The 144,179-nt window shown below is 39.4% G+C and overlaps 1 protein-coding gene across 1 annotated transcript; it reads right to left on the bottom strand.

Moving 5' to 3' along the window:
• Positions 1-75,400: 75,400 nt before the first annotated feature.
• LOC138420280 (interferon-induced very large GTPase 1-like) lies at positions 75,401-143,785 on the bottom strand. Its single transcript, XM_069553381.1, has 4 exons — positions 143,679-143,785; positions 130,012-130,130; positions 116,500-116,569; positions 75,401-82,959 (listed from the first exon to the last, which is right to left on the bottom strand). The coding sequence occupies exon 4, from the start codon at positions 82,546-82,548 to the stop codon at positions 75,673-75,675; it is 6,876 nt and encodes a 2,291-aa protein (XP_069409482.1). The 5' UTR covers positions 82,549-82,959; positions 116,500-116,569; positions 130,012-130,130; positions 143,679-143,785; the 3' UTR covers positions 75,401-75,672.
• Between the last annotated feature and the right edge of the window lie 394 nt (positions 143,786-144,179).

Genomic DNA, 144,179 nt, shown 5'->3' with positions numbered 1-144,179 from the left:
TAAAATTCAGATCACTAGCAACACTGTTGCTGGCAAGGGTGTGGTGTGAAAGTAACTCTGATTCATTGCTTCTGGGAATGCAAGTGGAATAGCTACTTTGAAAGATAGTTAGTTTCATTCTTACAAATAGTTTGTTTCATTCTTACAAACCTAATTGTTCTTTTTCCATATGACTAGCAATCATGCTCCTTGGTATTTATACCTAAATTATACTCACAAAAACTAATACAATGATGTCTATAGCAACCTTATTTATAATTTCAAAAACCTGGAGACAAACAAGACATCCTTCAGTAGGTGAGTCAAAAAATAAACTGTGATACTTCTAGACAGTGGAATATTATTCAGTTCTATCTTAAAAAAATGGAAAGAATTAAATGAAACAAAATGAGAAGACATGGAGGAAATGTAAATATATATTACCAAACATATAAAGCCAGATCAAAAGGCTATATACTGTGATTCCAATTGTAATATATTCTGGAATAAACAAAATTATAGTGAAAGCACGAAGACGAGTGGTTACAAGGAAAGGATGAGAAGGAGGAGCACAGAGGATTTTTAGGGCAATGAACCTATTTAAAAGTTTGTTACACTTCATTAGACATTTTTCAAAACTCATAGAATATGCAAGACATATATAAACTGTGTGCTCATGATGATATTGACATTTCAGTGTGGGTTCATCACTGTAACAAATGTGCCACTTTGTTGGGGGATATTGATAATGCAGGAGATTACACATTTGTGGGGCCAAGAGGTATACGGGAAAGCTCTATAACTTCTGCTCATTTTTGTGCAAACCTGAAACTGTTCTAAAACATTAATTCAATAAAAATAAAGCAGAGGTTACAGACTTGGTGAAATTGAATCTACAAATACTTTAGGAAAGATTTAGTATTACTGTATATTTTGTACCTGATAAAACAAACCAAGAAAAAATCAGTAAATACAAAGAGCACTCAAACAATATGATTAACAACTCAACCTAATGTCCTCATTGAAAACTGGTCACAACATGTTTGCATTGTGTCTCTGAAGACTTGTGGGAAACCGCTAGGCTCGGCACAAACAAACTGTTCATCTGGGCAGAGGACAGCCATGTATTTGGGTATTGTTTGTGGACAGTGGAAATGAGAAAACAAAGTTGAATACCTGGGGTAAGACCATGAAGATATGTATTTGGAGAGCCAATCTAGAGATTTGCCTAAGACAGAGATGTGGTCTTCAGCAGACAGGACTCCCCATGAAGCTGGATCAAAACAGGATGTCCCAATTTGCACTTATCACCAGATTTCCAGACCTCTTCCTCCTTTTGTTTTCCCATCACATTCATCCCACTCTGATTTTTCCAGTGTCTCAGGTTCCAAATAGTTCTCTCTGACTTCTGTGTCTCTTTAGCTCACTACAATCAGACATCATATTCTCAAATTTTTCCATCCTGTTGAAACCCACAAACAGGCTTGTTATACAAACCCATACAGGTTTGTATGAGGTCATACATATCATAGACTATGTATCAGGTGTTCTGATTGAAAATGGGGTTATAGGTATGAATAAGTCATGGTCAGAGAAGGTTCTCCATCAGTCTAGGACGTAAAAAAATCATGAGTATTCTAGAAGAAGGGAGAAACAGAGCTTCAACGGGAGCTCCTCTAATCCTCACTAGACTAATTTTAGTTCTTGATTCTCTAGAGAATGCATAAGGTTCATCCACCTTCTTAGAGCCCTGTTCTCTCAGTTCAGTTCAGTTCAGTCATTCAATCATGTTCAACTCTTTGTGACCCCATAGACAGCAGCATGCCAGGCTTCCCTGCCCATCAACATCTCCTGGAGCTTGTTCAAACTCCTGTCAATTGAGTTGGTGATGCCAACCTACCATCTCATCCTCTGTCGTCCCCTTCTCCTTCTGCCTTCAATCTTTCCCAGCATCAGGGCCTTTTCCAACGAGTCAGTTCTTCACATCAGGTGGCCAAAGTATTGGAGTTTCAGCTTCAACATCAGTCATTCCAATGAATATTCAGGACTGATTTCATTAGGATTGACTAGTTGGATCTCCTTGCAGTCCAAGGGACTCTCAAGAGTCTTCTCCAACACCACAGTTTAAAAGCATAAATACTTTAGCTTTCAGCTTTCTTTAAAATCACTGCAGATGGTGACTGCAGCCAGGAAATTAAAAGATGCTTACTCCTTGGAAGAAAAGTTATGATCAAGCTAGATAGCATATTCAAAAGCAGAGACATTATTTTGCCAACAAAGGTCTGTCTAGTCAAGGCTATGGTTTTTTTCAGTAGTCATGTATGATGTGAGAGTTGGACTGTGAAGAAAGCTGAGCTCTGAAGATTGATGCTTTTGAACTGTGGTGTTGGAGAAGACTCTTGAGAGTCCCTTGGACTGCAAGGAGATCCAACCAGTCCATTCTGAAGGAGATCAGCCCTGGGATTTCTTTAGAGGAATGCTGAAGCTGAAACTCCAGTATTTTGGCCACCTCATGTGAAGAGTTGACTCATTGGAAAAGACTCTGATACTTGGAGGGATTGGGGGCAGGAGGAGAAGGGGACGACAGAGGATGAGATGGCTGGGTGGCATCACTGACGCAATGGACATGAGTCTGAGTGAACTCTGGGTTTGATGATGGACAGAGGCCGGGTGTGCTGCGATTAATGTTGTCGCAAAGAGTCGGACATGACTAAGCGACTGAACTGAACTGAACTTTCATCTTACTGACTGTTAAGCTCAATAAAACATTTTCTTCTTTCTTGTGTTTATCTAATCTAGTTTAATCCAGTAAATATTATAGACCAGAGTGAGCATAAATAAACCAAGGTTGTGCTGTGCTGTGCTGCGCAGTTGTGCCCAACACTTTGTGACCCATGGACTGTGTAGACTGTAGCCTGTCAGGCTCCTCTGTCCATGGGGATTCTCTAGGCAAAGAATACTGGAGTGGGTGCCATGCCCTCCTCCAGGGGATCCTCCCAACACAGGGACTGACCCAGGTCTCCCACATTGCAGGCAGATTCTTTACCATCTGAACCACCAGGGAAGCGCAAACCAAAGATGCCCCACATTTATTTCAGTCTTTACCAATACTGGTCTTTTGCCAGTAATGTTCTAGGTTCTATAGATTGCTTGCTGAATAAGACAGAAATGTCCTTGCTTATCCAGGGTGAGGAGACAGATAATTCATACATAAATTGATACAATATAATAAATATTAACAATATAATGTTAAGTATAATACTATTACAATGTTATAATAAATGTAATATAAGAAGAGGACTAATGATTATAAGGTGGGTTATCTTGTGTGTGTATGTGTATGAGTGCCCCTGGGTGGAACATCACACATATAAACCTATTCAACACCCAGCTGTCAAGGTGAGCCCCTCCTTTGCTTCTACCCACTGCTGTGGATATACTTTCAGTTTTATTTCTCTTTCTCTCATTTTCCAGAAACAATAGTGTTTCTTTTTTTTTTAATTTAGCAGTGCCTTGGCAAGGATAGAAAACTTTTCCACATAAGGAAATATTGTCATGTACTATAGATTCTGTCTCAATTCATTCTTCAACAGAAGTTTAGTCTATAAATAAACATTTCAGTACTGTTTCTATATCCTATGACCCTAGCTATAACTATAATGTTTAAAATAATAACACAACCTATGAAATTTTGGTTCATAGATTTTCTTCTACAATGTCTTGATGTGGAATATTATCTGACATTTATCTTATGATACTGCAATGTTTTATTATGTTGCCTGCTGAAAGGAGCCTAAAATCTTCAGCAGTTCTGATAACTGAGAGCTAGAGCAGATAAGGATCTATGTTGTGAGAAACTCTCATTGAGATTAGAAGTGGGATATGTGTAGGGGACAAGAATAAGTGATAAAATGGTTAGAAAATCATACAAGAGCATTTTCAGGGAGGAATAAGATTTTAGTCTTAGGCCTTCAATTCTTGACTGATCTGGGAAACTTTTCTTATAGATTCCCTCTTAGTGCCTTCTCAGAAACCTCTGTAAACATCTGTTATGCCTTCAGTGACCATATTGCATGGTGTCTCAGAACCAGCCTAAACTGTCTCATGAGAAAATTGTTAAATGTTCAGGATTTTGTAAGACAGTTATTAAGCACAACCATTATGAAAAGTAAATTACATGGGAACACATCTGCAAATATGAAGGGATAAGTAACTCCAGGGGTCCAGGGATAAGTAACTCCATCCTTCTACTGAAACAATAAATGAGGAAAAAGGCATCAGAATCTACTTTGTTGAAAATCTGGAAAACAATTAAAGGTTTATGTGTGCTGATCAAGAAAAAGGCAACTTACAAATGGGAGGGGAGTGTTGCGGAACTTTTACTTTCCTTTGGGCCACCTTCCTCCCCTGCTTGAGATAGTCGTGAAGATATAGGCCATATTCCCATTGTGAGACCTTTGTCCCTGGATTCAAAGGGAAAGGAGCAGACCCTGATCTCAACGATTCTGTTTGTCTACTTGGAGCCCTCTGGGAGTTATCTGAAAGACTGAAGAAAGGCAGTTTGGTTTTTATTTTGTGCAGCACAGAGCTCCATTAGAATGCAGCCAAGTGGAGGGCATTCCTTGCAAACAAGAAAGGTAAATAGACAACCCCTCCTATCTGGGGGAAGATGTTAAGGTTGAGGTAAACAATAGACATGTTGAAAACTTGGTAAGAAAGACTGAGAAGAGACATGTTGTGGGAAAGTGGAACAGTGAAAATTCCCTATGTGTAGGATTTATATCTGTAAGTGATCTTTAGTTTCAAGAGAAGCAGAAACTAAAGGCTAAGGCAGAATTGTAAAGGGTGTGGTTAGGCATTGACAGATTTAGAAAAGGCACAGGAAACAGAGATCAAATTGCCAAGATCTGTTGGGTTATAGAAAAAGCAAGAGAATTCCAGAAAAATAGCCACTTCTGCTTTACTGACTACACCAAAGCCTTTGTGTGAATTGCAACAAACTGTGGAAAACTCTTAAAGAGATGGGAGTACTAGACCATCTTACCTGTCTCCTGAGAAACTTGAATGCAGGTCAGGAAGCAATACTTAGAACTGGTCATGGAACAATGGACTGGTTCCAAAGTAGGAAAGGAGTATATAAAGACTGTATATTGTCACCTTGCTTGTTTAACTTATATGCAGAGTACATCACGCGACATGTCAGGCTGGGTGAAGCACAAGCTGGAGTCAAGGTGGGCACAATAAAGGACAGAAAAGATACGGACCTAACAGAAGCAGAAGATATTAAGAAAAAGTGGAAGAATACAAAGAACAACTATACAAAGAAGATCTTCATGACCCAGATAATCATGATGGTGTCATCACTCACCTAGAGCCAGACATCCTGGCATGTTAAGTCAAGTGAGCCTTAGGAAGCATCACTACAAACAAAGCTAGTGGAGGTGATGGAATTCCAGTGGTGATATTTCAAATCCTAAAAGATGATGCTGTGAAAGTGCTGCACTCAATATGCCAGCAAAATTGGAGAACTCAGCAGTGGCCACAGGACTGGAAAAGGTCAGTTTTCATTCCAATCCCAAAGAAAGGTAATGTCAAAGAATGGGTGTGAGAGTTGGACCATAAAGAAGGATGAACTCCAAAGAATTAATGCTTTTGAACTGTGGTGTTGGAGAAGACTCTTGAGAGTCCCTCGGACTGCCAGGAAATCAAACCAGCCAATCCTAAAGGAAATCAGTCCTGAATATTCATTAGAAGGGCTGATGCTGAAGCTGAAGCTCCAATAGCTGGGCCACCTGGTGTGAAGAGCTGACTCATTAAAAAAGACCTTGATTCTGGGAAGGATTGAAGGTGGGAGGAGAAGGGGATGACAGAGGATGAGATGGTTGGATGGCATCACTAACTGAATGGACATGAGTTTGAGCAAGCACTGACAGATGGTGATGGACAGGAAAGCCTAGTGTCCTGAAGTCCATGAGGTCCTTAAGAATTGGACACGACTGAGTGACTGAACAACAAAGTATTCAAGGCATGCTAAACACTGAGCCAGTATACAAAGAGAGTTGTTTTTTCTTGCCGTTGTTTGTTTGGGTATGTTTCTGTTTTGTCTCCAGGCAAAAAACTCAAACAACACATAAACTTGCCTTAAGATAAAGGACACATTTCTGAGAGCACATACCACTAAAATTCTTACATAACAAGGTAGAAAAATGCTAGACATATAACCAAAACCCACAGGAACCAACAAAAACAAGCCCTGAGCACAAGAAAGGTTATGATTTCAAGAGTTATCTTATTATAAAATTCAAAATGTCCAGTTTTCCACAAAAAAATTTAAAAAACTTGCAAAGAAACAAGAAAATATGACCCATTCATAGAAAAATTAATAGAAAGTATCAATGAGAAATCAAGTCATAGAAGTTATTCAGCAAGGCCTATAATTCAACTGGCTTAAATATTCTCAAAATACCAAAGGAAATCATGGACAAAAATTGTATAACTCCAGGGGAATGAAATTCCTCAAACAATGTATATCTCTAAAGAGATGCAAGTTATAAAAAGGGACCAAACTACTTCTAGGTTAAAAATTACAATACCGGAAATGAATTCACTAAGAATTTCAACATCAGATTTGGTCAGTCAGAGTTGGAAATCAGAGAAATTGAAAACAAGTCATTTAAAATTATCCAGTCTGAGGAACATAAAGACAAGGGAATGAAGAAAAATGAAGAGAGCCTATGAGATCTTGAGAAACCATCAATAATAGAACATCAAATAATGCAAGTTTTATAATGAGAATAGAGAGAAAGGAATGTAAAAGAATTTTGAGGAAACTATGACCAACAATTCATTCAGTTCAGTTCAGTCGCTCAGTCGTGTCCGACTCTTTGCGACCCCATGAATCACAGCATGCCGGGCCTCCCTGTCCATCACCAACTCCCGGAGTTCACTCAGACTCATGTCCATCGAGTCCGTGATGCCATCCCGCCATCTCATCCTCTGTCTTCCCCTTCTCCTTCTGCCCCCAATTCCTCCCAGCATCAGGGTCTTTTCCAATGAGTCAATTCTTTGCATGAGGTGGCCAAAGTACTGGAGTTACAGCTTTAGCATCATTCTTTCCAAAGAAATCCCAGGGCTGATCTCTTTCAGAATGGACTGATTGGATCTCCTTGCAGTCCATGGGACTCTCAATTGTCTTCTCCAACACCACAGTTCAAAAGCATCAATTCTTCGGCGCTCAGCCTTCTTCACAGTCCAACTCTCACATCCATACATGACTACTGGAAAAACCATAGCCTTGACTAGGTGGACCTTTGTTGGCAAAGTAATGTCTCTGCTTTTCAATATGCCATCTAGGTTGGTCATAACTTTTCTTCCAAGGAGTAAGCGTCTTTTAATTTCATGACTGCACTCACCGTCTGCAGTGATTTTGGAGCCCCCAAAAATAAAGTCTGACACTGTTTCCACCGTTTCCCCATCTGTTTCCCATGAAGTGATGGGACCAGATGCCACGATCTTCGTTTTCTGAATGTTGAGCTTTAAGCCAACTTTTTCACTCTCCTCTTTCACTTTCATCAAGAGGCTTTTTAGTTCCTCTTCACTTTCTGCCATAAGGCTGCTGTCATCTATATATCTGAGGTTATTGATATTTCTCCTGGCAATCTTGATTCCAGCTTGTTTTTCTTCCAGTCCAGCATTTCTCAACAAGTCATACTTTGATTAAATACATGAATCTACACATTCAAGAAGCTCAATGAACTTTAGAAAGGAAAAACACAAGAGATCCACACTAAGACATATTGTAATAAAACTTTTAAAGCAGAAACAAAGGAAGAACCTTGAAAGCAGCAAAATGACTGTCCTATATAAGGGAGACTCATTAAGAAAAGACTGGACATCTTAGCAGAAACCATGGAGGCCAGAAGGCAGTGCGATGACATATTTAAAGTACCTAAAGAAAGAGAAAGCCCATAACTCTATACCTGGCAAAACTATCATTCAAAAATAAAGAAGTTAAGACATTACCAGATTAACAAATGCTGAGGGAATTCATCACTAGTAGATGTGTCTTATTTGTTCAGTTGCTGAGTTGCATCTGACTCTGTGGCCCTGTGGACTGTGGCACGTTAGGCTTTCTTGTCCTTCACTATTTCTTTGAGTTTGCTCAAATTCAAGTTCATTGAATTGTTGATGCTAAATGTGTCCTATAGGAAATGCTAAAGAGCCCTTCAGGCTGAAATGAAAGGATATTAGACAGTAAACTTGACACCATGTGAAGAAACAACACAGGTAAAGGAATATATAAGCCAGTGTTAGTGTATTTTTCATTTGTGACTCCTTTTTTTCCCCCAGTTTGATCAAAAAGACAAATCATAAAATGATAATGATAAGCCTATGTTAAAATGGGCACACAAACTAGAAAGATGTAAGTTGTGACACAGTAACATAAAGAGGGGAGGGATGAAGAAATGTAGGATCAGAATTTTTACATACGTATGAAAGTTAATATGATATTAATTGAAAATAGATTGTTACATATTTTTGAGGTTGTTCGCTCCAGCACAACCAATGCTAAAATAACTTTTAAATATACAGAAAAATAAGTTAGAAAGGAATCACAATCATGCACTACAAAAATAGCAAACACAAAAGAAGGCAGTTAATGGTGACATTGAGGAACAAACAAGATATGAAACATGAAAGATAAAGCAAAATTGCAGAAATAAATGTTTCCTTATCAGGAATTATACATTGATTAAACTCTTCTACTACAAGGTCAGTTCAGTTCAGTCGCTCAGTCATGTCCAACTCTTTGCGACCCCATGAATCACAGCATGCCGGGCCTCCCTGTCCATCACCAACTCCCAGAGTTCACTCAGACTCACATCCATCGAGTCCATGATGCCATCCAGCCATCTCATCCTCTGTCATCCCCTTCTCCTCCTGCCCCCAATCCCTCCCAACATCAGAGTCTTTTCCAATGAGTCAACTCTTCACATGAGGTGGCCAAATATTTACTACAAGGTAAATATTCTCAAAATAGATTAAAAAGCAAAATGCTCTTATATGCTGTCTAGAAAAGACTCATTTTATATCCAAGACAAATAAGTCAAAGTAAAAGAATGGAAAAGGACATCCCAGGCAAAGTTACTAAAAGAGAACTGAGATATCAGTGCTATGATCACATAAAATAGACTCAGTCAAAAATTGGGGGTGTCCTAAGATGGCAGAGGAATAGGATGGGGAGACCACTTTCTCTCCCACAAATTCATCAGAAGAACATTTGAACGCTGAGTAAATTCCACAATACAACTTCTGAATGCCGGTTGAGGACATCAGGCACCCAAAAGCAGCCCATTGTCTTCGAAAGGAGATAGGAAAAAATATAAAAGATAAAAAGAGAGACAAAAGAGGTAGGGATGGAGCTCTGTCCTGGGAAGGGAGTCTTAAAAAAAGAGAGAAGTTTCCAGACACCAGGAAACACTCTCACAGGCGAGTCTGTGGCGAGCCTTGGAACCCCAGAGAGCAACATAACTGGGAAGAAAAATAAATAAATAATTAAAACCCACAGATTGCGTGCCCAAGGGTAAATCTCAGTGGGGAAGCAGCTCAGACACCTGCATCCACCACTAGCAAGCAGGGGCTGTGAGGGAGGCAGGGGCTGCATTGCTTAGAGTAAGGACCAGGCCTGAATGCCCTGAGGGCAATCTGAGGTAATTAACTTGAGATAGCAAACCAGACTGTGGGATAGCTACCATGCGAAAAGCCCTACCTTAAGACACCGCCAGGCCCGCTCACAGAACAAAGGACTGAGCAGAGCTAGCCGGCTGCAGACCAGCCCATCCCCTGCTGGAGACAGGCAGGAGAGGGCAGCCAGAGCCGGAAGGGGGCAATCGTGGCCCCAGAGAGGCATTATCAACCAAACTGCAAGCAGGCTTCATTGCTAATCAAGACTTCTTGGGATTCTGGACAGTCAACATCCGCCTGAGAAGGTGCACTGGTTGTACACCCAGAAAACCGAGCAGCTGGGACAGGGGAGGCAATAAGTCTCAGCGACCACGCTCACCAAACACCTGGTTATCTGAGCTGCTGGGACCTGGGAAGGGCACAAAACGCAGGCCCAACCAAGTCTGCGCCTCTGAGGAGTACCTGAATACCTGAACCTGAGCTGCTTAGACCTGGGATGTGCCTACAACCCAGGGCTGGCCTCAGACAGCTCCAGGCAGAGCAACCTAGAGCCTAAGCAGTGTAGACAGGGAAAGCACACACGCCGTGAGTGGGGGCAAACCCAGTATGGTCGAGACATGGCAAGCACATGCCAGTGTTATTTGTTTGCAGCATCCCTCCTGCCCCACAGCACTACTGAACAAGTGAGCCTAAAAAAGTGTTCACCACCGCCCCCTTGTGTCAGGGCAGAAATTAGACACTGAAGAGGCCAGCAAACAGAAGAAGCTAAAACAGAGGGAACAGCTTTGGAAGTGACAGAGAGAAGAAATCCAGCTCCACCCACCAGAACACCAACACAAGCTTCCCTAACCAGGAAACCTTGACAAGCCACCCTTCCAATCCCATCCACAGTGAGGAAACTCCACAATAAAGAGAACTCCACAAATTGCCAGAATACAGAAAGGCCAGCCCAAACACAGCAGTATAAACTAGAGGAAGGGGCAGAGGAATACCCAGCAGGTAAAGGAACAGGATAAATGCCCACCAAACCAAACAAAAAAGGAGGAGATAGGAAATCTACCTGATAAAGAATTCCGAATAATGATAGTGAAAGTGATCTAAAATCTTGAAAACAAAATGGAGTTACAGATAAATAGCCTGGAGACAAGGATTGAGAAGATGCAAGAAAGGTTTAACAAGAACCTAGAAGAAATAAAAAACAGTCAATATATAATGAATAATGCAATAAATGAGATCAAAAACACTCTGGAGGGAACCAACAGTAGAATAATGGAGGCAGAAGATAGGATAAGTGAGGTAGAAGATAGAATGGTGGAAATAAATGAAACAGAGAGGAAAAAGAAAAACGAATTAAAAGAAATGAGGACAATCTCAGAGACCTCTGGGAAAATGTTAAATGCCCCAACATTCGAATCATAGGAATCCCAGAAGAAGAAGACAAAAGAAAGACCATGAGAAAATACTTGAGGAGATAATAGTTGAAAACTTCCCTAAAATAGGGAAGGAAATAATCACCCAAGTCTAAGAAACCCAGAGAGTCCCAAACAGGATAAACCCAAGGCGAAACACCTCAAGACACATACTAATCAAATTAACAAAGATCAAACACAAAGAACAAATATTAAAAGCAGCAAGGGAAAAACAACAAATAACACACACGGGGATTCCCATAAGGATAACAGCTGATCTTTCAATAGAAACTCTTCAGGCCAGGAGGGAATGGCAAGACATACTTAAAGTGATGAAAGAAAGTTACCTACAGCCCAGATTACTGTACCCAGCAAGGATCTCATTCAAATATGAAGGATAAATCAAAAGCTTTACAGACAAGCAAAAGCTGAGAGAATTCAGCACCACCAAACCAGCTCTCCAACAAATGCTAAAGGATCTTCTCTAGACAGGAAACACAGAAAGGGTATATAAACTCGAACCCAAAACAATAAAGTAAATGGGAACGGGATCATACTTATCAATAATTACCTTAAATGTAAATGGGTTGAATGCCCCAACCAAAAGACAAAGACTGGCTGAATGGATACAAAAACAAGACCCCTATATATGTTGTCTACAAGAGACCCACCTCGAAACAGGGGACACGTACAGACTGAAAGTGAAGGGCTGGAAAAAGATATTCCATGCAAATAGAGACCAAAAGAAAGCAGGAGTAACACTACTCATATCAGATAAAATAGACTTTAAAACAAAGGCTGTGGAAAGAGACAAAGAAGGGCACTACATAATGATCAAAGGAGCAATCCAAGAAGAAGATATAACAATTAGAAATATATATGCACTCAACATAGGAGCACAGCAATATGTAAGACAAATGCTAACAAGTATGAAAGGGGAAATTAACAATAACACAATAATAGTGGGAGACTTTAATACCCCACTCACAACTATGGATAGATCAACTGAACAGAAAATTAACAAGGAAACACAAACTTTAAATGATACAATAGACCAGTTAGAACTAATTGATATTTATAGGACATTCACCCCTAAACAATGAATTTCACCTTTTTCTCAAGCGCACATGGAACCTTCTCCAGGTTAGATCACATCCTGAGCCATAAATCTAGCCTTGATAAATTCAAAAAAACTGAAATCATTCCAAGCATCTTTTCTGACCACAATGCAGTAAGATTAGATCTCAATTACAGGAGAAAAACTATTAAAAATTCCAACATATGGAGGCTGAACAACACGCTTCTGAATAACAACAAATCACAGAAGAACTCAAAAAAGAAATCAAAATATGCATAGAAATGAATGAAAATGAAAACACAACAACCCAAAACCTGTGGGACACTGTTAAAAGCAGTGCTAAGAGGAAAGTTCATAGCGATACAGGCATACCTCAAGAAACAAGAAAAAAAGTCAAATAAATAACCTAACTCTATACCTAAATCAATTAGAAAAGGAAGAAATGAAGAACCCTAGGTTTACTAGAAGGAAAGAAACCTTAAAAATTAGGGCAGAAATAAATGCAAAAGAAACAAAAGAGACCATAGCAAAAATCAACAAAGCCAAAAGCTGGTTCTTTCAAAGGATAAATAAAATTGACAAACCATTAGCCAGACTCATCAAGAAACAAAGGGAGAAAAACAAATCAATAAAATTAGAAATGAACATGGAGAGATCACAACAGACAACACAGAAATACAAAGGATCATAAGAGACTACTGTCAGCAATTATACGCCAATAAAATGGACAACGTGGAAGAAATGGGCAAATTCTTAGAAAAGTACAACTTTCCAAAACTGAACCAGGAAGAAAGAGAAAATCTTAACAGACCCATCACAAGCACGGAAATTGAAACTGTAATCAGAAATCTTCCAGCAAACAAAAGCCTAGGTCCAGACGGCTTCACAGCTGAATTCTACCAAAAATTTAGAGAAGTACTAACACCTATCCTACTCAAACTCTTCCAGAAAATTGCAGAGGAAGGTAAACTTCCAAACTCATTCTATGAGGCCACCATCACTCTAACACCAAAACCTGACAAAGATGCCATACAAAAAGAAAACTACAGGCCAATATCACTGATGAACATAGATGCAAAAATCCTTAACAAAATTCTAGTAATCAGAATCCAAAAACACATTAAAAAGATCATACATCGTGACCAAGTGGGCTTTATCCCAGGAATACAAGGATTCTTCAATATCCACAAGTCAATCAATGTAATACACCACACCAACAAATTGAAAAATAAGAACCATATCTCAATAGATACAGAGAAAGCCTGTGAGAAAATTCAACATCCATTTATGATAAAAGCCCTCCAGAAAGCAGGAATAAAAGGAACGTACCTCAACATAATAAAAGCTATATATGACAAAGCCACAGCAAACATTAGATTCAATGGTGAAAAATTGAAAGCATTTCCCCTAAAGTCAGGAAAAAGACAAGGGTGCCCACTCTCACCACTATTCAACATAGTTTTGGAAGTTTTGGCCACAGCAATCAGAGCAGAAAAAAAAAAAAAAAACAAAAGGAATCCAAATTGGAAAAGAAGAAGTAAAACTCACTGTTTGCAGATGACATGATCCTCTACATAGAGAACCCTAAAGACTCCACCAGAAAATTACTAGAGCCAATAATGAGAAAAGAGAAAGAGAAATTAAAGAAACAATCCCATTCGCCATTGCACTGAAAAGAATAAAATACTTAGGAATATATCTACCTGAAGAAACAAAAGACCTATATATAGAAAACTATAAAACACTGGTGAAAGAAATCAAAGAGGACACTAATAGATGGAGAAATATACCATGTTCGTGGATCAGAAGAATAAATACAGTGAAAACGAGTATACTACCCAAAGCAATCTATAGATTCAATGCAATGCCCATCAAGCTACCAATGGTATTTTTCACAGAGCTAGAACAAATAATTTCACAATTTGAATCGAAATACAAAAAACCTCGAATAGCCAAAGCAATCTTGAGAAAGAAGAATGGAACTGGAGGAATCAACCTGCCTGACTTCAGACTCTACTACAAAGCCACAGTCATCATGACAGTATTGTACTGGCACAAAGACAGAAATATAAATCTACGGAACACAATAGAAAGCCCAGAGATAAATCCACGTGCCTATGGATACCTTATCTTTGATAAAGGAAGCAAGAATATACAATGGAGAAAAGACAATCTTTAACAAGTAGTGCTGGGAAAACTGGTCAACAGCTTGTAAAAGAATGAAACTAGAACACTTTCTAACACCATACACAAAAGTAAACTCAAAACGGATTAAAGACTTAAACGTTAAACTATAAAACTATAAAACTCCTAGAGGAGAACATAGGCAAAACACTCTCTGACATAAATCACAGCGAGATCCTCTATGACCCACCTCCCAGAATATTGGAAATAAAAGCAAAAATAAAGAAATGGGACCTAATTAAAATTAAAAGCATCTGCACAACAAAGGAAACTATAAGCAAGATGAAAAGACAGCCTTCAGAATGGGAGAAATTAATAGCAAATGAAGCAACTGACAAATAATTAATCTCTAAAATATACAAGCAACTCCTGCAGCTCAATTCCAGAAAAATAAACGACCCAATCAAAAAAATGGGCCAAAGAACTAAACAGACATTTCTCCAAAGAAGACATACAGATGGCTAACAAACACATGAAAAGATGCTCAACATCACTCATTATTAGAAAAATGCAAATCAAAACCACAATGAGGTACCATTTCATGCCAGTGAGAATGGCTGCTATGCAAAAGTCTACAAGCAAGAAATGCTGGAGAGGGTGTGGAGAAAAAGGAACCCTCTTACACTGGGAATGCAAACTAGTACAGCCACTATGGAGAATAGTGTAGAAATTCCTGAAAAAAACTGGAAATAGAGATGCCATACGATCCAGCAATCCCACTGCTGGGCATACACACCAAGGAAACCAGAGTTGAAAGAGACACGTGTACCCCAATGTTCATCGCAGCACTGTTTGTAATAGCCAGGACATGGAAACAACCTAGACGTCCATCAGCAGATGAATGCGTAAGAAAGCTGTGGTACATATACACAATGGAATATTACTCAGCCATTAAAAAGAATTCATTTGAATCGGTTCTAATGAGGTGGATGAAACTGGAGCCTATCAACCAGAGTGAAGTAAGCCAGAAAGAAAAACACCAATACAGTATCAGTTCAGTTCAGTTCAGTTCAGTCCCTCAGTCGTGTCCGACTCTTTGCAACCCCATGAATTGCAGCACCCCAGGCCTCCCTGTCCATCACCAACTCCTGGAGGTCACTCAAACTAATGTCCATTGAGTCGGTGATGCCATCCAGCCATCTCATCCTCTGTCTTCCCCTTCTCCTCCTACCCCCAATCCCTCCCAGCATCAGAGTCTTTTCCAATGAGTCAACTCTTCACATGAAGTGGCCAAAGTATTGGAGTTTCAGCTTGAGCATCAGTCCTTCCAAAGAACACTCAGGACTGATCTTTTACTAACACATATATATGGAATTTGGAAAGATGGTAATGATAACCTTGCATGCAAGATAGAAAAAGAAACACAGATGTAAAGAACAGTCTTTTGGACTCTGTGGGAGAGGGCAAAGGTGGGATGATTTGGGAGAATGGCATTGAAACATGTATATTATCATATGTGAAACGAAGCAACAGTCCAGATTTGATGCATGATACAGGATGCTCGGGGCTGGTGCGCTGGGATGACCCAGAGGGATGGTATGCGGAGGGAGGTGGGAGGGGGGTTCAGGATGGGGCACACGTGTACACTTGTGGCAGATTCATGTCTATGTATGGCAAAACCAATACAATATTGTAAAGTAATTAGCTTCCAATTAAAATTAAATTTATATAAAAATTGTTACAAGAGGCAAGGAAGAACACTACATATTGATTAAAATGTGAACCCATCAGAAAGATATAAAACTAGGAACCTAAAAACAGAACTCTAAAACATAGGAAGCAAAAATTGAGAAGTGAAAGCAGAAATATACAGTTCTAAAATAATTGTTGGCGATTTCAATGCTGTACTTTCCATATGGATAAACAATTAGAAGATCAGTAGCAAATAGGGGAGTTGAACAATACTCTAAACCAGATATATCTGACAGACATAAACAGACACTCTCTCCAACATCAGCTTAGTAGTGTTTCTGCTGAACAGATTTTCCCAAGAACTTTGTGGATCTTCTGTTAATGTCAGTGGGATTCACTCCTCTAGGCAAAAGCGACATTTATAGATCTTTTCCAGACAAATCCTTCTAAGCTTTGCATTCCTGCTGAAATATTAGGAAACAGTACCCTTAAGCTTCCTAGAGGACTTCTAATTTGGTTGATATCTGTGAGGGAAACCCTTATTCTCTATTTGAGGAATGGTGTGGTTAAAAAGATTTTTATTTATTTATTATTATTTTTAATTCGAGGATAATTGCTTTACAGTATTGTGTTCATTTCTGCCATACATGAACATGAATCAGCCAAGTATACATATGTCTCTTCCCTCTTGAACCTCCCTCCAACTTACCATTCCACCCCTCTAGGTTGTCACAGAACAGTGGGTTGAGCTCCCTGCATCATATAGCAAATTCCCACTGGCTATCTATTTTACATATGGTAATGTGTATTTCCATGTTACTCTGAATTCATCTCAACTTCTCCTTCCCCTACTGTGTCCACAAATCTGCTCTCTGTGTTTCCATTCAGTTCAGTACAGTTGCTCAGACGTGTCCGACTCTACAACCCCATGGACTGAAGCATGCCAGGCCTCCCTGTCCATCACCAACTCCCGGAGTCCACTCAAACTCATGTCCATCAAGTCGGTGATGCCATCCAACTATCTTATCCTCTGTTGTCCCCTTCTCCTCCTGCCTTCAATCTTTCCCAGCATCAGGGTCTTTTCCAATGAGTTGACTCTTCGCATCAGGTGGCCAAAGTATTGGAGTTTCAGCTTCAGCATCAGTCCTTCTAATGAATATTCAGGACTGATCTCCTTTACAATGGACTGGTTGGAGCTCCTTGTAGTCCAAGAGATTCTCAAGAGTCTTCTCTAGCAACACAGCTCAAAACATCAATACGTCAGTACTCAGCTTTCTTGAAAATCCAACTCTCACATCCATACATGACTACTGGGAAAACCATAGCCTTGACTAGGTAGACCTTTGTTCTCAAAGTAAAGTCTCTGCTTTTTAATATGCTGTCTAGGTTGGTCATAACTTTTCTTCCAAGGAATAGGCCTCTTTTTATTTCATGGCTGCAATCACCATCTGCAGTGATTTTTGAAGCCCCCCCCCCCCCCAAATAAAAGTCTGTCACTGTTTCCACTGTTTCCCCATATATTTGCCATGAAGTGATAAGACCAGATGGCATAATGTTAGCTTTCTGAATGTTGAGTTTTAAGCCAACTTTTTCACTCTCCTCAACTTTTTCACTTTCATCTAGAGGCTCTTTAGTTCCTCTTCACTTTCTGCCATAAGGGTGGTGTCATATGCATAACTGAGGTTATGATATTTCTCCTGGCAATCTTGATTCCAGCTTGTGCTTCATCCAGCCTGGCATTTTGCATGATGTACTCTGCATATAAGTTAAATAAGCAGGGTAACAGTATACAACCCTGACGTACTCCTTTGCCAATTTTGAACCAGTCCATTGTCAGTGTCCAGTTCTAACTGTTGCTTCTTGACCTGCATACAGGTTTCTCAGGAGGCAGAGCAGATGGTCTGGTAGTCCCATCTCTTTCCGAATTTTCCACAGTTGTTGTCATCCACACAGTCAAAGGCATTAGCATAGTCAATGAAGCAGAAGTAGATGTTTTTCTGGAACTCTCTTGCTGTTATTGATGATCCAACAGTTGTTGGCAATTTCATCTCTGGTTCCTCTGCCTTTTCTAAAACCAGCTTGAACATCTGGAAGTTCACGGTTCATGTACTGTTGAAGCCTAGCTTAGAGAATTTTGAGCATTACTTTGCTAACATGTGAGATGAGTGCAATTGTGTGGTAGCTTGAGCATTCTTTGGCACTACCTTTCTTTTAGATTGGAATGAAAACTGACCTTTTCCAGTACTGCAGCCACTGCCGAGTTTTCCAAATTTGCTCGCATATTGAGTGTAGCACTTTCACAGCATCCTCTTTTAGGATTGTTTCCATTACTGCACTGTAAATAGATTCATCAATACTGTCTTTCTAGATTCCATATATATATGTGTTAATATACCATATTTTAAAAAAATCTTTCTGACTTACTTCACTCCGTATAATAGGCTGTCAGTTCACCCATCTCATTAGAAGTGGCTCAAATGCATTCCTTTTAATAGTTGACTAATATTCTGTATGTATATATATATATATATATATATATATATATATATCACAGCCTCTCTATCCATTGATCTGTGAATAGACATCTAGTTTGCTTCCATGTCCTAGCCATTATAAATAGTGGTGCAGTGAATATTGGGGTATGGATGTCTCTTCTAAATACAGTTTTCTCAGGGTATATATAGCCCACTAGTAGGATTGTTGGCTCATATGGTAGTGTTATTTCTAGTTTTATAAGGAATCTTTCTCCTTAAAATAATAGAAAGGCCTATTTTTGTGCCTGATTCCTTTACCTTTTAATCTTTCTGAAGTTTTAGGGAGAAGTTGTATAATCATACTAAACAGAGATTAAGGCTGTGAATCTCCTAATTCTTACAGATGGTGAGAAATTTCAAAATCATAAGGTTTTGATTTCTTTTTGTTTAACAGTTCTTTCCTCAATTTATCATTCTCCTCTCACATACTATCATAAATAGAAAAAAAAATTCAAGAGTCACTTTTAACCCTTTACTTGGAAGTCTCCCTAAGTATAAAACCAGCTTTTAAGTATTTTCTTGAACATAACTCCAGGATATAATTTTGCTAAGTTTTATCACTTTGTAACAAGAATCTTCCTCCTTATGTTTCTAATAACACGTTCCTCAATTTCTTCTGAACTCTCACTGTGGCATACTTAAAGATTAGATTTCTACCAACAGACTATTGAAAACATATAGGCTTTCTCTCAAAGTTCTTCTAGTCTCTGCTCGCTTGACTGATTTCAAAGCTATTTCCAAGTTTTTAGGTACCATTTCTAGGTATCAAAATCTGTATTACTTTTATAATGTTTTATAATGGATTACCACAAACTAAGTATCTCAAAACACAGATATATCTCAGTTCAGAGTCTGTCAGGAGTCTGGCATGACTTAGCTGGGTGCTGATTTGGGGTTTATAAGGCAGCACTCCAGGTGTTGACTGAGCTATATTTTCATCTAGAGTTTCACTAGAAAAGCTGCTCTTACCTTATACATATTGACAGAATTAATTTTCTTGTAATTTTAGGACTGTTCACAGTTCCTGGCCACATTATCTTTTCCATAGGCTTTCCTTCAACATGATAGCTTACTTCTGTAAGTCAGCAGGACGAAAATTATCTCTAAAGAAGGGCTGAGTCTCTCATTAAGGCCTTTTGTCTGATTAAGTTGAGCCTATCCAGGATAATTTTCCTTTTGGTAAAGCAAAATCAATTGGTTTGGGTCCTTAATTTTATCTGAAAATTTCTTCATCTCTGCTACATTCTATTGTTTAGCAGAAAAGGGAGGTCATTAGGTAGGCCTTGAATCATGGAGCTACCCTCACCTGCGTGCCAAGAGGTAAAGTATGTGAAGTCCTCAGTCCAGTAATTGACGTTTACTAAGAGCTCAATAAATGTTAACACCTCCTATCTTTTGATTTTTCTAAAGTCTCTGTTGGAACCACAGTGTCAGTGCCCAGAGGGATGTGGGACTCAATGAGATAAATCCCAGTGAAGGGGAGGCGGAACTAAAGGAGTTTGCCATCACCTAGCCAAAGGAGAATCAGATTCTCTGACTTATAAGAGTATGCTTCACAGTCTAGGAAAATCTGGAGAAAGGAACTGTTAGTGGAGGCTTGAAGACCTAAACCAGAGAACTTGGAAGGAATACATTTACAGATTAGATTCCAGGGAATTTTTCAGTACATCAAGGTAAAGTATAGAAAGGAATTAAGAGAGACACATAGCCTGGGGAGTGTATGCCATCCAAACAAGTAAGATGGCTGTTATATGGAGATGCATATAACCTTTAAGATACCCTTTTAGTTGACCAAAGGGACTTGGAGTTTAGGTGGTTTAGGATTATAACTGAGCTATTCTGTACAGGAAATTCACTTGGTGCCTATACCTTTTCCAGGTGGTAGAGGCAAACTTTAAGAGAAGATATTCAGTTAAGATTGGCCTATGAACTAAAGTAACCTGACAAGTGGCAAGTGTATCAGGGAAAACATCATGAAAAGAGACAAAGACTGTTTGAATGGGATGAGTAAATTTCAAGGACTAGAGCATCCTATGGGATCAAGAATGGAAATGTAGGAAAAAGAGAAGCTCCCCAAGGTAGAAGCAGGTTCCAATCTCCAGAAGACCATGGAGACTGAAAGTAGAATGTCAGACCCACCACTCCAGGGAGAATAATATAGGGTTTCATGATAATATGTCAAGTCCAATAAACATTGGGAAGCTTACGTACATTGGAGAATGAAAGGAAACATCAAGACTTAAGGGTCTAAATTAAGGCCAAGGTAATTCATTCGTTTGATTTTTACTTTAACTAGAAACTACATACCACAACTTCAGTCAGGAATGCTGATCCTGTAGGTTTTCTTTCAGAAGTAACTTCCCATCTCCTGAAGTTTCTGCCGTGAGATAATAGGAAATATTAGGAAATAGCCATTTGGAAATTTCCAATTTCCAACTAAGAAATAATAGGAAATAGCTATATGAATATTGCTGCAACATGGAAAGTAATTTTCAAAATTTTGGTATGGACTGAAAGTTAATGGAGATGCTGTTTGTCTTTTCTGCTAATGTTTTAGCAATTCTATTATTTTCTTGTTGTCTCAAAATGGGGAGATGCTTTCCCTTAGGAGATGTGGGAAACTGTAACCCAAAGAACGCCTCTTCAGCATTTGAAATCCCATAGTCATTGACCTCCATATAGGTTAGGAAGGAACAAAAATTATAGAACAGTAGCTGTAGCTGCTTTTTCCTTCTAAGACTTTAAGACTAAGCCTACTGACCTAGAATTCTCAGAACTGTCAGTTCGAGAGCACAGACCAAGACACGTAGGGAGGAGGGTAGACTTCTCAATGATCGTCTCCACTGGATGGCCTGGTTCAGATTTGGACAGATATTGTTGTGACACTGGAAAGCTGGGGAGTCTGTCTGTCCTGTTACACTGTCAGGCTCCTGTCATTCTTCATTCTGCATAACTGTGCTGAGCGTTGGGCAGGACTTGAATGTGTCAGAAGACATTTTTCAAGATTAGCTTCCCTGAAGGGAACTGGCACACTATGGATATATCCCCACATTAGGAGATGATCCAGAGAAGGCAATGGCACCCCACTCCAGTACTCTTACCTGGAAAATCCCATGGGTGAAGGAGCCTGGAAGGCTGCAGTCCATGGGGTCACTAAGAGTCGGACATGGCTGAGCGACTTCACTTTCACTTTCCTGCATTGGAGAAGGAAATGGCAACCCACTCCAGTGTTCTTGCCTGGAGAATCCCAGGGAGAGGGGGGCCTGCTGGCTTGACATCTATGGGGTCGCACAGAGTTGGACACAACTGAAGCAACTTAGCAGCAGCAGCAGCAGCAGGAGATGATCTGCCTGTGATTTGAAAGCATTTATTTATACCCCAATGGACACAACCTTTGATCACCAAGCATCATGGTAAAAGTAAGATTTTATACTGACTACACAAAGTGTAATGTGGAAATCAATCCATATATTTAATTCTTGCTAAAGACTGAATCTTTGATATCTATTGTAACCTAACAAAATGATCTCTGCGGAACATGAATGCAAAGGCCTTTACTAGGTGTATGTAGGTCCAGAACACACTAGTATTTTCCTCAAGAGTAAATCAGTTTTACAGTTAAGTTGTATACCAGGATCCCTTCTTTCCACCTCCAACTATAGTGTCTGGGAAGAAATCCTCTGAAGTCACATAAAAATCACGTTTGTCAGTTCCAGCAGGGATCTAGTAATAGTCATAGTCATAGAACTATATCATTGTTGAAGATCCTGTTTTGTCTTTCACTGACTTATTCTCTAAGAAAAATACATATAAAATAGTATATTTGAGCACTTGTGTATAAGGCACTTATTCTAATAGTTTCCAATGTCAGTGAGTCATTCTTTGTAGCTTTGTGTGCCTCAGAGCTGATACTGGTGTTGTTCAATGAAAGAGAGTAGAGATATGTGTAGTAGGAAGAAGGATGAAGAGAAGAAAAGATTCTTTTAATTCCTGTCTACTTTGCTTTTGCCTACAGTGAAGGACTTTGGGCTAGAGGTAGATTATTTACCCATTCTTGGTGGTGCTGGAAAGATTTTATCAATGGTTTCTCTACCTTGCTTATCATATGAAAATGAAGTGAATTGTTAGTCTCTTAGTTTTGTCCCACTCTTAGTGACGCTATGGGCTGTAGCCTGCCAGGCTCCTCTGTCCTTGGAATTCTCCAGGCAAGAATACTGGATTGGGTTGCTGTTCCCTTCTCCAGGGAGTGTTCCAAACCCAGAGATTAAACCCAGGTCTCCTGCATTTCAGGCAGTTTCTTTACCATTTGAGTCACCAGGGAAGTGTATAGTTTTGGTCTATGTGCGTGCTGAATTACAGAGATAGATTTAAAGAAGGCAGGAATCTATTCAAAACAGGCAGAAATTGCAGCAAATTAATGCAGGTGTTAAGGATTGTAATGTCCTCACTATTCTGACTTGGAGAAGGCAATGGCACCCCACTCCAGTACTTTTGCCTGGAGAATCCATGGATGGAGGAGCCTGGTAGGCTGCAGTCCATGGAGTCGCTGAGAGTTGGATGCGACATACGACTTCACTTTCACTTTCACTTTCATGCGATGGGAGAAGGAAATGGCAACCCACTCCAGTGTTCTTGCCTGGAGAATCCCAGGGACAGGGGAGCCTGGTGGGCTGCCATTTCTGGAGTCACACAGAGTCAGACATGACTGAAGTGACCTAGCAGCAGCAGCAGCACTCTTCTGACTGATTGAATTTGACTTGGTTTTAAACCAATTTAAAGTTTAAAACATGAGTTAATATTTCAAAGTAGTTGACCTCAGACTTTATATTGCATAATGATTACCTGAGGACATCTTAAAAATGTGGATTCCCAGCCCCACTCACAGAGAATCTGACATGGAGGGTCTAGCTTATTGCTTAGGAATTATGGTTTTTATAAACACTTCAACTTTCCTTTTACAAATGCTGCCAAGCGGTAAATCACATTAAAAAAAAACAAACAAAACAAACAAACAAACAAAAAAACAAACCTCTCTTCTAGGAAAACATTTTTTAATGGAGAAAAGGTGGGAGTGTAAACAATAAATTTGCCATTTCTGTTGGCCTGAACATGATGATGTATCATTTCACTCCCTTTGCTTCTTAGTTTCCACTTGAAGTACTGTTTTTATCTCAGTATTTGAATGAATACACATGAAAATTCAACTACCTTGGTAGAATGTTCAACTGAGTTAAATTTTTTAAGACTCTAACTTCAAAGGATAAAGAAATGGAAAGGCCTGTGCAGAGGTATAAAGCTTTACAAGGAGACAGGTAGACTAGATCCAAAATGTTGCTGACATGTGACTGAGTCTAATATGGTCAGAAAAATTACCTAAAATTTCTGATAATTTCAGAAATTACAAAAGAAAAAAAATAGACTATTTCTCAGAGCTGTAGTAGGCCTGATTGGCCATAATGAAAATTTAGATCAAATGTTGTATGAAGTTAACAACAAAAGAAACAACTCTGCTTACTATATCATGGAAATACTCTCCTATTTGTAGAATAGATAGAATGGAGTTTGAATATTAAGCAAATGAACAATATTGGTTATTTACAGATATGTTATTATTAAAAGCAGATGAATATCCGATTTCCCAGTAGTAGCATGGTATTGCTACATGATATGATAGCACTATTTTCAATATTCATAAAGAATATGATTTGGATCTTAAGATTATCTGTCAACCAAATTAGTAAAGGAAAAAGTAAAGCTACTAGTGTAAATGATTTTTATTGTATAAGGTAAAAATTAAAAACAGTTGTAATGAAAATTCTAGCGAGTTCATACAAACAATGAATGCTTGAGAGGGTATGGAGAAAAGGGAAACCCCTTGCACTGTTGGTGGGAATGTAAACTGATACAGCCATTAAGGAGAACAGTATACAGATCCCTTAAAAAACTAAAAAGAGATCTAAAATGTGACCCAGCAATCCCACTACTGGGCAGGTACCCAAAGAAAAGCATGTTTCAAAAAGACACATGCACCCCTGTGTTCATTGCAGCACCATTTACAATAACCAGGATATGGAAACAACCTAAATGTCCATCAACAGAGAAATGGATAAAGAAGAAGTGGTACAGATATACAATGGAACATTACTCAGTCATAAAAACGAATGAAATTGGGTCATTTATAGAGATGTGGATGGACCTAGAGATTTTTATAGAGTGAATTAAGTCAAAAAAAGGAAAACAAATATCATATATTAATGCATATATGTGGAATTAGAAAGAACTGCCTTAGATGATCTTATTTATAAAGCAGAAATAGTGACACAGATGTAGAGAACAAATACATAGATAGGTATCAAGGGGGAAAGGAGGATGGGATGAATTGGGAGGTTGGACAGACATATACATACTATGTATAAAATAGATAACGAATGAGAGCCTACTGTATAGCACAGGAAACTGTACTCAGTGCTCTGTGGTAACCTAAATGGGAAGAAAATCCAAAAAAGAAGGATATATGTATTTGTATACCCAATTCACTTTGGTGTACAGTAGCAACCAACACAATATTATGAAGCAACTATACTTCAATAAAAACTTTTAAAATTCCAGTTAGCTCAATATGGCATGAGGTGGTATAGGTGAGGATACTGTGTGTGTGTGTGTGTGTGTGTGTGTGTGTGTGTGTTTGGTGGTAATGAGAGATAAATGTACCAAGCTGGTAAAAATTTACTTTTGAATTTACTTTCATAAAAATGAAAGTTAGTAATGACATCCTTTCTCTCTGTGTGTGTGTGTGTGCATGCTCAGTCATGTCCAACTTTTTGTGACCACATGGAATGTAGTCCCCCAGGCTTCTCTGTCCATCATCCTAACTAATGAAATCATAAAATGAAATAAAGAAATCTCAATTGGTATCACAAAAGTAGACAAGAAAAAAATTCAACAGAAGAAATTACAGGTACATATAAATAACTGACAAGAATAAGTCAAGTTTTTCATCCTTATGTATATGCCAGTAGAACTGTATTTAAACATACATCAAGACATATCCACCAGAATGTTCACAGCACCACTATTGATAAAAGTAAAAACTTGGAAACAATCCTGATGTCCTTTCACAGTCACATGGTAAGTAAAAAGTGACATATTCACACAATAATAAAAACAATATCATGATGATACACAGCAATATGGGTGAATCTCACAATTTTAAGTTTTGAAACAAACCAAATACAAAAGAATAGATATAATATGGTTCCATATACAGAAAGATAGATACCTGCCAAAATGAATTGATAATATCACAAGTCTGAGTAATGACTAGTGTAAACTGTTAGGAAGTAGAGAGATTAACAATAATAAGTAGCTAAGAGTATGAGAGATTGTTCTGGAATATGGGCAGTGTTCTAATACTCCATCTGGCCATGCTTATGTGGTCAGTTTGAGACACTTCACTAAACTATAGGCACTGGGAGACTCTAATCTCATGGCATGATCTCCCCTATGGTTTGAGAAGTCGTTGGTCTGTGGAGGAAGGATCAAAGAGACCAGGAGAAGAGACCAAAGCAGTCTTTGTTCCATCCCAGGAGGACTGTCAAGTTAGTCTGTGTTGTTCCTAATCAGGGTAAAGTCACAGGCACATGTTTTATGGTTATTGGGCTCAAATCTTTCATAGTCACATAAACAGACAGCAGAGAATCTCAGACCTTCTATGGAAAAAAACCCTGAGAACGTGTTTGTTATTTCCTGAGCTAAAAAGCCTGAACATGGTCGGTCTGAGGCAGATTTGAGGGTACAGTTGGACAGGACTAGAGGAAGACTTGTAGTTCTTTAGGATAAGAGTCAGGCCACTGGGAAATAGAGATTTTCAGAGACTAGCAGGTAAACTTAGGCTTATTATTAAATGACTTGTCCCATGTAAAAAAGGAGAGCATAATGCTTTGTTTAATTTCCTGTTGTCTAAGAAAAACACAGATAAAGTTGTGTGGACACCTATGTGACAGGAAAATAACATCAGATAACTTGTATTCAGAGATCTTCTCTGACATCCCCTAACTCAAAGTTTCCTTTCTATCACACCTCAGGTTCTAAAGAGGAAGACTGTGCAGAATAGGCCTCTCAGTCGTATTTAGCAGAAATTCAGTAGAACGGATAGAGTTAATGACACAGATGTTATAAAAGTTCAGATATTGGTTCATTTTTCTAATCTATATTGCTCTCTAGCTTGTTAAAGTTCATGAATACTATTAATTCCAACTTATTGAGATTGTCAGGAAGCTTTGAGCTATTCAAACTCAAGATGTCTTCTCTGAGAAATAGGAATTTTTTTTGACTCTTTTGTCCTAAGGAAATTGCACATGTATATGTGGTTTGGTTATGTATATTAAAAAGAAAGAAGTCATTACATTGTCTCATTTTAAACTTGCATACAGATACCAAGAACAAAATGGTATTAATGAAGACAGATATAAGTCAATGGAAATGGAAGAGCAAAGAGGATCTAGAAATACACTCATGCATATATGCTACACTGATTTGCAAAGAGGAATGGAAAATCTATTCAACAAATGGTACTGGGACAATTGGACATCCATGTGGAAAAAAGCTGACCATTGACCCTGCTTTATACCACACCCAAAATAGCTCATCACACCACACCCAAAATAACTCAAAATAGACCAAAACTTAAATGTAAAAATCAACCTATTAAACTTCTGAATGAAAGAAGAGTGAAAAATATTAATATTCATGGCCTTGCAGTATGTAAAACTTTCTTAGGACACTAAAATCATGAGCCATAAAATAACTGATCAATAGAGAATCAAAATGAAAAATTTGGCTCTCTGAAAATTACATTAAGACAATTAGAGGTCTGACTAAAGAATAGAAAAAAATATTTTCACTGAATATATCTGAGAAAAAACTGGTGTCCAAATTATATAAAGACTCTTACAGTTCAATAATATGTAAGAGTATGTAGTAAGAATAGGGCAAAGTGTTTGAATAGCTGATTTCACAAAAGAAGTTGTTGAGTGGTCAGTAAGTGCATGAAAAGATGGTCAACTTCCTTAGTCATTAGGGAAATTCAAATTAAAACTGTAATGAGAAAACAGAACAAACTCATTAGAAAGGCTACAATTAAGAAGAATGACAATATCAAGTGTCAGAGAGGATATAGAGCAGCTAGACCATGCCTCATTATTGGTAGTAACCATTTCAGAAACTTGTTAGGCACCTGTGAAACGTGCACACACCATATGACTCAGACATTTCACTTCTAGATTTCTATCCAAGAGAATTAAAAATTTTTGTCCAGACAATGATTTGTGTATAAATGTTCATAGTAGATTTTTGCATAATAGCTAAAAACTGGAAATACTCAAATGTCCGGAGCCGCATTAGGCATTACTGACAAAATAGAGGCACGGCCCTAAACCCCCTCCCTTTGTTCCATAGGCTTTGTGATTCTGACTTGTATTTCCCTTTCCTCAGTTGAGTTGACTGAAGAGAATATTAAGGTGCTTATTGTTTTTGAGAGGAGCAGGAGAAGGCATAAAGCCCCCTGCAGTTGTGCTCAAAGAATAATTCACAAAGTTAATCACTGACATTTGTTCAAGGACTTTTACAAAAGAGTGTTCCATGATGAGCACCGAGGCCGCAGCTTGAGACCACGGAAGGGATTCCTATCTGAAGCCTATTTGTGAGAAAAGTGTTTATGGCAAAGGAGTTTGCTAAATTTAGGGCTTAAGAATAATTAAAATAGTTAGAAACTAAAGATTTAAGGATGGCTGTAATGTTACAATATTCTACTATAGCTTATAAAAATTAAGGACTTAAGAGATATTATTAGCTAAAAGCCCTTTCTAAGAAATAGTGAACTTAGGATACTAGGGGCAAACAGGACTTAGAAAGATAAGAAAGAAACTGAGGAATGTGGTGTGCAGCCCAAACATTAGCATGAGTTACAGTGTATTTACAAGGACACACGAGAAAAAGTAGATAAGAGAATCGCTGAGGAAGGAACTCCTTTTGAGGGGCAACAATAATTTTTGGAGAAAAATAAATCTGGGTCAATGGGAACTAAAAATATCAAACCTCTGACCTAATGCTTTTGTAAAAGTATAAGAGAGAATCATAAGCTTGAAATAAACAGGCAGTCCAAGAAAACTGAGAGCCTGCCTCAGTTTCTCTCACTGACACTGCCCATCCCTTCAGGTTGAATCCCTGGCTGCTGGAGCTGGACTCCAGCACTCAAAATGTCCATACATAGATAGATACTGCGTTGGCCAAAAAGTTCTTTTGGAGTTTTGTGTAACATCCCCTGGATGAATTTTCTGGTCAATCCAATAGCTAAATGAAATATGCTATACAATAAAATACTGCTTAATAATAGAAATGGATAACTACTCATACAAGCAACAACATGGTTGAATTTAAAATTTATTATGCTGTCTGAAAGAAGGCAACAACGAAAGAATACTTATTATATTATTCCACTTATATAAAAGGCAAACTAATTTATAGTAACCCAAAGCATATCTGGTTGCCCAGGACTGGAGCCGAGGGAGGAATAGACTGCAAAGGGGCACTGTAAATTTTGGGGGATCATGAAAATATTTTCTGTCTTGATCATGGGAATGGTTTCAAGGGTTTAGTGGTTTCAACTTGGCAAAATTCATCAAAATGTATAGCTTAAATGTATGCATTTTTTGTGCTAGATTATTTCTCAGTAAAATTGACATAAAAATAAGAAAATAATTTTAAACTAGGATAGAGGAACTCACATGATTCCATCTTCTGTGGGACCTTTCAAGTGCAAGAACATAGGGCCCATTTATTTGGGAGTGTATGTTTACACTTAGACATGACTTCCTTGAGACCATTTTATTCCTATATTCTAATTTGCTTTTAGACTAGTGAGACTTCTGGGAGCATTCTAAAACTACATAGCAAGAGAAGATCTTTTCCCTTTCCTTGGTTTTTACATTTTTGTTTTCATGTACCTAGCAATTAGTAGCAAATGCACAGTTGAAACACGAGGCATTGTCTTGAGGACAGAAAGAATCTGAACTGGGACCTGAACCAGGAGCAGCCAAGTGTGTAGAGGATGTTTTTGGAGAATTGAGGAGACTGAGGAAAAATGTTGAATCCCTGGGGGTCCAAGGGAATGTGAAGCCAGCATAGGAACAGCCTAGGACAGAGTTGTACTTCTTATCAGCAGGTGAGACCCTTGAGGTGGAACATAAGTGCATCCCAGCTTGCACCCAGTAACTTGTTTAAACCTCTCTCTGCCTTTTGTTTTCTCAATGCATCCATTCTATTGCCATCTTCCCAGTGTCTCAGGCCCCCAAAAAGTCTAGTTTGATTATTCTTCATCCTCTTCTTCACTTCCCACAATCAAATGACTCATCTTCATAATTTTACGTATAATTTACACTTACTGGTCTAATCCTGAGTGCCAGGCACTTTTTGAGACAGTGGGGTTAGAGAGATAAATACGAAAAAGACTGAGTAGGTCCTTTGAACAAACAGTCCAGAAGCATTGAAAGGGGTCTATGAATGCAGGAAAAATTACATCAGAGAACATTGGTTGAGGCTCCTCTCACATTTGGTGACGTCCCTTTCCATTTCTACAGAGTGTAGAAGCTATGTGGTCAGAGCTTCCTCATCTTCAAAGGTTGTCACCTTCAAATTAAGATTCTATTATCCATTCTTATGTTCTTCCCTCTGGTCCCTAAGGAAGAGGCATCCCTAACCTCTTTGCAATATTCACTCTGTCCTCTAAATCCTGCTGCTACTCACCTCCCGTTGGGCTTTTTTTTTTTTTTCCTTTGTCTTGGGTCTGAAATATCTTGAGTATTTTACTTTTGTGGTTGCTTCGCTTTGGATAAGAAAACACATATCTTCCCATTTTTTTTTAATATAGAGTGGATCTTGCCTCCTCCATAAGCTTTTCTTTATATTTCTTTATTGCCAGATTTCTCTAAAAGGAATTTCAAATTTAGCACTTCTGGCTCAGTAAATGTTTCTTGGTGAAATAAATTGCTGAATGCATCCTGTCCACTTATTATTATTTAGTTTCACTTCTGCCCTCACCTTTTTCTAGAAAAAGTTCTCTAGAAGCCTGATAATCACATTCTAATTATCTAGTCCAGGGAGACTTTCCAGCTTTGTATCCTGTTAAATCTGGGGGCTCCTCTTTGTTGACCGTCTCTCCTCCCTTGTACCCATCATGATAATGTGCCTTTGAGTGAATGAGATCATACAAGTACTGCTGATTGGAAGTTTGGTAAATATTTTTTAAATGTCAGCATTTATCTCACACATATATATTGAGGGCTTGCAGCATGCTGGGAAATGTTTTAGGTACTAGTGTTGACCAACGAATAAGGCAGGTTAGCTCCCTGCCTCTGCAGCGTTCACCTCTACTGAGGGAAGCAGACCATAAACTTCAAAACATTTGAAGAAGGAAAATAATTTCAGGTTAAGTGTTAGCAAAGAAACAATCAGATAACTGGATGGAGAGTAACCTGAGATTGCGTTTGATCATATAGTTAGAGAACATGTGTTCAAAGGGTCTGCTGCTAATCGTGAGCTGCTTTAAGATCTTTATGCAGTGTCTAGCCTTTTCCAGTTTCTATCAAATATCATGATCCACCAGTGACACCACTGGGTATTTATCTGAAGGAAAAGAAAATACTAATTTGAGAAGATCCTCCCCATCCCTGACCAGGTTCATTCCAGCATTATTTACAACAACCAAATTTGAAAACAACATAAATGTCCATTGATGGATGGATGGATAAAGAAAATGTGGTATGTTTCGAATGGAATATTATTCAGCAAAAAATAAATGAAAAGAGAGAGAGAGAGAGAGAAATCTTGCCATTTGTGACAACATGGCTTGACCTTGAGGGCTTTATGTTAAGTTAAATGTCAGACAAAGATAAATACCATATGATCTCACTTATGTACGTAAGCTAAGACAAAACATAACATAACCAAAGACGAGCTAAATGATACAGAGAACAGATGGGTGGCTGCCAGCGGGTGGGGGAGAAGAATGGAAAACGGGCGAAGGAGGTACAAAGGCTGACATTTCCAGTTATAAAAGGAGTGAGTCCTGGGGACATTATGTGCAGCATTATGACTGTAGTGGACAGTACACTATTGTGACTTGAGAGTTGCTAAGAAGACCGTAACATTTTTCATCATAAGGAAAAGTAAACTATAACTGTGTGGTGATGGATTTTACTAGGCTTGCTGTGGGTTATCATTTTGCAATATGCACATATGGAGTCATGTTGCACAGCTTAACTGATATTATATGTGAATTATACCTCAATAAAAGAGAAAAAGGTAACAAAATGTTAGCTTGCCTCTTAATCTCTACCTCCTATGTAGATTTTACTATTTCTGTAGCTCCTCTTTGGACTTGAATTTATGATGTTGAGTGGCTTATCCAGCGAGAAACTTATTTTGAATTCCTAACTCTGGGCTTTTGGGGGTATTATTCCATTTTGATGGGCAAATGGTGATGTGGGCACCTTTTATTTCTTGCAAGCCATTTTTTCCTACTTCTTCACCTAAACTATGTCCCTGTTAGTTACCTACTAAATGCCGGGCTTTAGTTTGCACTATTTGACTGCTCTGTATAAGAGGCTCTCGAATCTGTATCTCTATCCATGTATGGCCCACCTTTCACAGTGCATCCTGAAACTCACAGGTAAGTCATTAACTTGTTTACAAAACTCAGAAAGTCCTCATTGGTTTATGATATGATCAAATTACTTGGCCCTAACATTCAGTGCCCCTCACAATTTGGCAACAATCAACCCAAACCCCTCTTTTTTCTTTGAAGTGAAGTTGCTCAATTGTGTCTAACTCTTTGTACACCATGGACCGTAGCCTACCAGGCTCCTCTATCCATAGGATTATCCAGGCAAGAGTACTGGAGTGGGTTGCCATTTCCTTCTCTAGAGGATCTTCCCTACCCAGGGACTGAACCCGGGTCTCCAGCATTGTAGGCAGACGCTTTACCGTCTGAGCCTTCTGTTATAATATTACTTCTCTCTAATGGTTTGGTTTCCTGGCTGCAAGGCAGGTGGCATCTTGACTCCCCCACTGGGGATCAAACATCAAAAAGCAAAGTCTTAAACACTGGACTTCCAGGGAAGTCCCAACCCAATACTTTTTATAACCACTCGTTTTCCTTTTCTGAACTTCTAGTTCACTTTCTTCCCTTAAAAGCTGTACTCTGTCATCTTTCCTCAGTCTCATAGTTTCCTTAACCCTGTATGTTGAGGTGCAGCAGAATATGCCACCTCCAAATCTGCCACTCTGACATGTGGATTGTGCTGAGCAGAAGGCGATTAAGACCCAGCAGACTCAGGAAAAGATTTTTTACCTCTCCTTGAACTGCCTAAAAGAATTATATAGAGGGCCTGTACCAGAAAGTCTTGGAGAAGGCAATGGCAACCCACTCCAGTATTCTTACCTGGAGAACTCCATGGACAGAGGAGCCTGGTGGGCTACAGTCAGTGGGGTAGCAAAGAGTTGGAGTGACTGAGCGACTAACACTGTACCAGAAAGTGCTATTACCAGAGACAGCTTTTTTTTTTTTAATCAGAAAGACATATTTGCACAGCATTGCAAACATTTGCTTACCAGTCATTTGCTCTTCCCATCTTCTTAATTGTCTCCCTCCTCTTTGAAGCTCCAGACCCCTACTGCCTTCTCCTTAGCTTGAGATGGTATATATACCTCAATTGCCACACCATCTTTGAGTCTTGGTGGGGATTCTGTAGGTATGTAATTAAAGTTAACTTTGTCCTGTTAATCTATTTTATATCAATTCAAATATTAAATCAGCAAAAGATTATGTTAGATGAGCATTTCCCAGGACACTATACTCCTAACACAATTCTCCTTATTTGTGAAGCCTTCCTTTATTCTTCCAGGTCCAGTCAGTTCCCCTCTTTTCTGTATTTACCATAGCACCTCTTACTTACATGAGTCATAATAAAGTTAAACTTTTCATGAGTCCTTTGCTCTTGGTCTGATGCACCTCAGATTCTCTCACAGAGTGAGTAAACTTTCTGTATGTGGTAAGATTTCAGTAAATGTATAAATTAATGAAGGAGTAAAAGCAACCCCTTAGAATAAAATCAGATTTGAAAACAAGTTTATTTCACCACACATTTACCTCCCATTGCTTGATGTCAACGCCCAATACAGGAAACCGACTTTTGCTTTCTTTTTTCAGTTTTCTCTCAATTCCAGGAAATGTTTGTTTTTTAACAGGAACTTCAGTTAAATGACTAGTGAATGTTTTTTGAGAGGTGTTTTCTCTGGGCTTTTTTGTTTTTTATTGACAGTTTTTAGCTTAAGTTCTCTTTGAAAAATAATAGTCTTACTCTGAATAAACTGAGGAAAAAGGAAATCACCGTGTCCTCCAAAGTGATACTAGAGAGATCTGAGCATGCAGGGCTGGAACTAGGGTGAGGCAAGAGAAGAGTTTAGGGCGCAAGGGAACCTGAGAGTGAGAGAGATTTAAATTTTGTAGTCTGAGAGCCTCACTTGCTACACCCTAATTTCAGCCCTACTTTTATCTTCAGCTAAAAGTCCTGGCATGAACCAATCCATCTCTAACCCATTGATCACAGAGAAAGGGGCAGCTGAGATCACTGGGTCTCTCATGTCTAACATTTCCCCCTGATTCTTTCCTTCTAATTGGCTCTTCTTTGACTAAGAGAATATATCCATTAAGGGACTCTGTTGGCTTCTTCTGAAATCATGTGGGTGATACTTGTCACCAAAAAAGGGGTGGTGGTATTTTTCTTTTCCCCCTTTAATTTCTTTTGGCTAGTCAAATAATTAAAATGACATAAGACATTCACAGTAGAAAATAAGTTTAATGCATATGTCTGGAGAGTTAACAGGCATGCTAAATTTGAAAGATAGTAAGGCAAGGTGAGGTACATTTATAAATCATACTGGACTAAGGAGAAAGTGGTAGGAGTCTGGGACTTCAAAGGGAAGTAAAGCAATTCACAGGAAAACATAGAGATTTAATATTTGTTAAACAAATGTTCGCTGGTCAATCTAGAGAGAATAGGACATAGGACTTCTATCAAACTGGCCTTGCTCAGTTCCTCCCTGTTTAGCAACCTGGTTCATAGTTTACTATAGTTATATATAATGTTGTATAGTCATCTTTAGTGGTATCTCCCTCCTGGAACAGGCTCTATATTCTGTTCTCTTAGGCAGTTAGGTAGAAATTCAAAGTTTCTGAGTCTTCTGGAACTTCCTTACTTTCAGGTTGAAATAATCTACACACCCAAGTGGCACATGCTGGGTCACCTGCACTGTATCCCATCAAACGAGAGGAAGAAGAGGAGAAAAAAATCAGACAACCTAGGTGTTTAAAAAAAAAGAAAAAAGAAAAAAGAAAAAAAAAGTTTCCTCTGTTTCAATACCAGACATGTGTGGGGCTTTCCCCACAACAAGCAATTCCACAGCACAGGCAGGTGTCTTACAATTTAATTTGATTCTGACACTATGTACCTTTCTGAATGTACTGTCAGGTCCCACAGTTTAAGGGCTCAGTCCCAGGAGACTGCCACTGGCTTCACATGTCAATTTCAGGCAGTAGATCCCCAGATTACCCTCAACTTCTGTGTGACTTGGCTACAAATCAGAAGTTCCTGAAAGCTGCCTCTTCAGGTTTGATGTACTTGCTAGAGCAACTTCTAAAACTCAGGGACGACGTATGTTTACTAGTTGAGTAAAGAATGTGATAAAGGATACAGATGAACAGACAGATGAAGATACATAGGCTGAGGTGTGGGTGGCTTCTGTCCCTGTGGAGTAGGGGTCCATCCCTCCCTTGGTATATATGGATGTGTTCACCAAACTGAAAGCTCTCCAAACCCCATGCTCTTGGGATCTTATGTAGGCTTTCTCACATAGGATTTATCTATTATTAAGTTAATTTTCAGCCTCTCTCTGGAGAATGGCTTTGTCTTTCTGGTGGCCATTTCCCATCCAGGGGCCTACCCAGACTTGCCTCATTAAAACAAAAGTACTTCTACCATTCTTACTACTTAGGAATTTATAAGCATTTCAAGAACCCTGTTTTATGAATTGAGACAAAGATCAACTATATATTTCATATTACAAATAACAGTATTACACAGGGAAAGACACACAGGCATCTGATCCTGCCTTCAGTAGCCTTCTCCCTCTACCTCTCAGGGCAGTGCCCAGCTACAACCAGTATGGCTTTTCTAGCCCTAGGTAGAGGTAGAAAGGAAGAATGTCCTCTTCTCCTGAGATTTTCCTGCTTCTGCTGTCTGATCTTACTTCCAGTCTACTCCCTTTAGAAAACATGAATTTCTAAGTGAATATTTAGGTGGCATTATCCTTGCAGATGACAGGGATATAAAAATTGGGGCTGATTTGTCAAGTGTAGGAATGGCTGTCATACTAGTCTCCTTAAATGTGTGTATTTACATGGAAAGTGGACCCAAACTCCATTGTTGTTACTTTCTAATTATGCAAACTTTGGTCACTCATTTAATCTTTCTCCATTTTTCAATAACTAACTTGGACCCTAGAGGGCTTTCCCAAAACCAAACTGCCCACTCTCCCATGTGCTCCATCTGCCTCTTTGTAGAAAAGCTTTAATCTCCAAGGTCTCCCCTGAGTCAAAAAAGGCTGGCTCCAGGCTTGATTTAAAGACTGTGAATTTGTAGTAACAAAAAATAGCAGCTGGGCCAGGAGGACTGGTAACAATTTAAACAATGGATCAGCAATATAGCAAGGTTACAGGATCTTTAGTTCCTTCCTGAAGTACATAGATAATGGTGTCTGATACAACTTCCTAAGTTGTTTTGCAAATACTAGAAAACCTGGACCAGATGTAACAAGTTAACTGCATTATGACTACCAGAACATGGCCCCCAACTGATTGGAGTCTGAGGATTGATGGTATTAACCCCTATGACACTAACTTCTTATATCACCATCAACCAATCAGAGAATTATGCACAAGCTGATCACGCACCTGCGATTCTCTCCCTCACTTTGCCTTAAAAAAAAGAAAGAGAAAAAAAGGCCTTTTCTGAAATCTACTGGGGAATCTGGACCTTTTGAGCCCATATGACTCCTTAAATGGCCCTGTAATAAATGCAACATGTTCTGTAGTTCAGCTGGTGAGGAACCCACCTGCAATGTAGGAGACCCTGGTTCCATTCCTGGGTCATGAAGATCCCCTGAAGAAGTGAACAGCTACCCTCTCCAGTATTTTGGGCCAGAGAATTCTATGGACTGTATAGTCCATCGGTATATTCCACAGAGTAGGATAGGACTGAGTGACTTTCACTTGCACTTTCCTTCACCAAAACTTGATGTCAGTAGATTGACATTACATGCGCTAGTGGACTCAAGTTTATAAGCAGTCAGTAACATTTCTTCTTGCTACTTTTCATTGTGTTGATGAAATGAGAATTCCAGGGCTTAACCTGAGGTAGGGGCTCAAAATATTAGTTCTTTCCATCTCTTCTTCCCATTTAAGTTCTGCTTAAAGGAATCTGCTGTGTAAACTCCATCTCAGTCTCAGACGGGGATACCGAAACTGATTATGCAAAACTGAAGGTGTCTCAGACAGTAAAGAATCCACTTGCAGGGCAGGAGTCCTGGGTTCAATCCCTGGGTCAGGAAGATCCCTGGAGAAGGGAATGGCTACCTACTCCAGTATTCTTGCCTGGAGAATTCCATGGACCAAGAGCCTGGCAGGCTACAGTCCATGGGGTTGCAAAGAGTTGGACATGACTGAGGGACTAACTTTCACTTTCACACTGTGTGAAACAGAAGCTGGAATTCAAGGAATCTTCCATCACCAACCAAGGGGAGAACTTACTATGCCTTTCCAGATATTTGGATAGGTTTTGTAATTGATGATATTGAATACATTAGAATCTAGGGTAAATATTCATAATATGAATCTAGAAGAGCATATGTAGAAAATTTTCAGTGGCTGGGGATATACAGTGGCCCCCTTTTCAGAAGAACCTGAGGGATTTTCGGAATAACCAGGAAGAATGCAAAGGGAAATTAAGTCAGAAGCTTAATTCAGAGTGTCCACCATGGAAGAGGTAAGAATGAACTTAGGGAAGAGTAATATGGGAGCAGTCATGGATTTTGCTGGCTCTGAAAGGGATCCAGTTGCATTCTAGTACTACTCATGAATATTGAAAACTTTAGAAGAGATGACTAATTACTAAAGGTATCCCTCAGGTTTGGGGTCAGATATGTGGGGGAAGCAGATCCAGGATTTTGGCTAATTTGGTCAAATAGAGACTTGGAGTTGATGTAATTTGGGATATCACTTTAGGGGAATATTTTTGAACCCTCAATCCGATTATCACAGACATGTTGGGAGGTCCTGGATATTAATTCAATTCAACAAATCTTATTGGTTCTACTATCAAAATATATCCTGGATTAGGCCACAGGCCATGTGTAGCACTTATCGCAATCCTAATACAGGCTGTTATCATCTCTTTCCTGAATTGTTGCAATAGTCTTCTAATTTATTCCCCTGAATTGTCATTGTCATTGTACTCTACCTCATCTTCTCTGTCTATTCACACAGCATGAACATTTTAATAGGAGAATGACCCTTTTAAATCAAAAGTAAGATCCTTTTAAGTCACTCCTCTCCTTAAATCTCCAAGAGCTTCCCATCTCTCTCTTAACAAAAGTGGCAAATCCTACAATGTCCCACAAGGCCTTATATCAGTTTCCTTTGTGACCACTCCCTCCCTTGTTTGTGTGTGTGTGTGTGTGTGTGTGTGTGTGTGTGTTACAACTATACTGGCTTCCTTGTTAGATCTCACCTGGTTCCATCTTTGGAGTCTTTGCTCTAGCTCTGTCTGGAAAAAATTTTGGTTTCTGTCACTTTCTTCAGAATTATGCTCATATTTCACTGTATCTGGAAAAGTATTTCCTGATCATCCTGTATTAAATAGCAGTCTTGTATGCCCAGCACTCATTACTTTCTTTACTTTGCTATACTTTTTCTTCTTAGCATTTTCTGTCATCTAACATATAATGTATGACCTAAATCAGATCCCTTACAAGGATACAATGGAAGTGACAAATAGATTCAAAGGATTAGATCTGATAGTCAGAGTGTCTGAGAACTATGGACAGAGGTTTGTGACATTGTACAGAAGGCAGTGATCAAGACCATCCCCAAGAAAGAGAAATGTAAAAAGGCAAAATGGTTGTCTGAGAAGGCCTTACAAATAGCTGAGAAAAGAGGAGAAGCCAAAGGTAAAGGAGAAAAGGAAAGATATACCCATCTGAAGGCAGAGTTCCAAGGAATAGTAAGGAGAGATGAGAAAGGCTTCCTAAGTGATCAACAGAAATAAATAGAGGAAAACAATAGAATGGGAAAGACTAGAGATCTCTTCAAGACAATTAGAGATACCAAGGGGAAACGTCATGCAAAGATGGGCACAATAAAGGACAGAAACAGTATGGACCAAACAAGCTGAAGATATTAAGAAGAGGTGGCAAGAATAACCCAGAAGAACTATACAAAAAAGATCTTCAAGACCCTGATAAACCATTATGTTTTGATCACTCACCTAGACACTTGGAGTGCAAAGTCAAGTAGGCCTTAGGAAGCATCACTACAAATACAACTAGTGGAGGTGATGAAATTCCAGTTGAGCTATTTCAAATCTAAAAGATGATGCTGTGAAAGTGCTGCACTCAATGTGCCAGCAAATTTGGAAAACTCAGCAGTGGCCAAGGACTAGAAAAGGTCAGTTTTCATTCCAATCCCAAAGAAAGGCAATGCCAAAGAATGTTCAAGTTCAGTTCAGTTCAGTGCAGTCGCTCAGTCGTGTCCAACTCTTTGTGACCCCATGAATCGTAGCACTCCAGGCCTCCTTGTCCATCACCAACTCCCAGAGTTCACTCAGACTCATGTCCATCAAGTCCGTGATGCCATCCAGCCATCTCATCCTCTGTCGTCCACTTCTCCTCCTGCCCCCAATCCCTCCCTGCATCAGAGTCTTTTCCAGTGGGTCAACTCTCTGCATGAGGTGTCAAAAGTACTGGAGTTTCAGCTTTAGCATCATTCTCTCCAAAGAAATCCCAGGGCTGATCTCCTTCGGAATGGACTGGTTGGATCTCCTTGCAATTCAAGGGACTCTCAAAAGTCTTCTCCAACACCACAGTTCAAAAGCATCAATTCTTTGGCACTCAGCTTTCTTCACAGTCCAACTCTCACATCCATACATGACCACAGGAAAAACCATAGCCTTGACTAGACGGACCTTAGTCGGCAAAGTAATGTCTCTGTTTTTGAATATGCTATCTAGGTTGGTCATAACTTTTCTTACAAGGAGTAAGCGTCTTTTAATTTCATGGCAGCAATCACTATCTGCAGTGATTTTGGAGCCCAGAATAATCAAGTCTGGCAGTTTCCACTGTTTCCCCAGCTATTTGCCAAGAAGTGATGGGACCAGATGCCATGATCTTCATTTTCTGAATGTTGAACTTTAAGCCAACTTTTTCACTCTCCACTTTCATCAAGAGGCTCTTTAGTTCCTCTTCACTTTCTGCAATAAGGGTGGTGTCATCTGCGTATCTGAGGTTATTGATATTTCTCCCGGCAATCTAGATTCCAGCTTGTGTTTCTTCCAGTCCAGTGTTTCTCATGATGTACTCTGCATAGAAGTTAAATAAGCAGGGTGACAATATACAGCCTTGACATACTCCTTTTGCTATTTGGAACAGGTCTGTTGTTCCATATCCAGTTCTAACTGTTGTTTCCTGACCTGCATATAGGTTTCTTAAGAGGCAGCTCAGATGCTCTGATATGCCCATCTCTTGAATAATTTTCCACAGTTTATTGTGGTCCACACAGTCAAAGGCTTTGGTATAGTTAATAAAGCAGAAATAGGTGTTTTTCTGGAACTCTCTTGCTTTTTCGATGATCCAGCAGATGTTGGCAATTTGGTCTCTGGTTCCTCTGCCTTTTCTAAAACCAGCTTCAACATCTGGATGTTCACGGTTCATGTATTGCTGAAGCCTGGCTTGGAGAATATTGAGCATTACTTTACTAGCATGTGAGATGAATGCAATTGTGTGGTAGCTTGAGCATTCCTTGGCATTGCCTTTCTTTAGGATTGGAATGAAAACTGACCTTTTCCAGTCCTGTGGCCACTGCTGAGTTTTCCAAACTTGCTGGCATATTGAGTGCAGCACTTTCACAGCATCGTCTTTCAGGATTTGAAGTAGCTCAACTGGAATGCCATCACCTCCACTAGCTTTGTTCATAGTGATGCTTTCTAAGGCCCACTTGACTTCACATTCCAGGATGTCTGGCTACCACACAATTGTACTGTATCTCATGTCCTAGCAAAGTAATGCTCAAAATTCCCCAAGCCAGGCTTCAACAGTAGGTGAACCGAGAAATTCCAGATGTTCAAGCTGGATTTAGAAAAGGCAGAGGAACCAGAGACCAAATTGCCAACATCTGTTGGATCATCGAAAAAGCAAGAGAGTTCCAGAAAAAGTTCTATTTCTGCTTTACTGATTATGCCAAAGCTTTGACTGTGTAGAGCACAAAAAACTGTAGAAAATTCTTTAAGAAATAGGAATACCAGACCACCTTACCTGCCTCCTGAGAAATCTGTATGCAGGTCAAGAAGCATCAGCTAGGACCAGACATGGAAAAACATAGTGGTTCCAAATTGGCAAAGTAGTATCTCAAGGCTGTATATTGTAACCCTGCTTATTTAACTTCTATGCAGAGTACATCATGCAAAATGCTGGGATGGATGAAGCACAAGCTGGAATCAAGACTGCCAGGAGAAGAAATATCAACCACCTCAGATATGCAGATGACACCACGTTTATGGCAGAAAACAAAGAAGATCTAAAGTGCCCCTTGATGAAAGTGAAACAGGTGAGTGAAAAAGTTGGCTTAAAGCTCAACATTCATAAAACTAAGATCATGCATCCAGTCCCATCACTTCATGGCAAATAGATGGGGAAAAATGGAAACAGTGGCAGACTTTATTTTCTTTCCTCCAAAATCACTTCAGATGGTGACTCAGCCACAAAATTAAAAGATACTTGCTCCTTGGAAGAAAACCTATGATCAACCCAGACAGTACATTAAAAATCAGAGCCATTACTTTGCCAACAAAAGTTCATCTCATCTAATGTATGGATTTTCCAGTAGTCATGTATGGATGTGAGAGTTGTACTCAAGCTCAGCTTAAGAAAGCTGAGTGCTGAAGAATTAATGCTTTTGAACTGTTGTGTTGGAGAAGACTCTTGAGAGTCCCTTGGACTGCAGGGAGATCAAACCAGTCAATCCTAAAGGAAATCAGTCCTGAATATCCATTGGAAGGACTGATGCTGAAGCTGAAGCTTCAATACTTTGGCCACCTGATGTGAAGAACTGACTCCTTGGAAAAGACCCTGATGCTGGGAAAGATTGAAGACAGGAGGAAAAGGGGATGACAGAGGATGAGATGATTGGATGGCATCACCGACTCGATTGAGATGAATTTAAACAAGCTCTGGGAGTTGGTGCTGAATGGACAGGGAAGCCTGGCATGCTGCCGTCCATGGGGTCACAAAGAGTCAGACATGACTGAGCAACTGAACTGAACTGAACATTCTATTTATATCCTTGTTTATTTATTGTCTCTTTCCATTAGAAAGTTTATTAAAAAATTTATAAAATATGTTTCTTTGTTTTAACACTTGACTCACTAGCTTTTATAATAGTAGCTAGAACACAGAATGTGCCTCAGTGATTATTGACCATATGTAATAGTAATCGTTTCTTTATTTTAACAAAGTTGAATCATATTATACACAGCTATTTGCACCTTGCTATGTTTATTTAATGTGTGTTCATATTTTTCTAATAGATGTACAAGGCATTGTCTCATTTTTCTTAATTTCTGTATTAAATCTTATTGAAGAGATAGATTGTTTTCCTGCTTAGCATCTTCAAAATAATGGACTTTTAAACAATTTTCACATTTTGTTCTATGTACATTTCTATGACCAGTACTTTTCCATAGTTAGCTTGTATATGTTTATATATTTACTTAGAATAAATTCCTACAAGTAAAATTGCCAGGGCATGTCCTTTATTAAGGCTTTTGATACACATCATGAAATTCCTTCCAGTGTACTACTTTATATTTCTATTAGCAGTACAGGTGCTAGTTAAAAGTGACATGATTGTTCGTGTTTATGCTTGTTAACTTTGTTTTAATTTTATTCAGTTTAAAATTATTTTGATATTAATGATATTTAAGATTTATTTATATATTTATTTATGATTTTATTTCAGTTTTTTGGATATGCATTTTAAATTCTACTCATTTTCCTTTTGATGTGTTTATTTTCTCATGTTTACTTATTTTAAATAAACTTTATACATTAAAGATGGCACATTTTTGTCTTTATTATATATTGCAGTTATTTTTTTCTTTTTGTTGTAACTTTAAAAGTAATTGTTTTTGTTTATTTTTGCTATGTTGATGAGTCACTCAGTCATGTCCAACTCCTTGTGACCCAGTGGACTCTAGCACGTCAGGCCCCCCTGTCCTTCACCATCTACCAGAGCCTGCTCAAACTCATGTCCATTTTTGCTATATAAAAATTTTAAAGTTTACGTGAAAGTGTTAGCTGCTTAGTTGTGTTCAACTCTTTGGGACCCCATGGACTGTAGCCTGCCAGGCTCCACTGTCCATTGAATTCTCCAGGCAAGAATACTGCAGTGGGTAGCCTTCCCTTCTCCAGGGGATCTTCCTGACCCAGGGAATGAACCCAGGTGTCCTGTATTGCAGGCAGACTCTTTACCATCTGAGCCACCAGGGAAGCACATAAAAGCTTTAAACTGATATGAAGCCAGATCTGCTAATATTTTCCTTAACATTGCCTTCTTTTGGTTTATTAAAAGGTCTTTCTCACTGAAACAGGGTAAGTTACTCAAAATATTTGTCACTTCTATGGGATTTTTGTACATTTGGATTTTTATCTTATGTAAAGTATGTGTAATTATCTAACAGATATTTTCCTAAATGATATACCATGTTTTTATAGTCACATTTGTCAAACCCCCTCCATTCTGTGTTTGATCCCTGGGTCAGGAAGAATCCACCTGCAATATGAGGAGACCCGGGTTCGATTCCTGGGTTGGGAAGATCCCCTGGAGAAGAAAATGGCAACCCACTACAGTATTCTTGCCTGGGAAATCTCATGGAAAGAGGAGCCTGGAGGGCTGGTTAATGGGGTTACAAAGAGTTGGACACAACTGAGCAACTAACACTTTCACTTTACACCAGCCTTAGGAGTGTTAAAAACAAAACTCAGCTGAGTAAATGTTAAAGATCTCTTTGGCTTTATTCAATGAATCATGTACTAGTCAGAGTCCAATCTAGTAGACAGAAGGGATCTCTGAAGAGCTATACAGTGACGTAATTTCATAAACAGGGGGAAAAGGAACAAGGAAGCTGAACTAGGCAAAAAGCAGATCGGTTACTAAAAGGTTAATTTCCTTATAGGGAATGGGTAGAATTTATAAGGCAGATTACATAATCCATGCTGATCAGGATATTCCTGATTGCGTGTTGTTAGACTATTTTTTGGGGAAAGACAAAAGTATAATTGTCTCAGTTTGCTGTATAGGATTAGCATGCATGACTCAATTTAGGGCCTGTTGTCTTGTTGTTGTTGTTGTTGTTTTTTCCTAATGGAAATCAGTCCTGAATATTCATTGAAAGGACTGATGTTGAAGCTGAAACTCCTATACTTTGGCCACCCGATACAAAGATCTGACTGATTTGAAAAGACCCTGATGCTGGGAAAGATTGAAGGTGGGAGGAGAAGGAGACGAGAGAGGATGAGATGGTTGGATGGCATCACAGACTGAATCGACATGAGTTTGAGTAAGCTCCGGGAGTTGGTAATGGACAGGGAAGCCTGCAGTCCATGGGGTCACAACGAGTCGGACACTACTGAGTGACTGACCTGAGCTAAACTGATCTGTCTTATTTTTAACAGAGCCTGTGACAGTCTTCCTGCTTCTTGAAAACACCACAGACTTTCAAGACAGAGCACTTTTCTAGTTTCAGTCCTTTGCAAACCTGGATGCACTTCTCCTCTGTTGGCTTTGCAGGCTCATCAAAACTTATACAGACATGCATACTGTAATTCATTATGGCATTTTGTACAATGTTCCTCATCTACTTCGTTCTCTACTCTAAATGACCCTTTGGCTTCACTGGTCAGTTCAGTTCAGTTCAGTCACTCAGTTGTGTCTGACTCTTTGCGACCCCATGAACCACAGCATGCCAGGCCTCCCAGTACATCACCAACTCCTGGAGTCCACCCAAACCCATGTCCATTGAGTCGGTGATGCCTTCCAACCATCTCATACTCTCTAGTCTTCTTCTCCTCCTGCCCTCAATCTTTCCAAGCATCAGGATCTTTTCAAATGAGTCAGCTCTCTGCATCAGGTGGCCAAAGTATTGGAGTTTCAGCTTCAAAATCAGTCCTACCAATGAACACCCAGGACTGATCTCCTTTAGGATGGACTGGTTGGATCTCCTTGCAGTCCAAGGGACTCTTAAGAGTCTTCTCCAGCACCATAGTTCAAAACCATCAATTCTTCAGCACTCAGCTTTCTTTAGAGTCTAACTCTCACATGCATACATGACCACTGAAAAAACCATAGCCTTGGCTAGACGGACCTTTGTTGGCAAAGTAATGTCTCTGCTTTTCAATATGCTGTCTAGGTTAGTCATAACTTTCCTTCCTAGGAGTAAGTGTCTTTTAATTTCATGGCTGCAATCACAATCTGCAGTGATTTTGGAGCCCAGAAAAATAAAGTCTGACACTGTTTCCACTGTTTCCCCATCTATTTCCCATGAACTGTTGGGACTGGATGCCATGATCTTCGTTTTCTGAATATTGAGCTTTAAGCCAATTTCTTCACTCTCCTCTTTCACTTTCATCAAGAGGCTCTTTAGTTCCTCTTCACTTTCTGCCATCAGGTTGGTGTCATCTGTATCTGAGGTTATTGATATTTCTCCCGGCAATCTTGATTCCAGCTTGTGTTTCTTCCAGTCCAGCGTTTCTCATGATGTACTCTGCATAGAAGTTACATAAGCAGGGTGACAATATACAGCCTGACGTACTCCTTTTCCTATTTGGAACCACTCTGTTGTTCCATGTCCAGTTCTAACTGTTGTTTCCTGACCTGCATATAGCCTTCTTAAGAGGCAGGTCAGGTGGTCTGGTATTCCCATGTCTTTCAGAATTTTCCACAGTTTATTGTGATCCACACAGTCAAAGGCTTTGGCATAGTCAAAAAGCAGAAATAGATGTTTTTCTGGAACTCTCTTGCTTTTTCCATGATCCAGCGGATGTTGGCAATTTCATCTCTGGTTCCTCTGCCTTTTTCAAAACCAACTTGAGCATCTGGATATTCATGATTCACATATTGCTGAAGCCTGGCTTGTAGAATTTTGAGCATTACTTCACTAGAGTGTAGTGAAGTAAAGTGAAGTCACTCAGTCCTGTCTGACTCTTTGCAACCCCGTGGACTGTAGCTTACCAGGTCTCCTTCCATGGGATTCTCCAGGCAAGAATACTGGAGTGGGTTACCATTTCCTTCTCCAGTGGATCTTCCCGACCCAGGGACTGAACCCGGGTCTCCTGCATTGGAGGCAGACGCTTTAACCTCTGAGCCACCAGGGAAGCTGAGTGCAATTGTGCAGTAGTTTGAGCATTCTTTGGTGTTGCCTTTCTTTGGGATTGGAAAGAAAACTGACCTTTTCCAGTCCTGTGGCCACTGCTGAGTTTTCCAAACTTGCTGGCATATTGAGTGCAGCACTTTCACAGCACCAACTTTTAGGATTTGAAGTAGCTCAACTGGAATTCCATCACCACTACTAGCTTTGTTTGTAGTGATGCTTCCTAAGGCCCACTTGATTCACGTATCATCCTGGACTTCACATTCCAGGATGTCTGGCTCTAGGTGAGTGATCACACCATTGTGATTATCTGGGCTGTAAAGATCTTTTTTGCACAGTTCTTCTGTGCATTCTTGCACAGTTCTTCTGTGTATTCTTGCCACCTCTTCTTAATATCTTCTGCTTCTGTAGGTCCCTACAATTTCTGTCCTTTATTGGGCCCATCTTTGCATGAAATATTCCCTTGGTATCTCTAATTTTCTTGGAGAGATCTCTAGTCTTTCCCATTCTGTTGTTTTCCTCTATTTCTTTGCATTGATCACTGAGGACGGCTTTCTTATCTCTCCTTGCTATTCTTTGGAGCTCTACATTCCAATTGGTATATCTTTCCTTTTCTCCTTTGCTTTTCATTTCCCTTCTTTTCACAGCTATTTGTACGGCCTCCTTAGACAGCCATTTTGCTTTTTTGCATTTCTTTTTCTTGGGGATGGTCTTGATCCCTGTCTCCTGTACAATGTCACGAACCTCCGTCCATAGTTCATCAGACACTCTATCTATCAGATCTAGGCCCTTTAATCTATTTCTCACTTCCACTGTATATTCATTAGGGATTTGAATTAGGTCATACCTGAATGGTGTAGTGGTTTTCTTCACTTTCTTCAATTTCAGTCTGAATATGGCAGTAAGGAGTTCATGATCTGAGCCACAGTCAGCTTCTGGTCTTGTTTTTGCTGACTGTATAGAGCTTCTCCATCTTTGCCTGCAAAGAATATAATCAATTTGATTTCAGTGTTGACCATCTGGTGATGTCCATGTGTTGTTGGAAGAGGGTGTTTGCCATGACCAGCGCATTCTCTTGGCAGAACTCTATTAGCCTTTGCCCTGCTTCATTCTGTACTCCAAGGCCAAGTTTGCCTGTTACTCCAGATGTTTCTTGACTTCCTACTTTTGCATTCCAGTCCCCTATAATAAAAAGGACATCTGGTCAATTGATATGTAAATTATTGTTTTGTCTATCAAGCACTGTATCAGAGTTCTATGTAAAAGAAAATTGTTACTTTGAATAATTTGGAATATGGAATTTATTCTAGGGGTTTGATTTCGTGAAGCAGTATGACTGTTGCCTCTGTGATTAGCAATGGGCCTAAGTCATAGGGGAGGAAAGATAAATGGGGAGGAAAGATAAATATGACATGGTGGAGGATAATGATAAACTAGAATTCATGAGGATGATCTATAGACTGTTTTGGTCTCTTACAGCCTCCAATTACCTGACTTTGATAATTCGGGTAATCTACAAAAGAAGCTGGTATCCTTGGTCATGATATTAAACTTCTACCTGGCTCATGAGTTAGTGAAGATGAAGGAGGGGAGCCAGATGGGAACTGATGGAGTTGTCAACTGATCCACTGCCCTACATCTACAAGGTGAGTCAGTGACAACATCTATGAGTTGAGATATTGTCTCAACTAGAAGAATACAAAGAATATAGCTAATGCTTCAGCTCTGCCCTCTAAATCTCACACAAAATATCTCTGTGGTTTACACTAACCTTGAACTATTGACACAAGGAAGGAAGTTCTAGAGAATGTAGTTTCAGTTTAACTAAGTAGATCCAGGACAGCTCCACTACAGTCTTGATTTTCAGCCCTGTAAAACTATGGTGACCACATGATTTGCTTTTAAAATGGGGCATGTTAAAGAGTGAAAGATGATGGGGCAAATGCTAAAATCCTTACAGCAATCCAGGCCATCTATTTAGAATATATATACTCTAACGCTGCAAATTATCTACTTTAGACTGGTATTCCTCCAAGTTCAGTTTCTTATGCTAGTCAAGTTTATTCTTAGCATCATGCTAAATTGTATTAAAAAGACACATTCCTATGGCAACCAAAATTTCTTCCCCGGCCTTTACAGTCTCCTGCCATGGTGGTCTCTATAATCTGTGTGTGTTCTTAGTCGTTCAGTGGAGCCCAGTTCTTTGCAACCCTGTGGGCAGTAACTCGCCAGGCTCTTCTGTCCATGGTCATTCTCTAGGCAAGAATACTGGAGTGGGTTGCCATGCCCTCCTCCAGGTCTCTATAATAATGAGCTCTAAATATATTGTTTTCCTGTTTTGCATTTACTTCTGCTTTTTTCCTCCCTGGAATCTCAGTTTAAGTGAGAAGATTCTCCTCTGTCTGTGAAATTACTTCACAGTATAGCTCTTCAGAGATCCCTTCTGTCTACTAGATTGGACTCTGACTAGTACATGATTCATTGAATAAAGCCAAAGAGATCTTTAAAATTTCAGTTCAGTTCAGTTCAGTTACTCAGTTGAGTCCGACTCTTTGCAACCACATGAATCGCAGCACGCCAGGCCTCACTGTCCATCACCAACTCCTGGAGTTAACTCAGACTCACATCCATTGAGTTGGTGATGCCATCCAGGCATCTCATCCTCTGTTGTCCCCTTCTCCTACTCCCCGCAATCCCTTCCAGGATTAGAGTTTTTTCCAATGAGTCAATTCTTCGCATGAGGTGGCCAAAGTACTGGAGTTTCAGTTTTAGCATCATTCCTTCCAAAGAACACCCAGGACTGATCTCCTCTAGAATGGACTGGTTGGATCTCCTTGCAGTCCAAAGGACTCTCAAGAGTCTTCTCCAACACCACAGTTCAAAAGCATCAGTTCTTTGGCACTCAGCTTTCTTCACAGTCCAACTCTCACATCCATACATGACCACTGGAAAAACCATAGCCTTGACTAGATGGACCTTTGTTGGCAAAGTAATGTCTCTGCTTTTCAATATGCTATCTAGGTTGGTCATAACTTTTCTTCCAGGGAATAAGCATCTTTTAATGTCATGGCTGCAATCACCATCTGCAGTGATTTTAGAGCCCAGAAAAGTAAAGTCTGACACTGTTTCCACTGTTTCCCAAGCTATTTCCAATGAAGTGATGGAACCAGATGCCATATCTTTGTTTTCTGAATGTTGAGCTTTAAGCCAACTTTTTCACTCTCCTCTTTCACTTTCCTCAAGAGGCTCTTTAGTTCCTGTCCACTTTCTGCCATAAGGGTGGTGTCATCTGCATATCTGAGGTTATTGATATTTCTCCCGGCAATCATGATTCCAGCTTGTGCTTCTTCCAGCCCAGCGTTTCTCATGATGTACTCTGCATACAAGTTAAATAAGCAGGGTGACAATATACAGCCTTGATGTACTCCTTTTCCTATTTGGAAACAGTTTGTTGTTCCATGTCCAGTTCTAACTGTTGCTTCTTGACCTGCATATAAGTTTCTCAAGAGGCAGGTCAGGTGGTCTGGCATTCCCAACTCTTTCAGAATTTTCCACAGTTTATTGTGATCCACACAGTCAAAGGCTTTGGCACAGTCAATAAAGCAGAAATAGATGTTTTTTTGGAACTCTCTTGCTTTTTCTGTGCAACCCCATAGACGGCAGCCCATCAGGCTCCACCGTCCCTGGAAGAGATGAGTGCAATTGTGCAGTAGTTTGAGCATTCTTTGGCATTGTCTTTCTTTGGGATTGGAAAGAAAACTGACTTTTTCCAGTCCTGTGGCCACTGCTGACCTTTCCATATTTGCTGGCGTATTGAGTGCAGCACTTTCACAGCATTATCTTTCAGGATTTGAAATAGCTCAACTGGAATTCCATCACTTCCACTAGCTTTGTTCATAGTGATGCTTTCTAAGGCCCACTTGACTTCGCATTCCAGGATGTCTGGCTATAGGTGAGTGATCACACCATCATGATTATGTGGGTCGTGAAGATCTTTTTTGCACAGTTCTTCTGTGTATTCTTGCCACCTCTTCTTAACATCTTCTGCTTCTGTTAGGTCTTACCATTTCTGTCCTTTATCAAGCCCATCTTTGCATGAAATGTTCCCTTGGTATCTCTAATTTTCTTGGAGAGATCTCTAGTCTTTCCCATTCTGTTGTTTTCCTCTATTTCTTTGCATTGATCGCTGAGGAAGGCTTTCTTATCTCTCCTTGCTATTCTTTGGAACTCTGCATTCAGATGCTTATATCTTTCCTTTTCTCTCTTGCTTTTGGTTCTCTTCTTTTCACAGCTATTTGTAAGGCCTCCTCAGACAGCCATTTTGCTTTTTTTGCATTTCTTTTCCATGGGGATGGTCTTGATCCCTGTCTCCTGTACAATGTCACGAACCTCAGTCCATAGTTCATCATGCACTCTATCGATCAGATCTAGGCCCTTAAATCTATTTCTCACTTCCACTGTATAATCATAAAGGATTTAATTTAGGTCATGCCTGAATGGTCTGGTGGTTTTCCTTACTTTCTTCAATTTAAGTCTGAATTTGGCATTAAGGAGTTCATGATCTATGCCACACTCAGCTCCTGGTCTTGTTTTTGCTGACTGTATAGAGCTTCTCCATCTTTGGCTGCAAAGAATATACTCAATCTGATTTCAATGTCCACCATCTGGTGATGTCCATGTGTAGAGTCTTCTCTTGTGTTGTTGGAAGAGGGTGTTTGCTATGACCAGTGTGTTCTCTTGGCAAAATTCTATTAGCCTTTGCTCTGCTTCATTCCGTATTCCAAGGCCAAATTTGCCTGTTATATCAGGTGTTTCTTGACTTTCCACTTTAACATTCCAGTCCCCTATAACGAAAAGGACATCTTTTTGGGGTGTTAGTTCTAAAAGATCTTGTAGGTCTTCATAGAACCGTTCAACTTCAGCTTCTTCAGCGTTACTAGTTTGGGCATAGACTTGGATTACTCTGATATTGAATGGTTTGCCTTGGAAACGAACAGAGATCATTCTGTCGTTTTTGAGATTGCATCCAAGCACTGCATTTCGGACTCTTTGTTGACCATGATGGCTACTCCATCTCTTCTAAGGCATTCCTGCCCACAGTAGTAGATATAATAGTCATCTGAGTTAAATTCACCCATTCCTGTCCATTTTATTTCACTGATTCCTAGAATGTTGATGTTCAATCTTGCCATCTCCTCTTTGACCACTTCCAATTTGCCTTGATTCATGGACCTAACATTCCAGGTTCCTATGCAATATTGCTCTTCACAGCATCAGACCTTGCTTCTATCACCAGTCCCATCCACAACTGGGTATTGTTTTCTCTTTGGCTCCATCCCTTCATTCTTTCTGGAGTTATTTCTCCATGGATCTCCAGTAGCATATTGGGCACCTACTGACCTGGGGAGTTCCTCTTTCAGTATCCTATCATTTTGCCTTTTCATACTGTTCATAATGTTCTCAAGGCAAGAATAGTGAAGTGGTTTGCCATTCCCTTCTCCAGTGAACCACATTCTGTCAGACCTCTCCACCATGACCCACCTGTCTTGGGTGGTTCCACAGGGCATGGCTTAGTTTCACTGAGTTAGACAAGGCTGTGGTCTGTGTGATTAGATTGACTAGTTTTCTGTGATTATGGTTTCAGTGTGTCTGCCCTCTAATGCCTTCTTGCAACACTTACCATCTTACTTGGATTTCTCTTACCTTGGACGTGGGGTATCTCTTCACAGTTGCTCCAGCAAAGTGCAGCCACTGCTCCTTACCTTGGACGAGAGGTATCTCCTCAGCGCCACCCCTCCTGACCTTGAACGTGTAATAGTTCCTCTAGGCCCTCCTGCTCCCATGCAGCCACTGCTCCTTGGACGTGGAATTTCATTTTTAACACTCCTAAGGCTAGTGTAAGTGAAAGTGTTAGTTGCTCAGTTGTATCTGACTCTTTGTAATCCCATTAACTAGCCTGCCAGGCTCTTCTGTCCATGGGATTTCCCAGGCAAGAATACTGGAGTGGGTCTGTATAAGGCTTTAAGTTTTGTCTTCAGGACTCCCTGGTGGTCCACTGCTTAAGAATCTGTCTGCTAGTGCAGGGGACATGGATTTGATCCCTGGTCTGGAAAGATGCCGCATGCCTCAGGACAACTACACCGACATGCTACAACTGAGCCCACATACTGCAACTGCTGAAAATCATGTGCCTAGAGCTTATGTTCTGCAAGAGAAACCACTACAATGAGAAGCTCAGGCACCAAAAGGAAAAGTAGCTCCCACTCGCCACAACTAGAGAAAGATTGAGAAAGCCCTTACATAGCAATTAAGAATCAGCACAGCCAAAAATAAAAACAACAAAACAAAGCTAAAAATTATGGCTTCTTTTCCTTAAATCAGTATATGGGCTTAGTGTATCTACTAATGGCCTTAATGTATTGGGGGCACCATTATTTCTGGAGTTTATCTTGTCATTGTTCAGTCCCTAAGTCATGTCTGACTCTGCAACCCCATGGGCTACAGCATGCCAGGCTTCCCTGTCCTTCATCATCTCCCAGAGTTTGCTTAAACTCATGTCCATAGAGTTGGTGATGCTATCTAATCATCTCATCCTCTGTCCCTCCCTTCTCCTCCTACCCTCAGTCTTTTCCAGCATCAGGGTCTTTTCCAATGAGTCGGCTCTTTGCATCAGGTTGCCAAAGTATTGGAGCTTCAGTTTCAACATCAGTCCTTCCAATGAATATTCATAGTTGATCTCCTTCAGGATTGACAGGTTTGATCTCCTTGCAGTCCAAGGGACTCTCAAAAGTCTTCTCCCACACCACAATTTGAAAGCATCAGTTCTTCAGTGCTTGGCCTTCTTTATTGTCCAACTCTCACATCCATACATGACTGCTGGAAAACCGTAACTTTGACTATATGGATATTTGTTGGCAAAGTATGTCACTTCTTTTGAATATGCTGTCTAGGTTTGCCATAGCTTTTCTTCCAAGGAGCAAGCGTCTTTTAATTTCATGGCTGCAGTCACCATCTGCAGTGATTTTGGAGTCCCCCAAAATAAAGTCTGTCACTGTTTCCATTGTTTCCCCATTTATTTGCCATGAAGTGATGGAACTGAATGTCATGATCTTAGTTTTTTGAATGTTGAATTTTAAGCCAGCTTTTTTACTCTCCTCTTTCACCTTCATCAAGAGGCTCTTTAGTTCCTCTTCACTTTCTGCCATTAGGGTGGTATCATTGTATATCTGAGGTGTTGATATTTCTCCCATTTATCTAAACTACATCAATTCATTTGGCGAATAAAAGCCTAACTTTAAAAAAAAATTCACATTTGATTTAGAAAGATGGTAATGATAACCCTGTATGTGAGACAGTAAAAGAGACACAGATGTATAGAACAGTCTTTTGGACTCTGTGGGAGAGGGAGAGGGTGGGATGATTTGGGAGAATGGCATTGAAACATGTATAATATCATAGATGAAAAGAGTCGCCTGTCCAGGTTCAATGCATGATACTGGATGCTTGGGGCTGGTGCACTGAGATGACCCAGAGGGATGGTACTGGGAGGGAGGAGGGTGGGGGGTTCAGGATGGGGAACACATGTATAACTGTGGCAGATACATGCTGATGTATGGCACAACCAATACAATATTGTAAAGCAATTAACCTCCAATTAAAATAAATAAATTTATATTTTTAAAAAATTCACATTTGAAAGTTTTTAATTGTTGATCTTAGGGGAACATCCAGCTCTAAATGACTGTTCATAACAGAGATGGAAGATTGGAAATGCCTGAGTTCAGTGGATCTTTCCTTTGCTAAACAGGATTGTCCTCTCTCTTCAGAAAGTTCTCTTTGATGATATTCCATCATTGTCAGGAATAAAGGAGAAATTTAAACAGGAATTGAAAGTCATATAGGATAGCAAAGATTCATGGCTGAATGCTAAAAAGTTTATCTGAAATGACTGCTTTATGTTTATACTGATTATTTAAGAAATATACACATAGAGACTTAGAGAAAAATACAAGAAGAGGAAAAGTTGAGCCATGGTCTGAAGTAGAAAACATTTGAATCTGTGTCCTGTGTGTGGAATTAACACAATCCAGAAAATATCCAAAAAGTGACCTATTCAGTAGTATGATTTGGAGACATGTTTGAAATAAGAGGATGTCTTCGAATGTCATTGAATGTGTTGAGAAATAGCCACTTTAAATTGTTGTAAATATCATTTCTATACCTTGGGAAGTATACATTATTGAAATGATGAATATGATAAACATTTATTAGTTAGAAACAGTGTTCCTGCAGACTAGATCATGGAGACTAGGAGTGGTCAGGTGATCTGGGATTGGTCAGGTTTACCAAGTATGTCAGGAAAATCTGCCCTCCTGCCTTCAGTGCTTTCGCCTGTGTAGGTGGAGAAGGAGCCCCAGAACTCTGTGTTTATCTTGGCAAGATCCCTTTGCTTCTCAGTATATCCCCAAACTCACAACTTTGCTGTCAGTTTCTGCCTTGAGCCTTGATGGTTAAGCCTAGTTTAATAGGTTGAATTGTGTTCCCTAAAAGATATGTTAATAAATTTTCACTTCCTGTTGCTCAGAATGTGACTTTATTTGGAAATAGAGTGATTCCAGATCTAATTAGGTGAGATGTGGTCATCTCTGAGCAGGGGGGCCCTTAATCCAATATAACCAGTATCCTTGTAAGAAGAGGAGAAGGAGACCCACAGTGGGAATACCATATGATGATGGAAGCAGAGATTGAGTTGCTGTAACTGCAAGTTCAGGAATGCCAAAATTTGTTAACAAATCACCAAAAAAATTGAAGAGACAAATGAAGATTCTTCTTTACAGGTTTCAGATGAAGGATAGCTCTCCTATCACCTTGATTTTTAACTTCTAGCCTCCAAGAATTTGAGGCAATTAATTTCTGTTATTTTAAGCAAAAGAGTATGTGGTACTTTGTTAATGAAACCCTAGGCAACTAATGTACACAGTATATCCTTACACCCTTTATCTTTATTTGTGCTTGTTACAAGAAATCCATGACATATAGTATAGCACATACCTCTGCATGTTAATTCTCATACAGTTTAAACTTCATTTGACTATATCTTATGCCCTTCACTCAGAGGGTAAAGCGTCTGCCTCTAATGAGGGAGACCTGGGTTCGATCCCTTGGTCAGGAAGATCCCCTGGAGAAGGAAATGGCAACCCACTCCAGTATTCTTGCCTGGAGAATCCCATGGATGGAGGAGCCTGGTGGGCTACAGTCCACGGGGTTGCAAAGAGTCGGACACAACTGAGTGACTTAACTTTTAAATTTATGCCCTTCAAATCCTTTTCTTGTGTCCTGTGGAACATGAGGTCAGACAGCAAATGAAACCAGGCTTTCGTGAAAAGTCAAAGCTTCCTGTACTAACATCTCAAACACATCTGCTGCATTCCCTTGTAAGGAATTTTAAACTTGCTGTTAGCTTTCCCCAGAATGCTTGTTCCTCAGATAACTGAATTACTCCCTCTTATAATTCCTTTAGGCCTTTAATTCAAAATAACTTTCTTAGAAAGGCCTTTTATTTTTTTAAAATAGTTTTGTTTATTTATTTGTTTTTGGCTGTGCTGGGTCTTTGTTGCTCTGTGGGCTTTTTCTCTAGCTGCAGTGAACAGGGGCCACTCTCTAGCTGCAGTGCACAGGCCTCTCCTTGACGTGGCTTCTCTTGTTGCAGAGCCCTGGCTCTAGGGCGCTTGGGCTTCAGTAATTGCAGCTCCTTTGCTCTAGAGCACTGACCCAGTAGTTGTGGTGCATGGGCTTAGTTGCTCTAGGCATGTGGGATCTTCCCATGTGTCCTGCATTGGCATTCTTTATCTGTCACTAAGCCACCAGGGAAGCCATGGGAAGGCCTTTCTAATCGCTTTGTGTGAAGTTGACATCCTATGTTTGCAATTGCCTTTTCTACTACGCTCCCCTGATACGTTTTTTAAACGTATAGCTGATTTACAATATCATATTAGTTTCAGGTGTACAATATAGTGATTCACTATCTTTATAGATTATTTAAACTTATTATAAAATAGTAGCCATTTCCCCCTGTGCTGTATGGTATATCCATTTTGCTTATTTATTTTATACATAGTAGTTTGCATCTCTTAATCCCTTATCCTTTTCATCTCTGCTGTTTTTTTTTACCTTATACTTTTCACCATAAAATATGATTTCACTATGAAATGTAACTTGTAATTTATTTATTCTGCTTTGAAGGAAAATTCAATAAAGTATAAAATTGATATAAACACCTAATAATAATGTAAATGATTTATTAAATGGTGCTGAAACAAATAGACAGCAAGACATTTTTCTAGCAAGTATGGGTTTACTCATGGTCAGCAGAGAACTACAACCTCGGGGCTGCCATCTTGACAAGCCACATGCAAGTCCCCACCCACACAGCAAGGGAAGGAGAATGCTTGTATAGAAGGAAGAAGGACATTGCAAAGGTCATAGTGAAAAAAGGAATCCATGGCTTTTCATATCTGAGTCCTGACAGGAACAGGAGGCTATTTCTTCTTCCTGTTGGACTCTGCTATTGTCCCAGAGTGTTTGTGAGCTTCCTCTCTGGTCTGTTGACTCTATTTAATTAAGGTTTCTATTATTATTTTTTTTTAAATTCCCCTCCCCCCCCCCTTATTATCAGGATTTTTCTCGGAAAGCATTGCTGATCAAGAGTTAGGTTTTCTGATTTCAGTGTTTTTTTGGTCCATCAGTGCCAGGAAGGACCTTTCTTCCTATAAGTGTAGCATGAACATAGTATCTCACATTGGAGGGAAGGTGCAGATTGGAAACCTGTTGGAGTCACATTTGAGTAATGAGGGGTAGGACAGAGAATGTTCAGGAACTTTTTATCTGAAGTCCATATGTTATCAAGATCATGGACATTGGGGGTCATCTGAAGCTTTATATCATCATCAAAGTTTTATGTCACAAAACTTTATGTGACAAACTCCCGACAAACCTAATCTGGATATCTTTGAAAAACTGTCTCATCCAATGTCTCCTGCTTCAGTTCTGGGAAATTTTTGCTATCAGGTCACCAGATGATGTGCAGTCTGGTCAAGATTTGGTGCTTTCTTTAGGTATGTTATGTGAATCCAAAGTCTGTCTATTCCTTGGAGTTTGGTGGCACAAGTGTTGGTTAGCAGTGCCTGAAACAGGCCTTTCCACCTAGGTTGAGGAGACCTCTTCTGGAGGTATCTTTTCCAGTAGCTGAAATCTCCAGGTTGCAAGCTGTGATGCTTTTAGGTCTTCATCTCTTGAAAGTGCACTGTGAACCGATTGATCTACCAAAATATGGTTACTTTTAATAGAAATAATTTGGTCTTTGCAGTATTAGAATATCTCTCCTTTTATCAGTTTTGAGTCAAAAGAAGCAGGACCCAAGTGCACTGGCATCCTATCACTATCTGAAAAGGTGAGAGCTTGTAAGTTCTGAAAAAGGTGGATCCAAGATATAGAAGAACAAATGGCAATGATATTCGCCAATGCATTTGGAGAGCCTGTACAAGTTTTGCAAATGAAATCTTAAGAATCCTGTTAGTATGTTTGACTAAACCAGAGGCATGAGGGTGGTAAGCACAGTAGATGTGTTATAAAACCAGCATAGCTGTTGAAGTATCTGGCCAATAAAATGAATTTCTTGATCATTATTGAGATTGAGAGGAGTTTTATAGGTATGGATTATCTTCTCCAGAAAGACTTTGACCACAGAACAGGCCTCTTACAAGGGGAGGCTTCAATTCAGTGTGAAACCATACAGATCAGATCATGATTAAAATATATTTATATTTATTAGATGAAATTTTATAAGTATATTGACCATATTCCAATGACCAGTTTAAATTGTTAAGGAACAGTACAAACAGGCTTGTATCTGTTGTGCTTTGGACAAGTGGAACAAATGAGGTTAGCACTCTTTGCAACCTTGTTAATGCTTTCCCACCAATATTGATTCATTTTGGCTCTCTTTGTGTCAGCAGACGAACAGTGTCTCCAACAGTGTTGAGGCATAGGAATTTAGACTCTCCGGGAGGACTGGTGATACTGAGACCACCTTGGGTCTGCTTGTTCATGCACAGTAAAGTCAATATGCTGACCTCTAACTGTGGTGAAGAGAAGTGCAACATTTATTGCAAGGCCAAGCAAGGAGTATGGGCTACTAATGCTGAAAAGACCAGAACTCCCTGGTGGATTTGATGGAAGTGTTCTTAAAGACACTTTCCCATGTGACTGAGAGGGTTATAGGGTGCCTGATCAACTTATGGGCATTCTGATTAGTTGGTGGTGAGGTATATAATTGAGAGTCAATATTATCAATCTTAGTACCAGCAGTTCTGGGGTCTATGTGCTTGTGATCAGCATGCAGTTAACTTCTATTTGATGGGACTTTCAATATCTGCAAGACAGCTCAAAGATACATTTGAGAATATTCAATATAGCCTTTGACAGGAACTGAAGTCCTTGACTTGGTTGTATGACTAAACTATTATTATTTGTCTTACTTAACTGTTTCCCTTTGTTTCTGTATTTTCTCACTTTTCTGATGAAATTTGCTCTTTTGAACTTGGCACGAAGATAGCAGAGTGAGCACTCTTGTCTTCCAGCTCTGAAGATCCAAGTCCTTTGATTGTTCTTCTTTGTACTGTATGTTTTCATACAGGCTGTGGAGGGCTAGAGTGTATCCTTAAAGGGAAGCCAATGAATGGCCCTGTGTCAGACATGAGTGACTTTTTTCTTTGCATCAGGATTCCTTCAGATCATCAGCTTTGAGAACCTAGCATAAGTCACTGTTTCAGAAGGTATAGGTTTGCAGAGTGGAGATTTCCTCCCCTCTCAGGTCCTTGATTGGCTTCAGCATGTTCTTTTTTATTTCTGATCATGACTCTATGGCTCAAATAGTGTGAAAAGTCACAAAGGTGCTTGATTGGAGATAGCATTTTCTTACATTTTAATATACAGAAACATTTCTTATTGAATTATCACTATGGTTTTGAATTATCACTTATGGACACTAAGACATGTCCAACTCTTTTGACCCCATGTACTGTAGCTAGCCAGGCTCTACCCCTGGGACTTTCCAGGCAAGAATACTGGAGTGGGTTGATAGTTCCTTCTCAAGGGGATCTCCCAACCCTGGAATCGAACCTGGGTCTCCTGCATTGCAGGCACACTCTTTACCAATTGAGCTATGAGGGAAGCCATGACCTGGCCTTAATTAAAATGGCCTTTTTTCCCTGGTCATAAATCTTGTTCCAAAAATGGGTCCTTCTCAGACTTGTACAGAAATCTTGGCTTTGAATACCGAAACTCCTGTGAATTTTTTCTTTACCTTTTTTTAGAAAACATGCATAGGCAAGTGCCAAAGTACCCAGGAAGAAGAGAAAAATGGTCAAGTTACAAAAAATTATTTAACTTCTATTTTTCATATTTGTTTAATGCCATTTCCCAAATTGATGCAGAATGTATCCTGGCCAAGTTTCTATTTTTTTTTTTTATTCCTATAATAGAATGGCTCTAAATGGCATTATATTTGAGAATTGGGAATCTTGAATTTCCTATGAGTGTTTTTGCATTCAAGCATTAATAACTCTTCCTCACAATTTCAGAGAGTGAAAAAAAACTAGAAGTGAAGAGAGTTTATAACTTCCAGTGAATAACTGTATATTGATAAAAATAGTCATATAGTTATTCTCAATTTTGTAGCAGTCTACAATGATTTTAATTTCCCTCTATGAAAATGACTTTCTTGAAGCTTTATATAACATTACATATTTAAAAATAACATTCAGAATAATAATATAAAATATGCAGTTGGTTTATCAAATGGACTTTATTCGATTTTATCGTGTACTTGTATATATCAGTTATCTGTTTTTAAAGAAGAAGGAATTGGGGAAAAGAAAAATAAGGATCTTCCTCAAGAAATCTTCAACTCTTGCTATGATTGATTTAGTATTAGATGTTTCATTTGAAAAAAAATTGATACGAGGAAGTTTTCATTCTGAGTGGGTGGTATTCTAGGCTTGTTCTAGTAATGTGCATTCTCTGTTTAGATACTGGAACTCTTATCTGGTCATTGAGTATTAATATTTTTTCAAGTCATCAAGCACATCCTGCTTTTTGATTTTTCCCAGGCATCAGGAATTTCACCTTTATTGATAAGTTTTTTGTGATATTTTTCTTCTAGCTTTGATCTGAAGTGACAGACAAACCACTTCCAGTATGGCTGGGTGGATGTGTCTGGGGTGATGCTCCATGTGGCATATTCCCCCCCTGCTTCTCGATAGGTCTTATATGGAATTCTCCTATCTTTCAAAATGAAAAAAAAGATCACTTGCTACTGAACTAGTACAGTAATTAAGGGCAAAATAGACTGTTTGATACCACCCCCATCCAGTGAGAGCCTGTGGACAATGAAAGGGAACACTGTGGTCTCCTTCATGGGTAGGGATTGTGTTGGTACAAATTGCTTTACAGAAGGGACACTGTTTCCAGCAGCCACAGAGATGTTCAGAGAGCATTTTCTGGATTTCAGGAATCATTTCTTCTACAAGTTTAGACAAACAGTTCTGTTCTACCTTCTTCATTTCAGGATCCAAAGCTTTACTCATGGCCTCTTTGATAAACTCAATATCTTTTATCTCCTGGTGTTCAACGCTTATCAAGTCTTTTCGTGGAAAGACCAAGGTACTCCCCAGGTGATCACAGAACAAATCTAACCACCCAGACACTGTGCTGCTTTTATCTTTAGCTCTTGCTGTGGATGCATGTACAGCATGCACCATGTGCAAAACAGAAGCTGCTGTGTGACACAGGAAGCTCAACCCAGTGCTCCCTTATGACATAGAGGGGTGGGATGTGATAAGATGACAAAATGAATTTTACAAACTCAGTGCCATCAAAGGCCAAAGCAATATGTCTGGCTTTGTTCTAAGGAAAAAGTAAAATCTGTCATAACAAAACCTGGGAGTTCTTCAAAAGCCATTATGCTTACCAGTTATCCACTGTGGTCACATTTCCACAAGGGAAAAAATATATATAAAATAAATTTGTAGGGAATATAAATAACTTTAGGAAACTCCCCAATATTATGGGCTTCCCTGGTGGCTCAGATGGTAAAGGATTTGTCTGCAATGCAGGAGACGTGGGTGGAGCCACAGGAATAAATATATATGTAAAATAAATTCTTAGGGAATATAAATACTCTTTTAGGAAACCCTCCAATATTATTAGGTTGGTGCAACATAATTGTGGTTTCAGATTGTGAATTTTAAAGCATTGTAAATAGGCTCAAGCACATGCTTATTAATCAAAATAGGAACCATTACAATCAACACCTTTTTCCCAATGAAAAATAAGTTTATTTATTCCTGTGGTGTAAAACTGCATGCTTCGAGTTTTGAAAAACTCTTGGAAAGATTTTTCTGTCTCTTCTGGTTATAGAAGTCTTTTCTCTGCAACAAGTTGTTGAGATGCTTGAAGAAGTGGTAGTCAGTTGACAAGAGTTCAGGTGAATATAGGGGTTCCCAGGTGGTACAGTGGTAAAGAATCTGCCTGCCAATACAAGAGACGCAGGTTCAATTCCTGGGTTGGGAAGATCCCCTGGAGTAGGAAATGGCAACACACTTCAGTATTTTTGCATGCAAAATCATGTGGACAGCCTACTGGTGGGCTCCAGTCCATGGGGTCACAAAGAGTTGGACTCGACTGAGCACATATAGAGGATGAGGCAAAGCTTTGTCGTCCAATTCATTCACCAGTTGACGTGTTGGCTGTGCGACATGCAGTTGGGCATTGTCTGGAGAAGAATTGGGCCCTTTCTATTGGCCAATGCTGGCTGAAGGCATTGAGGTTTTCAGGTTTTCAGTGCATCTCATCAATTTGCTGAGCATGCTTCTTGGATTTACTAATGGTTTCGCTAGGATTCAGAAAGCTGTCATGGATCAGACCAGCAGCAGACCATCAGAGAGTAACCATGACCTTTTCTTGTTGCAGGTTTGGCTTTGGGAAGCACTTTGGAACTTCTTCTCAGTCTGACCACTGAGCTGGTCATCACTGGTTGTTGTATAAAATCCACTTTTCATTGCACATCACAATCTGATTGAGAAATGGTTTGTTGTTATTGCATAGAATAAGAGAAGCTGACACTTCACAAGAATGATTTTTTAAGATTTTGGTCAGCTTATGAGGGACCCATTTATTGAGCTTTTTCACCTTTCCAATTTGCTTCAAATGCCAGTCAACCATAGAATGGTTGATATTGAGTTCTTTTGCAACTTAAGCATAGTTGTAAGAGGATCAGCTTTGATGATGGCTCTCAATTGGTCATTGTCAACTTCCAATGGCCAGCCGTTACTCTCCTCACCTTCAAGGCTCTTGTCTCCTTTGGAAAACTTTTTGAAATACTGCTGCACTATACATTCGTTAGCAGTTCCTGGGTCAAATGCGTTAATGTTGCAAGTTGTCTCTGCTGCTTTACAACACATTTTGAATTTGAATAAGAAAACTGCTAAGTTTGCTTTTTGTCTAATATAATTTCCATAGTCTAAAATAAATATAAAATACATAGAAAGTAATGTCATTAGCAAGATAACATAAAGTGAGAAATGAGTTTTAAGTGATGTGCAATATAACCACATTTATTTAAGAATATATTCCAATATGTAAAAACAGTAAAGTTGAGCAATGCAAAACCACAATTATTAATAGGTTCTCTTTCTTTACTGATTTCATTTATTTTGTCTCTCTTTTTCTTCTTTGATGTGTTTCACTAGCGGTTTATCAATTTTGTCTCACCAAAGAATTAGCTTTTCACTTGATCTTTTGATCTTTTCACTTGTTTTTCAGTCTCTATGTCAATTATTTCTTCTCCAAGCTTATCATTTTTCTTTTATGGTCTTCAGGTTTTGTTTGCACTTTTTATTCTCATTCCTCTAGGGATAAGGGTGGTTTGTTTATTAGAAACTGTTTTGTTTGTTTGTTTTCTTTAGGTAGGCCTATATTCCTATACACCTCCCTGTTAGAGCTTCTTTTGTTCTGCCTCATAGGTTTTGGAGCATTGTGTTTTCATTTTCAGTTGTCTTGAGATTGTTTTTTAAATTTTACCTTTGATTTCTTCAAGGAACCATTTGGTTTTTAGTAACCTATTGTTTAGACCATAAGATTATGGTTTTTGTAGTTGTTTTTGGTTATATTCTTGTTTTATCCTGTTGTGGTCAGACAAGATAGTTGATATAATTTTAGTTTTCTTAATAATACTCAGACTTGTTTTGTGGAGTTGCATATGATTTATCGTTGAGAATGTTCCTTGGGCACTTGAAAAGGATATGTATTGTGTTTTATTTGAATGAAATATTTTTTGTGTATCTAATAAGTCAACCTGATCAAATGCATTGTTTAAGACCCATATTTCTTGATTGATTTTCTGCCTGGATCATCTGTCCAGGGATGTAAGTGGGCTTTTAAATTCCTGTACTTTTATTGTATTACTGTTCATTTCTCCCTTTATGCCTGTTAATATTTGCTTCATGTGCATAGGGGGCACCCGTATTGGGTGAATTGAGAGTTACAAGTTTGGAAATAAGAGCTGGATCCATAAGAAATCAATCGACATTCAAATTTCAATTTTATGTACTTTTTTTTTGGTAAAGAAGTCATTATGCAACACACACATCTGATAAAGTGCCTACATGCAGAATATGGAAAGAACTGTGACATCACCACGAAATGAATATGGATGAAAGACTTGAGCAGGCAGTTTATAAGAGTGAATATTCAAATAGTCACAAGGAAGGAAGGAAGTCCAGTCTCAGCAGTAATCAGGGAAATGCAAACTATAGTGAGTTATTAGTACTACATAGTCCAGAGTGGCTAAAATGTAAAAGAGTGATAATAGTGTTAATAAACATGAGAAACAATGGAAACACACATATATTTGCTAGTAATGTTATAAATTTGTACAGCTACTTTAAAAATTGGCTGGAATTATCTCCTAAAGTTGAAGAGATATCTAGGTATGTAGATAAACTATGACCCAAAAATTATTCTCCTCGTATATACCTAATGGAAATGTGTGACTAAATGCAACAAAAGACATGTGCAAGAATTCTTAGAGTAGCAGTATTTAAATAAACACAAGAAAATTCAAATGTTTGCTGTAGTATAATGAATGCATGAATTGTGATATATAATGGAATATTATATAATGATGAAAAACCCAACTGTAGCTCCATTTAGTAACAGATAAATTTCCCAAACATTGTTGAGTGAATGGAAGTCAGACAGAAAACAATTACACTGAATCATTCAATTTGCCTGTTCAAAAAGAGAACTCATCTATGGTGTTGAGCCTCTGGAATAGAGAGGGTATAGTTATTAGAAGAGGACATGTTGTGAGGGAGATGATTCTAGGAGGTTGGTATGTTCTGTAACTTTTCCTCCATGGTGGTGAAATTGATGTGTTTGTTATGGAATAATTCCATGAGCTGTACACGCATAATTTGTGTTGTTGTTGTTGTTGCTCTTGGTAGTATAAGTCTTGTATTTCAGTTAAAAATAGGTTTTTAAAAAATCACATCTTTTATAGCTTTCTGACTCTCCAAGAGTTATTTCTCTTTCATTCTATGAGGAGGTGTGATATAATGAATAAAGGACTACCCCCCAAAAGACATCCATTTTCTAATCCCAAGAACCTGTGAATATATGGCTTTACATGTCAAAAAGAATTTTTCAGATGTGACTAAGATGTTGAGATTGGGAGACTATTATGGGTTATCCAGTTGTGATGAATGTAATCAGAAGGGTCCTTATGAGAGGGAGGTGTGGGGGTCAGAGGTAGAGTGATGTTGCATGGGGACAGCTTGGCTGGTCACTGACAGCTTTGAAGATGGAAGGAGATTGTGAGCCTAGGAAGGAGGGCAGCCTCTAGATGCTGGAAAAGGCAAGAAAACAGACTTTCTTTTAGAGCCTCCAAAAAGAATGCAGCTTTGCCAATAATTTGTGTTTAGCCCCATAAGACCCAATTTTGGACATATCACCTCTAGAACTATAAGAGGATTAACTTGTTATTTTATGTCACCAAATCTGTGGTAATTTGTTACGGTAGCAATAGGAAACTAATAGTGGTAGATCATGGGCAGTGTATTCTGACAGGTACAATGTCAGAGTACACTGTCCATAATAGGTGCTCTGTAACTTGTGCTGAATGTATGACCAAGATTCAAAAGTGTCATTCCTCAGGATGGTAAGGGGATTTTTGAAATAAATAAGGGTGTTGAGAATTCAAGACCAGTATGATGTGGAAAAGAGCACATTGTTTGTAGTTATCAGGCACAACAAAATTGAAGATGAGGATGCAGATGAAGATGGTATGACTAGGACTTTCCCTTAGTCTGTGAAAGGCATTCGTTGTCAAGAGGGAGAATAGAATATTTTACAAAAGAAATGTGCAAAGAAATAGGATGGAGGTAATAATGCTCTTGACATCCCAAATGGATTTTGTTGTTGTTCAACCACTTAGTTGTGTCTGACTCTGCAATCCCATGGACTGCAGCACACCAGACTTCCTTGTCCTTCACCATCTCCTAGAGCTTGCTCAAACTCAAGTTCATTGAGTCAATGCCATCCAGCCATCTTGTCCTCTGTCATCCCCTTCTCCTCCTGCCGTCAATCTTTCCCAGCATCATGGTCTTTTCCAATGAGTCCGTTCTTCACAAGTGGCCAGAGAATTGGAGCTTCAGCATCAGTCCTTCCAATGAATATTGAGGATTGATTTCCTTTAGGATGGACTGGTTGGATCTCCTTGCAGTCCAAGGGACTCTGAAGAGTCTTCTCCAACATCACAGTTCAAAAGCATCAATTCTTTGTCACTCAGCCTTCTTTATGTTTCAGCTCTTACGTTCATAATACTGGGCTTCCCTGGTGGCTCAGAGGGTAAAGCGTCTGCCTGCTATGCAGGAAACCTTGGTTCAATCCCAGGGTCAAGAAGAGCCCCTGCAGAAGGAAATGGTAACCCACTCCAGTACTCTTGCCTGGAAAATCCCATGGACAGAGAAGCCTGGTGGGCGACAGTTCATCGGATCGCAAAGAGTCAGTTAAGAGTGAGCGACTTCACTTTCTCACATCAATACATGACTACTGGGAAAACCATAGCTTTGACTATAGGACCTTGGTTGCCAAAGTAGTGTCTCTGCATTTTTTTTTTAATGCTGTTTAGGTGTATCATAACTTTTCTTCCATGGATCCAGCATCTTGAAATTCATGGCTGCAGTCACTATCTACAGTGATTTCATAGACCAGGAAAATAAAGTCTGTCACCATTTCCATTGTTTTCCCATCTATTTTCTATGAAGTGCTGAGGCCAAATGCCATGATCTCCCTTTTTTTGAATGTTGAGTTTTAAGCCAACTTGTTCACTCTCCTTTTCACTTTCCTCAAGCGCCTCTTTAGTTCCTCTTCACTTTCTGCCATGAGGGTGGTGTCATCTGTGTTTCTGAGGTTATTGATATTGCTCCCAGCAATCTTGACTCCAGCTTGTGCTTCATCCAGCCTGGCATTTAACATGATGCACCCTGCATATAAGTTAAATCAGCAGGGTGACAGTATACAGCCTTGACATACTCCTTTCCCAATTTTGAACCAGTCCGTTGTTCCATATCCCGTTCTAACTGTTGCTTCCTGACCTGAATACAGGTTTCTCAGGAGGCAGGTAAGGTGGTTTGGTTTCCCCATCTCTTTAAGAATTTTCCACAGTTTGTTGTGATCCACAGAGTTAAAGACTTTATCATAGTCAATGAAGCAAAAGTAAATGTTTTTCTAGAATTGCTTTGCTTTTTCTATGATCCAGCAGATGTTGGCAATGTGATCTCTGGTTCCTCTGACTTTTCTAAATCCATCTTGAACATCTGGAAGTTGTTGGTTCACATACTGTTGGAGCCTAGCTTAGAGAATTTGAGTATTTCTTTGCTAGCGAGGGAGATGAGTCCTACTGTACTTAGTTGGAGCATTCTTTGGCATTGCCTTTCTTTGGGATTGAAATGAAAACTGATCTTTTCCAGTCCTGTGGCCACTGCTGAGTTTTCCACATTTGCTGGCACAATGAGTGCAGCACTTTAACAGCATCTTCTTTTAGGGTTTGAAATAGCTCAGCTGGAATTTAGTTACCTCCACTAGCTTTGTTCTATGATCTCCTTGACTTAGCACTCCAGGATGTCTGGTTCTAGGTGTGTGATCACACCATCGTGGTTATCTGGGTCATTAAGATCTTTTATGTCTAATACTTCTGCGTGTTCTTGCCACCTCTTCTTAATATCTTATGCTTCTGTTAGGTCTATGCCATTTCTGTCCTTTGTTGTGCCCACCTTGCCATTAAATGTTCCCTTGGTGTCTCTAATTTTCTTAAAGAGATCTCTAGTCTTTCCCATTCTATTGTTTTCCTCTATTTCTTTGCACTGATCTCTTAGGAAGGCTTTCTCATCTCTCCTTGCTATTCTTTGAAACTCTGCCTTCAGAGAGATGTATCTTTCCTTTTCTCCTTTGCCTTTAGCTACTGTTCTTTTCTCAGCTATTTGAAAGGCCTCTTCAGACAACTGTTTTGCTTTTTTTGCATTTTGTTTTCTTGGCTCTGATCTTGATCACATCCTTGTGTACAATGTTACAAACCTCCATCCATACCTCTTGAAGCACTCTATTTATCAAATCTAATCCCTTAGATCTATTTCTCACTTCCACTGTATAATTGTAAGGGATTGGTTTAGGTCATACCAGAATTGCTTAGTGATATTCCCTACTTTCTTCAATGTAAGTCTAGTTATAATTACTAAGATCTATTCAAAACCATAGAACACTTCTGACTAAAAATGTGGGTTTTCCCTACCAAACAGTTCTCTAACTAGGTGCAGATACCAACTGGGTGTCCTACAATTTGATTCAGTCCTGACACTAACTACCTGGAGTTAGTTCAGACCTCACTGCTTAAGGGCTCAGCCCCACAAGACTGCCCTCCAACTTCAGATAGCAATTGCAAATATTGGGTCCCTCAGTTCAGTTCAGTTGCTCAGTCGTGTCTGACTCTTTGCGACCCCATGAATCGCAGCACGCCAGGCCTCCCTGTCCATCACCAAGTCCCGGAGTTCACTCAGACTCACGTCCATCGAGTCAGTGATGCCATCCAGCCATCTCATCCTCTGTCATCCCCTTCTCCTCCTGCCCTCAAACCCTCCCAGCATCAGAGTCCTTTCCAATGAGTCAACTCTTCGCATGAGGTGGCCAAAGTACTGGAGTTTCAGCTTTATCATCATTCCCTCCAAAGAAATCCCAGGGCTGATCTCCTTCAGAATGGACTGGTTGGATCTCCTTGCAGTCCAAGGGACCCTCAAGAGTCCTCTCCAACACCACAGTTCAAAAGCATCAATTCTTCAGCACTCAGCCTTCTTCACAGTCCAACTCTCACATCCATACATGACCACAGGGAAAACCATAGCCTTGACTAGATAGACCTTAGTTGGCAAAGTAATGTCTCTGCTTTTGAAGATACTATCTAGGTTGGTCATAACTTTTCTTCCAAGGAGTAAGCATCTTTTACTTTCATGGCTGCAGTCACCATCTGCAGTGATTTTGGAACCCCCAAAATAAATTCTGACACTGTTTCCACTGTTTCCCCATCTATTTGCCATGAAGTGATGGGACTGGATGCCATGATCTTCGTTTTCTGAATGTTGAGCTTTAAGCCAACTTTTTCACTCTCCTCTTTCACTTTCATCAGGAGGCTTTTGGGTTCCTCTTCACTTTCTGGCATAAGGGTGGTGTCATCTGCATATGTGAGGTTATTGATATTTCTCCCGGCAATCTTGATTCCAGCTTGTGTTTCTTCCAGTCCAGCATTTCTCATGATGTACCCTGCATGTAAGTTAAATAAGCAGGGTGACAATATACAGCCTTGACGTACTCCTTTTCCTATTTGGAACCAGTCTGTTGTTCCAACCCACAATTTATCTGACTTGTCTTAAAATTTGGGATCCCCATGACCCACTCTTTTAGTTTGAAAATTTGCTGTGACTGCACATGGAAATCAAGAATTTTTCTTATTTACAGCCAAAGATATATATAGGATATATAGCTACATATCCTTATAAAGGATGTTAGAAAATATATACATACAGAACCTGATTAAGAGGCAAATAATATGAGGTTGGAAGTGTCCTGAACACAGGGGCTTCTGTGACTGTGGAGGTTGGGGTATACCACCTTTCTGCATGTGGGGGTGTTCACCACCCTAGAAGCTCTACAAACCCTTTCCTTTATGGTTTAATGGAGGTTCCATGACATAAGCATGATTAAATCATTGGCAACCCCAGATTAACTCAGTCTCTATCCAGTTTCCCTCCTGGAGGTGTGAGAGGATTTGGAGCTGAAAAATCCAACCCTGTTATCACATGGTTTTTTGGCAGGCAACCTCCATCCTGAAACTATCTAGGAGGTTCATACAGAGTCACCTCATTAACATAAACTCAAGTATTCTCGATAGGGACATTTTAGGAGTAACAAAAGAGACTCCTCTCATCCCTGTAACTCATGAAGTTCCAAGAATTCTAGGAGCTCTGCTCCAGAAACCTGGACAAAGACTGCATATATCTTTATCATTATATCACAATATTATACTAGTTAATAATGAGAAGTAATTGAAAACATCTCCCGGAAGCAGCCCCTTCCTTTTCCAGAAGAGACTCATCTGTGTTGCCAGTTTATTTCTCCTCTTGCCCCTCTTCCTCATTTTTCTTCATCTGTGTGTAACCTGTTTATTGAATGAGCAGGACTCAGTGGTGTATAATCGGAATATTCCTTTATTTATCTCTACCCTTGCTTGCCACCATGTTATTTTTGTTCTCCCCACACCCATTCCTGGTAATATTCCTGGGAAGGTGACTTTCTAATCACTTTTGGTATTAGAATATCTAAAGTCTTAGGCAATAAAAAGTTTAGTCCTATCTACTATCAAAACTTCCATCTCTCATTAAATCCTAAGCTGGCTCTTTGACCACTTTTCACCACCTGCATCAAGTTCAGGCCTGATTTACAATTTCACAGAACTGGAGGAAGTAAGTGTGTCGTGGTCTGTTTTCTTTTTCTCGTTTCTTTACTTCCTTTCCTCCTCCTACTCTCATTATTTGGTTTGAGGGATGAGAGCTGAAGGGTAGCTGGTGCTATTTGTGATTTGTCTTTTAGTTGTTGAATATACTGCTGCTTGTGGTTGTGCTTTTGTGGAGTCTTCAGAATGCCCCCATACACTTAATGACCTGATAGTGTACTGTTTGCTGACCTGTTTTGCTGACATCCCAGGGTAAGCTCTTTGACTTTCCCCTCACTCCTGGTTCTGGCAGTATATTTCCAGTTGTCTCTGCTGAAGTGGGAGGTGGGAGGGTGGGATGTGGGAGGGGTTGGGGGGGGTTGGAAGTGTGGATGGGGTGGGGTAAGGGAGGGGTTGGCAGGGTGAGCCGTGGAAGGGGTGAGGAAACTCTGTTGGGCAGAGGATCCAATCTGTATCCCATGGACCTTGGAGAAATTCAGCATCTTATTCAGCAGTAGAGGACACTAGTGATCATGAGCAGATAGCCCCAGCTTCCATGTTAACTACTATTATTGCTGTTTCCTGGAGTTTGCTCAAACTCAGTGATGCTATCTAACCATCTCATCCTCTGCTGCCCTCTTCTTTTGCCTTCAATCTTGATATCTCCTCCAAATGAAAAGACATATAAGTCTGTCTTAAATCCCTATGGATTTAGAAATGACATAAATAATTAGTCTGTAATAGTCTGTAGTACCCAGACCTAAGTGAAAATCTTCTTAGTGCAAATTTCCATCTTTTTTAAAGCATGTGCTGGTGCTCAGTCATGACCAACTCTTTGCAGCCTCATTGACTGTGGCCCATCAGGCTGTGTATGGAAATTTCCAGGCAAGAATACTGGAGTGGGTTGCCATTTCCTTCTCCAGGGGATCTTCCCAACGTAGGGATTGAACTTCACCATATCTATTATCTCTTGCATCGGCAAGTGAGTTCTTCACCATTGGTGCCACCTGAGAAACATCTCACATTGTATTTGTGTTCTTTATCTTGTCCTAGAATCCATCACTCTCCTAGCCCCATTCCTGCAGGATTTGCCCTGTGTTGCTTAAATCACTCTGGAAATTCCCTATGTCTATTGATATGGTGACCCCCGATTCCTTTGTTTCCATGATCCACATTTTCAGTGACTCTGAGAGACTTTCTACTGATCATGTGACCCTTACCTTCAATGACCTTACAACGCTGGCCAACTCTAATCCCTGTGGCCTACACTGGGCCTGGCATCTCTCACTTTTGATGACTATATGATTCTCATCCCTATGAACTCTATCACCCTACTCCAGTGTTCCTGAGGTCTCCCTCACTGACCTCAACCCATTGACACTTTGATCCTGAGCCCACCTTGATGGCACTTTACTCTCCTCTACTATCATAGAAAACCACATTCATATGTTTCCATCTACCCTCATTCCCAACTTATGTCTAGCCATTTTGTAGGGAACTCTTTTTTTTTTTTTTTAATTTTTTTAATTTTTTTTTTTAATTTTTTTTTTACATATGCAGATTTATTTTTATTTATTTTTTTTTAATTTTTTAAATTTTAAAATCTTTAATTCTTACATGCATTCCCAAACATGAACCCCCCTCCCACCTCCCTCCCCATAACATCTTTCTGGGTCATCCCCATGCACCAGCCCCAAGCATGCTGCATCCTGCGTCAGACATAGACTGGCGATTCAATTCACATGATAGTATACATGTTAGAATGTCATTCTCCCAAATCATCCCACCCTCTCCCTCTCCCTCTGAGTCCAAAAGTCCGTTATACACATCTGTGTCTCTTTCCCTGTCTTGCATACAGGGTCGCCATTGCCATCTTCCTAAATTCCATATATATGTGTTAGTATACTGTATTGGTGTTTTTCTTTCTGGCTTACTTCACTCTGTATAATCGGCTCCAGTTTCATCCATCTCATCAGAACTGATTCAAATGAATTCTTTTTAACGGCTGAGTAATACTCCATTGTGTATATGTACCACAGCTTTCTTATCCATTCATCTGCTGATGGACATCTAGGTTGTTTCCATGTCCTGGCTATTATAAACAGTGCTGCGATGAACATTGGGGTACATGTGTCTCTTTCAATTCTGGTTTCCTCGGTGTGTATGCCCAGAAGTGGGATTGTAGGGAACTCTTGACACCGTCTCAGAATTGCATTTAGTAATCACTCTACTTAAATGCCTGAGGCATTGGTAAAAAATTATTTGTTTATATGCAAGAATTTTGCCTGAAAAAAAATTAATTATAATGCTTGTTAGTTAAAAGTTTTAATGGACTTACTGAACAAATATGAAAAGCATTGAACAAATGCTAACATTGCACAGTTATCAAGGATGCAGTGATGTCAGAGACAGGTGCTGTATTGTGCATGGGCTCTGTTTTATCCCTATTTCAACTTTATCCTATTCGGAGGCTCCTCCAACTCTCAGTGAGACTATTTTTAAAGAACAAAAGGAAAATCCATCTAGTCAAGAACATCTGCTTTCTATCTTGTTTTTCTGTTTCACGATTTTTTTTTTTTTTTTTGGAGACATGGTCATTTGACCTGAAACTGAAGAGTATGCTTGGGGCACAAAGATAACAGAGTGAACACTCCTGTCTCCCAGCTCTGGAGATCCAAGTCCTTTGATTGTTCTTCGTGCTGTATGTTTTCACACAGGCTGTGGAGGGGTAGAGAGTGTACTCTTAAAGAAAAGCCAATGAATGGCCCTATGTCAGACATGAGTAACTTTTTCCTTTGCGTCAGGATTCCTTCAGATCATCAGCTTTGAGAACCTAGCATAAGTCATTGCTTCAGAAGGTACAGGTTTACAGAGTGGAGATTTCCTCCTCTCTCAGGTCCTTGGTTGGCTTCAAAATATCCTTCATTTTTATTTCTGATCATGACTCTATGGCTCACATAATGTGAAAAGTCACAAAGGTGCTTAATTGGAGATAAGCTTTTTCTTACAATTTAATACACAGAAACATTTCTTATTGAATTATCACTATGGTTTAGTGACTAAGACATGTCCGACTCTTGTGACCCCATGGACTATAGCTAGCCAGGCCACTCTGCCCATGGGATTCTCCAGGAAAGAATACTGAAGTGGGTTGCTATTTCCTTCTCCAGGGAATCTTCCCAACCCTGGAATCGAACCCGGGTCTCCTGCATTGCAGGCAGACTCTTTACCAATTGAGCTACAAGGGAAGCCCTGACCTGGTTCACAGCCTTGATTAAAATGGCCCTTTTTCCCTGGCCATAAATCTTGTTCCATAAATGGGTCCTTCTCAGACTTGTACAGAGCTCTAGGCTTTGAATACCTAAACACTTGTGGTTTTTTTCTTTACCTTTTTTAAAAAACATGCACAGGCAAGTGCCAAAGTGCCCAAGAAGAAGAGAAAGTGGTTAAAGTAGAAATTAAGACTGAGCGACTGAACTGAACTGATGACATAAATACTAAATACTTTCATCTTCAAGACATCAATAAGGCTTTACAGAAACTACTCACTTCTGCATATAAGATGGGTTCCAATAGCTGGATAAGAAGCCAGAAACCCGTGATATTTCTCAGTACCGACTGCCTTTCAAAGGTGATTTGGTCATTCAATAACTTTACAATGAGCTAAAGACACTAATATACACCACTAACTGTAACTTGAGTGTTTTTTCTGTTACTGCTATTATACTGTTTTTAAGGCTGCATTAAAAGCAGTAAAATACATTAGAAAAGATTACATAATTCGTATCTTAAAAAAAGAGGGTTTATATTGCTTTTTTTCTACTGAAGTATAGTTGATTTACAATGTTGTGCCAATCTCTGCTGTACAGCAAAGTGAAGCAGTTTTACACATATAGACATTCTTTGTAAAATATTCTCTTCCTTTATGGTTTATCCCAGGAGACTGTATACAGTTCCCTGTGCTATACACGAAGACCTTGCTGTTCATCCATTCTAAAAGCAATAGTTTGCATATATCAGCCTCAAATTCTTAGTCCATCCCCCTCCTTCTGCCCTCTTCCCCCTTGCAAACCACAAGTCTAATCTGTGTCTATGAGTCTGTTTCTGTTTGGTAGATAGGTTTGTTTGGGCCATATTTTAGACTGCACATGTATGTTATATCATATTTGTCTTTCTCTTTCTGACTTACTTCACTTAGTATGGTAATCTATAGTTGTATCCAATGTTGCTACAAATGGCATTATTTTATTCTTTGAAATGAAAGTTTAAGTACAAAATGAATTAACATAGTGTGTTGACTTTTTTGAATTAAGATCTTGTCAATTAAGATATATTACAGCACCTTGTAAACTGTCTATCTTCTTGGAAAGGTACCTGCATTAAAGGGAACAACAACAAAAATGTACGTCCCAAGCAAAGTCTTGAGGCTAAGTGTAAATTGCAGACAATGAAAAAGAATGGATGGTCAATTAGATAAGACTAAAAAAGATAACATACAAACAAACAAACAAAAACATGCACAGGCAAGTGCCAAAGTGCCCAGGAAGAAGAGAAAATGGTTAAATTAGAAAAAGTTATATAAGTTCTATTTTTCATATTTGTTTAATATTGTTTCTTGAATTGATGTAGGCTCTATCCTGGACAAGTTTCTGCTTTTTCTTTTTTTTAATTCCTATAATAGAATAGCTCTAAATGGCATTATATTTGAGAATTGGAAATCTTGAATTTCCTATTAATGTTTTTGCATTCAAGCATTAATAACTCTTCCTCACAATTTCATAGAGTGAAAAAATTGCACTTAGAAATGAAAAGAATTTGTAACTTTCAGTCAATAACTGTATATTGATCAAAATATTTGTATAGTTATTCTGAAGATTTTGTAGCCATCTGCAATGGACTTAATTTCCCTCTATGAAAATGACTTTCTTGAAGCTTTATATAACATTATTTATTTAAAAATAAAAACATTCAGAATAATAATATAAAATATGCAGTTGGTATATTAAATGCACTTTATTCAATTTTATCATGTACTCATATAACCAGCTGCTTTTAAAGAAGAAGGAATTGAGGCAAAAAAAAAAAAAATAAGGTTCCTACTCAAGAAATCTTTAACTCTTGCTTTGATTGATTTAGTTTTAAATGTTTCATTTGAGAAAAATTGATATAAGGAAAGTTTTCATTCTGAGTGGGTGGTATTTTAGGCTTGTTCTGATAATGTGCCTTCTTTGTTTAGTTACTGGAACCCTTATCTGGTCATTGAGTGTTAATGTTTTTTCAAGTCATCAAGCACCTCCTGCTTTGTGATTTTCTTCCAGGCATCAGGAATTTCACCTTTATTGATAAATCTTTGGTGGTATTTTTCTTCTAGCTTTGATCTGAAGTGACAGACAAACCACTTCCAGTATGGCTGGGTGGATGCGTCTGGGGTGATGCTCCATGTGGCATATTCCCCCCCTGCTTGTCGGTAGGTCTTATATGGGATTCTCTTGCAATAATTCAAAATGAAAAAATCATCACTTGCTACTGAACTAGTACAGAAATTAAGGGTAAAATGGTCTGTATGATACCATCTCCTTCCACTGAGAGCCTCTGGACGGTGGAAGGGAACACTGTGGTCTCCTTCATGGGTAGGGATTGTATTTGTACAAATTGCTTTACAGAAGGGGCACTGTTTCCAGCAGCCACAGAGATGTTCAGAGAGCATTTTCTGGATTTCAGGAATCATTTCTTCTACAAGTTCAGACAAACAGTTCTGTTCTACCTTCTTCATTTCAGGATCCAAAGCTTTACTCATGGCCTCTTTGAGAAACTCAATATCTGTTATCTCCTGATGTTCAATGCTTATCAAGTCTTTTCGTGGAAAGATCAAGGTACTCCCCAGGTGATCACAGAACAAATCTAACCACCCAGACACTGTGCTGCTTTTATCTTTAGCTCTTGCTGTGGATGCATGTACAGCTGAGAGGATGGCATTCTTGATGTCATCTAAACTCATTTGTAGAAAAGTCTTTATTTTTTCACTTCCTGTGTCAGAAAAATATCTTTTAACATGGTTTTCAATGTAATTCTTAAAAAATGATTCTGGATTATGAAGGTACTGCCAGTAGTTATCAAAATTTTCCTCTTCTGCCAGAGAGATGAGAATGTGTTTCTCCAGGTTAGCTCTGTTTTCACTGAATGCCCGGCAGGTGGTTCGAATGTCCCCAGCAATTTTGAGGGCCATGTTTTTCCTTATGGTGCTGGAGACAGCAGGTGTGAGTTTCTTCCACAGAAAATCAACAAATGTTTTAATTGAAGATGCTCCTTGACAAGAGATCTTAAAGCTCATGAAGAAATCATCTTTCTTGCTTTGCAGATAGTTTACAGGATCATTTGCCCTCTTGAATGCCTTGTGCATCTCCTTAAACTTCCGTGATGCTCTTTGGAATAAACACAATGATAAGTCTATTTCATATTTTTTTGTAAATCTGTATCTTTTCTGAGTGGGTGCAGACTTCACCTCCTCATGTATTATTCTCAAGATTTCATGGAAATAACTTGGATTGTAATCATGCTTTTGCTGAGATATTTTGTTAACAGTTTCATTAACTTTTGAAATAATGCAGTCAGTAGTCATCTTTATGGAGTATATATCCAGGGGCTCTATTGTCATTGTAGAGAAACTGCAAGATTTTCTCTTCATCTTAATATGTTTTTCATAGTTGATTTCAAACATTTCTCCAGAATAGTTCTCCAGTATGCTTGCCATGTCTTTTTCCTTCTTGAAATAATCAAAAAGGATGCTTTCAGAATCCACTTCAATTTCAGGCTCTACAGCTGGGGGGAGACTTGAGGACACATCATAGACCCATTTTTCCCAAAGTGGGTTGAATTTCTCATGGAGCTCTTCCTCACTCAATTCGGTGCCATTTAGCGATAAAGCCAACTTCTGGCTTTTATCCAATAATTCCTTTTCATAACCTGACTTTTTGTTATCCAGCTTTTCTTGATTTGTTTTTAAATGAATAAGTTCGTTGGCTTTTCTTTGGCAATCTAAAATTAGTCCCTCCTTAAGGATTATGAGTTTATTGTTAAAATTTCCTTTCCACTGAACCAGCACTTCACTTTCTGGGTCTTCATTAAAATATTTTTCAAGTTTTTGCTTGATGGCTTCATATATCTCTGCAACTGGAGCCTCCAGGCTATAAGTTTCAAGTGGCTGGATTTTTCCATTCTGAATCTGGTTGATCAGCTGGTCTTGTAATCTCTGCACATGACTCCTCAGCTCCCATGTCCAGGAGTTATACATGGTTTCCAGTTTGCTCATGGCCATGACTTCTTGAGTGTTCTTGAAGCTGAAAATAAAGTTCTCATTCAGTAGGGCTCTCCACAAATCTTGAACTCGGAATTTTACATCTGATATCTTCATGATGCTTCCCCTAGATTCCTGTTGGGCAGTCACAAGAATTCTGCTTTTGAGTTCCTGAACATTGTGGCTGTAGCGAGGATTGGGAGGGGCCATTGGGGGATTGCCATCCCAGAGGTGAGCAAAGTAGTAGACGTGGGTGTTGACGTCAAACTTAATGACATCACTAAAGCAGGTTACATCGGAGCACTGCTCTTCTTCAGCTGCTATTGCTGTCATTTTATCCAATTTCTCCTCAAACCTCCTTCTTCCTTCCATATTTTGGTCTTTAGCTGTAACTTCCCCCACGTTCTGATGGACAAAGAGGCAACTGGGAGAGATTTTTACTTGTTTCATCCTCAGAAAAGCTTGGACAACTATTTGTAGAATATCTTGCATTTCTGATGGATTTTCCCCAAAAATATTGATCAGAGTCAAGTTTCCAAGTCCAGTGACAAAGGTTGCCAACTCATTGTCATGATTCTGGGACTTGTTGCTGAGTTCTGGGGCTCGAAGTCCCTCTGTGTCCACCACAAGCACAAAGTCAAAGCCAAGTTCAGCTGTGAATGTCTCCTCCACTTTCAGAAGCTGCATGTAGGCCCCCCGGGTACACCTCCCAGCACTGACAGTGAACTGCAGCCCAAAAAGGGCATTCAGCAGGGTGGACTTCCCTGAACTCTGCAGGCCAAGGACAGAGAGAACAAAGAGCCGCTTGTTTCCAAGTTTCTCAGAGAGCTTGTCAAAAACAGCTGCCACCCACCTCAGGGGCACATATGAAACATCCCCATCCATCAGCTCAATGGGAACACCAGATATCATCAGATCTGCAGCAATGTGGGGAAGGGAGAGAAATAGGGTATCTTTCATGGGTGAAGCTTCTTCCAGAGCTTCATAGATCTGGCCAGCTTCTCTGAGAATGTGCTCAATTCCCAATGTACAGTCATTAATCTCTCTGGAAATAGCTTCTATCTCTTTTTGCCAGTCTTTCAGAGAGCTACTCTTTGTGGCCTCTTGCTTTTTTTTTTGAACCAATGCCTTTTTCTTCTCCTTTAGATTTTCCAAGTGTCCTGCAGTCAGGTTGTCCAAAGCTACATTCAGCCATTGGAGGAAGTAGAGTTTGGTGTGAGTTTCTGAATGAGTTTGGAGAATTTCAAGGACAGAACGCATTAAAGCATTGAGAGGAAAGGCTTTTCTGAACTGTTTCTGTCTTATCATTTGTTTTGCTGTCTCAGTCTCACTTTTGTGTTGTTCAATGCTGCGATTCCCCTTTTCTCTCAGATGATAGAGTTCTTTGTCCTTTGTACACCAAAGCTGCCACAGTTTTCCCTGAAGAGGTAGTAAGTTTTCCTTGATCTGAGGTATTTCCATTTCTCTCAGTAGGGTCATTAGATTCTCTGCCTTTTCTTTGGCTTCCTTGCAATCTCTCTGGTCTTCATCAATAAGTATTCCTTGCTTGCGAGCAATGTGGGCACAGTGCTCCAAGCTGAGTGCAGTGTTAGAGAGCTCCAGCAAACGTTTGATTGTGGTTGTGAGCTCCCCTATTAATTCTGCCTCATTTCTGTTCCGGATCCCAATTCTCACTCTTGGGCCAGAACTATCGACTGTGATTTTTCCTTTATCATCAAGCAAAAAGATTAAAGGTTTTGTTGACTGGCACATGTCACTGACTATTTTTCGGTTTCCTTTATTGTCATCAGAAATTGACATGAGGACCACAATTATGGAAGAAACTTCCTTCAAAAAGGCAAGTTGGTTCTCATGTTCCTTTGCATCTCCATGAAGATTGGTAAATGTCAAGCAGTTGTCAAATCTGTCCTGCTCTTCCCCCCCAGGACAGAACCAGGCGACTTCCACCACTCCTTCCATCAAGAGACAGTCTCTGCTGCTGCCTTTGCAATGTCGGTGAAAAAAGACATCATGTTTGCGTTCACTGAGAAGACAGTTCATGATCTGAGATTTGGAGGCAGAGAAGCCAGTTCCAACTCTAATAAAGGACACAATGGGGGCAGAGACACGACACATTTGGTGATTCGTGTAATTGTCTTTCTCCTCATTTATTGATTTCCCTACTTGCTGCCAGTTCCTTCGAATTTGCCTGAGAGACCAGAGAGAGAATTCCATTTGACCATTGCAAGGATTAGGTATGAGAAGGGGGAGGGCAAACTGACAAATGGAAAGTTTGTCCAAAATATACTGTCTGGCAAAATCATCTGCACAGTGAAGAATTGCCATCTGAATATCCATAGGGTGAACATAGGGTCTGACATTAGCGGCTGCTGAAGGATTAGTAGGGCTAACACTTTCTTCAGGTAGATCTTCATATGGATCAAAAGCCTCCTTTTCTTGATTTGAGGTGCTTGAATAGACTTGGTTCTCTGTGTATTCTTCATGTTTGATGATCAGGTATCTCAGCCCATAATCCAGCATCAATAGCTTCTGTAGGAAATAGAAGGGAAGTTCTCTTTCAGAGCAGGGCTGAGTGTTGTACACAGAAATCTTGTGGATCAGATGGAAATTAGCTCTGCTCATTTTCCTTGGGTAGTAATGTTCTAGGCCTAGACGCTGGAGTAAGTCTTGGAAGGCTCCATTTTCTATGACGTCCTCCTTTTTATTTTCATTATCATGTGGTTCTTGGAGCTCTTTCTTTTCAGGGAAGACACTTCGCAATTCTTTTATCACCTCTTCCACTTGCAATGAATTGACAGTAGCCTCATAACTCCCATCAATGAGCAGTCTCAAGTCTTTTTCTAGGTTTTCCCAATCATGATCTCCAGCTTTGGTGAGGACATATACAACTTCTTTAGTCAAAGATCGTCCCATGTGATGTTTGATCAATGCCAAGCGTTGTGTTTTCTCCTCCGGAGAAACAGCTTTGATGCCTGCTGTCGCCGTCAGACCTGTGAGCACCAGGAATGCCTGAGCCCTGTAGTTGCAAATATTTTTGAGCTCTTGGTATTTATTTTGCACAGTTTGCATTTTGTCCAATAGGAAGTGTAACTCATCATGCCCCAGGAGATACTGAAATATATTATCAATCACATGATATCCTGCACCAGATGCTATCAAAAGTAGCAAGACGTGTGTGTCTGGCTTCCCTGTTTCTTGGAGGTATTTCAAGAAGCAACCAAGAGACAAGCTGACCTCATAAGTCAGCTTTCTTTGAGCCTCCTCCACCAACTCTGTGGATTCAGATTTGGCCTTTACTTCCCTAAGATCATTCTGTGCTTTTTTAAGTATTTCAATTAATTCAGGAAATTGGGTGATATGGACATTGTCTTCCTTTGGTTCTGACTGAAATATCCACTCCATAATGGATTGAGCCTGAGGAAAGTTTCTTACTGTATAAATGTGAGGATCCAAAAGACTACACAACTGAGATTTAATACGCTTAGTTTCACGAATGGAAATGTTTTTGCAACAGTTTACAGTGTTTACCAGAAAACTCTGCAGACCCCAGTCTTTGAGGCATATATTAGTCCAAATGGTATAGCTTTCAGTTTTTTCAGTCAATCTTTGCATGAAATTTATCAGCCTTTTAAGCTGTTCTTCAGGATCAAAAACTGTCCAGGATTTCACATCCTCTAGGAAAATCCTAGCCTCTTTCTCAATACTCAAGAATTCTTCTCCCTCCTGGATCTGGGCAGTGAGTTCAGTCAGAACAGCATAGTTGTCTTTCAGGCAGTTAGCTACTTTAAGAGGATCCTTAAAATCGTCTCTGTGGCCATAGAGGACAATGTCCCAAACAGGTACCAGCTGAAGTCCACGGTCAATGACATACCAGGTTTGATTATTGGCATCTAGACCAGCTTTCCAGTCAAAAAAGCCATTTGCTTCTGGTGGGCCACCTGTCTGGGCCACAGATAATTTGACTTCGTTTTGGAGATTTTGGAAGGTTGTTCTCTGAGAGGCTTTTCTCGAATGAGAGTCTGACATATCCACACCTGTACCAATGTTCACTCCAAAGCTACTGTAACTCTCACTTACGTAAATATCCAGGGCCTCTGCTGCTTGCTGTTTCACTTCTGCCAGCTGCTCTTTTTGGAAACCCTCTGAAATGGCTTTCCACCAGTAGATTCCCCCCAGGTGCAGAGGACCTTGATCAGCATGAGACCCAAACCTCTGGAAGAAGGCTTCAGTCCTATGCCTCAGCAAGAGCAGTTTGTCTGGGTCTTCTGACTGACCCAAAAGGTCTTCAATGTCTTTTAAATCCTGGAGAGCAGCATTGGAAAGTTGGAGCTGGTCAATGGGAAAGATGCAGGAGGCCAGTGGGATATAGATGAACTTGGTTGAGCAGAAATAAGAGTGTGTAGAATGTGACTGTTGTATTTCCTTGGATTCTGAATGTGTGGTCTTATCCATATCAGCTTCCAGGTTAATTCCCCAACCTCCACCCTTTGCTAAGGCAGTTATGCTGAAGCCCAGCTTCTCTACAGTCTGAGTGAACATGGATTCTTCTTGAGAAGATGCAAATTCCTTCATTTCCCTCCGTATACACTGGTTAGGGCCACGGAGTACAAACTCCTTGGGGACACAGAGTAGCTCCTCTTTCTTCTCTAGGAGACACCTTTGGTCACTGGTTTTGTAAATTCCCTGTAGGGCTAGTCCTGCAGATGCATGTCTCACCAGCTCTCTATCTGAAAGAATTTTCCTGTGAGAAAGTGCCCCTTCCATAAGGTTGATTTGTCTCTGCATATCTTCCGTGACTTCTCCTAGGGGGTTTTCAGGAGATGGCCAGAACTCTTTGGGGATCTCCATTGTTTGCCTCAGCGCTGCTTCCTTTTTCCTCACTGCCTCTTCCTGTTGTTGCCTTTGTCTGACAGCATTTCTCTTTGCTCCTGCAGTGCCTGTTCTGCCTCCTTATGCCTTTTCTTAAATGATTCCACCCAAGACTCCTGTAACTCTGAAAGAATATTTGAATGTGACAGGTTAAGCAGTTTCTCCAGGGCCCTTTTCTCCCAGGAATGTTGCACCTGGCATTTCAGTTTTGGAGGTCTTTTTCTTCTAGGTGTTGTAAGGCATGAGCAGAAGTCTCACCCAGGTGTTCCTGCAGCTTTGACAACTAGTACTCAACTACCAGTGCTACTTCTCTGAGCATCTCTTGGAGATCTTGCCTATTTTTGCCTCTGAGCAGGGATTCTTTGGGCATAGACACTGCTGTGTCCATGGCTGTTGGAAGAAAAGACACTCAGTTAGCCTGTGGCATGTTAATAGGCAGAATTCTGTGATTAATTTGCATAAATCTGTTGCTTTTGTATACACTAATAATGAACTATCAGAAAAAAAAAATTCAGGGAACAATCCCATTTATGATCAGACTAAAAAGAATGAAATACCATGGAATAAACTTAACCAAGAAGGTGCAAGACCTATATTCTCAAAAGTATAAACACTGATGAGGGAATTTGAAAGTGATAAAAAGGAATGGAAAGATATCCTGTGTTCCTTGATTAGAGGGGTTAATGTTGTTAAAAATGGCCATATTATCCAAAGCAATCTATAGATTTAATGCAATGACTATCAAAATACCCAGGACACTTTCACAAATGTAAGAAAATGATTCTAAAAAATTTTTTGGAACCACAAGACTTAATTGCCACAGCTGACTGGAGAGAAAAAGTAGCTGTACATATCACATTCCCTATTTAGACTATACTCTAAAGCTACATTAATCAAAAGAGCATGATATTGGCATAAAAGCAAACACATAGATCAGTGGAAAAGTGTAGAGAGGCCAAAAATAAACCTGAACACTTATGGTCAATAATCTATGACAAAAGAGATGAGAAAACAATGGGAGAAAAGATAATTCAAATAAGTGGTGATGGGAAAATTGGATAGCTACATTAAAGGAATATTAGGAAAAAATAGGCAAAGAATAAATAGATGTTTCTCCAAAGAAGACATAAAGATGACCAACAGGCACATGAAAAGTCACTCAAGATTGTTAATTTTTCAGTTCAGTTCAGTTCAGTCGCTCAGTCGTGTCCAACTCTTTGCGACCCCATGAATCACAACATGCCAGGCCTCCCCGTCCATCACCAGTTCCCAGAGTTCACTCAAACTCTTGTCCATTGAGTCGGTGATGCTATTCAACCATCTCATCCTCTATCATCCCCTTCTCCTCCTGCCCCCAATCCCTCCCAGCATCAGGGTCTTTTCCAATGAGTCAACTCTTTGCATGAGGTGGCCAAAGTATTAGAGTTTCAGCTTTAGCATCAGTTCTTTCAATGAACACCCAGGAATGATCTCCTTTAGGATGGACTGGTTGGATCTCCTTGCAGCCCAAGGGACTTTCAAGAGTCTTCTCCAATACCACAGTTCAAAAGTAGTTAATTGTTAGGGAAATGCAGATCAAAACCATAATGAGGTATCACCTCAAGCCAATCATAATGGCCATCATCAGATATTCTACAAATAATAAATGCTAGAGAGGGTGTAGAAAAAAGGGAACCCTTGTGTACTGTTGCTGATTATTTAAGTTGGTTTAACCAAGGGGATCCAACCAGTCCATTCTGAAGGAGATCAGCTCTTGGATTTCTTTGGAAGGAATGATGATAAAGCTGAAACTCCAGTACTTTGGACACCTCATGCGAAGAGTTGACTCATTGGAAAAGACTCTGATGCTGGGAGGGATTGGGGGCAGGAGGAGAAGGAGATGACAGAGGATGAGATGGCTGGATGGCATCACTGACTTGTAGGATGTGAGTCTGAGTGAACTCCGGGAGTTGGTGATGGACAGGGATGCCTGGCGTGCTGCGATACATGGAGTTGCAAAGAGGTGGACACGACTGAGTGACTGAACGGAACTGAACTGAACTGAACCACTATGGAAAGGATTGTAGAGTTTCTGCAAAAATGAAAAATAGGATCACAATATTACCCAGCAATTCCACTCCTGTGCATATATGCAAAGGAAGTGAAGACAGGATATTGAAGAGATACATGCACCTTCATATATACTGCATCATTATTCACGGTAGATAAGATATGGAAACAGCCTAAGTGTCAGCCCATGGCTTAATGGATAAAGGATATGTAATACACCATGCACACGTGTGGACACAGACACACACACAGTTGAATATTATACAGTCACAAGAAAAAGGGAAGTCCTGCCATTTGTGTGTGACAACATAGATGGACCTTGACTGCACTATGCTAAGTGCGATAGGTCAGACCAAGAAAGAAAAATTCTGTATAACATCACTTACATGTGGAATCTAAAAAAGTCAAACTTGTAAAACCAGAGCAGGGTGGTGGTTACCAGGGTTGGAAGGTGTAGGAATTAGAGAGATACTGTTTAAAGGTACAAATGTGCCATCAGTAGATGAATAAATCCTAGACATCTAGGCTTCCCTGGTGGCTCAGATGGCAAAGAATCTGCCTGCAATGCAGGAGACCTGGATTTGATCCCTAGGTTGGGAAGATCCCCTGGAAAAGGGCATGGCAACCCACTCCAGTATTTTTGCCTCCTCATGGACACAGGAGCCTGGAGGGCTACAGTTCATGGGGTCACAAAGGGTTGGGCACACTGAGCGACTAAGCATAGCACATAGTACAAATAGTGATTATAAACAATACACGGTATTATAAACCTCAAAGTTGCTGAGAGATTTTATCTTAATCGTCCTCACCACAATAAAAAAAAATGGTACTGTGATGTGATAGAAGTGTTAGCTAACTCTATCTTGATCATATGGCAATATAAAAATGTATCATATCAGCACCTTGTATACCTTAGACTTATGCAAGGTTATATGTTAGTTTATCTCAGTAAATAAAATGCACTTCTTAGCTGATTTATACTTGTCACCCACTTCTCACTCTTCCTCTGACACTAGTTAATATCATTATATTATATATATCTATTTTAAATTATAAACTATATATGTATAATCAAATTCTCTTTATCTACTGATGCCATCTTAATGTGTTTATGTAGAACCAAATACTCTTATATTCAGTGTTTTCTCAATGTTATGTTTTTAACCCCACTATCTTTGAGACATATTATATGAGATGAGATTTCACATGTTTCAACTTCACACATAGTTCAGGTTTCCTCTCTCCTTGTATTTCCTGTCCTACTGAATGTCACTATTATAATCCTATGCATCTTTCCTCCTAATGTGAATGTAGTTTCATGTCCTTTCAAATTATCCTTTTCAATTTCTCCCAGATCTCAATTCTTTTTAATCCCCTACCAGCTCTCCCTCAGATTTTCCCTTCATTTTGTATTTATTGAATCATATAATTGTCATCTCATCTTACAGTCATTTTGATTTTGTGCTTTCCATCTTCCCCAGTGTCACTAAAATTTGAATCTAAATTTAATGGCAGACTCAGTAATTCAAAAAACAGCTTTCTGGGCTTTTCGGGTGGACAGTGGTTAGGAATCTGCCTAGCAATACAGGGAACACTGGTTAGATCCCTGGTCCAGGAAGATCCCACATGCCATGGAGAAACTAAGCCTGTGTACCACATCTGCGCCTGTGCTTAGAGCCCACAAGGCACAACTACGGAGCTCTTGTGCTGCAGCTACTAAAACCCGTGTGCCCTCGGGGCTGTGCTCCACAGTAATAGAAGCCACCACAATGAGAAGCCCTGGGTGCATATGCAAAGGAAGTGAAGACAGGATATGGATGAGATGTATGCATATGCACACTGCACCTAGAGTAGCCCCCACTTACTGCAACTAGAGAAAGCCTGCTCACAGCAGTAAGGACCCAGTGCAGGCAAAACATAAATTAATTAGAAAAGAGAACAACTTTTCCAACTGAGTTATCTAAAATATCTAGATAAAAATTGAAGACAAAATTTTTGCAGTCTCAAGGAATTTAATAGATAGTGAAATAATATCTGATGGAAGAGGTAAATAAATTTGAAGTGAGTGAAACACTTCCATGACAAATTAAAGACAGCACTTAGGATACCATGGCATACACCTCGGAAGACAAAAGAAATTCACAATCAGACATATCATAGTGAACCTGCAGAAAATACATTAGGAAAAGCAAAGCATTTAGGGAAAAGCAGATTTTTTAAAATTAATGTATTTTAATTGGAGAATAATTACTTTACAATATTGTGATGGTTTGCCATACATCAACATGAATCAGCCACAGGTATACAGGTGTCCCCCACAATTCTGAACCCCTCTTCCCACCTTCCTCCCCACCCTATCCTGGGTTGTCCAAAGCACCTACTTGGGATGCTCTGCTTCATGCATCAAACTTGCACTGCTCATCTATTTTGCATTTGGCAATGTACATGTTTCAGTGGTATTCTCTCAAACCATCTCACCGTCAACTTCTCCTACTGAGTTCAAAAGTCTGTTTTTTTACATCTATGTCTCACTTGCTTGCCTGCATGTAGGATCATTGGTACTGTCTTTCTAAATTCCATATATATGCGTTATTATACAGTATTTGTCTTTCTCTTTCTGACTTATTTCATTCTGTATAATAGGCTCCAGGCTCATCCATCTCATTAGAACTGACCCAAATGCATTCTTTTTAATAGCTGAGTAGTATTTCATTGTGTATATGTACTACAACCTCCTTATCCATTAATCTGTCAGTGGAAATCTAGGTTGCTTCCATGTCCCAGCTATTGTAAATAGTGCTGAACTGAACACTGGGGTACAGTGTCTCTTTTAATTCTGGTTTCCTTGGAGTGTATGCCCAGCAGTGGGATTACTGGGTGGTATGGCAGTTCTATACCCACTCCAGTGTTCTTGCCTGAAGAATCCCAGGGACGGGGGAGCCTGGTGGGCTGCTGTCCATGGGGTCGCACAGAGTCAGACACGACTGAAGCGACTTAGCAGCAGCAGCAGCATGGCAGTTCTATTCCCAGTTTTTAAAGGAATCTCCACACTGTTCTCCATAGTGGCTGTACCAGTTTGCATTCCTACCAACAGTGTAAGAGCATTCTCTTTTCTTCACAACCTCTCCAGCATTTATTGGTTTTAGATTTTGATGATGGCCATTCTGACCAATGTGAGATGATACCTCATTGTGGTTTTAATTTGCATTTATCTAATAATGGTGATGTTGAGCATCTTTTCATGTGTTTATTAGCCATATGCATGTCTTCGTTGGAGAAATGTCTTTTTATATCTTTTGCCCATGTTTTGATTGGATTGTTCATTTTTCTGGTATTGAGCTACATGAGCTGCTTATATATTGTGGAGATTAAGTCTTTGTCAGTTTTTCATTTGCTATTACTTTCTCCCATTCTGAGGACTGTCTGAGAAAAGCAGAGTTCATCTTCAAATAATAATTGGAGAGAATGATGACCTCAACAGTGCTGATGGAAGCCAGAAGGCAGTAGGATGGAGGGTTAAAGCTACTGAAAGAAAATAGCGGATAAAGTAGGATTCTATACAGAGTTAAAAATATCCTTAAAGAATTATGGTGGCAGAAAAACATTGAAAACAGCACAGTAACAGAATTTGTTACCTAGAAATGCACATTTAAGGAACTACTAAGGCATGTTTTTTCAGGAGAAGGAAAATATCATCACTGAATAGTCAGAGATGCAGGAAAAGATGGTGAGCAACAAGGGAATAAATATATGGAAAAATCTAAGTAAATGCACAAAGCAGTGGGGTTTAAAATACATAATGGCAATTGCATTTAGGCTTGAGTGTGCAGCCAAATGGACTTAAAGGACCCTCAGTTCTTCGAGGTATTTGAGAGGAAGGTCAAAGATCCTGTTAGTTTTGTAGAATATATTTTGCAATTTCTAGTACAATGTTAAATATAAGAGTCAAGAATAAATCATTGTCAAACTAACGCAGGAAAATATAATAAGAAACATTTGATTATACAACTGATCAAACTTTGCGGGCTACTGTGCTTAGAGGGAAATTTACATTGAATGCCTACATAACAAAAGAATCATGATATGAAAACAATAATCTAAGTTTCCATCTGAGGAAATGAAGAGAAAATTAAATCCAAATAAGCAAGAGAAAAGAAATAGGAACTAAAACACCAAAAAAAATTGAAAACAGGAAATCAATAGGAAAAAATAATCAGTAATAAAAGTATAACGTGACTCTTTGGAAATACCAACAACACTAATAACTCAGACTGTGAAAAGAGGGAAGATACAAATTACTAATATCAGAAATAAAATAGGGGTTATGGATATGAATTCTATAGACATATAAATATATGATATTGAAAAATGAATATAGATATATTCTATAGAATAAAAGAGTACTATGAGAAACTGTTTGCTCTCACAGTTGATAGCCTAGATAAAATGTATCAATTCCTTGGAGAAAATAAACTATTAAGCTTACAGGAGAGGAAATAAATAATCTGAATATGCCTATGTCTGTTAAAAAAAACTGAATCAATATTTAACAACCATCCAAAACAGAAAGCACCAGTGCCAGTGGGATTCACTAGTGAATTCTACCAAACAGTTAAGGAAGAAACTGTACCAAATATCTACAGTCTCTTTCAGAGGACAGAAGCAGAAGAAATACTTCCTAATTTTGTTCATGAGGTCAAAGTTACCCTAATACCAAAACTAGTTAAGGATATTACAAGAAAGAAAACTGAAAACCTATATCTCTTATGAAAAAAATTAACCAATTAAATCTAATAATGTAGAAAGGAGTTATATACCACAACCATGTAGGATTTACCTCAGGTAAGCAAAAGTAGATTCAAAGTTCAGAATCAATTCATGTAATATACTACAATGAACTAAGAAGAAAAACCACATGGAGAGAACCCATTTGACAAAATCCAATACTTACTCATTATTAAAACTTCCAGCAAGCTAAGAATAGAGGGGAACTTACTGAACCTGATAAAAACATTAACAAAAGCCCTACTATTAACATTACACTTAATGGTAAGAACCTAGAAGCTTTCTTCTTAAAGAAAAATAGGTTAAAGATATCCCCTCTCATCACTCCTATCACACATTCTATTGGAAGAGTTAGTTAATAAAATAAGGAAATAAAATATACTGATTGGGAAGCAATAAATAAAACATGTCTTTATTTGTAGATGACACTATGCAAAAAATGCCAAAGAATCAACAAAAAAAATCTCCTGAAACTGATAAGTGAATACAACAAAGTTGTAGAATATAAAGGTTAGAATACATAAACTATTTTTTTAATATGCTAGCAATAAGCACTTGGAATTTGAGATTAAAAACACAATACCATTTAAACTAGCACCCTCACAAAATAAATACTTAGATATAAACTTAATAAAATATGTGCAAGATCTGAATAAGGAAAACTACAAAACTGATGAAAGAAATCAAGGAATATATACATATATAAATGGAGATATATTTATGTTTAATATTGTTAAGGCATCAGTTCTTCCCAACTTAATTTATAGAGACAGTGTCTTCTTCAGCAGCACAATTTGAAAGCATCAGTTCTTCAGCATTCTGCTTTCTTTATGGTCCAACTCTCACATCTGTACGTAACTGCTAGAAAACCTATAGCTTTGACTATATGAATCTGTGTAGATAAAGTGATGTCTCTGCTTTTTAATGTGCTGTCTAGGTTATTATTACTGTTTAGCGGAAAAAAAAAAGAATTGAGATATAAAGCTATGAAAGACACAGAAGAATCTTAAATCACAGTGCTGTGTGAAAGAGACCAGTCTGATAATGCTACATACTTTATGATTCCAAGTATATGAAATAGTTAAAGTCAAAACTATAGAGACTGTAAAAAAGATCAGAGGCTGCTAGGGTTTGTGGAGAGAAAAAAAATTGGTGCCAATAGACTTGCTTAGGGAGAAGGCAATGGCACCCCACTCCAGTACTCTTGCCTGGAAAATCCCACGGACAGAGGCGCCTGGTGGGCTGCAGTCCATGGGGTCGCTAAGAGTCAGACACGACTGAGCGACTTCACTTTCACTTTTCACTTTCATGCATTGGAGAAGGAAATGGCAACCCACTCCAGTGTTCTTGCCTGGAGAATCCCAGGGACGGGGGAGCCTGGTGGGTTGCCGTCTCTGGGGTCTCACAGAGTCAGACATGACTGGAGCGACTAGGCAGCAGCAGCAGCAGACTTGCTTAATGCAGGGTTGCCACAAAATTTCAGTTTGTAAAAAACACAATATGCACAAAGCACAATAAAATGAGATATGGCTGTATACCTATTCAGCTCAGTTCAGTAGCTCAGTTGTGTCCGACTTTGTGATCCCATGGACTGCAGCACACCAGGCCTCCCTGTCCACCACCAACTCCCGGAGTTTACCCAAACTCATGTTCATTGAGTCAGTGATGCCATACTCAGTATATAAGTTAAATGAGCGGGGTGACAATATACAGCCTTGACATACTCCTTTTCCTATTTGGAACCATTCTGTTGTTCTATGTCCAGTTCTAACTGTTGTTTCCTGACCTGCATACAGATTCCTCAAGAGGCAGGTCAGGTGGTCTGTTATTCCCATCTCTTTTTAGAATTTTCCACAGTTTATTGTGATCCACACAGTCAAAGGCTTTGGCATAGTCAATAAAGCAGAAATAGATGTTTTTCTGGAACTCTTGCTTTTTCGATGATCCAGCGCATGTTGGCAAATTGATCTCTGGTTCCTCTGCCTTTTCTAAATCCAGCTTGAACATCTGGAATTTCATGGTTCACATATTGCTGAAGCCTGGCTTGCAGAATTTTGAGCATTACTTTACTAGCGCGTGAGATGAGTGCAATTGTGCAGTAGTTTGAGCATTCTTTGGCATTGGTATACCTATTAGAAAGGCTAAAATTCAGATCACTAGCAACCCAGTTGCTGGCAAGGATGTGGTGTGAAAACAACTCTTATTCATTGCTTCTGGGAATGCAAATGGAATAGCTACTTTGAAAGATAGTTTGTTTCATTCTTACAAAGCTTAGATGTTCTTATTCCATATGACTAGCAATCATGCTCCTTGGTATTTATACCTAAATGATACTCACAAAAACTAACACAAAGATGTCTACAGCAACCTTATTTATAATTTTAAAAACCTGGAACAACCAAGACATCCTTCAGTAGGTGAGTGGCTAAATCAACTGTGATACTTCTAGACAATGGAATATTATTCAGTTCTATCAAAAAAAAAAAAAGCAAAGAATTAAATGAAACGAAAGGAGAAGTCATGGAGGAAATGTAAATGTGTATTGCTAAACGCATAAAGCCAGATCAAAAAGGCTATCTACTGCGATTCCAATTGTAATATATTCTGGAATAAACAAAATTATAGTGAAAGCACGAAGATGAGTGGTTACAAGGAAAGGATGAGAAGGAGGAGCACAGAGGATTTTTAGGGCAATGAACCTATTCTGTATATTTAAAAGTTTGTTACACTTCATTAGACATTTTTCAAAACCCATAGAATATGCAAGACATACATAAACTATGTGCTCTGGGTGATTCTGACATTTCAGTGTGGGTTCGTCACCACAACAAATGTGCCACTTTGTTGGGGGATATTAATAATGCAGAAGATCACACATTTGTGGGGCCAAGAGGTAGACGGGAAATCTCTGTAAATTCTGCTCGTTTTTGTGTAAACCTGAAACTGCTCTAAAACATTAATTCAATAAAAATAAAACAAAGTTTACAAACTTGGTGAAATTGAATCTACAACCACTTTGGGAAAGATTTAGTATTACCGTATATTTTGTACCTGATAAAACAAACCAAGAAAAAATCAGTAAATACAAAGAGCACTCAAACAATATGATTAACAACTCAACCTAATGTCCTCATTTAAAACTGGTCACAACATGTTTGCATTGTGTCTCTAATGACTTGTGGGAAACCTCTAGGCTTGGCACAAACAAACCGTTCATCTGGGCAGAGGACAGCCACATATTTGCGTATCGTTTGTGGACAGTTGAAATGAGAGAAGAAAGTTGAATACCTGGGGTAAGGGCAAGAAGATATGTATTTGGAGAGCCAATCTAGAGATCTGCCTAAGACAGAGATGTGGTCTTCAGCAGACAGGACTCCCCATGAAGCTGATCAAAAAAGGATGTCCCAATTTGCACTTATCACCAGATTTCCAGACCTCTTCCTCTTTTTGTTTTCCCATAACATTCATCCCACTCTAATTTTTCCAGTGTCTCAGGTTCCAAATAGTTCTCTCTGACTTCTGTGTCTCTTTAGCTCACTACAATCAGACATCATATTCTCAAATTTTTCCATCCTGTTCAAACCCATGAACAGGTTTGTTATACAAACCCATACAGGTTTGTATGATGTCATACATATCATAGACTATGTATCAGGTGTTCTGACTGAAAATGGGGTTATAGGTATGAATAAGTCATGGTCAGAGAAGGTTCTCCATCAGTCTAAGAGGAAAGAAATCATGAGTAGTCCAGAAGAAGGGAGAAACAGAGCTTTAATGGGAGCTCCTCTAATCCTCACTAGACTAATTTTAGTTCTTGATTCTCTAGAGAATGCATAAGGTTCATCCACCTTCTTAGAGCCCTGTTCTCTCAATTCAGTTCAGTTCAGTCACTCAGTTGTCTCCAACTCTTTGTGACCCCATGGACTGCAGCATGCCAGGCTTCCCTGCCCATCACCATCTCCTGGAGCTTGCTCAAACTCATGTTAATTGAGTTGGTGATGCCAACCAACCATCACATCCTCTGTTGTCCCCTTCTCTTTCTGCCTTCAATCTTTCCCAGTATCAGGGTCTTTTCCAATGAGTCAGTTCTTCACATCAGGTGGCCAAAGTATTGGAGTTTCAGCTTCAGCATCAGTCCTTCCAATGAATATTCAGGACTGATTTCATTTAAGATTGACTAGTTGGATCTCCTTGCAGTCCAAAGGATTCTTAACAGTCTTCTCCACAACCACAGTTCAAAAGCATAAATACTTTGGCTTTCAGCTTTCTTTATAGTCCAACTTTCATGTCCATACATGACTACTGGAAAAACCATAGCTCTGACTAGATGGACCTTTGGTGACAAAGTAATGTCTCTGCTTTTTAATATGCTGTCTAGGTTGGTCATAACTTTTCTTCCAAGAAATAAATATCTTTTAATTTCATGGATGCAGTCACCATCTGCAGTGATTTTAGAGCCCAAAAAAGTAGTCTCTCATTGTTTCCATTGTTTCCCAATCTTCTTGCCATGAAATGATGGGACTGGATGTGATGATCTTCATTTGTTGAATGTTGAGTTTTAACCAGATGTTTCACTCTCCTATTCCACTTTCATCAAGGGACTCTTCAGTTCCTCGTCACTTTCGCCATGAGAGTGGTGTCATCTGCATGTCTGACATTATTGATATTTCTCCCAGCAGTCTTGATTCCAGCTTGTGCTTCATCCAGCCTGGCATTATGCATGATGTATTCCGCATATAAGTTAAATAAGCAGGGTGACAATATGCAGTCTTGATGTACTCCTTTCCCAACTTGGAACCAGTTTGTTGTTCCATGTGCGGTTCTAACTGTTGCTTCTTGACCTGCATACAGATTTCTCAGGAGGCAGGTAAGGTAGTCTGGTATTCCCATCTCTTGAAGAATTTTCCAAAGTTTGTTTCAATTCACACAAAGGCTTTAGTGTAGTCAATGAAGCAGAAGTAGCTATTTTTTCTGGAATTCTGCTTTTCCTATGATCCAATGGATGTTGGCAATTTGATCTCCTGTTCCTCTGTCTTTTCTGAATCTAACTTGAACATCTGAAAATTAATGGTTCATGTACTGTAGAAAGCGTGGAGAGTTTTGAGCATTACTTTACTAGCATGTGAGATGAGTGCAATTGTGCGGTAGTTTGAACATTCTTTGCCATTGCCCTTCTTTGGGATTGGAATGAATACTGAACTTTTCCAGTCCTGTGGCCACTGCTGTGTTTTCCAAATTTGCTGGCATATTGAGTGCCACACTTTAACAGCATCTTCTTTTAGGCTTTAAATAGCTCAACTGGAATTCCATCACCTCCTCTAGCTTTGTTCCTAGTGATCCTTCCTAAGGCCCACTTGACTTTATATTGAAAGATGTCTGCCTCTAGGTTAGTGATCACACCATCATGGTTATCTGGGTCATGAATATTTTTTTTGTATAATTCTTCTGTGTATTCTTACCACCTCTTCTTAATATCTTCTGTTTCTGTTAGGTCCATACCATTTCTGTCCTTTATTTTGCCCATTTTTCATGAAATGTTCCCTTGGTATCTTTAATTTTCTTGAAGAGGTCGCTAGTCTTTCCCATTGTATTGTTTTCCTCTATTTTTTGTATTGATCACTGAGGAAGGCTTTCTTATCTCTCCTTGCTATTTGGAACTCTGCATTCAAATGGGTTTATCTTTCCTTTTCTCCTTCGCCTTAGCTTCTTTTCTTTCCTCAGCTATTTGTAAGGCCTCCTAAGAAAGCCATGTTGCCTTTTTGCATTTCTTTTTCTTGTGGATGGTCTTGATCACTGTCTCCTGTACAGTGTAATGAACCTCCGTCCATAGTTCTTCAGACACTGTCTATCAATTCTAATCCCTTGAATCTATTTGTCACTTCCACTGTATAATCATAAGGGATGGGATTTAGGTCATACCTGAATGGTCTAGTGTTTTTCCCTACTTTCTTCAATTTAAGTCTGAATTTGGCAATAAAGAGTTCATGATCTGAGCCACAGTCAGCTCCCGGTCTTGTTTTTGCTGACTGTATACAGCTTCTCCATCTTTGGTTGCAATGAATATAACCAACCTGATTTTGGTATTGACCATCTAGTGATGTCCATGTGTAGAGTCTTCTCTTGTATTGTTGGAAGAGGGTGTTTACTCTGACTGGGGCTTATTCTTGGAAAAACTGTTAGCCTTTGGCCTGCTTTATTTTGTACTCCAAGGCCAAATTTGCCTGTTACTCCAGGTATCTCTTGACTTTCTACTTTTGAATTCCAGTCCCCTAAGATGAAAAGAACATCTGTTTTGGGGTGTTAGTTCTAGAAGGTCTTGTAGGTCTTCAAGAACTGTTCAATTTCAGCTTCTTTAGTACTACTGGTTGGCGCATAGACTTGGATTACTGTGATACTGGATGGTTTGCCTAGGAATTGAACAGAGATCATTCTGTCATTTCTGAGATTTCCCCTAAGTACCGCATTTCAGACTCTTCTTGACTATGAGCGCTACTCCATTTCTTCTATGGGATTCTTGCCAACAGTTGTGGATAGAATGGTCATCTGAATTAAATTCGTGCATTCCAGTCCATTTTAGTTCTCTGACTCCTAAAAAGTTGATGTTCACTCTTGCCATCTCCTGCTTGACCTCTTCTAATTTACCTTGATTCATGGGCCTAACATTCCAGGTTCCTATGTAATTTTGCTCTTTACAGCATCGGAGTTTACTTCCATCACCTGTCACATCCACGACTAGGAGTTATTTTCGCTTTGGCTCTGTCTCTTCATTCTTTCTGTAGTTATTTCTTCATTCTTCTCCAGTAACCTATGGGGCACCTACCAGCCTGAGGAGTTCATCTTTTAATGTCGTATCTTTTGCCTTTTCATATTGCTCATGGGGTTCTCTAAGCAAGAATACTGAAGTGGTTTGCCATTCCCTTCTCCAGAGAATGCATAAGGTTCATCCACCTTCTTTGAGCTTTGCTCTCTTACTTATTCTTTATTTCATACTTTGCATCTGTCTTGTTCCCCTGATTGTTTCATATTAGTGCCCAAACATGCTCAGGCATTCCTATTCAAAATAAATATGGGTTGGAGTTTGTCTCCTCTTTAAGCTCTCAGTCTCTTTATTTCTTTCATTATAATACTTCCAAAAACTTGAAACATTATCTTAGTAAGTGTGACTATGTGTGCTGTGCTGTGCGTAGTTGCTCAGTCGTGTCTGACTCTTTTTGACCCCATGGACTATAGTCCTTCAGGGTTCTCTGTCCATGTAATTCTCTAGGCAGTTATCCAGTGGGTAGTCATTTCCTCCTCCAGGGGATATTCCTAACCCAGGGATGAAATCTGGGTTTCCTACACTGCAGGTGGATTCTTTACTCTTTGAGTCATCAAATATGAATGGTTTTAGTTACTCCCAACTCTTTGCAACCCCATGGCCTGTAGCCCACCAGGCTCCTTTGTCCATGGGGATTCTCTAGGCAAGAATAATGGAGGAGGGTAGCCATGCCGTCCTCCAGAGGATCTTCCCAACCCAGGGATTGAATCCAAGTCTCCCAAACTGCAGGCAGATTCTTTACCATCTGAGCCACCAGGAAACTCCTCAAATATGCATATATGATGGCTAAATAAACTAATGAACATTCAGCTTACTATTTTTTCATAAGTTTAGGTTGTTCCATATGACTTTTAAAAACACAATCCTGTCCTTCAATCTCTGGTTGCTAAGTTAAATAACATTTTTGTTCTCTACCTTCATCTTACTGATTGTTAAGATCAATGAAACCCTTTTCTTCTTTCTTGTGTTTATCTAAGCTAGTTTAATCCAGAAAATATTATAGATCCGAGTGAGCAAAAATAAACCAAGGTTGTGCTGTGCTGTGCAGTCGTGTCCAACTCTTTGTGACCCCATGGACTGTAGACTATAGCCTGTCAGGCTCCTCTGTCCATGGGGATTCTCCAGACAAAGAATAATGGAGTGGGTTGCCATGCCCTCCTCCAGGGGATCCGTCCAACTCAGGGACTGAACCCAGGTCTCCCACATTGCAGGCAGATTACCATCTGAGTCACCAGGGAAGGCCAACCAAAGATGCCCCACATTTATTTCAGTTTTACCAATACTGGTCTTTTGCCAGTAATGTCCTAGGTTCTATGGATTGCTTGCTGAAGAAGACAGAGATGTCCTTGCTCACCCAGGGTGAGGAAACAGATAATTCATACATAAATTGATATAATATAATAAATAATAACAATATGATATTAAGTATAATACTATTACAATGTTATAATAAATGTACTATAAGAAGAGGACTACTGATTATAAGATGGGTTATCTTGTATGTGTATGTGTGTGAGTGCCCCTGGGTGGAACATCACACATATAAGCCTTATTCATCACCTAGCTGTCAAGGTGAGCCCCTCCTTTGCTTCTACTCATTGCTGTGGAAATGCTTTCAGTTTTATTTCTCTTTCTCTCATTTTCCAGTAACAATAGTTTTCCTTTTTTTTTTTTTTTTAATTTAGCAGCGCCTTGGCAAGGATAGAAAACTTTTCCACATAAGGAAATATTGTCATGTACTATAGATTCTGTCTCAATTCATTCTTAAACAGAAGTTTAGTTTACAAATAAACATTTCAGTACTGTTTTCATATCCTGTGACACTAGTTATAAATATATTGTTTAAAATAATAACACAGCCTATGGAATTTTGGTTCATACATTTTCTTCTACAAAGTCTTGAGGTAGAATATTGTCTGATATTTATCTTATGATACTGCAATATTTTATTATGTTGCCTGCTGAAAGGAGCCTAAAATCTTCAGCAGTTCTGATGACTGAGAGCTAGAGCAGGTAAGGGTCTATGTTGTGAGAAACTCTCATTGAGATTAGAAGTGGGGTATGTGTAGGGGACAAGAATAAGTGATAAAATGATTAGAAAATCATACAAGAGCATTTTCAGGGAGGAATAAAATCTCAGTCATAGGCCTTCAATTCTTGACTGATTTGGGAAACTTTTCTTATAGATTCCTTCTTAGTGCCTTCTCAGAAACCTCTGTAAATATCTGTTATGCCTTCAGTGACCATATTTCATGGTCTCCTGGAACCAGCCTATACTGTCTCATGAGAAAATTGTTAAATGTTCAGGATTTTGTAAGACAGTTATTAAGCACAACCATTATGAAAAGTAAATTACATGGGAGCACATCTGAAGGGATAAGTAACTCCAGGGGTCCATCCTTCTACTGAAACAATAAATGAGGAAAAAACCCATTAGAATCTACTTTGTTGAAAATCTGGAAAACAATTAAAGTTTTATGTGTGCTGATCAACAAAAGGCAACTTACAAATGGCAGGGGAGTGTCGTGACACTTTTACTTGCCTTTGAGCCACCTTCCTCTCCTGATTGAGAGAGTTGTGATGATATAGGCCACATTCCCATTGTGAGACCTTTGTCCCTGCTTTCAAAGGGAAAGGAGCAGACCCTGATCTCACCAATTCTTTTTGTCTATTTGGAGCCCTCAGGGGGTTAACTTTTCCATGGGGATTGTCTTGATCCCTGTCTCCTGTACAATGTCATGAACCTCATTCCATAGTTCATCAGGCACTCTATCTGTCAGATCTAGGCCCTTAAATCTATATCTCACTTCCACTGTATAATCATAAGGGATTTGATTGAGGTCATACCTGAATGGCCTAGCAGTTTTCCCTACTTTCTTCAATTTAAGTCTGAATTTGGTAATAAGGAGTTCATGATCTGAGCCACACTCAGCTCCTGATCTTGTTATTGTTAACTGTATAGAGCTTCTCCATCTTTGGCTGCAAAGAATATAATCAGTCTGATTTCAGTGTTGACCATCTGGTGATGTCCATGTGTAGAATCTTCTCTTGTGATGTTGGAAGAGGGTGTTTGCTATGACCAGTGCATTCTCTTGGCAAAACTCTATTAGCCTTTGCCCTGCTTCATTCCGCATTTCAAGGCCAAATTTGCCTGTTACTCCAGGTGTTTCTTGACTTCCTACTTTTGCATTCCAGTCCCCTATAATGAAAAGGACATCTTTTTTGGGTGTTAGTTCTAAAAGGTCTTGTAGGTCTTCATAGACTCATTCAACTTCAGCTTCTTCAGTGTTACTGGTTGGGGCATAGACTTGGATTACTGTGATATTGAATGGTTTCCCTTGGAAATGAACAGAGACCATTCTGTCGTTTTTAAGATTGCATCCAAGTACTGCATATTGGACTCTTTTGTTGACCATGATGGCTACTCCATTTCTTCTGAGGGATTCCTGCCTGCAGTAGTAGATACAATGATTGTCTGAGTTAAATTCACCCATTCCATCCACTTTAGCACGCTGATTCCTAGAATGTCAATGTTCACTCTTGCCATCTCTTGTTTGACCACTTCCAATTTGCCTTGATTCATGGACCTGACATTCCAGGTTCCTATGCAGTATTGCTCTTTACAACATCGGACCTTGCTTCTATCACCAGTCACATCCACAGCTCAGCATTGTTTTTGCTTTGGCTCCACGGAAAAGAAGTGCAAAACAGCAAAATGGCTATCTGGGGAGGCCTTACAAATAGCTATGAAAAGAAGAGAAGCAAAAAGCGAAGGAGAAAAGGAAAGATATAAGCATCTGAATGCAGAGTTCCAAAGAATAGCAAGAAGAGATAAGAAAGCCTTCTTCAGTGATCAATGCAAAGAAATATAGTAAAATACAGAATGGAAAAGACTAGAGATCTCTTCAAGAAAACTAGAGATACCAACGGAAAATTTCATGCAAAGATGGGCTTAATAAAGGACAGAAATGGTATGGACCTAATAGAAGCAGCAGATATTAAGAAGAGGTGGCAAGAATACCCAGGAGAACTGTACAGAAAAGATCTTCACGACCTGGGATAATCACTATGGTGTGATCATTCATCTAGAGCCAGACATCTTGGAATGTGAAGTCAAATGGGCCTTAGAAAGCATCACTACGAACAAAGCTAGTGGAGGTGATGGAATTCCAGTTGAGCTATTTCAAATCCTACAAGATGACACTGTTAAAGTACTGCACTCAATATGCCAGAAAATTTGGAAAACTCAGCAGTGGCCACAGGACTGGAAAGTTCAGTTTTCATTCCAATCCCAAAGAAAGGCAATGTCAAAGAATGGATGTGAGAGTTGGACCACAAAGAAGGATGAACTCCAAAGAATTAATGCTTTTGAGCTGTGGTGTTGGAGAAGACTCTTGAGAGTCCTTCGGACTGCCAGGAGGTCAAACCAGACAATCCTAAAGGAAAACAGTCCTGAATATTCATTAGAAGGACTGATGCTGAAGCTGAAGCTCCAATACTTGGGCCACCTGACGTGAAGAGCTGACTCATTAGAAAAGACCCTGTTTCTGGGAAGGATTGAAGGTAGGAGGAGAAGGGGATGACAGAGGAAGAGATGGTTGGATGGCATCACCAACTCAATGGACATGAGTTTGAGCAAGCTCTGAGAGATGGTGATGGACAGGAAAGTCTGGTGTCCTGAAGTCCATGAGGTCCTTAAGAGTTGTATATGACTGAGTGACTGAAAAACAAAGTATTCAAGGCTTGCTAAACACTGAGCCAGTAGGCAAAGAGAGTTGTCTGTTTTCTTGCTTTTGTTTGTTTGGGTATGTTTTTGTTTTGTCTCCAGGCAAAAAAAAACCTCAAACAACCATAAACTTACCATAAGATAAAGGACACATTTCTGAGAGCACATACCACTAATATTTTTACATGAAAAGGTAGAAAAATGCTAGACATAACCAAAATTCACAGGAACCAACCAAAAGAAGCCCTGATGATGAGAAAGTTTATGATTTCAAGAGTTATCTTATTATAAAATTCAAAATGTCCAGTTTTCCACAAAAAAATTAAAAAACTTTCAAAGAAACAAGAAAATATGACCCACTCACAGAAAAATTAATAGAAACTATCAATGAGGAATCAAGTCATAGAAGTTATTCAGCAAGGCCTTTAATTCAACTGGCTTAAATATGCTCAAAATACTAAGGGAAATCATGGACAAAAATTGTAAAACTCCAGGGGAATGATATTCCTCAAACAGTGTACACCTCTAAAGAGATGCAGGTTATAAAAAGGGACCAAACTACTTCTAGGTTAAAAATTACAATACCAGAGATGAATTCACTAAGAATTTTAACATCAGATTTGAGCTGTCAGCGTTGAAAATCAGAGAAGTTGAAAACAAGTCATTTAAAATTATCCAGTCTGAGAAACATAAAGACAAGGGAATGAACAAAAATGAAGAGAGCCTATGAGATCTGTGAGACACCGGCAATAATAGAACATCAAATAATGGCAGTTTCATAAGGAGAGAATAGAGAGAAAGGAATGTAAAAGAATTTTGAAGAAACTATGAGCAATAAGTCATATTTTGCTTAAATATATGAATCTACACATTCAGGAAGCTCAATGAACTTTACAAAGGAAAAACACAAGAGATCCACACTAAGACATGTTATAATAAAACTTTTACAGACAGAGACAAAGGAAGAACCTTGAAAGCAGCAAAAGAGAACTGAGTGTCCTATATAAGGGAGACTCATTAAGAAAAAGACTGGACATCTTAGCAGAAACCATGGAGGCCAGAAGGCAGTGAGATGACATATTTAAAGCACCTAAAGAAAGAGAAAGCTCATAACTCTATACCTGGCAAAACTATCATTCAAAAATAAAGAAGTTTAGACATTCCCAGATTAACAAATGCTGAGGGAATTCATCACTAGTAGATGTGTCCTCTTTGTTCAGTTGCTGAGTTTCGTCCGACTCTTTGTGACCCTGTGGACTGTGGCATGTCAGGCTTCCTTGTCCTTCACTATTTCTTGGAGTTTGCTCAAATGCATGTTCATTGAGTTGGTGATGCTAGATGTGCCCTATAGGAAATCCTAAAGAGTCCTTCAGGTTGAAATGAAAGGATACTAGACAGTAAACTTGAAGCCATGTGAAGAAATAACACAGGTAAAGAAATAGGTAAGCCAGTATTAGTGTATTTTTCATTTGTGACTCCTTTTTCTTTCCCAGTTTGATCAAAAAGACAAATCATAAAATGATAATGATAAGCCTATGTTAAATGGGCACACAAAGTAGAAAGGTGTAATTTGTGATGCAATAACATAACGGGGAGGTATGGAGAAATGAAGGATCAGAATTTTTACAATTGTTACATGTTTGTGAGGTTAATTGTTAGGTCCAGCACAACCAAAGCTAAAATAACTTTTAAATATACAGAAAAATAGATTAGAAAAGAATAAAAATCATACACTACAAAAATACCAGACACAAAAGAAAGCAGTTAATGGTGACATTGAGGAACAAACAAGATATGAAACATATGAAAGACAAGGCAAAATTGCAGAAATAAATGTCTTATTATCAGTAATTATAAATGGATTAAACTCTTCTGCTAGAAGGTAAATATTCTTAAAATAGATTAAAAAACAAAATGCTATTATATGCTATCTAGAAAAGACTCATTTTATATCCAAGACAAATAGGTCAAAAGTAAAAGAATGGAAAAGGACATTCCTGGCAAATAGTTACTAAAAGAGAACTGAGATATCAGTGCTAAGATCAGATAAAATAGACTCAGTCAAAAATTGGGGGTGGTCCTAAGATGGCGGAGGAATAGGACGGGGAGACCACTTTCTCTCCCACAGATTCATCAAAAGAACATTTGAACACTGAGTAAATTCCACAAAACAACTTCTGAATGCTGGCAGAGGACATCAGGCACCCGGAAAAGCAGCCCATTGTCTTTGAAATGAGGTAGGAAAAAATAGAAAAGATAAAAAAATAGAAAAGATAAAAAGAGAGACAAAAGAGGTAGGGACGGAGCTCCATCCCAGGAAAGTAGTCTTAAAAAAGAGAGAAGTTTCCAAACACCAGGAAACACTCTCACTGGCGAGTCTGTTGTGAGCCTTGGAAACTCAGAGGGCAACATAACCGGAAGGAAAAATAAATAAATAATTAAAACCCACAGATTACGTGCCCAAAGGTAAATCCCATCAGAGAAGCAGCTCAGATGCCTGCATCTGCCACTAGCAAGCGGGGACTGTAAGGGAGTGGGGGCTGCATTGTTTAGAGTAAGGACCAGGCCTGAGAGAGCCAATCTGAGAGGGCAATCTGAGAGAACTAACTTGAGATAGCAAACCAGACTGTGGGATAGCTACCATGTGAAAAGGCCTAACCTAAGACACCGCCAGGCCCATTCACAGAACAAAGGACTGACTAGAGCTACGCAAAAAGCCCTAACCTATGACACCTCCAGGCCTGCTCACAGAACAAAGGACTGAGCAGAGCTAGCCGGCTGCAGATCGGCCCATCCCCTGCTGGAGACAGGCAGGCGAGGGCAGCCAGAGCTGGAAAGGGGCAATTGCAGCCCCAGAGAGGCATTATCTACCTAACTGCAAGTGGGCTTCATTGCTAACCAAGATTTCTTCGGATTCTGGACAGTCAACATCCACCTGAGAAGGTGTGCTGGTTGTATACCCAGAAAACCGTGCAGCAGGGATTGGGGAGGCAATAAGTCGCAGCGACTGTGCTCACCAAATGCCTGGTCACCTGAGCTGCTCGGACCTGGGAAGGGCACAAAACACAGGCCCAACCGAGTCTGCTCCTCTGAGGACTACCCGAGTACCTTAACCTGAGCGGCTTAGACCTGGGAGGTGCATACAACCCAGGGCTGGCCTCAGACAGTTCCAGGCAGAGCAACCTACAACCTAAGCAGTGTAGACAGGGAAAGCACACACGCCGTCAGCAGGGGCAAACCCAGTGTGGCCAAGACACTGTGAGCACATGCCAGTGTTATTTGTTTGCAGTGTTCCTCCCTCCCCACAGCACGACTGAACAAGTGAGCCTTAGAACGTGTCCACCACTGCTCCCTTGTGTCAGGGTGGAAATTAGACACTGAAGAGGCCAGCACACAGAAGAAGCTAAAACAGAGGGAACAGCTTTGGAAGTGACAGAAGAGTTCCAGCTCCACCCACCTGAACACCGACACAAGCTTCCCTAACCAGGAAACCTTGACAAGCCACCTGTCCAACCCCACCCACAGCGAGGAAACTCCACAATAAAGAGAACTCCACAAACTGCCAGAATACAGAAAGGCCACCCCAAACATAGCAATATAAACAAGATGGAGACAGAGGAATACCCAGCAGGTAAAGGAACAGGATAAATGCCCACCAAACCAAACAAAAGAGGAAGAGATAGGGAATCTACCTGATAAAGAATTCTGAATAATGATAGTGAAAATGATCCAAAATCTTGAAAACAAAATGGAGTTACAGATAAATAGCCTGGAGACAAGGATTGAGAAGATGCAAGAAAGGTTTAACAAGGACCTAGAAGAAATAAAAAACAGTCAATATGTAATGAATAATGCAATAAATGAGATCAAAAACACTCTGGAGGAAACGAACAGTAGAATAATGGAGGCAGAAGATAGGATAAGTGAGGTAGAAGATAGAATGATAGAAATAAATGAAACAGAGAGGAAAAACGAAAAACAAATTAAAAGAAATGAAGACAGTCTCAGAGACCTCTGGGACAATGTTAAATGCCCCAACATTCGAATCATAGGAATCCCAGAAGAAGAAGACAAAAGAAAGACCATGAGAAAATACTTGAGAAGATAATAGTTGAAAACTTCCCTAAAATGGGGAAGGAAATAATCACCCAAGTCCAAGAAATCCAGAGAGTCCCAAACAGGATAAACCCAAGGCAAAACACCCCGAGACACATACTAATCAAATTAACAAAGATCAAACACAAGAACAAATATTAAAAGCAGCAAGGGAAAAACAAGTAACACACATGGGGATTCCCATAAGGATAACAGCTGATCTTTCAATAGAAACTCTTCAGGCCAGGAGGGAATGGCAGGACATACTTAAAGTGATGAAAGAAAATAACCTACAGCCCAGATTACTGTACCCAGCAAGGATCTCATTCAAATACGAAGGAGAAATCAAAAGCTTTACAGACAAGCAAAAGCTGAGAGAATTCAACACCACCAAACCAGTTCTCCAACAAATGCTAAAGGATCTTCTCTAGACAGGAAACACAGAAAGGGTGTATAAACTCGAACCCAAAACAATAAAGTAAATGGCAACGGGATCATACTTATCAATAGTTACCTTAAACGTAAATGGGTTGAATGCCCCAACCAAAAGACAAAAACTGGCTGAATGGATACAAAAACAAAACCCCTATATATGTTGTCTACAAGAGACCCACCTCGAAACAAGGGACACATACAGACTGAAAGTGAAGAGCTGGAAAAAGATATTCCATGCAAATAGAGACCAAAAGAAAGCAGGAGTAGCAATACTCATATCAGATAAAATAGACTTTAACACAAGGGCTGTGAAAAGAGACAAAGAAGGACACTACATAATGATCACAGGATCAATCCAAGAAGATATAAAAATTATAAATATATATGCACCCAACATAGGAGCACCACAATATGTAAAACAAATGCTAACAAGTATGAAAGGGGAAATTAACAATAACACAATAATAGTGTGAGACTTTAATACCCCACTCACACCTATGGATAGATCAAATAAACAGAAAATTAACAAGGAAACACAAACTTTAAATGATACAATAGACCAGTTAGATCTAATTGATATCTGTAGGACATTTCACCCATAAACAATGAATTTCACCTTTTTCTCAAGCACACATGGAACCTTCTCCAGGATAGATCACATCCTGGGCCATAAATGTAGACTTCATAAATTCAAAAAAATCGAAATCATTCCAAGCATCTTTTCTGACCACAATGCAGTAAGATTAGATCTCAATTACAGGAGAAAAACTATTAAAAATTCCAACATATGGAGGCTGAACAACACACTGCTGAATAACCAACAAATCATAGAAGAACTCAAAAAAAATCAAAATATGCATAGAAATGAATGAAAATGAAAACACAACAACCCAAAACCTGTGGGACACTGTAAAAGCAGTGCTAAGGGAAAGGTTCATAGCAATACAGGCATATCTCAAGAAACAAGAAAAAAGTCAAATAAATAACCTAACTCTACACCTAAAGCAACTAGAAAAAGAAGAAATGAAGAATCCCAGGGTTAGTGAAGGAAAGAAATCTTAAAAATTAGGGCAGAAATAAATGCAAAAGAAACAAAAGGAGCCATAGCAAAAATCAACAAAGCCAAAGCTGGTCCATTGAGAGGATAAATAAAATTGACAAACCAACAAATGGAGAAAAATCAAATCAATAAAATTAGAAATGAACATGGAGAGATCACAACAGACAACATAGAAATACAAAGAATCATAAGAGACTACTATCAGCAATTATATGCCAATAAAATGGGCAAGCTGGAAGAAATGGACAAATTCTTAGAAAAGTACAACTTTTAAGAAATAGAAAATCTTAACAGACCCATCATAAGCATGGAAATTGAAACTGTAATCAGAAATCTTCCAGCAAACAAAGCCCAGGTCCAGACGGCTTCACAGCTGAATTCTACCAAAAATTTAAAGAATAATTAATACCTATCCTACTCAAACTCTTCCAAAAAATTGCAGAGGAAGGTAAACTTCCAAACTCATTCTATGAGGGCACCATCACCCTAATACCAACACCTGACAACGATGCCACACAAAAAGAAAACTACAGGCCAATATCATTGATGAACATAGATGCAAAAATCCTTAACAAAATTCCAGCAATCAGAATCCAACAACACATTAAAAAGACCATACATCATGACCAAGTGGGCTTTATCCCAGGGATGCAAGGATTCTGCAATATACACAAATCAATCAGTGTAATACACCACATTAACAAATTGAAAAATAAAAACCATATGATTATCTCAACAGATTCAGAGAAAGCCTCTGACAAAACTCAACATCCATTTATGATAAGAAGCCCTCCAGAAAGCAGGAATAGAAGAACACACCTCAACATAATAAAAGCTATATATGACAAACCCACAGCAAACATTATCCTCAATGGTGAAAAATTGAAAGCATTTCCCCCCAAATCAGGAACAAGACAAGGGTGCCCACTCTCACTGCTACTATTCAACATAGTTTTGGAAGTTTTGGCCACAGCAATCAGAGCAGAAAAAGAAATAAAAGGAATCCAAATTGGAAAAGAAGAAGTAAAACTCTCACTGTTTGCAGATGACATGATCCTCTACATAGAAAACCCTAAAGACTCCACCAGAAAATGACTAGAGCTAATCAATGAATATAGTAAAGTGGCAGGATATAAAATCAACACACAGAAATCCCTTGCATTCCTATGCACTAATAATGCGAAAATAGAAAGAGAAATTAAGGAAACAGTTCCATTCACCATTGCAATGAAAAGAACAATATATAGGAATATATCTACCTAAAGAAACAAAAGACCTGTATATAGAAAACTATAAAACACTGATGAAAGAAATCAAAGAGGACACTAATCGATGGAGAAATATACCATGTTCATGGATTGGAAAAATCAATATAGTGAAAATGAATATACTACCCAAAGCAATCTATGCTGCTGCTGCTGCTAAGTCACTTCAGTCGTGCCCAACTCTGTGCGACCCCACAGACGGCAGCCCACCAGGCTCCCCCATCCCTGGGATTCTCCAGGCAAGAACACTGGAGCGGGTTGCCATTTCCTTCTCCAATGCATGAAAGTGAAAAGTGAAACAAGTCGCTCAGTCGTGTCCAACTCTTAGCGACCCCATAGACTGCAGCCCACCAGGCACCTCCATCCATGGGATTTTCCAGGCAAGAGTACTGGAGTGGGGTGCCATTGCCTTCTCCCAAGCAATCTATACATTCAATGAAATTCCTATCAAGCTACCAATGGTACTTTTCACAGAGTTAGAACAAGTAATTTCACAATTTGTATGGAAATACAAAAAACCTCGAATAGCCAAAGCAATCTTGAGAAAGAAGAATGGAACTGGAGGAATCAACTTGCCTGACTTCAGGCTCTACTACAAAGTCACAGTCATCAAGACAGCATGGTACTGGCACAAACACAGAAATATAGATCTATGCAACAAAATAGAAAGCCAAGAGATAAATCCACGTGCCTATGGACACCTTATTTTTGACAAAAGAAACAAGAATGTACAATGGAGAAAAGACAATCTCTTTAACAAGTAGTGCTGGGAAAACTGGTCAACCACTTGTAAAAGAATGAAACTAGAACACTTTCTAACACCATACACAAAAATAAACTCAAAATGGATTAAAGATCTAAACGTAAGACCAGAAACTATAAAACTCCTAGAGGTGAACATAGGCAAAACACTCTCCAACATAAATCACAGCAGGATCCTCTATGACCTACCTCCCAGAATATTGGATATAAAAGCAAAAATAAACAAATGGGACCCAATTAAAATTAAAACCTCCTGCAAAACAAAGGAAACTATAAGCAAGGTGAAAAGACAGCCTTCAGAATGGGAGAAAATAATAGCAAATGAAGCAACTGACAAAGAATTAATCTCTAAAATATACAAGCAACTCCTGCAGCTCAATTCCAGAAAAATCAAAAAATGGGCCAAAGAAATAAACAGACATTTCTCCGAAGAAGACATACAGATAGCTAACAAACACATGAAAAGATGCTCAACATCACTCATTATTTAGTTCAGTTCAGTTCAGTCACTCAGTCGTGTCAGACTCCTTGTGACCCCATGAATTGCAGCACGCCAGGCCTCCCTGTCCATCATCACCAACTCCCGGAGTTCACTGAGACTCACGTCCATCAAGTCAGTGATACCATCCAGCCATCTCATCCTCTGTCGTCCCCTTCTCCTCCTGCCCTCAATCCCTCCCAGCATCAAAGTCTTTTCCAGTGAGTCAACTCTTCGCATGAGGTGGCCAAAGTACTTAGAGAAATGCAAATCAAAACCACAATGAGGTACCATCTCATGCCAGTCAGAATGGCTGCTATGCAAAAGTCTACAACAATAAATTCTGGAAAGGGTGTGTAACCCTCTTACACTGGGAATGCAAACTAGTACAGCCACTATGGAGAACAGTGTGGAGATTCCTGTAAAACCTTGAAATAGAACTGCCATACGACCCAGCAATCCCACTGCTGGGAATACACACTGAGGAAACCAGAGTTGAAAGAGACACGTGTACTCTAATGTTCATCGCAGCACTGTTTATATTAGCCAGGACATGGAATCAACATAGATGTCCAACAGAAGACGAATGGATAAGAAAGCTGTGGTACATATACACAATGGAATATTACTCAGCCATTAAAAAAATTCATTTGAATCAGTTCTAATGAGGTGGATGAAACCGGAGCCTATTATACAGAGTGAAGTAAGCCAGAAAGAAAAACACCAATACAGTATCAGTTCAGTTCAGTTTAGTCGCTCAGTCATGTCCGACTCTTTGCGACCCCTTAAATTGCCTCACGGCAGGCCTCCCCGTTCATCACCAACTTCCAGTGTTCACTCAAACTCATGTCCATCGAGTCGGTGATGCCATCCAGCCATCTCATCCTCGGTCGTCCCCTTCTCCTCCTGCCCTCAATCCCTCCCAGCATCAGAGTCTTTTCCAATGAGTCAACTCTTCGCATGAAGTGTCCAAAGTATTGGAGTTTCAGCTTTAGCATCATTCCTTCCAAAGAATACCCAGGACTGATCTTCTTTTACTAATGTATATATATGGAATTTAGAAAGATGGTAGCGATAACCTTGTATGCAAGACAGCAAAAGAGACACAGATGTAAAGAATAGTTTTTGCACTCTGTGGGAGAGGATGAAGGTGGGATGATTTGGGAGAATGGCATTGAAACATGTATATTATTATATGTGAAACTAAGCGCCAGTCCACGTTCGATGCATGATACAGGATGCTCGGGGCTGGTGCACTGGGATGACCCAGAGGGGTGGTATGGGGAGGGAGTCGTGAGGGGGGTTCAGGATGGGGCACATGTGTACACTCATGGTGGATTCATGTTGATGTATGGCAAAACCAACACAATATTGTAAAGTAATTAGCTTCCAATTAAAATAAATAAATTTATATAAAAAATTGTTCAAAGAGGCAAGGAGGAACACTAAATATTGATTAAAATGTGGACCCATCAGGGAGATGCAAACCTAGGGATCTAATACATATGAAGCAAAAATTGAAAAGTGAAAGCAGAAATATACAGTTCTAAAATAATAGTTGGAGATTTCAATGCTGTACTTTCCATATGGATAAACAATTAGAAGATCAGTAGCAAATAGGGGAGTTGAACAATACTCTAAACCAGCTATATCTGACAGACATAAACAGACAACCTCTCCAACATCAGCTTAGTAATGTTTCTGCTGAACAGATTTTCTCAAGAACTTTGTAGATCTTCTGTAAATGTCAGTGGGATTCACTCTTCTAGGCAAAAGCCACATTTATAGATCTTTTCCAGACAAACCCTTCTAAGCTTTGCCCTCCTGCTGAAATAGTAGGAAACAGTACCCTTAAGTTTCCCAGAGGACTTCTAATTTTGTTGATATCTGTGAGGGAAACCCTTATCCTCTTTTTTGGGGAGGGTGTGGTTAAAATGATTTTTATGTATTTATTATTATCATTAATTGAAGGATAATTGCTTTACAGTATTGTGTTGGTTTCTGCCATACATGAACATGAATCAGGCAACTATATATATGTCTCCTCCCTCTTGAACCTCCCTCCAACCTACCCTCCCACCCCTCTAGGTTGTCACAGAGCAGTGGGTTGAGCTCCCTGCATCATATAGCAAGTTCCCACTGGCTATCTATTTTACATATGGTAATATGTGTTTCCATGTTACTCTCTGAATTCATCTCAACCTCTCCTACCCTTGTTGTGTCCACAAATCTGTTGTACAGTTGCTCAGACGTGTTCGGCTCTGCAACCCCATGGACTGCAGCATGCCAGGCCTCCCTGTCCATCACCAACTCCTGGAGTCCACTCAAACTCATGTCCATCAAGTCGGTGATGCCATCCAACCATCTCATCCTCTGTGTCCCCTTCTCCTCCTGCCTTCAATCTTTCCCAGCATCAGGGTCTTTTCCAGTGAGTCAGCTCTTCACATCAGGTGGCCAGAGTATTGGAGTTTCAGCTTCAGCATCAGTCCTTCTAATGAATATTCAGGACTGATTTCCTTTATGATGGACTGGTTGGATCCCCTTGCAGTCCAAGGGACTCTCAAGAGTCTTCTCTAACACCGCAGCTCAAAACATCAATTCTTCAGTGCTCAGCTTTCTTGATAATCCAACTTTCACATCCATACATGACTACTGGAAAAACCATAGCTCTCACTAGGTAGACCTTTGTTGGCAAAGTAATGTCTCTTCTTTTTAATATGCTGTCTAGTTTGGTCATAACTTTTCTTCCAAGGAATAAGCGTCTTTTTATTTCATGGTTGCAATGACCATCTGCAGTGATTTTGAAGCCTGAAAAACTAAAGTCAGCCACTGTTTGTTTCCACTGTTTCCCCATATATTTGCCATGAAATAATAGGACCAGATGGCATAATGTTAGCTTTCTGAATGTTGAGTTTTAAGCCAACTTTTTCACTCTCCTCAACTTTTTCACTTTCATCTAGAGGCTCTTTAGTTCCTCTTCACTTTCTGCCATAAGGGTGGTGTCATATGCATAACTGAGGTTATGATATTTCTCCCAGCAATCTTGATTCCAGCTTGTGCTTCATCCAGCCTGGCATTTCGCATAATGTACTCTGTATATAAGTTAAATAAGCAGGGTGACAATATACAGCCCTGATGTACTCCTTTGCCAATTTTGAACCAGTCCATTGTCAATGTCCAGTTCTAACTGTTGCTTCTTGACCTGCATACAGGTTTCTCAGGAGGCAGAGCAGATGGTCTGGTAGTCCCATCTCTTTCCGAATTTTCCACAGTTGTTGTCATCCACACAGTCAAAGGCATTGGCATAGTCAACGAAGCAGAAGTAGATGTTTTTCTGGAACTCTCTTGCTGTTATTGATGATCCAATGGATGTTGGCAATTTGATCTCTGGTCCCTCTGCCTTTTCTAAAACCAGTTTGAACATCTGGAAGTTGATGGTTCATGTACTGTTGAAGCCTAGCTTGGAGAATTTTGAGCATTACTTTACTAGCATGTGAGATGAGTGCAATTGTGTGGTAGTTTTAGCATTCTTTGGCACTACCTTTCTTTGGGACTGGAATGAAAACTAACCTTTTCCAGTCCTGTGGCCACTGCTGAGTTTTCTGAGTTTGCTGGCATATTGAGTGCAGCCCTTTTATAGCATCATCTTTTAGGATTGTTTCCATTGCTGCCCTATAATTAGCTTAACCAATACTGTCTTTCTAGATTCCATATATGTGTGTTAATATACCATATTTGTTTTTATCTTTCTGATTTACTTAACTCTGTATAATAGGTTCTAAGTTCATCCACCTCTTTAGAACTGGCCCAAATGCATTTCTTTTAATGGCTGGGTAATATTCCATTGTGTATTTACACCACAGCTTCTCTATCCATTCATCTGTCAATAGACATCTAGTTTGCTTCCATGTCCCAGCCATTATAAATAGTGGTGCAGTGAATATTGGGGTATGGGTGTCTCTTTCAATTATGGTTTTCTCAGGGTATATATAGCCCAGTAGTAGGGTTGTTGGCTCATATGGTAGTTTTATTTCTAGTTTTACAAGGAACCTTTCTCCTTAAAATGATAGGAAGGCCTATTTTTGTGCCTGATTATTTTACCTTTTAATCTTTCTGAATTTTTTTGCGAAAAGTTGCACAATCATACTAAACAGAGATTAAGACTGCGAATCTCTTAATTCTTACAGATGGTGAGAAATTTCAAAAATCTAAGGTCTTGATTTCATTTTGTTTAACAGTTCTTTCCTCAATTTATTATTCTCCTCTCACATATTATCATAAATAGAAAAAAAAATTCAAGAGTCACTTTTAACCCTTTACTTGGAAGTCTCCCTAAGTATAAACAAACTTTTAAGTATTTTCTTGAACATAACTCCAGGATATAATTTTGCTAAGTTTTTTTTTTTTTAATCAGTTTGTAACAAGAATCTTCCTCCTTCTGTTTCTAATAACATGTTCCTCAATTTCTTCTGAACTCTTACTGCAGCATACTTAAAGATTAGAAAATGGATTACCACAACTCAAAACACAGATATCCCAGTTACTGTCAGGAGTCTGGCAAGACTTAGCTGCATGCTGTATTCGAGGTTTATAAGGCAGCACTCCAGGTGTTGACTGAGTTGTATTTTCATCTAGAGTTTCAACTATAATAGCTGCTCTTAGCTTATACATATTGACAGAATTAATTTTCTTGTGATTTTAGGACTGTTCACAGTTCCTGGCCACATTATCTTTTCCATAGGCCTTCCTTCAACATGATAGCTTACTTCTGTAAGACAGCAGGAGGGAAAATTATTTCTAAAGAAGGGCTGAGTCTCTCTTAAGGCCTTTTGTCTGATTAAGTTGAGCCTATCCAGGATAATTTTCCTTTTGGTTAAAGCAAAATCAATTGATTTGGTCCTTAATTTTATTTGAAAATTTCTTCATCTCTGCTACATTCTATTGTTTAGCAGCAAAGGGAGGTCATTAGGTAGGCCTTGAATCATGGAGCTACACTCATTTGCGTGCCAAGTGGTAAGCATATGAGAAGTCCTCAGTCCAGTATTTGACATAAATAGATGGGGAAACAGTGGAAACAGTGTCAGAGTTAATTTTGGGGGGCTCCAAAATCACTGCAGATGATGATTGCAGCCATGAAATTAAAAGACACTTACTCCTTGGAAGAAAAGTTATGATCAACCTAGATAGTATATTCAAAAGCAGAGACATTACTTTGCTGACTAAGGTCTGTCTAGTCAAGGCTATGGTTATTCCTGTGGTCATGTATGGATGTGAGAGTTGAACTGTGAAGAAGGCTGAGCGCCGAAGAATTGATGCTTTTGAACTATGGTGTTGGAGAAGACTCTTGAGAGTCCCTTGGATGAAAGGAGATCCAACCAGTCCATTCTGAAGGAGATCAATCCTGGGATTTCTTTGGAAGGAATGATGCTAAAGCTGAAACTCCAGTACTTTAGCCACCTCATGTGAAGAGTTGACTCATTGGAAAAGACTCTGATGCTGGGAGGGATTGGGGGCAGGAGGAGAAGGGGACGATGGAGTATAAGATGGCTGGATGGCATCACTGACTCGATGGCCGTGAGTCTGAGTGAACTCCAGGAGTTGGTGATGGACAGGGAGGCCTGGTGTGCGGCGATTCATGGGGTTGCAAAGAGTTGGACATGACTGAGTGACTGAACTGAACTGAACTAAAGAGCACAAGCTGGAATCAAGATTGCCAGGAGAAATATCAATAACCTAGATATGCAAATGACACCACCCTTATGGCAGAAAGTGAAGACGAACTAAAAAGCCTCTTGATGAAAGTGAAAGAGGAGAGTGGAAAAGTTGGCTTAAAGCTCAGCATTCAGAAAATGAAGATCATGGCATCTGGTCTCATCACTTTGTGGGAAGTACATGGGGAAATAGTGGAAACAGTGTCAGTCTTAATTTTGGGGGGCTCCAAAATCACTGCAGATGGTGATTGCAGCCATGAAAGTAAAAGATGCTTCCTCCTTGGAAGAAAAGTTATGACCAACCTAGAGAGCATATTGAAAAGCAGAGACATTACTTTGCCAACAAAGATCCTTCTAGTAAAGGCTATGGTATTTCTAGTGGTCATGTATGGATGTGAGAGTTGGACTGTGAAGAAAGCTGAGTCCTGAAGAATTGATACTTTTCAACTGTGGTGTTGGAGAAGACTCTTGAGAGTCCCTTGGACTGCAGGGAGATCCAACCAGTCCATTCTAGAAGAGATCAGCCCTGGGTGTTCTTTAGAAGGAATGATGCTAAAGCTGAAACTCCAGTACTCTGGCCACCTCGTGCAAAGAGTTGACTCATTGGAAAAGACTCTGACGCTGGGAGGGATTGGGGGCAGGAGGAAAAGGGGACGACAGAGGTTGAGATGGCTGGATTCCATCACCGACTCGATAGACATGAGTTTGTGTGAACTCCAGGAGTTGGTGATGGACAGGGAGGCCTGTTGTGCTGCGATTCATGGGATCACAAAGAGTCGGACACAACTGAGTGACTGAACTGAACTGAAGAGCTCAATAAATGTTAACACCTCCTGTCTTTTGATTTTTCTAAAGTCTCTGTTGGAACCACAGTCTCGGTGCCCAGAGGGATGTGGGACTCAATGAGGTAAATCCCACTGAAGGGGAGGCGGATCTGTAGGAGTTTGCCACCACCTAGCCAAAGGAGAATCAGATTCTCTTACTTATAAGAGCATGCTTCACAGTTTAGGAAAATCTGGAGAGGGGAACTGTTAATGGAGACTTGAAGACCTAAACCAGGGAACTTGGAAGGAATACATATACAGATCAGGTTCCAGGGAATTTTTCAATGCATCAGGGTAGAGTAGAGAAAGGAATTAAGAGAGAAGCATAGCCCAGGGAGTGTATTCCATCCAAACAAGTAAGATGGCTGTTATATGAAGATACATATAACCTTGAAGATATCCTTTTAGTTGACCAAAGGGACTTGGAGTTTAGGTCATTTAGGATTATAACTGAGCTATTCTGTACATGAAATTCATTTGGTGCCTAAAGCTATTCCAGGCAGTAGAGGCAAATTTTAAGAGACGATATTCAGTTAAGATTGCCCTATGAACTAAAGTAACCTGAAAAGTGTCAAGGGAAAACATCATGAAAAGAGAAAAGGCTGTTTGAATGGGATGAACAAATTCCAAGGACTAGAGCATCCTTATGGGACCAAGAATGGAAATGTAGGAAAAAGAGAAGCTCCCCAAGGTAGAAGCAGGTTCCAATCTCCAGGAGACCATGAAGACTGAAAGTAGAATGTCAGACCCACACCACTCCAGGGAGAATAAATATAGGGCTTAATGATAATATGTCAAGTCCAATAAAGATTGGAAAGCTTACATACATTGGAGAATGAAAGGAAAGATCAAGACTTAAGGGTCTAAATTAAGGCCAAGGTTTTTTGTTCGTTTGATTTTTACTTTAACTAGAAACTACTTACCACAACTGCAGTCAGGAACACTGATCCTGTAGGTTTTCTTTCAGAAGTGACTTCCCATCTCCTGAAGCTTCTGCCATGAGATAATAGGCAATATTAGGAAATAGCATTGGAAATTTCCAATTAGGAAAGAATAGGAAACAGCAATATGAAAATTGTTGCCACTTGGAAAATAACTTTCAGAATTTTGGTATAGACTGAAAGTTAATGGAGATGCTGTGTGTCTTTTCTGCTAATGTTTTAGCAATTCCATTATTTTCTTGTTGTCTCAAAATGGGGAGATGCTTTCCCTTAGGAGATGTGGGAAACTGTAACTCAAAGAAGGCCTCTTTAGCATTTGAAATCCCATAGTCATTGACCTCCATATAGGTTAGGAAAGAACAAAAAGTGTAGAACAGTAGCTGTAGCTGCTTTTTCCTTCCAAGACTTTAAGACTAAGACTACTGGCCTAGAATTCTCAGAGCTGCCAGTTCAAGGGCACAGACAAAGACACATATAGAGAAGGGTAGACTTCTCAATGATTGTCTCCACTGGATAGTCTGGTTCAGATTTGGACAGATATTGTTGTGACACCGGAAAGCTGGGGAGTCTGTCTGTCCTGTTACACTATTAGGCTCCTGTCATTCTTCATTCTGCATGAGTAACTGTGCTGAGTGATGGGTAGGAGTTGAATGTGTCAGAAGATATTTTTCAAGATTACCTTCCCTGAAGGGAACTGGCACACTATGGATATATCCCCACATTAGAAGATGATCTGCCTGTGATTTGAAAGCATTGGTTTATACCCCAATGGACACAACCTTTGATCATCAAGCAGCATGGTAAAAATAAGATTTTATATTGACTACAGAAAGAGTAATGTGGAAATCAATCCATATGTTTAATTCTTGCTAAAGACTGAATCCTTGGTATCTACTGTAACCTAACAAAATGATATCTGCTGAAGATGAATGCAGAGGCCTTTACTAGGTGTATGTAGTTCCAGAACACACTAGTATTTTCCTCAAGAGTAAATCAATTTTACAGTTAAGTTGTATACCAGGATCCCTCCCTTCCACCTCCAACTAGAGTGTCTGGGAAGAAATCCTCTGAAGTCACATAAAAATCACGTTTGTCAGTTCCAGCAGGGATCTAGTAATAGTAATAGTCATAGAACTATATCATTGTTGAAGATCCTCTTTTGTCTTTTATAGACTTATTCTGAAAGAAAAATACATACAAAATAGTGTGTATATTTGAGCACGTGTGTATAAGGCACTTGTTCTAATAGTTTCCAATGTCAATGAGTCATTCTTTGTAGCTTTGTGTGCCTCACAGCTGATACTGGCGTTGTTCAATGAAAGAGAAGTAGAGGTATGTGTAGCAGGAAGAAGGATGAGGAGAAGAAAAGATTCTTTTAGTTCTTGTCTGCTTTGCTTTTGCCTACCATGAAGGACTTTTGGACTAGAGGTAGATTATTTAGCCATTTTTCGTGGTAATGGAATGATTTTATCAATGGTTTCTCTACCTTGCTTATAATATGAATATGAAGTGAAATGTTAGTCTCTTAGTTTTCTCCACTCTTAGTGATGCTATGGGCTCTATGTAGCCTGCTAGGCTCCTCTGTCCATGGAGTTCTCCAGGCAAGAATACTGGAGTGGGTTGCTGTTCCCTTCTCCAGGGAGTCTTCCAAACCCAGGGATCAAACCCATGTCTCCTGCATTTCAGACAGTTTCTTTACTGTTTGAGTCACCAGGGAAGTGTATAATTGTGGTCAATTTGTGTGCCAAATTATAGAGATGGATTTAAAGAAGTCAAGAATCTATTCAAAACAGGCAGAAATTGCAGCAAATTAATGCAGGTGTTTAGGATTGTAATGTCCTCACTCTTCTGACTGATTGAATTTGACTTGGTTTTAAACCAATTTAAAGTTAAAAACATGAGTTAATCTTTGAAAGTAGTTGTCCTCAGACTTTATATTGAGGAATGATTACCTGAGGACATCTTAAAAATGTGGATTCCCAGCTCCACTCACAGTGAATCTGACATGGAGGGTCTAGCTTATTGCTCAGGAACTATGGTTTTTATAAACACCTCAACTTTCATTTTACAAATGCTGCCAAGTGGTGAATCACATTAAAAAGAAAAAAAAAACTTTCTTCTAGGAAAACATTTTTTAGTGGAGAAAAGTTAGGAGTGTAAAAAATAAATTTGCCATTTTTGTTGGCCTGAACATGATGATGTATCATTTGACTCTCTTTACTTCTTAGTTTCCAGTGGAGGTACTCTTTCTGTCTCAGTATTTGAATGAATACACATGAAAATTCAACTACTGTGCTAGAAGAATGTTCAGCTGAGTTAAATTTTTTAAGAGTTTAACTTCAAAGGATAAAGAAATGGAAAGGCCTGTGCAGAGGTATAAAGCTTTTTAAGGAGACAAAGGTAGGCTAGATCCAGAAATGCTGCTGACATGTGACTGAGTCTAATATGGTCAGAAAAATTACCTGAAATTTCTGATAATTTCAGAAATTACCAAAGAAAAAAAATAGACTATTTCCCAGAGCTGTAGTAGGCCTGATTGGCCATAATGAAAATTTAGATCAAATGTTATACGAAGTTAACAACAGAAACAACTCTGTTTACTATATCCTGGAAATACTCTCCTATTCATAGAATACATAGTAAGGAGTTTGAATATTAAGTAAATGAACAATCTTGGTTATTTATAGATATGTTATTAATAAAAGCAGACAGATGTCAGAGTTCCCAGTAGTAGCATGGTATTGACACATGATATTATAGCACTATGTTCAATATTCTTGAGGAATATGATTTGGATCCTAAGATTATCTGTCAACCAAATTAGTAAAGAAAAAAGTAAAGCTACTAGTGTAAATGATTTTTATTGTATAAGGTAAAAATTGAAAACAGTTATAATGAAAATTCTAGCTAGTTCATACAAGCAATGAATGCTTGAGAGGGTATGGAGAAAGGGAAACCCATGCACTGTTGGTGGGTTGTAAATTGACATAGCCATTAAGGAGAACAGGATAAATATTCCTTCAGTTCAGTCGCTCAGTCATGTCCGACTCTTTGCAACCCCATGAATTGCAGCACACCAGGCCTCCCTGTACATCACCATCTCCTGGAGTTCACTCAGACTCATGTCCATCGAGTCCGTGATGCCATCCAGCCATCTCATCCTCTGTTGTCCCCTTCTCCTCCTGCCCCCAATCCCTCCCAGCATCAGAGTCTTTTCCAATGAGTCAACTCTTCACATGAGGTGGCCAAAGTACTGGAGTTTCAGCTTTAGCATCAGTCCTTCCAAAGAAATCCCAGGGCGATCTCCTTCAGAATGGACTGGTTGGATCTCCTTGCAGTCCAAGGGACTCTCGACAGTCTTCTCCAACACCACAGTTCAAAAGCATCAATTCTTCGGTGCTCAGCCTTCTTCTCAGTCCAACTCTTACATCCATACATGACCACTGGAAAAACCATAGCCTTGACTAGATGGACCTTAGTCGGCAAAGTAATGTCTCTGCTTTTGAATATGCTATCTAGGTTGGTCATAACTTTTCTTCCAAGGAGTAAGCGTCTTTTAATTTCATGGCTGCAGTCACCATCTGCAGTGATTTTGGAGCCCCCAAAAATAAAGTCTGACACTGTTTCCACTGTTTCCCCATCTACTTCCCACAAAGTGATGTGACTGGATTCCATGATCTTTGTTTTCTGAATGTTGAGCTTTAAGCCAACTTTTCCACTCTCCTCTTTTACTTTCATCAAGAGGCTTTTTAGTTCCTCTTCACTTTCTGCCATAAGGGTGGTGTCATCTGCATATCTGAGGTGACTGATATTTCTCCTGGCAATCTTGATTCCAGCTTGTATTTCTTCCAGTCCAGCATTTCTCATGATGTACTCTGCATAGAAGTTAAATAAGCAGGGTGACAATATACAGCCTTGATGCACTCCTTTTCCTATTTGGAACTAGTCTGTTGTTCCATGTCTAGTTCTAACTGTTGCTTCCTGATCTGCATACAGATTTCTCAAGAGGCAGGTTAGGTGGTCTGGTATTCCCAACTCTCTCAGAATTTTCCACAGTTTATTGTGATCCACACAGTCAAAGGCTTTGGCATAGTCAATAAAGCAGAAATAGATATTTTTCTGGAACTCTCTTGCTTTTTCCATGATCCTTAAAAAACTAAAAATAGAACTAAAATGTGACCCAGCAATCCCGCTACTGGGCAGTTACCCAAAGAAAACCATATTTCAAAAAGACACATGTTCATTGCAGCACCATTTACAATAACCAGAATATGAAAACAACCTAAGTGTCCATCAAGAGAGAAATGGATAAAGAAGAAGTGGTACATATACACAATGAAATATTACTCAGTCACAGAAAGGAATGAAATTGGGTCATTTGTAGAGATGTGGATGGACCTAGAGACTTTTATACAGAGTGAATTAAGTCAAAAAAAGAAAAACAAATATCATATATTAATGCATATTTGTGGAATTGGAAAGAATTGCCATAGATGATCTTATTTATAAAGCAGAAATAGTGACACAGATGTAGAGAACAAATACATACATAGGTCTCAAGGGGGAAAGGAGGACGGGATGAATAGGAGGTTGAGACAGACATATACATACTATGTATAAACTAGATAAGAAATGAGAGCCTACTGTATAGCACAGGAAACTGTACGCAGTGCTCTGTGGTAACCTAAATGGGAAGGAAATCCAAAAAAGAGAGGATATATGTATTTGTATAGCTGATTCACTTTGCTGTACAGTAGTAACTAACACAATATTATGAAACAAATATACTTAATAAAAACTTTAAAAATTCCAGTTAGCTCAATACACCACAAGGTGGTATAGGTGAGGATACTCTGCGTGTGTTTATGTTTCATGGTAATGAGAATAAAAATGTACCAAGCTGGTAAAAATTTATTTTTGAATGTGACATATAAAAATGAGAGTTAGTTATGACATTAAAGGGTGATTACTTTTTCTCTCTGTGTGTGTGTGCATGCTCAGTCATGTCCAACTTTTTGTGACCACATGGAATGTAGTCCCGCAGGCTTCTCTGTCCATCATCCTAACTAATGAAATCATAAAATGAAATAAAGAAATCTCAATTGGTATCACAAAAGTAGACCAAAAAAACTTCAAAAGAAGAAATTATGGGTACATATAAATAAGTGACAGGAATAAGTCAAAATTTTCACCCTTATGTATATGCTAATAGAACTGTGTGTAAACACACATCAAGACTTATCCACCAGAATGTTCACAGCACCACTATTCATAAAAGTAAAAAGCTGGAAACCATCCTGATGTCCTTTCACAGTCACATGGTAAATAAAAAGTGACACATTCATACAATAATAAAAACAATATCATGGTGATACACAACAATATGGGTAAATCTCACAATTTTAAGTTTTGAAACAAGCCAAATACAAAAGAATATGTATAATATGATTCCATATACAGAAAGATAAATACCTGCCAAATGAATTTGTAATATCACAAGTCTGAGTAATGACTAGTGTAAACTGTTAGAAAGTAGAGAGATTAATGATAAGAAGTAGCTAAGAGTATGAGAGATTGTTCTGGAATATGGACAGTGTTCTAATACTCCATCTGGGCATGCTTATGTGGTCAATTTGGGATACTTCATTAAACTATAAATACTGGTAGACTCTAATCTCATGATCATCCGTATGGTTTGAGAAGTCATTGGTCAATGGAAGAAGGAAAAAAGAGACCAGGAGAGAAGACCAAAGTAGTCTTTGTTCCATGCCAGGAGGACTGTCAAGTTAATCTGTGTTGTCCCTAATTAGGGTAAAGTCACAGGCACACGTTTTATGGTTATTGGGCTCAAATCTTTCATAGTCACATGAACAGAAAGCAGAGAATCTCAGACCTTCTATGGAAAACCCCCTGAGAACCTGTTTGTTTTCCTGAGCTAAAAAGCCTGAACATGGTCAGTCTGAGACAGATTTGAGGGTACAGTTGGACAGGATTAGAGGCAGAATTGTAGTTCTTTAGGATAAGAGTCAGGCCACTGGGAAATGGAGATTTTCAGAGACTAGAAGGTAAATTTAGGCTTATTACTAAATGACTTGCCCCTGTAAAAAAGGAGAGCATAATTCTTCGTTTAATTTCCTGGAGAATGGCATTGAAACATGTATACTATCATGTAAGAATCGAATCGCCAGTCTATGTCCGATGCAGGATACAGTATGCTTGGGGCTGGTGCACGGGGATGATCCAAAGGGATGTTAAGGGGAGGGAAGTGGGAGGGGGGTTCATGTTTGGGATTGCATGTACACCCGTGGTGGATTCATGTCAATGTATGGCAAAACCAATACAGTATTGTAAAGTAAAATAAAGTAAAAATAAAAATTTAATTAAAAAAAATTTCCTGTTGTCTAAGAAAAACACAGATAAAGTTGTGTGGACATCTATGTGATAGGAAAATAACTTGTATTCAGATAACGTGTATTTAGAGATCTGTGACACCCCCTAACTCAAAGTTCCTTTCTATTACACCTCAAGTTCTAAAGAGGAAGACTGTGGAGAATAGGCCTCTAACCCATATTTAGCAGAAATTCAGTAGAAGGGATATAGTTGATGACACAGATGTTATAAAAGTTCAGATATTGGTTCATTTTTCTAATCTATATTGCTCTCTAGCTTGTTAAAGTTCATGAATACTATTAATTCCAACTTGCTGAGATTGTCAGGAAGCTTTGAGCTATTCAAACTCAAGATGTCTTCTCTCAGAAATAGGAATTTTTTTGACTCTTTTGTCCTAAGGAAATTGCACATGTATATGTGGTTTGGGTGTGCATATAAAAAAGAAAGAGGTCAATACATTGTCTCATTTTAAGACTTGCATACAGCTACCAAGAACAAGATGGTATTAATGAAGACAGATATAAGTCCATGGAAATGGAAGAGTACAGAGGATCTAGAAATACACTCATATGTATACGCTACAGCGATTTGCAAAGAAGAGTGGAAAATCTATTCAACAAATGGTGCTGGGACAATTAGATATCCATGTTGAAAAAATCTGATCATTGACCCTGCTTTATACCACACCCAAAATAGCTCATCACACCACACCCAAAATAACTCAAAATAGACCAAAACTTAAATGTGAAAATTAACCTGTTAAACTTCTGAGTGAAAGAAGAGTGAAAAATATTAATATTCATGGCCTTGCAGTAGGCAAAACTTTCTTAGGACACTAAAATCATGAGCCATAAAAAAACTGATCAACTAGAGAATCAAAATGAAAAATTTGGCTCTCTCTGAAAATTACATTAAGTCAATTAAAGGTCTAACTAAAGAATGGAAGAGATATTTTCAATGAATATATCGGACAAAAAACTGGTATCCAAATTATATAAAGACTCTTACAGTTCAATAATATGTAAGAAAATGTACTAAGAATAGGGCGAAGTGTTTGAGTAGCTGATTTCATTAAAGAAGATGTTGAGTGGTCAGTAGGTGCATGAAAAGATGGTCAACGTCATTAGTCATTAGGGAAATTCAAATTAGAACTGCAATGACAAAACACAACTCATTAGAAAGGCTACAATTAAGAAGACTGACAATATCAAGTGTCAGAGAGGATATAGAGCAGCTAGAACAGCCTCACTATTGGTAGTAACCATTTCAGAAACTTGTTAGGCACCTGTGAAACATGCACACACCATGTGACTCAGACATTTCACTTCTAGATTTCTATCCAAGATAATTAAAAGTTTTGTCCACACAATGATTCGTGTATAGATGTTCTAGTAGATTTTTGCGTAATAGTTAAAAACTGAAAATACTCAAAATGTCCATAAATAGATAGATATTGGGTTGGCCAAAAAAGATCTTTTGGGTTTTTGTGTAACATGCCCTGAATGAACTTCCTGGCCAATCTAATAGCTAAGCGAAATACACTATACAATAAAATACTGCTTAATAATAGAAATGGATAACTACTCATACAAGCAACAACATGGTTGAATTTAAAATTTATTATGCTGCCTGAAAGAAGGCAACAATGAAAGAATACTTATTGTATTATTCCATTTATATAAAATGCAAACTAATTTATAGTAACCCAAGGCATATCTGGTTGCCCAGGACTGGAGCAGAGGGAGGAATAGACTGCAAAGGGGCCCTGTAAATTTTGGGGGATCATGAAAACATTTTCTGTCTTGATCATGGGAATGGTTTCAAGGGTTTAGTGGTCTCAACTAGGCAAAATTCATCAAAATATTTACCTTAAATGGATGCGTTTTTTTGTGCATAGGTCATTTCTCAATAAAATTGACATAAAAATAAGAAAATAATTTTAAACTAGGATAGAGGAAGCCACATGTTTCCATCTTCTGTGAGACCTTTCAAGTGCAAGAACACAGGCTCATTTATGTGGGAGTATATGCTTACACTTAGACATGACTTCCGTGAGACCATTTTATTCCCATATTCTAATCTGCTTTTAGACTAGTGAGGCTTCTGGGAGCATTGTAAAACCACAAAACAAGAGAAGATCTTTTCCCTTTCCTTGGTTTTTACGTTTTTGTCTTCATGTACCTAGCGATTAGTAGCAAATGCCCTAGCTACAGTTGAAACCTGAGGCACTGTCTTGAGGACAGAAAGAAACTGAACTGGGACCTGAGCCAGGAGCAGCCAAGTGTGTAGAGGATGTTTTTAGATAACTGAGGAGATGGAAGAAAAAAGTTGAATCCCTGGGGGCCCAAGGGAATGTGAAACCAGCATGGGAACAGCCTAGGACAGAGTTGTACTTCTTACCAGCAAGTGAGACCCTTGAGGTGGAACATAAGTGCATCCCCGCTTGCACCCAGTAACTTGTTTAAACCTCTCTCTGCCTTTTGTTTTCTCAGCGCATCCATTCTATTGCCATCTTCCCAGTGTCTCAGGCCCCAAAAGAGTCTAGTTTCATTCTTCTTCATTCTCTTCTTCACTTCCCACAATCAAATGACTCATCTTCATAAGTTTACATATAATTTACACTTACTGGTCTACTCCTAAGTGCCAGGCACTTTTCGAGACAATGGGGTTAGAGAGATAAATAAGAAAAAGGCTGAGTAGGTCCTTTGAACCAACAGTCCAGAAGCATTGAGTGGGGTCTATGAATGCAGGAAAGATTACATCAAAGAGAGCATTAGTTGAGGCTCTTTTCACATTTGGTGACGTCCCTTTCCATTTCTACAGAGTGTAGAAGCTATGTGGTCAGACCTTCCTCATCTTCAAAGATTGTCACCTTCAAATTAAGACTCTATTATCCATTCTTGTGTTCTTCCCTCTGGTCCCTAAGGAAGAGGCATCCCTAACCTCTTTGCAATACTAACTATCCTCTAAATCCTGCTGCTACTCACCTCCCTTGGGCTTTTTCTTTCTATCTTTTTCTTATTCTTGGGTGTCAAATATCTTGAATATTTTACTTTTGTGGTTGCTTCACTTTGGATAAGAAAACACACATCTTCCTATTATGTTTAAATATAGAGTAGATCTTGTCTCCTCCATAAGCTTTTCTTTGTATTTCCTTTATTGCCAGATTTCTCTAAAAGGAATTTCAAATTTAGCACTTCTGGCTCAGTAAATGTTTATTGATGAAACAAATAGCTGAATGCATCCTATCCACTTATTATTATTTAGTTTCACTTCTGCCCTCACGGTTTTATAGAAAAAGTTCTCTAGAAGCCTGATATTCACATTCTAACTATCCAGTCCAGGGAGCCTTTCCGGCTTTCTATCCTGTTAAACCTGGGAGCTCCTGTTTGTGGACCGTCTCTCCTCCCTTGTAACCATCATGATAATGTACCTTTGAGTGAATGAGATCATACAAGTACTGCTGATTGGAAGTTTGGAAAATATTTTTTAAATGTCAGCATTTATCTCACACATATTTACTGAGGGCTTGCAGCATGCTGGGAAATGTTTTAGGTACTGTGTGTTGACCAATGAATAAGGCAGGTTAGCTCCCTGCCTCTGCAGTGTTTACCTCTACCTGAGGGAAGCAGACCATAAACTTCAAAATATTTGAAGAAGGAAAATAATTTCAGGTTAAGTGTTAGCAAAGAAACAATCAGATAATTGGATGGAGAGTAACCTGAGACTGCTTTTGATCATGTAGTTAGAATATGTGTTCAGAGTCTGCTGCTAATTGTAAGCTGCTTTAGGCTCTTTATGCAGTGTCTAGCCTTTTCCAGTTTCTAGCAACTATCTTGATCTACCAGTGACACCACTGGGTATTTATCTAAAGGAAAAGAAAATACTAATTTGAAAAGATCCTCCCCATCCCTGACCAGGTTCATTCCAGCATGATTTACAACAACGAAAGTGGAAAGCAACATAAATGTTCATTGATTGATGGATGGATAAAGAAAGTTGGTCCATTTCTAATGGAATATTATTCAGCAAAAAAAAAAAAAAAAAAGAGAGAGAGAGAGAAAGAGAAATAAATCCTGCCATTTGTGACAACATGGTTTGACCTTGAGGGCTTTATGTTAAGTAAAATGTCAGACAAAGATAAATACCATATGATCTCACTTACATATGGAAGCTAAGATAAAACATAACATAACGAAACACGAGCTAAATGATACAGAGAACAGATGGGTGGTTGCCAGAGGGTGGGGGAGAAGGACGGAAAATGGGTTTAGGAGGAAAAAAGGCTGGCATTTCCAGTTATAAAGGAGTGAGTGCTGGGGATGTTACGTGCAGCATGATGACTGTAGTGGATAGTACACTATTGTGACTTGAAAGTTTCTAAGAAGACCTTAACATTTTTTCATCATAAGGAAAAGTAATGTATAACTGTGGTGATGGATTTTACTAGGCTTGCTATGGGTTATCATTTTGCAATATATACACATATGGAGTCATGTTGCACAGCTTAACTGATATTATATATGAATTATATCTCAATAAAAGAGAAAAAAGTAACAAAATGTTAGCTTGCCTCTTAAACTCTACCTCCTACTGTAGATTTTACTATTTCTGTAGCTCCTCCATGGACTTGGATTCATGATGTTGAATGGCTTATCCAGTTAGAAACTTATTTTGAATTCCTAACTCTGGCCTTTTGGGGGTATTATTCCATTTTGATGGGCAAATAGTGATGTGGGCACCTTTTATTTCTTGCAAGCCAGTTTTTCCTATTTCTTCACCTAAACTATGTCCCTGTTAGTTACCTACTAAATGCCGGGCATTAGTTTGTGCTATTTGACTGCTCTGTATAAGAAGCTCTCGAATCTGTATATCTTTCCTTGTATGGTCCACCTTTCACAGTGCATCCTGAAACTCATAGGTAAGTCATTAACTTGTTTACAAAACTCAAAAATCCTCATTGGTTTATGATATGATCAAATTACTTGGTCTTAGCATTCAATCCCCCTCACAATCTGGCAACAATCAACCCAGTCACCCCTTTTCTTCTTTGAAATGTGAAATGAAGTTGCTCAATTGTGTCTGACTCTTTGTGACTCCAGGGGCTGTAGCCTTCCAGGCTCCTCTGTCCATGGGTTTATCCAGGCAAGAGTACTGGAGTGGGTTGCTATTTCCTTCTCCAAAGGATCTTCCCGACCTAAGCATTGAACCCCGGTCTCCAGCATTGTAGGCAGATGCTTTACCGTCTGAGCCTTCTGTTAAAATATTACTTCTCTCTTATGATTTGGTTATCTGGCTGCAAAGCAGTTGGCATCTTAGCTCCCCCACTGGGGATCAAACCTCAAAAAGTGAAGTCTTAACCACTGGACTACCAGGGAAGTGCCAACCTAATTCTTTTTACAACCACTCTTTTTCCTTTTCTGAACTTTTAGTTCACTTTCTTCCCATAAAAGCTGTACTCTGTCATCTTGCCTCAGTCTCATAGTTTTGTTAACCCTGTATGTTGAGGTGCAGCAGAATATGCCACCTCCAAATCTGCCACTTTGACATGTGGGTTGTTCTGAGCAGAAGGCATTTAAGACCCAGCAGACTCAGGAAAAGATTTTTTACCTCTCCTTGAACTGCCTGAAAGAATTAAATAGAGGGCTTGTACCAGAAAGTCTTAGAGAAGGAAATGGCAACCCACTTCAGTATTCTTGCCTGGAGAACTCCATGGACAGAGGAGCCTGGTGGGGTAGCAAAGAGTGGAGTGACTGAGAGACTAACATTGTACCAGAAAGAGCTATTACCAGAGACAGCTTTTTTATCAGAAAGACATATTTGCAAGGCATCGTAAACATTTGCTTAACAATCATTTGCTCTTCCCATCTGCTTAACTGTCCCCCTCCTCTTTGAAGCCCCAGACCCCTACTGCCTCCTCCTTAGCTTGAGATAGTATATATGCCTCAATTGCCAGACCATCTTTGAGTCTTGGTGGGGATTCTGTAAGTATGTAATTAAAGTTAACGTTGTCCTGTTAATCTGTTTTATATCAATTCAAATATTAGATCAGCAAAATATTATAGTAGATGAGCATTTCCCAGGATACTGTACTGCTAACCCAGTTCTCCTTATTTGTGAAGCCTTCCTTTATTCTTCCTGGTCCAGTTAGTTCCCTTCTTCTCTGTATTTGCTATAGCACCTCTTACTTACATGAGTCATAATAAAGTTAACTTTTCATGAGTCCTTTGCTCCTGGAAAGCGGTGATGGTTAAAAGAATTCCATGCAACCTTTTGTGTTCTGAGAATTAACTTACTGCAAAGAGCCCCCGTTTTGCATATGACTTTGGTAGGACTCATTTGTGTGTTCCCCTGTTACTTATAAGGAGGCCAGACACAGACCCAAGTTTTAAAAATTAACTGCTTTTCTTTCTTTCTTTATTATTATACAGCAGTTCTTTCTTGGCTACTTGTTTTAAATATGAAATTAGACAAAGACCCTTTAAATTCCATTCTTTGCCTCATGAAGCTTTCACTGAGCTGTTTGTCCCCCTGATCAATTGGTGTTTGAAACTAAACATTAATTAAACTTCTTTTCCTTTTAGGCCCCTTAATGTTGACCCATCCTCGTTCTGATCCAGCATACAATGATCCCTCCTAAGAATAAAAATATTTCCTTTTGTACACACCCTCTATTCTGTGTTCATTCTAGCCTGTTGACCCTTCCCTACAAAAGAAAATTGCTTTCTACCTTACCTTTGAGATGCTTGCAGTTCTGTTTAAATTGTTTTCTCAATTACAATAGTCTCTTTCCCTTGATTGCAATAATCCTTTCAAATGAAGTCTCTTTTTATGTCAGTGTAGATTTATTTTTATTTGACAATAGAAGTTACCAAATTGTTTGTCTCTTTTGATAATGTACTCCCTTTCCCTCAGATTTGGAGCTGTTTATTGGAACAATGAGAATGTTAGATTCATATTTGTGTTCTCATTGTGCCTTAATCTGCCTTGATCTCTGACTGTCCCTATTCCCGTTTTTTGTTTGTTTTTTTTTTTTTTTTTTAGTTTCTGAGTATATTGTTGTATCTCTCTGTCTACCCAATTCCCTCATTTTCCTTCACTTACCTGCCTCCTTGAGGCCAAGCTCCTGTCTTCAGTTTGCTCCAGAGAGATGAGCGAGAAAGCAGAGCAGGTTCCTTCCCTGAGTCTGGCAGTTATATCTCCAGCCTAGACCTCAGCTCCTTCTGTGGTAAAATGGCAAGCAGGAAGTGAAAAATTGGTTTTACTTTGGGTTTTTTTTTAATCTCTTTTAAAAAATCAGCTGATTTAAAGTAATCCTACTCATTTATTTATTTATTCATTCACTCATTCATTTATAATTGTGATTTATATTTATTTATATAATTATGATTAGATAATTGTGATTTATAATTGTGTTTGCATGGTGATTCCTGGGTGTTAAGGTTATTGCAAATGGAAGACTAATGTGGGGGGGGGGCGGTGCGTGTGCACGTTTATTTATGGTGGCCTGGGGTGAGCACCAGATAAAGAACATGGGAGAAGCAGGATAGGGAAAGAATTTCAGAAAAGAGACAAGGGCACCTTAGAATGTCTTCCTCAGGGAACTTGCTTTAACTGCTTTACTGTTCTAGCTGTGTGATTGATTTGAAAATTAACAAAGTTTCAAAATTGTATTAGCTGGTGTGGATGCTTCAACACTAACATGAGCTAAATTCTTAAAAGCATATTGTGTGTTTATAGTGAGAAAGAGAATTTTACTGTTTTCTAACGACTGAGTGACTGAACTGAACTGAACTGAATTTTATATTAGAGCTTTTGTAGAAGTTTAGTTACTAAGTTGTGTCTGACTTTTGCAACCCCATGGACTATAGCCTGCCAGGCTCCTCTGTCGGTGGGATTCTCCAGGCAAGAATACTGGAGTGGGTTGCCATTTCCTTCTCCAGGGGATCTTCCCAACCTGGAATTGAACCCAGGTCTGCTGCATTGCAGATGGATTCTTTGACTGAGCTACAAGGGAAGCAGAGCTTTTGAGTAATGTTAAAAATCTGTTTTCCCTTACACATCTCATGTAAAGCATTTTGTTTCATAGATTATTATCTTACCCCATGGTTTAATTCATTATAATTTTGCTTGTAAACAGTACCGCCTGCTCCATTGTTCCTCTGTTTCAAGCTGTATATGTCTGCACATGTCTTCTTGGAGGAGAACCTCATGCTCATTTTCCCTAGGACCTCTAGAAATGCTACCCACGTCATCTCATATTTCTCCTTTCCACTCCCAGTGCCCCTGTGCGTCTCCCCTACACGGGCCTGGACTGAGCCATCTGTGCTGCTCTCAGAGCCCTGACTCCACCTGCGATGCCCCGTCACAGTGTGTGCACTGCAGCTGCTGCCTGTCTGCCTCATTTCTCCCATCCCCCAGCCTCAAACACCCCACCTCCCTTTGTTCCTCCCGGTTGTGGGAGATCCATCTTATTCATCTTTGTATCCCAAATGTAGTGCATGAACCATATGAACAAAATATCATGACTGAATAAGAAAATGGTTGGTCTGTTTGAGCCTGTTTGTTCAGTAATTCGTGAGAATATTAACAGGTATTTCAGTGAGTGACATGAGACACCAGGAAGGTATAAGAAGGGCTGGAGTGGTACCCTTTCAATCACACTTCCCTTTTCCTGCTTTTAGAATAGGAATGAAAGTGTTTTCTAGTAGGCCAGAGTGTAAACGTCAGCCATCAGTTTGAGTCCAGGATCCAGCAGTTCCTAGCTATATTTGCTTATGAGTGTGGAGAGGGGGACCTAAGTAATGACGAGCAGTCGAGGACTGGAATGAATTTGTGTCAGCAGCACCATCCACTCGCAGAATATTAATGAGGATAAAATGAGGTAGGTTAATCTCACCCAGTGCTTGGCCTGAAGTAGACGTTCACATATGAATTCTTTTCCCCAACACACAATTAGTTTGATGATCAAATCTGTCAGAGCAAGAAATATCAATGGAGGCGTCTTTAGCAGCAGAGTCCCCTCCACTGCTCAGCCTGCACCTCTGAGTGTTTCTGTGTACGTGCGTGTTTTTGTGTTCTTGTGCTGGGCTTTGTGTCAGTGCCCGTGTCTTCTCTATTGCTATGCTTTGGATCTAGAGATCAGAGTCTGGGGCACCTCAGATTCTCTCACAGAGTGAGTAAACTTTCTGTGTACGGTAAGATTTCAGTAAATGTATAAATTGATGAAGGAGTAAAAGCATTCCCTTAGAATAATATCAGATTTGAAATGTTTATTTCACCACATATTTACTCCCAATACTTCATGTCAACACCCAATACAGGAAACAGACTTTTGCTTTCTTTTTCAGTTTTCTCTCAGTTCCAGGAAATGTTTGTTTTTAACAGGAACTTCGGTTAAATGACTAGTGAATGTTTTTTGAAAGATGTTATCTCTGGGCTTTTTTGTTTTTTATTGCCAGTTTTCTCTTTGAAAAATAATAGTCTTATTCTGAATAAACTGAGGAGAAAGGAAGTCAACCAGTCCTCCACAGTGATACTAGAGAGAGCCAAGCATCCAGGGCTGGAACTAGGGTGAGGCAAGAGAATAGTTTAGGGTACAAGGGAACTTGAGAGTAAGAGAGATTTAAATTTTGTAGTCTGGGTGCCTCACTTGCTACACCCTAATTTCAGCCCTTCTTTCAGCTTCAGCTAAAAATCCTGGCACGAACCAATCCATCTCTAACCCATTGATTACAGAGAAAGGGGCAGCTGAGATCACTGGGTCTCTCTTGTCTGACATTTCCCCCTGATTCTTTCCTTCTAATTGGATCTTCTTTGACTAAGAGAATATGTCCATTAAAGGACTCTGTTGGTCTCTTCTGAAATCAGGTGGGTGATACTTGTCAACAAAAATGGGGTGGTGGTATTTTTCTTTTTCCCCTTTTATTTCTTTTGACTAGTCAAATAATTAAAATGATATAAGACATTCACAGTAGAAAATCAAGTTTAATATATATGTCTGGAGAATTAACATAGGCATGGGAAATTTGAAAGATAGTGAGGCAAGGTGATGTACATTTATAAATCATACTGGACTAAGGAGAAAGAGGTAGGAGTCTGGGACTTCAAAGGGAAGTAAAGTAATTCACAGGAAAACATAGAGATTTAATGTTTGTTAAACAAATGTTCACTGGTCAGTCTAGAGAGAATAGGACACAGAGAGGACTTCTATCAAACTGGCCTTGCTAAGATCCTCGCTGTTTATCACACCTAGTTCATTGTATACTATAGTTATATATAGTGTTGTATAGTTATCTTTAGTGGTATCTCCCTCCTGGAACAGGGTCTATAATCTGTTCTCTTAGGCAGTTAGGTAGAAGTTTAAAGTTTCTTTCTGAGTTTGGAACTTCCTTACCTTCAGGTTGAAATAATCTACACATCCAAGTGGCCCATGTTGGGTCACCTGCACTGTATCCCATCAAAAGAGAGGAAGAAGAGAAAGAAAAAAATCAGACAACCTAGGTGTTTTAGAAAAAAATAAAACAGTTTTCCTTTGTTTCAACACCAGATGTGTGTGGGGCTTTCCCCACAACAAGCAATTCTGCAGCACTATCAGGGTGTCCTACAATTTACCTTGATTCTGACACTATGCATCTTTCTGAATGTACTGTCAGGTCCCACAGTTTAAGGGCTCAGTCCCAGGAGACTGCCACTGGCTTCACATGTCAATTTCAGGCAGTAGATCCCCAGATTAACCTCAACTTCTGTATGACTTGGCTATAAATCAGAAGTTCCTGAAAGCCTCCTCTTCAGGTTTGATGTACTTGCTAGAGCAACTTCTAAAATCCAGGGAAGACGTATGTTTACTAGTTGAGTAAAGAATGTGATAAAGGATACAGATAAACAGACAGGTGAAGAGACACATAGGTTGAGGTCTTGGTGGCTTCTGTCCCTGTGGAGTAGGGGTCCATCCCTCTCTTGGTATATATGAATGTGTTCACCAAACTGAAAGCTCTCCAAACCCCACGCTCTTGGGATTTTATGTAGGCTTTCTTACATAGGATTTATCTATTATTAAGTTAATTTTCAGCCCCTCTCTGGAGAATGGGAAGTAGAGGCCTGGAAATATAAAACTTCTAATCATGGTTTTGTCTTTCTGGTGGGCATTTCCCATCCAGGAGCCCACCCAGACTTGCCTCATTAGAACAAATGTATTTCTACCATTCTTACTACTTAGGAATTTATAAGCATTTCAAGAACCTTGTTTTATGAATTGGGACAAAGATCAACTATACGTATCTTATTATAAATAACTATATTACACAGGGAAAGACACAGAGGCATTGGATCCTGCCTTCAGTGGGCTTCTCCCTCTACCTCTCAGGGCAGTGCCCAGCTGCAACCAGTAGGGCTTCGCTAGTCCTAGGTAGAGGAAGAAAGGAAGAGTGTCCTCTTCTCTTGTGAACTCTGAGATTTTCTGCTCTCTGATCCTATTTCCAGTCTACTCCCTTTAGAAAACATGAATTTCTAAGCAAATATTTAGGTGGCATTATCCTTGCAGATGACAGGGATATAAAAATTGGGGCTAATTTGTCAAGTTTAGGAATGGCTATCTATACTAGTCTCCTCAAAGGGATGTATTTACATGGAAAGTGTGACTCAAACTCCATTGTTGTTACTTTCTAATCATGCAAACTTTGGTCACTCATTTAATCTTTCTCCATTTTTCAGTAACTTAGTCCATTCTGAAGGAGATCAACCCTGGAATTTCTTTGGAAGGAATGATGCTAAAGCTGAAGCTCCGGTACTTTGGCCACCTCATGCGAAGAGTGGACTCACTGGAAAAGACTCTGATGCTGGGAGGGATTGGGGCCAGGAGGAGAAGGGGACCACAGAGGATGAGATGGCTGGATGGCATCACGGACTCGACAGACGTGAGTCTGAGTGAACTCTGGGACTTGGTGATGTACAGGGAGGCCTGGCGTGCTGCGATTCATGGGGTCGCAAAGAGTTGGACACAACTAAGTGACTGAACTGAACTGAACTGAGTTGGATCCTATAGGGCTTTCCCAAAACCAAACTGCCCACCCTCCCATGTGCTCCATCTGCCTCTTTGTAGAAAAGCTTTGATCTACCAGGTCACCCCTGAGTCACAAAAGGCTGGCTCAAGGCTTGATTTAAAGACTGTGAATTTGTAGTAACAAAACATAGCAGCTGGGGCAGGCGAACTGGTAACAATTTAAACAATGGATCAGCGATATAACAAAGTGACAGGATCTTCAGTTCCTTCCTTAAGTACATAGATCATGGTGTCTGATACAACTTCCTGAGTAGTTTTGCAAATACTATAAAACCTCCACCAGATGTAAAAAGTTAACCACATGAACTACGAGAACATGGTCCCCAAACTGATTGTAGTCTGAGGATTGAGCGTATTAACCACTATGACACCAACGTGTTATATCACCATCAACCAATCAGAGAATTATGCACAAGCTGATCACACACCTGTGATCCTCTCACTTTGGCTTAAAAAAAAAGGCTTTCTGAAATCTACTGGGAAATCTGGACCTTTTGAGCCCATATGACTCCTTGTATGGCCCTGTAATAAGTGCAGCATATTCTGTAGCTCAGCTGGTGAGGAATCTGCCTGCAATGTAGGGAGACCCTGGTTTGATTCATGGGTCAGGAAGATCCCCTGGAGAAATGAACACTACCCACTCCAGTATTCTGGCCTAGAGAATTCTATGGACTGTATAGTCCATGGGTATATTCGCAAAGAGTAGGGTAGGACTGAGTGACTTTCACTTTCACTTTCCTTCACCAAAACTTTTTGTCAGTAGATTGGCTTTACATGAGCTAGTGGACTCAAGTTTATAAACGTTCAGTAACATTTCTTCTTGCTACTTTTCATTGTGTTGATGAAATGAGAATTCCAGGGCTTAGCCTGAGGTAGGGGCTCAGAATATTAATTCTTTCCATCTCTTCTTCCCATTCAAGTTCTGCCTAAAGGATCTCCAGTGTAAACTCCATCTCAGTCTCAGACGGAGATACTGAAACTGATTATGCAAAACTGAAGGTGTCTCAGACAGTAAAGAATCCACTTGCAGGGCAAGTGTCCTGGGTTTGATCCCTGGGTCAGGAAGATCCCTGGAGAAGGGAAAGGCTACCTACTCCGGTATTCCTACCTGGAGAATTCCATGGACAAAGGAGCCAGGCAGGCTACAGTCCATGGGGTTGCAAAGAGCTGGACATGACTGAGCAACTAACTTTCACTTTCACACTGTGTGAAACAGAAGATGGAATTCAAGGAATTTTCCATCACCTAGTCAAGGGGAGAACTTACTATGCCTTTCTAGATATTTGGGTAGATTTTATAATTGATGATATTGAGTACTTTAGAATCTAGGGTAAATATTCATCAATGTGAATCCAGAAGAGCACATGTAGGAAATTTACAGTGGTTGGGGACATAGGGTGGCCCCCTTTTCAGAAGAATCTGAGGGATTTTCAGAATAGCCAGGAAGAATGCAAAGAGAAATTAAGTCAGAAGCTTAATTCAGAGTGTCCACCATGGAAGTGGTAAGAATGAACTTAGGGAAGAGCTCCCAGTAATATGGGAGCAGTCGTGGATTTTGCTGGCTCTGAAAGGGATTCAGTTGCATTCTGGTACTACTCGTGAATATTGAAAACTTTAGAAGAGATTACTAATTACTAAAGGTATCCCTCGGGTTTGGGGTCAGATATGTGGGGGAAGCAGATCCAGGATTTTTGCTAATTTGATCAAATACAGACTTGGAGTTGATATAATTTGGGATACCACTTTAGGGGAATATTTTTGAACCCTCAAACTAATTATCCCAGACATGTTGGGATATCTGGGATATTTATTCAATTCAAGCAAATCTTGTTGGTTCTACTATTAAAATATATCCTGGATTAGGCCACAGACCATGTGTAGCACTAAGCGCTATCCTAATACAAGCTGCTATCATCTCTTTCCTGAATTGTTGCAATAGTCTTCTAACTTATTCCCCTGAATTGTCATTGTCATTGTACTCTACCTCATTTTTTCTGTCTATTCACACAGTATGAACATTTTAATAGGAGAATTACCCTTTTAAATCAAAAGTAAGATGTCATTCCTCTGCTTAGAAATCTCCAAGAGCTTCCCATCTCTCTCTTAGCAAAAGTACCAAGTCCTACAATGTCCCACAAACCCTTATATCAGTTTCCTCTCTGACGAGCACAAAAAATGCTGGGGTTTTTTTGTGCTACAACTATACTGGCTTTTTTGTTAGACCTCACCTTCTTCCATCTTTGGAGTCTTTGCTCTTGCTCTGTCTTAAAAAAAATTAAAAAAAATTTTTTCCTTTCCATCCCTTTCTTCAGAATTCTGGTCATATGTCACTGTACCTGGGAAAGTATTTTCTGATGACCCTATATTAAATAGCAGGCTTGTATGCCCAAAACTCATTATCTTCTTTATTTTTCTATATTTTTTCTTCTTAGCATTTGCCATCATCTGACATACCATTTATGACCTAAATCACATCCTTTATGATTATACACTGGAAGTGACAAATAGATTCAAGGGATTGTCTCTGATAGAGTGCCTGAGAACTATGGACAGAGGTTTGTGACATTGTACAGAAGGCAGTGATCAAGGCCATCCCCAAGGAAAAAAAATGCAAAAAGGCAAAATGGTTGCCCTAGGAGGCCATACAAATACCTGAGAAAAGAAGAGAAGCCAAAGGTAGAGGAGAAAAGGAAAGATATACCCATTTGAATGCAGAGTTCCAAAGAATAGCAGGGAGAGATCAGAAAGCCTTCCTAAGTGATCAGGGCAAAGAAATAGAGGAAAACAATAGAATGGGAAAGACTAGAGATCTCTTCAAGAAAATTAGAGATACCAAGGGAAAACGTCATGCAAAGATAGGCACAATAAAGGACAGAAATGGAATGGACCTAACAGAAGCTGAAAATATTGAGAAGAGGTGACAAGATTACACAGAAGAACTATACAAAAAAGATCTTCATTACCCAGATAACCGTGATGTTGTGATCACTCACCTAGAGCTAGACATCTTGGAGTGTGAAGTCAAGTAGGCCTTAGGTAGCATCACTACGAACACAACTAGTGGATGTGATCAAATTCCAATTGAGCCATTTCAAATCCTAAAAGATGGTGCTATTGAAGTGCTGCACCCAATGTGCCAGCAAATTTGGAAAACTCAGCAGTGCCCATAGGACTGGAAAAGGTCAGTTTTCATTCCAATTCCAAAGAAAGGCAATGCCAAAGAATGTTCAAGCTACCGCACAATTACACTCATCTGACACACTAGCAAAGTAACACGCAAAATTCTTCAAGCTAGGCTACAACAGTATATGAACCAAGACCTTCCAGATGTTCAAGCTGGATTTAGAAAAGGCAGAGGAACCAAAGATCAAATTGCCAACATTGGTTGAATCAAAGAAAAAGAAAGAGAATTCCAGAAAAACATCTACTTCTGCTTTATTGATTACGCCAAAGCCTTTGACTGTGATCAGTTCAGTTCAGTTGCTCAGTCGTGTCCGACTCTTTGCGACCCCATGAATCGCAGCATGCCAGGCCTACCTGTCCATCACCAACTCCCGGAGTTCACTCAGACTCACGTCCATCGAGTCCGTGATGCCATCCAGCCATCTCATCCTCTGTCATCCCCTTCTCTTCCTGCCCCCCCAATCCCTCCCAGCATCAGAGTATTTTCCAATGAATCAATTCTTCACATGAGGTGGCCAAAGTACTGGAGTTTCAGCTTTAGCATCATTCCTTCCAAAGAAATCCCAGAGCTGATCTCCTTCAGAATGGACTGGTTGGATCTCCTTGCAGTCCAAGGGACTCTCAAGAGTCTTCTCCAACACCACAGTTCAAATGCATCAATTCTTCGGCACTAGGCCCTCTTCACAGACCAAACTCTCACATCCATACATGACTACTGGAAAAACCATAGCCTTGACTAGATGGACCTTAGTTGGCAAAGTAATGTCTCTGCTTTTGAATATGCTATCTAGGTTGGTCCTAACTTTTCTTCCAAGGAGTAAGTGTCTTTTAATTTCATGGCTGCAGTCACCATCTGTAGTGATTTTGGAGCCCCCAAAAATAAAGTCTGATGCTGTTTCCACTGTTTCCCCATCTATTTCCCACGAAGTGATGGGACCGGATGCCATGACCTTCGTTTTCTGAATGTTGAGCTTTAAGCCAACTTTTTCACGCTCCTCTTTCACTTTCATCAGGAGGCTTTTTAGTTCCTCTTCACTTTCTGCCATAAGGGTGGCGTCATCTGCATATCTGAGGTGATTGATATATCTCCCGGCAATCTTGATTCCAGCTTGTGTTTCTTCCAACCCAGCGTTTCTCATGTACTCTGCATATAAGTTAAATAAGCAGGGTGAGAATATACAGCCTTGACGTACTCCTTTTGCTATTTGGAACCAGTCTGTTGTTCCATGTCCAGTTCTAACTGCTGCTTCCTGACCTGCATACAGATTTCTCAAGAAGCAGGTCAGGTGGTCTGGTATTTGACTGTGTAGATGGCAACAAACTGTGGAAAATTCTTTAAGAGATATGAATACCAGACCACCTTACCTGCCTCCTGAGAAATCTGTACGCAGGTCAAAAGCAACAGTTATAACCAGATGTGAAACAACGAACTGGTTCCAAATTGGGAAAGGAGTATGTCAAGGCTGTATGTTGTAATCCTGATTATTTAACATATGTGCAGAGTACATCATGTGAAAAGATGGGCTGGATGAAGCACAAGCTGGAATCAAGATTGTCGGGAAAATATCAATAGCCTCAGATATGCAGATCGCACCACCGTTATGGTAGAAAACAAAGAGGAACTAAAGAGCCTCTTGATGAAAATGAAAGAGGTGAGCGAAAAAGCTGGTTTAAAACTCAACAGTCTAAACACTAAGATCACAGCGTCTGGTCCCATCACTTCATGGATATAGATGAGGAAAAATGAAAACGGTGACAAACTTTATTTTCTTGGGCTCCAAAATCACTGCAGATGGTGACTGCAGTCATGAAATTAAAAGATGCTTGCTCCTTAGAAGAAAACCTATGACAAACCCAGACAGCACATTAAAAAGCAGTGACATTACTTTGCCAACAAAGGTCTATCTAGTCAAAGCTGTGGTTTGTCCAGTAGTCATATATGGATGTGAGAGCTGGACTCAAGCTCAGCTCAAGAAAGCTGAGCACCAAAAATGGATGCTTTTGAACTGTGGTGTTGGAGAAGACTCTTGAGAGTCCCTTGAACTGCAGGGAGATCAAACCAGTCCATCCTAAAGGAAATCAGTCCTGAATATTTATTGGAAGTAGTGATGCTGAAGCTGAAGCTCCAGTATTTGGCCACCTGATGCAAAGAACTGACTCATTTGAAAAGACCTTGATGCTGGGAAAGACTGAAGACAGGAAGAGAAGGGGACCACAGAGGCTGAGATGGTTGGATGGCATCACCAACTCGATGGACATGAATTTGAGCAAGTTCTGGGAGTTGGTGATAGATGGATTGGGAAGCCTGGCAAGCTGCTGTCCATGGGGTCACAAAGAGTTGAACATGACTGGGCAGCTGAACTGAACTGAACATCCTATTTATATCTGTGTTTATTTATTGTCTCTTTCCACTAGAAAGTTTATAAAAATAAGGACTTTATCTCTTTCTTTGTTCTAACACTCGAGTCACTAATTTTTATAATAGTAGCCAGAACATAAAATGTAGCTCAATGATTGTTGAACATAAGTAATAGTAATAGTTTCTTTATTTTACCAAGTTGGATTATATTATAGAAAGTTATTTGTACCTTGCATTGTCTATTTAATGTGTGTTCATATTTTTCTATGTAGATGTACAAGGAGTTATCTAATTTCTCTTAATTTCTCATTAAATCTTATTGAAGAGATAGAGTGTTTTTCTACTTATCATCTTCAAAATAATGGACTATCAAATGATTTTCACATTTTGATTTTATTTACAATTCTATGCACAGTGCTTTTCCATAATTCAATTCAGTTCAGTTGCTCAGTCATGTCCAATTCTGTGACCCCATCAATCACAGCACGCCAGGCCTCCCTGTCCATCACCAACTCCCGGAGTTCACCCAAACCCATGTCCATCGAGTTGGTGATGCCATTCAGCCATCTCATCCTCTGTTGTCTCCTTCTCCTCCTGCCCCTAATCCTTCCCAGCATTAGGGTCTTTCCCAATGAGTCAACACTTTGCATGAGGTGGCCAAAGTATTGGAGTTTCAGCTTCAACATCAGTCTTTCCAATGAAAGCCCAGGACTGATCTCCTTTAGGATGGACAGGTTGGATCTCCTTGCAGTCCAAGGGACTCTCAAGAGTCTTCTCCAACACCACAGTTCAAAAGCATCAATTCTTCAGCATTCAGCTTTCTTCACAGTCCAACTCTCACATCCATACATGACCACTGGAAAAACCACAGCCTTGACTAGATGGACCTTTGTTGGCAAAGTAACTCTCTGCTTTTAAATATGCTATCTAGGTTGGTCATAACTTTCCTTCCAAGGAGTAAGTGTCTTTCAATTTCATGGCTGCAATCACCATCTGCAATGATTTTGGAGCCCCCAGAAATAAAGTCTGACCCATTTCAACTGTTTCTCCAAATATTTCCCGTGAAGTGATGGGACCAGATGCCATGATCTTAGTTTTCTGAATGTTGAACTTCAAACGAACTTTTTCACTCTCCTCCTTCAGGTTCGTCAAGAGGCTTTTTAGTTCCTCTTCACTTTCTGCCATAAGGGTGGTGTCATCTGCATATCTGAAGTTATTGATTTCTCCCAGCAACCTTGATTCGAACTTTGTTTCATCCAGCCCAGCGTTTCACATGATGTACTCTGCATATAAGTTAAATAAGCAGAGTGACAATATATGGCCTTGACATACTCCTTTTCCTATTTGGAACCAGTCTGTTGTTCCATGTCCAGTTCTAACTGTTGCTTCTTGACCTGCATACGGGTTTCTCAAGAGATGAGTCAGATGGTCTGGTATTTCCATCTCTTCAAGAATTTTCCATAGTTTATTGTGATCCACACCGTCAAAGGCTTTGGCATAGTCAATAAAGCAGAAATAGATGTTTTTCTGGATCTCTCTTGTTTTTTTTGATGTTCCAGCAGATGTTGGCAATTTGATCTCTGGTTCCTCTGCCTTTTCTAAAACCAGCTTGAACGTCAGGAAGTTCACGGTTCACGATTTACTGAAGCCTGGCTTGAAGAATTTTGAGCATTACTTCGTGTGATAATGAGTGCAATTGTGCGGTAGTTTGAGCATTCTTTGGCATTGCCTTTCTTTGGTATTGGAATGAAAACTGACCTTTTCCAGTCCTGTGGCCACTGCTGAGTTTTCCAAATTTGCTGGCACATTGAGGGCAGACCTTTCACAGCATCATCTTTCAGGATTTGAAACAGCTCAACTGGAATTCCATCACTTCCACTAGCTTTGTTCGTAGTGATGATTTCTAAGGCCCACTTGACTTCACATTCCAGGATGTCTGGCTCTAGGTGAGTGATCACACCATCGTGATTATCTGGGTCATGAAGATCTCTTTTGTAAAGTTCTTCTGTGTATTCTTGCCACCTCTTCTTAATATCTCTGCTTCTGTTAGGTCCATACCATTTCCGTCCTTTATCGAGCCCATCTTTGCATGAAATGTTCCCTTCATATCTCTAATTTTCTTGAGGAGATCTCTAGTCTTTCCCATTGTGTTGTTTTCCTCTATTTCTTTGCACTGATCCCTGAGGAAGGTTTTTTTCTTTTTTTAATCTCTCCTTGCTATTCTTTTGAACTCTGCATTCACATGGGAATATCTTTCCTTTTCTTCTTTGCTTTTCACTTCTCTTCTTTTCACAGCTATCTGTAAGGCCTCCTCAAACAGCCATTTTGCTTTTTTGCATTCTTAATCCCTGTCTTTTGTACAATGTCATGAACCTCCATCCATAGTTCATCAGGTACTCTGTCTATCAGATCTAGTGCCTTAAAACTATTTCTCACTTCCACTGTATAATCATAAGGGATTTGATTTAGGTCATACCTGAATGGTCTAGTGTTTTTCCCTACTTTATTCAATTTAAGTCTGAATTTGGCAATAAGGAGTTCGTGATCTGAGCCACAGTCAGCTCCCTGTCTTGTTTTTGCTGACTGTATAGAGCTTCTCTATCTTTGGCTGCAAAGAATATAATCAATCTGATTTCGATGTTGACCATCTGGTGATGTCCATGTGTAGACCACTTCCAATATGCCTGATTCATGGACCTGACATGCCAGGTTCCTATGCAATATTGCTCTTTACAGCATCGGACCTTGCTTCTATCACCAGACACATCCACAACTGGGTATTGTTTTTGCTTTGGTTCCATCCCTTCATTCTTTCTGGAGTTATTTTTCCACTGATCTCCAGTAGCATAGCGGGCACCTATCGACCTGGAGAGTTCATCTTTCAGTGTCCTATCTTTTTGCCTTTTCATAATGTTCATGGAGTTCTCAAGGCAAGAATACTGAAGTGGTTTGCCAGTCCCTTCTCCAGTGGACCACATTCTGTCAGACCTCTCTACCATGACCTGTCCGTCTTGGGTGGCCCCTCTCAGCATGGCTTAGTTTCACTGAGTTAGACAAGGCTATGGTCCGTGTGATCAGATTGGCTAGTTTTCTGTGATTATGGTTTCAGTGTGTCTGCCCTCTGATGCCCTCTCACAACATCTACCGTCTTACTTGGGTTTCTCTTACCTTGGACGTGGGGTATCTCTTCACGGCTGCTCCAGCAAAGCGTACCTGCTGCTCCTTACCTTGGATGAAGGGTATCTCCACATGGCGGCCCCTCTTAGAATAAATTCCTAGAAGTAAAATTGTTAGGGCATGTCATTTATTAAGGCTTTTGATACACCTCATGAAATTACCTTCATGAAACTAGTGTGCTAGTTTATATTTCTACCAGCAGAGATATTTATTTCAGTTGTTTGGATATGCATTTTAAATTCTACTTATTTTCCTTTTGATACGTCTATTTTGTCATGTTTACTTATATATTTTAAATAAACTATACATTAAAGATGTAAAACTTCTGTCTTTATTATATATTGCAGTGATTTTTTTTTCTTTTTGTTGTATCTTAAAATGTAATTGTTTTTGTTATGCTTTATTTTTGCTTTGTTGATCAGTTGCTCAGTCGTGTCCAACTCTTTGTGACTCCATGGACTGCAGCACATCAGGCCTCCCTGTCCTTCACAT

This window comes from Ovis canadensis, chromosome 15 (assembly GCF_042477335.2).
Source record: "Ovis canadensis isolate MfBH-ARS-UI-01 breed Bighorn chromosome 15, ARS-UI_OviCan_v2, whole genome shotgun sequence".
In the NCBI taxonomy this organism is placed as follows: domain Eukaryota; kingdom Metazoa; phylum Chordata; class Mammalia; order Artiodactyla; family Bovidae; genus Ovis; species Ovis canadensis.
Note: the sequence above shows the minus strand (reverse complement) of the source record. Positions and strands in the feature narration are given on the sequence as shown.

Coding starts and splice junctions, on each gene's coding strand:
- LOC138420280 (XM_069553381.1), bottom strand. CDS start 82,548: ATGGAGATCCCCAAAGAGTTCTGGCCATCTCCTGAAAACCCCCTAGGA.